This window comes from Oncorhynchus masou, chromosome 31 (genome assembly GCF_036934945.1).
Source record: "Oncorhynchus masou masou isolate Uvic2021 chromosome 31, UVic_Omas_1.1, whole genome shotgun sequence".
Classification (NCBI taxonomy): Eukaryota; Metazoa; Chordata; class Actinopteri; order Salmoniformes; family Salmonidae; genus Oncorhynchus; species Oncorhynchus masou.
In genome coordinates, this window is record NC_088242.1 from 4,221,629 (window position 1) to 4,364,893 (window position 143,265).

The following is a 143,265-nucleotide window of genomic DNA, read 5'->3' on the forward strand; positions in this document are numbered from 1 at the left end:
GAAATTGGAGCATGTCAGGCCATACTTCTTCGTCGGGTCGTATATTCTCTTGGGCTCTGTCACACCCTGACCATAGTTTGCTTTCTATGTTTCTATGTTTTGTTTGGTCAGGGTGTGATCTGAGTGGACATTCTATGTTGTGTGTCTAGTTTGTCTTTTTCTGTGTTTGGCCTGATATGGTTCTCAATCAGAGGCAGGTGTTTGTCATTGTCTCTGATTGGGAACCATATTTAGGTAGCCTGTTTGGTGTTGGGTTTTTGTGGGTGATTGTCTCCTGTGTCAGTATTTGTACCACACGGGACTGTTTCGGGTTGGCAAGTTTCTTGTTTTTGTAGTTTATTCATGTATAGTTTCTTTATTAAAGAACCATGAATTATAACCACGCTGCATTTTGGTCCGCCTCTCCTTCCCAGGAAGAACCCCGTTACAGGCTCTTGGCATCTGTTATCATCTTGGTTGCAGAACTCGGCACTAACACCGGCACACTGTGAGGTTCCTGCGGGTGACATATAGACACACGTGTTGAAAGGAGAATTAAAACATTTGATATAGACAAAGATTCTTACTTACAAACATGTTTTCAGTACAGCTTAAATGCTGTCCTGTTGTCCGCAATGGCCATATCCTTCCTGATGGTCCAATCGTACCCTTCCACTAATGCCACCATGTTAATCACATCGTCGTAGAAGCTGACTTCTGGTCTAATGCCTGTGTGCGTGACACTATATGTGTTGGTAATGACAGTCAATGCGTTTCTGTTTTCCAACAATGTATCAAACTCTACCCAGGTCATTAAATTACAAGTCGGTTCTACCCGTCGTTTTTTCCTAACACTTAACATCTGGTTTATATTCTGTATTTAGTAACACTTTTCAATGCTACTTGAACTGTCAAAGGTCGAGTGTCAAGGTTTGCATGACCCACCTGGTCATGTACCTGTTCATGACCTAATCCGGGATGAAGTTGATGTGTGGCTGTGGGGTACAGCCCCTGTCTGACAACTATTGTCATGTACTACATTATTCTAAAGTTCTGTGAGGAGACAGAATACGAGGCCTGTTGTCGAGGGTAGACAAGAACAGAATGCCATGTAATCTGGATCTGTGCTGCTTCTATACCCTAAACTGGAGCTCGAAATATCTAACCAGGGCTGAATCGTCCGACCAATGTTAAGTCTATGGGATTTCGGAACATCCAACCACGGTCGTTTATCCAGCAGAGTTTGTTTTGTCCAACCACGGTCGTTTGTCCAGCCGAGGTTGTTTTGTCCAGCCGAGGTTGTTATATCCAGCCGAGGTTGTTTTGTCCAGCCGAGGTTGTTTTGTCCAGCCGAGGTTGTTTTGTCCAGCCGAGGTTGTTATGTCCAGCCGAGGTTGTTGTTATGTCCAGCCGAGGTTGTTTTGTCCAGCCGGTTGTTATGTCCAGTTGTTATATCCAGCCGAATGTCCAGCCGAGGTTGTTATGTCCAGCCGAGGTTTTGTCCAGCCGAGGTTGTTTTATGTCCAGCCGAGGTTGTTTTGTCCAGCCGAGGTTGTTTTGTCCAGCCGAGGTTGTTTTGTCCAGCCGAGGTTGTTATGTCCAGCCGAGGTTGTTATGTCCAGCCGAGGTTGTTATGTCCAGCCGAGGTTGTTATGTCCAGCCGAGGTTGTTATGTCCAGCCGAGGTTGTTATGTCCAGCCGAGGTTGTTATGTCCAGCCGAGGTTGTTATGTCCAGCCGAGGTTGTTATGTCCAGCCGAGGTTGTTATATCCATTTATGATGTCAAGTTGATGTTAATCATTTCATCTGTTAATAAACATCCACAGGCTTTATGTAACTCGTAGTGCTATTTAATGTTTCAAACACATCAATGGATACAATGAATACAACGTGGGTTTATATAGTGGATTGTGTATAAAGCCGAAGTGTGTTTTGTGGAGACCAATTAAGTTCTCAGGTTGAAGAAGGGCTATGCGGAACTCTGTCATTCTACCGGGTGTCACACGACCTTCTCGATCTTTTCAGGTTCTATTGAGACGCAGAGTGAGAGTAAGACATTAAACACTAGACCACAGTTGTGGCTTTTATATGTACAAACGTAAGCTTTATATACAGTGGAGAGAACAAGTATTTGATACACTGCCGATTTTGCAGGTTTTCCTAGTTACAAAGCATGTAGAGGTCTGTAATTTTTTATCATAGGTACACTTCAACTGTGAGAGACGGAATCTAAAACAAAAATCCAGAAAATCACATTGTATGATTTTTAAGTAATTCATTTGCATTTGGCATTACAGAGAAAACAAATATCTTCAGTGCGTTCTAGCGTGTAGCGTGGTGTTGTAGAGCCCTCGAATCAGTAGTCACCTGGGATCACTTTGGGGTTGAGCTGTCTGCCTGTCACTGAGGTTAGTTCCACCACCAGGTCCATTTGCTCGATTTGGGTGAAGATCACACTCATCACCAAACACTGCATGATCAAAGTACCTGGTGGAACTCTGATCTGCTAGGTTGCAGATGTCTACCCTTTTGATAAGTCTGTAGTGAATACGATCGTACCCCTTGACAATTTGTGGTCTTTCTGCAACGAGCTTATCGAAGGTGTCTTTATTTCTCATTAGGTAGTTAGCAATTTTTCATTTCTGAGTCAGTTCCATGTTGCGTGTCTACTCTGGTCTCTCGGTTGGGTGGAGATGTGCAAGTGTACTTACCGTATGTGATTGTGTGTATGTATATGCTTATTCCAAGGATTATCAGATAGATGGTAGCATTGTGTCCAACCACGGGTGAATCATCCGACCCTTGCTAAGTCTATGGGACATCAAAACATCCAACTGTGGCTAAATCATCCGACCACGCCTAAAGCAACCCACCACAGCTGCAAGTATTTAGTCAGCCACAAGTTCTCCCACTTAAAAATATGAGAGAGGCCTGTAATGTTCATCATAGGTACTCTTCAACTATGACAGACAACATGAGAAAAAATATCCAGAAAATCACATTGTAGGATTTTTTAATTTATTTGCAAATTATGGTGGAAAATAAGTATTATGAGTATCTATGAGGAACCTCAGATCGAGGGGAAAGATCGCCTAGTGGTACACATAAAACGAGAGTAAAACCTAGCGGCCAGGAGTCGTAAGTGTGACTCTATCGTACTGTTCCGGGTGATCCACCCGGAACAGAGCCCCTAGGGTTACCTAGGGGCTCTGGGGTTACCTAGGTTACCTACCTACTCTCAGGAACTAGATGATCAGGGACACACAGAACATAGTAGAGAATCGCCAGACTCCCATATTCCCCACGTTCGCGAGGTGTCCAACTCAGCTCATCGAACCCATCGCTCAGTAGGCGCATCCAGTGATTGATCGATTCTTGCCCTCGAGCTACAAGAAGACCAACCCCAGGACGCTCATCGTGAACATGGACAACTTTTGAGCGGAAATTCGAACCTCAGAGGCCAATCCGTGGAGCGTCTACACCGGAGAAGGATGAAACATTCGAGCTACATGAAAGGGTTCAACACGCCCTCCACGCGAAAACACAAACACAGAAGAAATACCGTGCAGACGATATTGGACAACCTCAATCACATGGGCTGCAAGATAGCGGACATCTTGTCTCTATGGGAGTGCTGTACATTATGCTGTTCCCTGAAGAGAGGTGGTCTCCTTCCAAACTTCTGAACCTCACTAGATACCAGTGTTTGAACTGGGATGTCAACAACGCCCAGTTGCTTTCCGAAGAGATGCCATTGTCCGTACAGGTAGGGGAGTATAGTTCAACTGACATCATAGTCGGGCCCGAGGGACTTACTTAGCTGGTGAGAGATAGATCTGAGGCGGGATTCCCCGTAACAGTGATCAGGTCCGAACCCGATGTGTACTATGGCATAGACTTTATGAGGTTGGCTCCTGATCTTATCCAGCCTTACAGGTGGTGCTCAAAGAAGGTCAAAGAGCTTGATGATGTATACAAGAGCAAGTATAGCAAACGCAAGGCTGGAGACACCAACAACCCTGTCAAGGTCAGGCACTCAAAGACGGCTCCCGGTGTTTACGTAAACGATCCAAATGAGGGTACCTCGAGGGTCCACTGGCGACAACATCAGATTCCTCCTCAACCCGCTGTCACAGATGCAACACAGACACCCGACCTGCTGCCCGTTTGACCCAAAGAGGCTCATGGAAAGCGTGGTCAGAAACGCTGGGGGTCACGCATCAAGGGAGGTATCCCTCCTCGATTCGAATAGCCTCGAATGGAGCGACATGAAGCTGTTATCCACTCACATGACCGAATGGAGGGATATCCTGATCGTTAAAGGTGCCGTGAGCATCGACATTGTCCCTTATCTCAGCGGGATCTTCAACAAGCCCCAGTCCTCTATGTTCGTCAAATAATGTAAGAGCTTGGTCCGTCTCTGTACTAATATGGTGGCAAAGCATTTACCCGACTCGAATCTGTGCAAATGGCTTTGCAAGCTGAGCACCAGGATGTCTGCCTCGTATGTGCTGACCAAGTCTATCGAGTGGTTGTGAGGATTCCATGTCAGCAAACGAACGACTCCGTACCTGTTGACCATACTCTGTAACTTTCTCACGTTCAGGGATTATTCGTCCGACTGGCTGACACACGTGGGCGAGGAAGAAGAAGCTTGCAACAGAAGCAGCACCAAACTGCTGGTGTACAGAGACCCGAAGCATTTCAGAGGCAACCAGACAGCAGAGGGTGTGGGTGATACCAAGCTGAATACACTGGTTAGGAACATAGTGCTGAGGATGAGTGTCAAGATATGCTCGAAGTGAGAGTCAAGATAGGCTCGAAGTGACAACACTGACAACACTGGATTGCACGCAGGGTTTGACAAAGGTGACTGTCAACAACTCGGCACTCTCTGGAATTTCCAACTGGACTGGGAAGATACATAAGAGTCGCAGCAGGTGGATTTAAAGGTAATTATTAAAAGCAAATTATTATTATAATTATATAATTATAATTATTATTTTTTTAATATTAAAATTATTAATACTTACTTGACGACAACGCCAGCTGTTTCACACACGACACCGTTTCACAGACCGAGTCCAAGTGGGCCGCTGTCATAATGTTCACAAAGTTTAAGAGACAGGGACCTGTGCAGGGGTTCACTGTTGAATATTACAGAATGATGAACCTCACGGTTCTACTGAGCCCGCAGGGATCGGTGAGATCTCTCAGAGAGCTGTTCCAGAGAATGGTGATGTTCAGCGTGACAAACTACTACTACACCATATGATGTTCAGTTTGTCACCTCATCCCCTGCACTGCTCGAGATCTCTCTGTCCACCTTCAACCATGCGTGGCTTGATCAATCACGGGACCAGCATCAACAGCATTGTCCAAGTGCTGTAGGAGACACGCGTGCTACGGGATCTCTTTCGGAAAGTCAATAAGCAGGATGACAGGGCTCATAATACAGCCAGGAGGCTCAAGTGGCTCATCTACGATATGACCAAATACGACCGGTTACCGTGTGACCATGTGGCTTTCTCGTAGACTCTTTCAAGTGTCTTGTAGACTCTTTTCAGAGTTTCTTTCAACATTCAGGAGGACTCAGTGGAGCTCGGGTGCTTTACTCAACACACATCTCTTACAGTTGGCCACGTATTCCTTGACACCCTTCTCCATAGATTCAAAGTAAAACCGCTGACTCGTGAGCAACAATGTGCGCTGCTGACCCTGATGACCAGCATCCTCATGAACTCCCTTCAACACAAGGCCTCTCAAAGACACAGGTACGACATACTGGAATGTTTTCTTCTTACTCACTGGGTGGTTTGAGACACGATACAGAATCCCTAACCATGTGGTGAGTTTTCTCCACTGTCTTAGAGTATAAACTGTTTCTTCAGCTTCAAGGACTCGCTCTCTCCTAGATGGGCGCCGGCCTCTATCGATAAAGAACATGACTCTGCTGATGATAGGATCCAGTGACTGGATATCATACAGCTCCTTGTGTGTAAAAGGCTCTGACCCATGGACATCAACTTCTCAAGATGTTAAACGGACCTCACTGTGGCACCATCATTCCATTGGCGGTGGGCATGGAGGACAGCAGACACCTCTTCACAGGAAACCAACCCACTGACATCGTCTCCAGCTCCACTCAACTCACTCCCAGGAGCCATAGACATTCTACTGCCTCGGGCTGCTCACAGGAGAGGCGGAACATGTCTTGTACATCATCCACTCGACGACCTCTGGCTTCCTCCAGCAGGACATCATATGGAATTCTTGTCAGTCGGTGCAGAACTTTGGAGCGGACAAATGGCTCTTTGCTCAAAGCATCAGCAACAACATTCTTGGGCCCTGGTATGTACTGGATATCAGAGTCAAAGGGTGCCAGCTTTGCAACCCATCTCTGCTCACATGCATCAAGTCTCGACTTTGTAAGAATATATTTGAGTGGATTGTTTTCGGTCCACACAGTAAATTTATGCCCTCACGGCCAATGACTGAATTTATCATGAATGACCTATTTCATGGCTAGAAATTACAGCCGGTGAGCAGGATACTTGGATTATGCATGATTAAGAGATTTACTAGCAACATTTATTTGCCTGGCTATGGCCTTCCCATCTTGCACTTGGGATAGTACAGGTCCCAAACCAGAAAGTAAAAATGGCTGAGAGAAATCTGGATGAACCAGCAGTGACTGGTCAACTAGTGCTGCTTTCAAAGCTTCAGAAGAGAGTTGACATTTGACAGTCCAGTCTGCAGCAGTGAGCCTGCGAGAAGGACCAGGCCTCTTTCTGCCCTTGCCTCTCCTAGGCTTCTTATAACCTGTAGTCAGCTGAAACAATGGCCTAGCAACCATGGAACAATTCTCAATGTAGTGTTGATAGTATACTACCATACCAAGGAAAGAACGGATGTTGCTAGGAGACGGAGTGACACCATCTGCTTCCATCATCTCACTCTCAGTCACATTTGAAATGGTTTGAACCTTAGCAGGGTCAGTGGCTACACCCTCATGACAAATGATGTGGCCCAAAAAAACTAAACAGATCTCCTCAAAAAACCTGCACTTAGATGGAGACAGTTTAAGATTGTGCTCCTGCAATCGCTGAAAAAACATCTTCGGTCTCTGCAGACTCTCTTTGTTCGTCTTAGCAAAAACCATCAGATCATCCAAATAGCAAAGGAGACTTAGAAAGGTTTGGTCACCAAAGATGGTCAGCATCATTCTCATAAAAGTATCTGGGCTGTTGCAAAGGCCCTGAGGTACACTATTGTACTCGTGGAGACCTAAAGGGGAGGAAAAGGCAGTGTATTTCTTATCCTCTTCATGCAGTGGCACCCTGAGGTCAAGTCCATTGTGCTGAAGAAGGCATTACCTCCCAGCGCAGCCAGTATATCAGCCTGATGAGGCAGGGGATGAGCATCCTTTACTGTGCGGGCGTTTAACCACCTAAAGTCAGTACATAGACGCAAGTCCCCATTCTTTTTCCTTGCCAGCACCAATGGTGAGGCATACTCGCTGCTGGATTTTATCTGACGATTTTCTTTTCCTCCATATCATCCAGTGTTTCCCTGAGTTTTTGGTAATGAGCTGGAGAAAGCCTACGATAGGGAAATCGAAATGGGCGGTCATCAGTCAGCTAAATGCGATGGCAGAACTCTTTTGCCTCGCCACAATCCAGGCTATGTCTAGAGAACACTGTGTCATACTTCTCAATTAAACTGACAAGTTTGTCTTTCCAGAACTGTGAAACTGGACACTCCTCAACAGACAGGCCTTGAAGACCAAGATTGCTCAGTGTACTGTTGCCATTAACTACACTGCCACCAACTGAACTCTTAGCTGTCAGACTGCCATGTGAGCTGTCACATTGTACTTTTGCCATGTTCTGGTAAGCTGCTTTCTGCTTGACATCATCAAAATCCTCCAATACAATGCAAGGGTACACATCCGCCGCTTTAGCATTTTGTCTTAGGGTAACTGGTGAAATTGTTGGATTCACAATCTTCACAGTAAGCCATCCATCCCCCCACAGAGGTGTAACTACTCTCCCTACTAATATGTGTCGATTCACACAACGGGACGTGCTGGGCTCGACAACAACAGTACTGTCCACAGAGAGTTGTCTTTGGGTGTAGGCGGCCCCAAACCAGATGCTCACTCATGGGTTGGAGCATTACTGCTCTCTTCAACTTAATGGGGCCCACTTTATCTGGGATGGAGTTTCCTCTCCGTCTCTCCATATTTGATTGGAGACGCAGAGAGTGGCTGTCATCACACTGGCCAGAAGGACCTGGCGTACCCACCACCCGCCAGTAGCTGTCATTTGATTTGAACTTTCTAATCGGAGACTTCAACACATTAGTGCCTACAATGAGTTCATCAACCTGCCCATCTACAATAAGCACTGGGACCACATAACTGAAGCCATAAAGCTGTATTTTGAAGTCACACATGCCCACTGGGCTAGTTTGTGTCCCACCACAACCCACCAGGATGACGTCTAAAGGAGCTAGAAATTTCCCCTCTACCACTCCTGCCTCTCTCAACTGAGGTACAATATCTGCGTGCAGAGTAGTAGCCATGGGCCCACTATCTAACATCCCCTTCAGCTCAACTGTATCCTGTACCAGCACGGTGGTGTAAAACAAACTGTCATTCTGAGTAATTCTCATTGTGTTCTGAAAAATTACTGTGTTGTTCTTGAGTACCGACTCATAAAAATAAGAATTAAACAGATTGGATATCATCATCAGTGAAGGAACAATTACACTGCCTCACATTGCCCTCCTCAGAATGGAGGCTTTGTAGTTTTCCTGAGACCTACCAGTCTGTCCACATCCAGGGCTCTGTCACTGTCTCACTACAGTCAAAGCTCATCTGGCCCGGAGAGAAGCACTTGAAACACAGCTGGTGCATCTGACAGTGAGCTTTAGCCCAGTGATTAGTGCTTCCACAGACAGCGCACTCGCGCTGACGTTTGGGGAACTGTTTACGGGCCCTCTGTTGTTCACAGACTGAGTATTGCTGACAAGAGCCTTCTCTAACATACTCAAGACTTTCCCTAATGTCCCAACCTCAGATACAGATGGGGCCTGTTCTGGTTCACGGCCACATTGAGAAAAAGATGACTCATTAGATCTGCTCACAGGATCCACTTCCTCCTTGGTGGAGTCAAAGACAGCAGCCAGCTGCTGTGAAATGTTGTGTTCTACATGCTTTACGCTCCCTTAACAGTTCATCCAAACCATCCTGTACCTCACTGGCTGTCCAGTCACGAAGGGGTTTGCATTTGAACACTTGGGCCAACTCTTTATCAGGACAGTTGCGTACAAACATGCCTGCCAACTCTGAGCACTGATTGGGCAAGGTTCTACCCTCACTTACCTCTGCAGCTTTGTTAAGCCATGGCTCAATAGAGCACTAAAATACAATGTAATTTACTGCAAATACAAAAAAATTGCAATGAACAAATTCCTTCAAAAACATGCAAATAAACACAAATATCCTTATCTAGTGAATATGCCACATTCACCTTCACTATTTGCAGTATATATTCACTTATAGCAAACCATCAACACGATTGTTCACCTCAGCCACGTGCACAGCTCCGTGGTCGGCTTGAGCTGACCAGTCGGCAGATCGCGGCACCAGTTTGTAGCGTAGGTTCTGCGTTGTGTATTTTTAATTAGGACGCTGCCAGAACTGGAGGTCTGCTGGTTGAATTATTTTTATTTGCCTTGCACACGAAGAGACAACGCACAATATTTTAGCCCTTGGCGCAGTCATAGCTCTCAGGCACCTTGATAGCCGAAGGTCAGGCAAAAGAGAACAATAAGGGGCTACGGAAATACAGATAACCCGCGATGGACCAAACCAAAACATACACAACTTTTACAATCACGTGTATGTACAATACTGATATGCAGCTGTAAATAAATATAAAACACACTGAATTATTATTATCAAATGATTAACATCCCCTCTTGACCTGGCCTATTTCAATTGGTCCTTTTGTGCAATTTGGTGTATCATCTAGGGGAACAACATCACACTGCCACACCTGCGGTGTGACTAACTGTAAAGAAACTAGACTCTTTTGAAAACTTCAAGAAGAAAAATGATGGTGACAGAATCATGAGTAATTTGCACCGACTAAGTCTGAAGAACTACGGATCAGAAGAAATGGAAGTGTCCTACAAATGTCCTGGAGGAGATGTCCAGAAAGTACTCTGTGACATGAGTTTTACCATGTGATCCATGCTTGATCGCTCAATGTGATCCAAGCAAGAACTAAAAAAACGGTGAAGTCTGGAACCTGAAAGGTTCTGGTAGAGTGGCTACAGACACCGATCAAGTTGATACAAAGATTTCTAAAACTGCAAAAATTGAAACAGTCCCTGGAAAAGATCAAGAAAATGTTCCACCTCTGACAAAGCCAAAGAGGTCGCATCGGCGATCGGAGCTACAGTCAACAACAACAAGGTTATTGGAGTTCCTGAAGACTCCATGAAGAACATGGATCAAATCATTTAACTCCTTTTACACCAGAGATTTTGATTGGGGACTAAAGGCATTTGTCGAATTGACTGGTCGTCCACTGAGCGAAGAAGAGGAACAGGAGCTTGAGAAAGATTTGGAGGACGGTGAGATCAACTCCACCAATCTATTCACTTACCTTGAGTCTGAAGAATAGGCCATTATGAGAGGCCAAGATCTACACCAGGATGACCCGGACAAGAGTGTCTTCTTTCGGGACAAATATGGGTTGCACATACTTATTGGTGTTGCAGCCGTTGTTGGTTCAGCGTCTTGTGTGATATGCTGTTGTCTCTATTGTATGAGACAGAAATGCAATAATCAAATCAAATCAAATGTTATTTTTCACATGCACATGGTTAGCAGATGTTAATGCGAGTGTAGCAAAATGCTTGTGCTTCTAGTTCCGACAATGCAGTAATAACCAGCGAGTAATCTAACCTAACAATTCCAAAACTACTACATTATACACTCAAGTGTAAAGGGATAAAGAATATGTACATAAAGATATATGAATGAGTGATGGTACAGAACGGCATAGGCAGGATGCAGTAGATGGTATCGAGTACAGTATATGCATATGAGAGTAATGTAGGGTATGTAAACAAAGTGGCATAGTTTAAAGTTGCTAGTGATACATGTATTACATAAAGATGCAGTAGATGATATAGAGTACAATATATACATATACATATGAGATGAGTAATGTAGAGTGTGTAAACATTATATTAACTGGCATTGTTTTAAATGGCTAGTGATACATTTTTTACATCAATTTCCATCAATTTCCATTATTAAATTATATTCTAAAAGTGGCTGGAGTTGAGTCAGTATGTTGGCAGCAGCCACTCAATGTTAATGGTGGTTGTTTAACAGTCAGATGGCCTTGAGATAGAACTGGCCTCGCCTTCTGGATGATAGCGGGGTGAACAGGCAGTGGCTCGGGTGGTTGTTGTCCTTGATGATCTTTATTGCCTTCCTGTGACATCGAATAATGTAGGTGTCCAGGAAAGCAGGTAGTTTGCCCCCGGTGATGCGTTGTGCAGACCTCACTACCCCTGGTGATGCGTTGTGCAGACCTCACTACCCCTGGTGATGCGTTGTGCAGACCTCACTACCCTCTGGAGAGCCATACGGTTGTGGGCGGAGCAGTTGCCGTACCAGGCGGTGATACAGCATCTGCATCTGTAGAAGTTTGTGAGTGCTTTTGGTGAATTTCTTCAGTCTCCTGAGGTTGAAGAGGCTCTGCTGCACCTTCTTCACGTCTTCTTTACTACCCTCTCCACTACTGTCCCATTGATGTGGATAGGGGGTGCTCCCTCTGCTGTTTCCTGAAGTCCTCAATCATCTCCTTTGTTTTGTTGACGTTGAGTGTGAGGTTATTTTCCTGACACCACACTCCAAGGGCCCTCACCTCCTCCCTGTAGGCCGTCTCATAGTTGTTGGTAATTAAGCCTACCACTGTAGTGTCATCTGCAAACTTGATGATTTTATTGGAGGCATGCATGGCCAAGCAGTCATGGGTGAACAGGGAGTACAGGAGAGGGCTCAGAACACACCCTTGTGGGGCCCCAGTGTTGAGGATCAGCGGGGTGGAGATGTTGTTACCTACCCTCACCACCTGGGGACAGCCCGTCGTGAACTCCAGTAACCATCTGCACAGGGCGGGGTCGAGACCCAGGGTCTCGAGCTTGATGCCGAGTTTGGAGGGTACTATGGTGTTAAATGCTGAGCTGTAGTCAATGAACAGCATTCTCACATAGGTATTGCTCTTGTCCAGAGGGGTTAGGGCAGTGTGCAGTGTGGTTGCGATTGCGTCGTCTTTGGACCTATTGGGGCGGTAAGCCAATTGGAGTGGGTCTAGGGGGTCAGGTAGGTTGGAGGTAATATGGTCCTTGACTAGTCTCTCAAAGCACTTCATGATGACAGAAGTGAGTGCTATGGGGTGGTAGTCGTTTAGCTCAGTTACCTTAGTTTCTTTGGAACAGGAACAATGGTGGTCCTCTTGAAGCATGTGGGAACAGCAGACTGGGATAAGGATGGATTGAATATGTCCGTAAACACACCAGCCAGCTGGTCTCTCAAACAATTCATGATGATAGAAGTATCAACGGAAGTGGACCTGGAAACCGACACAATGCCGATCTAACATTTTGTGTCATTTCTTTTCTATTACGTAGTAAATGCAGGAACAATATTGCAAGTTGACAATCTCTCTATGTGTTTCAATTGGGGTGGAAATGCAACGAGTTCCTCCAATATTAAATATACTTGTACAGACTCCTTTTATTTGCATTCGTGACCATTTGTGTTTCACCCCAACAAGATTCCATATCTTGTCCTCAACACCTCAGAGCGTTTATTATCGGACCAGGGCCTATTTGCAAGGACCATCCGACCACGACTCATTCGTCCGATCACGGAATAAAACTAGGTCTATGGCACAACCTATGTTTTGCATTACAATGGTTGACTTGCAACATGATGATTTTGGCCTATCGACACCAAGCAGAAAGTCAAAAAAGAGCAGAGTGGGCGTGCATCTATGAGCCAATCGACAGTCCTTGAGTTACCTTTTCCATTAGCAAGGAAGGCTAGTCCGTCACATGGACTTGACATCGATCAGATAGACTCCCTATAACTTCCTTACAGTAACAACACCCCAGTCTTTCCACGTCTTCCAATGAAGGCAGATACAAGCAGTCTGTTACACCAGTTACTACTCACTGACATTGGGGTTGTACCTCTCAGCTCTCCGTGTCCACGACTCGTGATCAGAAGCACGACAACCATGTCTTCATCCAGCATCATTGAGCTCCACGACACGCGTACCTTCGGTGGTCTCGACACAGATGGAACTGGTGGTAAACTGGACCAAGGTGCACGATTTGAGGAAAAGCACGTTTCTATTTAACAACACAGACTCTGTGTGTTTGTCGTATCACAAATGCGACCGGTGGGGGTTGAAATGAACATGTCATAGAATTAGACATCAAGAAAACTGGTTCAGAAGACATGTTTGTTTCAGTGTCTTTTCATAAACCTGTTGTGTATCACTGTGAACGTTGTGACGCTGATGGTACCAGTGGTATACTAGGTTTTGGAAAACCCAAGTTTGTACTTAAAACTGACTCTGTGCATCTGTGGTATTGCAAATCCGCACAGGGGTTGAGATCAACAAACATTGCATCGAATAACACATCAAGAATCCGGTTGAGAAGACAAGTCTTAGAACTGCTCCCAATTACGAGCCTCTTAAGTACGAGCAGCCCAAGTACGAGCAGCCCAAGTACGAGCAGCCCAAGTACGAGCAGCGACAAGTGGCAACTATTCAAAGTCCCACGTTGGACCCTGGAGAGATCCCATTGATGGAGTTAGACCTCCTGTTTTATCTGCACCCTGTGACATTTTCTATGTATGTCTTTTGCAGATATTAAGAAACATATACAAAGATAGTCCCCAGATTTGTGCCTTGTCAGCTCAGGGGTTTGAACTCGCAACCTTCCGGTTACTAGTTCAACGCTCTAACCACTAGGCTACCCTGCCCCCCCAGGACAGTTACTGTGTGGAGGAATATAGGTCTTGGGTTATTTATGAAAAGCAATTTAGCTGAAGGTTTATACTCTCAGCCTCAACAGACAATTCCCAAGCCAAGATCAATATTAGTTATTATATTCACAACCTCTCTTGGACATTTCACCCATTCACTTAAAACCTCTTTCAGCTAGGGGGCACTATTTTTATCTTTGGAAAAATAACGTTCCCAAAGTAAACGGTCTATTTCTCAGGCCCAGATGCTAGAATATGCATATAATTGACAGATCAGGATAGAAAACACTCAAAAGTTTCCAAAACTGTCAAAATATTGTCTGTGAGTATAACAGAACTGGTATTGCAGGCAAAAACCTGAGTAAAATCAAACCAGGAAGTGGCTTCTATTTTGAAAGCTATATGTTCCATAGCCTGCCTTCTCCCATTTAAAGAGATATCAACCAGATTTATTTTCCTATCGCTTCCTCAGGGTGTCAACATTCTTTAGACATAGTTTCAGGCTTTTATTTTGAAAAATTAGCGAGAAAGATCATATCGCGGGATAGTCAGGAAAGATCCTCCCGCCGTGCAATTGACAGAAGAGGTGTGCACCGCACTCGGTCATAAGGTCCGCGATCTACGGTCCATGACTACGCTACCATCTTATAATCGGAGGATCATGTAGAGACGTACTGATGTTCCCGAAGAATATGCAGAGTAAACGGCAATGATGACAATGCTATGATTATGCAACTAGAAGACATGTGCAGTGACACTACCATCCCTGAACCGACCCAACATTTCATCTCTTTGTTTAACATTCATGTGTTTGACATTCTGAACATGATGTTTATGAAAGATGTCTTTGTGTTTGCGTAGTAAACCTGGATCCAAACCAAATGTGTATCTGTGTATTACAAACAAAATAACACGTTGAAGTGAAAATACCTGTTTCGATCGTTCCTTTATTAGGATGGGAGTCCTTGTTCATGTCAAAGTAAGGAGGTGTTTTCTTTGACGTTTACTTATATGTATATCATTAAAGGCCAATTGGCTATAAAAGATGGATCCCTTTTTTACAAAATGGAAAGTGCACCTTCCAAATATGTCTCTGTTTTATTGTCTTATTGTCGTATTGTCTAGTTGATTCAATGAGCTTGAAGGATATAGCAAAAGGCATCGCACATACACTTGAATGTATGTTAGGTTATTGCAATTAGAAAAAGTTGTTCAATACATAAATATTGTTCTGGTCCTCACGAAGGACCTAGTTGCGCACTGTAGATATGGGACAAGGACCCTCATGAGGTTCCAAGATTTGATGAAATCATGAACTTTATAAGTCATCTTATAACTAATTTTCGAGTTTAAAATTTGTGGAAACATTATGGCACAAAAAACACTCTCAGAGACAGTCGAGGTGATAGAGTTTATTGTACACAACACACACTGTATACAGATCACATTATCCATAGAACTGGAGCATTCATAGCCTTACCTTCTATGTAGACATCATTGACATCAAGATCCCATACGTCACTGCACATTACATTTCATAGGTGGCGTCTACTGTGAGTCGTCACAGTCAAAGCGGACTGCACCGTCACGCACAGAGATCCGGGTCTTGGCCTCTTTAGGTTCCACAGTTCGCGGCCCTATTTCATGGTCTTGGCCATTAATCCGTAATTCACCTCGGTCCTGTACTTAGACCGGATCTTCTCTGGGACCTTTGTGAAACCGGCCAGCCTCATACCCATGTTGTAATAGTTGCAGTCCTGAGAAGAAGGGCCGCCGACACAACAGGGTAGACTAGAGGAAGAGGAAATGGACTTGTAGTTGGTTACCACTCCTGTCATCAATCTCTTAATTCCCAGTCCCATCAGGACTATGTTATAATTGGTCCCGCACAGCGCCATGAAAAACAGCTTTTCCATTCGCTTCGTCTCAGAATATATTGCTTTTCATGCGCAGGAAAAAGTGTCGGCCCGCTCAGTACATCCTCAAGAAACGACCGTAACTGCCCCTCGGTACCATCCCGTTCAGGTACGCATTACTCAACCGCTTGAGGCCATTCATTTTTTCTGTTCTTTGCTCAGGACCACCTTGTATTCTGCGCCGTCGTTTAGGTAGAGCTCTCTTCTCACCAGTAGACGGGGGGGTGTCTGACTCGGAGCTCAGTAGCGGACTCTCGTCAGATGTGGCGCATAGCGTTTTGAAGATGTCACAGACCGTCTTTGTACTGACACAGCCTTTGTCTACAATGAGTCCCAACCCATCCAATCTGGTCCGGGCATTCGACTCAAAGAACCTAGACAGGAAGGTGAGGAAGAGAGATCCCATGATCCCGACTAGGTACAGGTACAGAGCTACTGTTTTCTTAAAGTTGACATTACCGTGATTATCCAGAGTGACCTTGAAAGAATTGTGTTGCTTTCGAGTCATTGGCAGCAGGTATTCGTCCTCAGCGGCAATGTGTTAGAGCACTCGGAACCTATCCTCACTTGAAGCCAGCTCCCTAAACTGAAGCTTGCGTGGGCGGTTGTCGGGAAAGGCAAACAGCAGCTTCCTGAAGGTCAACATGTGCATGTCTAGATCCTCGTGGTAGCTCTTGTTGTCTAGCCTCATAGTAATGCCCTCGCGTCCACAAGCCGTCAGCATGGCCACCAGTTTCGAGTCTCCGCTGTACACGGGCACGCTGCCTTTCGGAACGTTTACCAACTCCACGAGCAGCGTGTTGGCATCAGTGCTCGTACACTGTAGTCACGTGTCCCTCAATGTAGACACTTGTATAGTCTTGGGGATTCGCAAAAGTCGCCACAGAGACGCTCTTGAGTCCCTCAGGCCTGTCTATCTAGCTGTCGGCATAACTGGGATCTACGTCGGACAGCTCACACTCCGGGAGGTTTCAGATCTTCGTTCACGAATGCGCTTTCGTCCTGGCTCTCTTGGTACTCTACTCAGGTCTGGCTGAGTCCTGGCTCTCCAGGTACCTCTGGTGGAACGACATCAGGTTATCAACCGAGCTTCCCTCTAGGAGGTTATCGACCGATGTTCCCTCTAGGAGGTTATCGACCGAGGTTCCCTCTAGGAGGTTATCGACCGAGGTTCCCTCTAGGAGGTTATCGACCGAGGTTCCCTCTAGGAGGTTATCGACCGAGGTTCCCTCTAAGAGGTTATCGACCGAGGTTCCCTCTAGGAGGTCATCGACCGAGGTTCCCTGTAGGATGTTATCGACCGAGGTTCCCTCTAGGAAGGTTTCTAGGTCTCTAGGAGCTCGTCCTTGGATGAGTCTCCCTTCGCGTCGGTCACTAGAAACAACTTGTTTTATATACCCATGTTGGCCAACAGCTTCATCATGGTGTATTCTATGGCACACAGATTACGTTTACAGAACTCTATGTGAGGTACAGGGGGAGAGGTTTAGTCTGATCACCCTCATGGCTTTTGAGCTCCCGCGCCGTCCTTTACAAGCACTGCACACCGGCTGCCTGCATTTTCCGAGATGTAACCATGCTTACTATGGATGCCTGCAATCACCCTTGATGTAGTCACTGTCTGTGACTTTGTGGATTACCATGAGATGGTCTATCAGAGTCCAATCCTGTCGCTGGCACGGTCTGTCGATGAATTCAAATGGCGCCAGGTGAGGTTTTGCGAGCATCGAGTGGATAGCTTGTGTTTCAACCCCATTTTGGTCAACATAATAATCTACATTGTGTACGTGGTGACCGTGGTGCAGACTTCGACCGTCCTAAAGGGGAAGAATGAATGAATCCTGGTTGATGTTCAGAGAGACATCCCCGAGGCTGTGACCATACCCTCCTCAGCCCGAGACTACATGAGCAGAAGCACCAACCCTTACAATTCACAATCCAGCTTCATGAAAGGAACCCAAGCCTCTCTGATATCTCCGCCTCCACCTGAGCTGAGAAACAAAGGGAGCGTAGAGCTGGGAACGCACCCGAAACGCACGCCGTACAGGCTGACAGCCTGCGGGTCTCCTGAGAGCTTGGTCAATTGTTATGGCTTATTATATTATAATTATCAAGGAACCCTGAGTGTGTCGTGTGTTGTGGTTACAGGCCCGTTGTCAGGAGATGCATCAGCAATACACAAAAGCAGTTGACCTGACCCGGCGCTTCAGAAGAAATGAAAACAATGTCGACAACAGTCCCTCCAGGATAGACCCTTGGAATGAGTTGTTATGTAACACATGTTTTCTTTTTGGTTTTTGTTGTTAGTTCTCTGAACTGAATAATACACTGGACACAACAAGGGAAACAATGGTCCAAATAGCAGAATAGGCTCCTGTGTTATTGGAAGATCCCCTTCTGTGTTTTCTCACTTGTCACATATATAGATGTGTGTGTCGTGGATCAATATGTGGTACCTATGTGAATAAATAACAAAGGAACCAAAGAGTCTCTCTTTATTGACACACACGTTCAACTGAAAATAATATTAATAGGAACATAGAAAGCATTCACAGGTTTAGGTTCATATTAAACCGTACAGGACCATTCTTTTTACGACCAGCGAAGCGCTGCAGATACGGCACACTGTGTCCAGACACTCAATCTTGAAGAAAGGGCATCTAGCGAATGACAGAGATGCGCGTTATTACTTTCGTAATGACAAATGGGTTCCGCAGAAATGAGAAAAGAATCATATCAAGACTATCAGTTGAGTCGGCGGTGGAATATGAGGGGCAGAATGTATGCTTCCCGGAGTCTGAAACCAACATGGTTGTGATGCAATCAAAGAGACATTACAGTCAAAACAAGGGGATGTGAGAGTGTGAATGGACTATGTGTGCTTCAGAGATAGATAAGTGTTCTCTCGGTAACAACCCATTATAATCACCTTTCCTATCAAACTGACTACTCTTGTGCACTGTCACAGTGTAGTGCACATCACCATTCAGGCACTTTGTATCAGACTCTCCACGACACCACCAACGGTACGGAGCGAGGATCGAGTTGAGAAGAATGGGAATGAGAAAAAGAACAAAACCAAGAAGAGAACAACAAGAAACAACAAGGGAGGCATGCTTGTCATATTGGACGTGGGTTGCAACCGACACCGAAAGGTTGGGATGGAGGCTACACCAATTAAAGCCTGCAATATCTAGATGTCTATACGAGGGTCACCGGGACCACATGAGGAACAACATAAAGGTTAAGCTCGAGAGCGCATGTCACTAAGAGATCCTCTCCCGTCACATCCCAGTATTTACAAACAGCTTCCTCAGCAAACCGTCTCATGGTTTAGTACTGGAAGTCATTCTCACGGCGTTCACACCAAACCCCTCTGATAACCGAAGCAGACCTCCTATCCTCTCCTCTCTAGTAACCCGACATCTACCCCAGGATCCCACCTAATCGACTAACGCAATGGCCGCTTGGTACAACTGCCGCCTCCTGACGAATAGGACCCTGACAGATCACGAGAAGGAAAACCTGGACCGTGTCACCATGAGATCCGTCATGCATAACAGAGTTGATGTAATGATAGGACCCCAGGACAGACCCTTCACCAGACCCATGTACGTGGAGTTGATGTAATGATAGGACCCCAAGGACAGTCCCTTCACCAGACCCATGTACGTGGGGTTGATGTAATGATAGGACCCCAAGGACAGTCCCTTCACCAGACCCATGTACGTGGAGTTGATGTAATGATAGGACCCAAGGACAGTCCCTTCACCAGACACATGTACGTGGGGTTGATGTAATGATAGGACCCCAAGGACAGTCCCTTCACCAGACACATGTCCGTGGAGTTGATGTAATGATAGGACCCCAGGATAGTCCCTTCACCAGACCCATGTAGGTGGAGTTGACGCACTACCACCATCTTAACGCCCTATTAGCCATGATCGCGTGCTACGTCTACCCAACAGTGAAAACCTTGTACGACTATCCCGTGAGACACGTGCAATTTGCAGCAGCGCAGCGAGTCGTCCACGCATCAGGATCAGCTGTCAATTGCAGGAAGGAGAGGACAAGAGTAAGGGAAAGAAAAGCCAAGCCAAGAGACATCATGACAAGAGAAGCCTAAAAGTAAAGAAGATGATCGTCATCACAATACATCCACCAGTAGAAGGAAATGCTTGACCAGGGCCTTGGACCCCTAGGCACGTTCAGTGAGCCTTCATGCTGTTACACGGCAAACAGCCATCGCTGGAGACCGCGATCTAGCAACAGCTGAGCCTCATCACTTGAATCATGACACCGTGCCTGTACAGCTTGTGTAGTAAATAGTCAGTCTTGCCAAGCAACTTTCCCAAATCACTCTGAGGGGACCGGGGATATGTAATGAATTCACTCTGCGGGGACCGTGGATATGTAATGAATTCACTCTGCAGGGACCGGAGATATGTCATGAATTCACTCTTCGGGGACCACATGTAATGAATTCACTCTGAGGGGACCAGGGATATGTAATGAATTCACTCTGCGGGCACTGGGGACATGTAATGAATTCACTCTGAGGGGACCGGGGATATGTAATGAATTCACTCTGGGGGACCCACTCTGAGGGGACCGGGGGATATGTAATGAATTCACTCTGAGGGGACCGGGGATATGTAATGAATTCACTCTGCGGGGACCGGGATATGTAATGAATTCACTCTGAGGGGACCGGGTATATGTAATGAATTCACTCTGGGGGACCGGGATATGTAATGAATTCACTCTGAGGGGACCAGGGATATGTAATGAATTCACTCTGGGGCACCATGTAATGAATTCACTCTGAGGGGACCGGGGATATGTAATGAATTCACTCTTCACCGGGATATGTAATGAATTCACTCTGAGGGGACCGGGGATATGTAATGAATTCACTCTGAGGGGACCGGGTATATGTAATGAATTCACTCTGAGGGGACCACGGATATGTAATGAATTCACTCTGAGGGGACCGGGGATATGTAATGAATTCTCTCTGAGGGGACCGGGGATATGTAATGAATTCACTCTGCGGGGACCGGGGATATGTAATGAATTCACTCTGAGGGGACCGGGGATATGTAATGAATTCACTCTGCGGGGACCAGGGATATGTAATGAATTCACTCTGAGGGGACCGGGGACATGTAATGAATTCACTCTGAGGGGACCAGGGATATGTAATGAATTCACTCTGCATGGCACTGGGGACATGTAATGAATTCACTCTGAGGGGACCGGGGATATGTAATGAATTCACTCTGACCGGGATATGTAATGAATTCACTCTGAGGGGACCGGGGATATGTAATGAATTCACTCTGAGGGGACCGGGGATATGTAATGAATTCACTCTGCGGGGACCGGGGATATGTAATGAATTCACTCTGAGGGGACCGGGTATATGTAATGAATTCACTCTGCGGGGACCGGGGATATGTAATGAATTCACTCTGAGGGGATCAGGGATATGTAATGAATTCACTCTGCGGGCACCGGGGACATGTAATGAATTCACTCTGAGGGGACCGGGGATATGTAATGAATTCACTCTGAGGGGACCGGGGATATGTAATGAATTCACTCTGGGGGACCGGGTATATGTAATGAATTCACTCTGAGGGGACCACGGATATGTAATGAATTCACTCTGAGGGGACCGGGGATATGTAATGAATTCTCTCTGAGGGGACCGGGGATATGTAATGAATTCACTCTGCGGGGACCGGGGATATGTAATGAATTCACTCTGAGGGACCGGGGATATGTAATGAATTCACTCTGCGGGGACCGGGATATGTAATGAATTCACTCTGAGGGGACCGGGTATATGTAATGAATTCACTCTGCGGGGACCGGGATATGTAATGAATTCACTCTGAGGGGACCAGGGATATGTAATGAATTCACTCTGCACCACATGTAATGAATTCACTCTGAGGGGACCGGGGGATATGTAATGAATTCACTCTGCGGGGACCAGGGGATATGTAATGAATTCACTCTGAGGGGACCGGGGATATGTAATGAATTCACTCTGGGGGACCGGGTATATGTAATGAATTCACTCTGAGGGGACCACGGATATGTAATGAATTCACTCTGAGGGGACCGGGGATATGTAATGAATTCTCTCTGATGGACCGGGGATATGTAATGAATTCACTCTGCGGGGACCGGGATATGTAATGAATTCACTCTGAGGGGACCGGGGATATGTAATGAATTCACTCTGAAGGGACCGGGGATGTGTAATGAATTCACTCTGAGGGGACCGGAGATATGTAATGAATTCACTCTGCGGGGAGCGGGGATATGTAATGAATTCACTCTGAGGGGACCAGGGATATGTAATGAATTCACTCTGAGGGGACCGGGGATATGTAATGAATTCACTCTGAGGGGACCGGAGATATGTAATGAATTCACTCTGAGGGGACCGGGGATATGTAATGAATTCACTCTGTGGGGACCGGGGATATGTAATGAATTCACTCTGTGGGGACCGGGGATATGTAATGAATTCACTCTGAGGGGACCGGGGATATGTAAGGAATTCACTCTGAGGGGACCGGGGATATGTAATGAATTCACTCTGAGGGGACCGGGGATATGTAATGAATTCACTCTGAGGGGACCGGGGATATGTAATGAATTCACTCTGCTGGGACCGGGGATATGTAATGAATTCACTCTGCGGGGACCGGGGATATGTAATGAATTCACTCTGAGGGGACCACGGATATGTAATGAATTCACTCTGAGGGGACCGGGGATATGTAATGAATTCACTCTGAGGGGACCGGGGATATGTAGTGAATTCACTCTGAGGGGACCGGGGATATGTAATGAATTCACTCTGCGGGGACCGGGGATATGTAATGAATTCACTCTGAGGGGACCGGGGATATGTAATGAATTCACTCTGAGGGGACCGGGGATATGTAATGAATTCACTCTGCGGGGACCGGGGACATGTAATGAATTCACTCTGCGGGGACCGGGGAGATGTAATGAATTCACTCTGCGGGGACCACGGATATGTAATGAATTCACTCTGAGGGGACCGGGGATATGGGAATTCACTCTGAGGGGACCGGGGATAAATGAATTCACTCTGCGGGGACCGGGACATGTAATGAATTCACTCTGCGGGGACCGGGGATATGTAATGAATTCACTCTGGGGGACCGGGGATATGTAATGAAGTCACTCTGCTGGGACCGGGGATATGTAATGAATTCACTCTGAGGGGACCGGGGATAGGTAATGAATTCACTCTGAGGGGACCGGGGATATGTAGTGAATTCACTCTGAGGGGACCGGGGATATGTAATGAATTCACTCTGAGGGGACCGGGGATATGTAGTGAATTCACTCTGAGGGGACCGGGGATATGTAATGAATTCACTCTGCGGGGACCGGGGATATGTAATGAATTCACTCTGAGGGGACCGGGGATATGTAATGAATTCACTCTGAGGGGACCGGGGATATGTAATGAATTCACTCTGCGGGGACCGGGGTAATGAATTCATTCTGCGGGGACCGGGATATGTAATGAATTCACTCTGACCATATGTAATGAATTCACTCTGCGGGGGGGATATGTAATGAATTCACTCTGCGGGGACCGGGGATATTTAATGAATTCACTCTGCGGGGACCGGGGATATGTAATGAATTCACTCTGCGGGGACCGGGGATATGTAATGAATTCACTCTGTGGGGACCGGGATATGTTATGAATTCACTCTGAGGGGACCGGGGATATGTAATGAATTCACTCTGAGGGGACCGGGGATATGTAATGAATTCACTCTGAGGGGACCGGGGATATGTAATGAATTCACTCTGAGGGGACCGGAGATATGTAATGAATTCACTCTGCTGGGACCGGGATATGTAATGAATTCACTCTGGGGGATATGTAATGAATTCACTCTGAGGGGACCGGTTATATGTAGTGAATTCACTCTGAGGGGACCGGGGATATGTAATGAATTCACTCTGCGGGGACCGGGGATATGTAATGAATTCACTCTGAGGGGACCGGGGATATGTAATGAATTCACTCTGCGGGGACCGGGACATGTAATGAATTCATTCTGCGGGGACCGGGATATGTAATGAATTCACTCTGCGGGGACCACGGATATGTAATGAATTCACTCTGCGGGACCGGGATATGTAATGAATTCACTCTGCGGGGACCGGGATATTTAATGAATTCACTCTGGGGACCGGGGATATGTAATGAATTCACTCTGGGACCGGGGATATGTAATGAATTCACTCTGTGGGGACCGGGATATGTTATGAATTCACTCTGAGGGGACCGGGGATATGTAATGAATTCACTCTGAGGGGACCGGGGATATGTAATGAATTCACTCTGAGGGGACCGGGGATATGTAATGAATTCACTCTGAGGGGACCGGAGATATGTAATGAATTCACTCTGCTGGGACCGGGGATATGTAATGAATTCACTCTGCGGGGATCGGGGATATGTAATGAATTCACTCTGAGGGGACCGGTTATATGTAGTGAATTCACTCTGAGGGGACCGGGGATATGTAATGAATTCACTCTGCGGGGACCGGGATATGTAATGAATTCACTCTGGGGGACCGGGAATATGTAATGAATTCACTCTGCGGGGACCGGGATATGTAATGGTCACTCTGCTGGGACTGGGGATATGTAATGAATTCACTCTGCGGGGACCTGGGATATGTAATGAATTCACTCTGAGGGGACCGGGATATGTAAATTCACTCTGAGGGGACCGGGGATATGTAATGAATTCACTCTGAGGGGACCGGGGATATGTAGTGAATTCACTCTGAGGGGACCGGGGATATGTAATGAATTCACTCTGCGGGGACCGGGATATGTAATGAATTCACTCTGAGGGGACCGGGGATATGTAATGAATTCACTCTGAGGGGACCGGGGATATGTAATGAATTCACTCTGCGGGGACCGGGGATATGTAATGAATTCACTCTGCGGGGACCGGGGATATGCAATGAATTCACTCTGTGGGGACCGGGGATATGTAATGAATTCACTCTGAGGGGACCGGGGATATGTAATGAATTCACTCTGAGGGGACCGGGGATATGTAATGAATTCCCTCTGAGGGGACCGGGGATATGTAATGAATTCACTCTACCGGGATATGTAATGAATTCACTCTGGGACCGGGGACATGTAATGAATTCACTCTGCGGGGACCGGGATATGTAATGAATTCACTCTACCATATGTAATGAATTCACTCTGCGGGGACCGGGGACATGTAATGAATTCATCTACCCGGGGATATAATGAAGTCACTCTGAGGGGACCATATGTAATGAATTCACTCTGAGGGGACCATATGTAATGAATTCACTCTGAGGGGACCATATGTAATGAATTCACTCTGCCCGGGGATATGTAATGAATTCACTCTGCGGGGACCGGGACCATCTACCATATGTAATGAATTCCCTGACCGGAAATATGTAATGAATTCCATATGTAATGAATTCTACCATAACCCTGAACCATTTACCATTACCCTGAACCATCTACCATAACACTGAGCCATCTACCATAACCCTGAGCCATCTAACATAACCCTGAGCCATCTACCATAACCCTGAGCCATCTACCATAACCCTGAGCCATCTACCATAACCCTGAGCCATCTACCATAACCCTGAGCCATCTACCATAACCCTTAGCCATCTACCATAACCCTGAGCCATCTACCATAACCCTTAGCCATCTACCATAACCCTGAGCAATCTACCATAACCCTGAGCCATCTACCATAACCCTTAACCATCTCCTATAACACTGAGCCATCTACCATAACCCTGAGCCATCTACCATAACCCTGAGCCATCTACCATAACCCTGAGCCGTCTACCATAACTCTGAGCCGTTCTGTAGTTACACAGATAGATCGTGATTGACTATTTCGATCACGTTTCATGCACTGTAAGAAAGAGCTAATCTGCTCTTCAGAGATCGAGCCACACCAGCGCTCTCCCAACCATTCTAAAAATAAAAGCCATGATTTGTTCAATCAATGGGGTCAAAATGACCTGAGGACAGCGGGAGGATCAACACACCGAGGACAACAAAGTGTCGGGTTGGGTCAAAATTGACGCGGGGACAGTGGGAGGCATCGGGTCATTTTGACCCCACACCGTGTTGATTAAGCAGACTGTGTTTGTCTATTGTTGTGACTGAAGATCAGATCAAGTTCAAGTCCAGTTAATTCCCTTCCTTTTTCTTGGCGTTGTATATATTTATTTATTATATTAATTAATATTAATTAATTAATATTTTAATATTATTAATATTATATATTATTATATTTAGTCCAGTGGTTCTTAACTTTGTTGGAGGTACTGAACCCCACCAGTTTCATATGCGCATTCACCAAACCCTTCTTAATTTGAAAAATAAAATATGTATATATTTTACTGGTGCACAAAATGAACCGTGTATCAACATCACTGTGTTCAAAAAACAAAATCATCAAAACATGATTTTCACACAAAAAACAAAAACATAATAATACTATAATGATAATAATACTGCAAATCAGTGTGACGTCTGCTGTTGTCTTTCAGAGACCAGTCAGAAATGGGCGGCTTCACCTTGGCAAGGGCCACTCTCATGTCATTATCACAACAAAGTCTGTTCCTTCTCTTCGTTTTTATGTCCAGCATCCTCGAAAAGGATTGCTCGCAAAGATATGTTGTAACAAACGGTATGAAAATCTCCAGCAATAACAGGGTACGTTACCATTTGTTGACACCAAAACGTTGAAAGCGTTGTTGTTCTGAAGAGTTGTTGTTGAACCTGGCTCTGCTGAATTTCAATGATTTCATCGAGGTTTTAATCATTGACATCTGTTGTCTCAACACTAAACGTGAACGGCTGTCTCACCCATGCTGGATATGACTCTCTTGTAGGGAAGTATCCGTCGAGAGACTCTGGAAGCTCATCTAAGTGAGTTGATTCAGTTCCGTGGGTACAGAAATGTCTCCGATTCCAGATGCATCTTCGATCTTACTTACACAGTCGTCCAGCAGGGGAAAGTTTGTGAAGTTCATTCTCTGTTCGTCTTTTCCATAACGGTGTAACGGCGTTCTTCGTTTGTCGCAAGAAAGTCGGACCGAAATGCAGCGTGTTGGTTACTCATGTCTTTAATGAAACAAATGACGATACATGAAATAACTTATAAATACAAAAACAACAAACGGAACGTGAAAAACCTATACAGCCTGTCTGGTGAACACTAACACAGAGACAGGAACAATCACCCACGAAATACGAAGTGAAACCCAGGCTACCTAAATGCGGTTCCCAATCAGAGACAACGAGAATCATCTGACTCTGATTGAGAACCGCCTCAGGCAGCCAAACCTATGCAACACCCCTACTCAGCCGCAATCCCAATAACTAGAAAACCCCAATACGAAATACAACAACATAAACCCATGTCACACCCTGGCCTGACCAAATAATTAACGAAAACACAAAATACTAAGACCAAGGCGTGACAAACGGTAGCTTTTACAAAAAAAAAAAAACCTTCAGGTTTTCCTCCGCTTCGATGATGTTGACTCCACCGCCCTGCATCTTTTGATTGAGATGATTGAGAGCTGCGAAGATATCAGCCATGTACGCTAAAATGAGAATGAACTTTTTTAAACAATCTGAGTGACAATGTTGGTGCTCTTGCAAAAACAGGGCTAATTCCACACGCACGGCAAAAACACGATTCAGCACCTGTCCCCGGGATAAACACCGAACGTCAGAATGGTACAGAAGTACCTCGAATTCAGAGCCCATTTCTTTACACAGCTCACTGAAGATGCGGTGCCTCAGAGCACTAGTTCGCACATAGTTCACGCATTCCACTACAATTTGTAATACTTCTGCCAGTTTTGGAGGCAAGGTTTTTGTTGCCAACGCATGCCTGTGCAGAATACAATGCTTAACAATGATGTGTGGTGCATCGGCTTTCACCAAAACCAGACTTTCTTCCCAGCATGACTGGAGCTCCGTCAGAACAAACTGCAGGGCTTGAAATCAGATCTGCATTTGAGCCAAGATGTCTTTGCTCATGGCCTCTATTCTGTCGCTGATGGTGTCATTTGAAAGAGTAATTTGGGATAACTTAACTTCAGCCTCTTTTCCCAGCATGATATTCGCCATCTTCAACACAGCTGGTTTTATGAGTGTTTCACTAATGTTGTGTGGTTTGCCCTGCTTTGCGATCAGGTAAGCAACTTCGTACGATGCTGTGAGGATCGGTTTGTAGATGGGTACAAAGCCGAGAACAGGCAGAGTCATCGAATCTGTCTCTCTTCACCTTGAATTCAGCGAGTGTTGTGTTCTTGTATTTTCCATCTCCATGCAGCTTAAGGAAGTGTTCTCTTAGTTTTGTCGGTCCTAGACTAGAATTGCTCAACTTGGCATTGCAAATCATGCAGTTTGGACGCTGACTCCCATCACGTTCCGTTATACATGTGAATCCATATTGTACATATTCTTCCGACCACTTTTTTTTTTGCTCGAAATAGTAAGTATGAAGGGATTCAAATATTAAGAAAGAAATCACAAGACGTACCGTCACAAGTCGACTACTGAGCGCACCAAATTCCCTGCAGCACAGATAGGCCAGCGATGTAGCGTGATCACCTGCAGCCAATGATGGCCAAGCGGGGCGTGTCATCATGAATCATATGAGTCGGATGTGTGTCTTGACCTCCGCCGAACCCCTGAGACTCACCGAACACCTTCGATCAAACCACTGATTTAGTCTGTCTGTGGTTTGTTTCTCTAGCTTATCTTCATCCACTATTAAAGGCTTCATTCTCAAAGAAAAGCGTGGGAGAATGGTATAGTCGTATTGAATTGACAACTGTCAGTCTAAACCGTGTGTGTGCGTGAGTGTGTGCGTGTGTGCGTGTGTGCGTGTGTGCGTGTGTGCGTGTGTGCGTGTGTGTGTGTGTGTCGGGATGTCTACACACTCCACTTTGCCACGTAGATATTCTCATCTGAAGCCGCGGGCAGGGAGGGTTTTGAAGAGAGGACAGGTTTACACTGGATTAGATCTCCTCCTGAGTCCATGGATTAGATCTCCTTCTGAGTCTCTGGATTAGATCTCATTCTGAGTCCCTGGATTAGATCTCCTTTTGAGTCCCTGGATTAGATCTCATTCTGAGTCCCTGGATTAGATCTCCTTTTGAGTCCCTGGATTAGATCTCCTTCTGAGTCTCTGGATTGAAATTGCTTTCTGACTTGACTTTTATTTAAAAGACAGGATTTATTATTGAAATTGCTTACTTCCAGGATTTATTACTCTGTCCCTCCCTCTGTCCCTCCCTCTGTCCATCCCTCTGTCCATCCCTCCCTCTGTCCATCCCTCCCTCTGTCCATCCCTAACACCCTCCCTCCCTCCCTCTGTCCCTCCCTCCCTAACACCCCCCTCTGTCCCTCCCTCCTCTGTACCTCCCTCCCTCTGTCCCTCCCTAACACCCTCCCTCTGTCCCTCCTTCCCTCTGTCCCTTCCTCCCTCTGTCCCTCCCTAACACCCTCCTTCCCTCCATCCCTCTGTCCCTCCCTCCCTCTTCCCTCCGTCCCTCCCTCTTCCCTCCCTAACACCCTCTGTCCCTCCCTCTGTCCCTCCCTTCCTCTGTCCCTCCCAATCACCCTCCCTCCATCCCTCTGCCCCTCCCTCCCTCTGTCCCTCCCTTCCTCTGTCCCTCCCTAACACCATCCCTCTCTCCCTCTGTCCCTCCCTCCCTCTGTCCCTCTGTCCCTCCCTCCCTCTATCCCTCCCTCCCTCTATCCCTCCCTAACACCCTCTGTCCCTCCCTCTGTCCCTCTGTCCCTCCCTAACACCCTCTGTCCCTCCCTCCCTCCCTCCCTCCCTCTGTCCCTCCCTAAGACACTCTGTCCCTCCCTCTGTCCCTCTGTCCCTCTGTCCCTCTGTCCCTCCCCCTCCCTCCTTCCCTCCCTCCCTGACACCCTCCCTGTCCCTGTCCCTCGCCCCCTCTGTCCTTCCATAACCCCCTCCCTCCCTTTGTCCCTCCATAACCCCCTCCCTCCCTTTGTCCCTCCCTAACACCCTCCCTCCCTCCCTCTGTACATCTGTCCCTCCCTCCCTCTGTCCCTCCCTCCCTCTGTCCATTCCTAACCCCTCCCTCCCTCCCTCACTTTACCCCAGTGTCTAAAATTCTTTGAGATGAAAAATGTATCCCTTCTTTTTTCCCTCTGTATTCATGCAGCAGACGGTCCTGTTCTGTCGCTCCAGTCAATGTGCAGGAAATGACAAATGGGTGTTGAGAAGGGGGTGCTGACTCTCTTACATACAAGAGATCTCAGTGATCTGATCATCTGGCAGGCTGCGTGTTGTGGGGTGGCGTGTGTGTGTGTGTAAGTGTGTGTGTGTGTGGTGCTTTTGTGTCTGTGTGTGTGTGTGTGTGTGTCTGTGTGTGTGGTGAGTGTGCATGTGTGTGTTGCGTATGTGTCTGTGTGTGGTGCGATGTGTCTGTGTGTGTGTGTGTATGCATGTGTGTGTCTAGTGCATGTGTGTGTGTGTGGTGCTGTGTCTGTGTGTGTGTGTATGCATGTGTGTGTCTAGTGCATGTGTGTGTGTGTGTGTCGTGTCACCATCTCATCACAGTGACAGCAGTTTTGAATCAATCTTCTCCACCCACTCGCATACCACCATCCGCCCTGCCGTCACTACTGTACCAGGAGGAGCAGACGTCTGTCTCCCTCAAACTCTCTTTCTCTGACTCATTGTGTGTGTGTGTGTGTGTGTGTGTGTGTGTGTGTGTGTGTGTGTGTGTGTGTGTGCGTGCGTGCGTGCGTACACCACATTTCATCCTTCATAATCATTTCTGCCTGTGAGAGTTAGATAGAAGAGAGTGTAAACTCTACAAGTACTCTGTTTTGTACATTTTAAAGTTCCACTTTCTGGAAGTACACCTTGTCCTTGGGTAGGAATGCTGATCTTGGATCAGTTTTTACATCCATCGTACTACTATGAAATTAATTCAGTTCTTAAAACGACAAGTAAATATGCATTGGAGACAGTAGATATCTTTACAGAACAAAGAATATTTATTTAGAAGAATAAAAGAAAGAATCAGGATTAAGTAATGGAATGTACAGGATGATTGAATATAACGGAGATTGTAATGTCATGTTCCATTGTGATCAGAGTCACAAACACGGAATAAGGGGTTAGAGGTCAAACTGTCGTTGTTGATGTTTCAGAATGAAACAAGGCAGTGGTTGGAATAGTGATTATTAAAAGTAACAGCCAACAGGTTACGAGGTCATATTCAAATCAGGGAAAAGAAAGATGAGATGGAGCTGTATCCTCTGGTGTATATCCTGTCTGGAACCAGCAGGATTCAGATAACTTTCAGAGAGTCAGAAAACAAAGCATTTCAGAAGTCCAGTATCTCAAGGTGATGACAGCAACCATATGGCTGGTCGCCTTCCGAACACAAGTGGCGGTAATCAGTTTATGTTCCTGGAACCATGAAGAGGTTAGGCTTCTCGTCGGGAGAGCTTTGATTCCAGTGATCGAGTCCGCCCCCATTCTTCACATGCATTGTTCTGTTATCTGGGCAGCCAATGAATCAATAAATTGGAGGAAAGGTATTTTGTATACTGTCATAATGTGTCCCAATGTCCGTGTGAAGACTTTGTGGTCGCACAGATACCAAACAGCATACATTTTTGTTGTCCAAGTTAGGTTAATACCTGTTAATTAGTGCGGGTGACACCTGTTAATTAGTGAGGGTAATTGCTGTTAATTAGTGAGGGTAATTGCTGTTAATTAGTGAGTGGGTGACACCTGTTAATTAGTGAGGGTAATAGCTGTTAATTAGTGAGGGTGACACCTGTTAATTAGTGAGGGTAAAATCGGTTAATTAAGGAGGGTAATACCTGTTAAAAAGTTAGGGTAATATCTGTTAATTAGTGAGCGTAGTACCTGTTCATTAGTGAGGGTAATAGCTGTTAATTAGTGAGCGTAGTACCTGTTCATTAGTGAGGGTAATAGCTGTGAATTAGTGAGGGTAGTACCTGTTAATTAGTGAGGGTAGTAGCTGTTAATTAGTGAGGGTAGTACCTGTTAATTAGTGAGGGTGTTAGCTGTTAATTAGTGAAGGCGATAGCTGTTAATTAGTGAAGGCAATATCTGTTAATTAGTGAAGGTGTTAGCTGTTAATTAGTGAAGGTGTTAGCTGTTAATTAGTGAGGGTAATACCTGTTAATTAGTGAAGGTAATATCTGTTAATTAGTGAGGGTGATAGCTGTTAATTAGTGAAGGTGAAAATTTTTAATTTGTGAGGGTAATACCTGTTAATTTGTGAGGGTAATATCTGTCAATTGGTGAAGGTAATAGCTGTTAATTTGTGAGGTTAGTACCTGTTAATTAGTGAGGGTAGTACCTGTTAATTAGTGAGGGTAATACCTGTTAATTAGTGAGGGTAGTACCTGTTAATTAGTGAGGGTAATACCTGTTAATTAGTGAGGGTAGTACCTGTTAATTAGTGAGGGTAGTACCTGTTAATTAGTGAGGGTAGTACCTGTTAATTAGTGTGCGTAATAGCTGTTAATTTGTGAGGGCAATAGCTGTTAATTTGTGAGGTTAGTACCTGTTAATTAGTGAGGGTAGTAGCTGTTAATTAGTGAGGGTATTGGCTGTTAATTAGTGACGGTGATAGCTGTTAATTAGTGAAGGTTTTAGCTGTTAATTTGTGAGGGCAATAGCTGTTCATTAGTGAGGTTAGTACCTGTTAATTTGTGAGGGTAGTACCTGTTAATTAGTGAGGGTAGTACCTGTTAATTAGTGCGCGTAATAGCTGTTAATTAGTGAGGTTAATATATTTTAATTGGTGAGGGTAATATCTGTTAATTATTGAGGGTAGTACCTGTTAATTAGTGAGGGTAATATCTGTTAATTGGTGAGCGTAATAGCTGTTAATTTGTGAGGGCTATAGCTGTTAATTAGTGAGGGTAATACCTGTTAATTAGTGAGGTTAATATCTGTTAATTGGTGAGGGTAATAGCTGTTAATTTGTGAAGGTGTTAGCTGTTAATTAATGAAGGTGATAGCTGGTAATTAGTGAGGGTAATACCTGTTAATTAGTGAGGGTGATAGCTGTTAATTATTGAAGGTGTTAGCTGTTAATTTGTGAGGGTAATACCTGTTAATTCGTGAGGGTTATAGCTGTTAATTAATGAAGGTGATAGCTGTTAATTAGTGAAGGTAATTCCTGTTATTTAGTGAATGTAATATATGTTAATTAGTGAGGGTAATAGCTGCTAATAATGAGGGTGTTAGCTGTTAATTAGTGAGGGTAATAGCTGTTAATTAGTGAAGGTGTTAGCTGTTAATTAGTGAAGGTGTTAGCTGTTAATTAGTGAAGGTGTTAGCTGTTAATTAGTGAAGGTGTTAGCTGTTAATTAGTGAATGCGATAGCTGTTAATTAGTGAGTGTAATACCTGTTAATTAGTGAAGGTAATATCTGTTAATTAGTGAGGGTGAAAACTTTTAATTTGTGAGGGTAATACCTGTTAATTAGTGAGGTTAATATCTGTGAATTGGTGAGGGTAATAGCTGTTAATTTGTGAGGTCTATAGCTGTTAATTAGTGAGGGTAATAGCTGTTAATTAGTGTGGGTAATACCTGTTAATTAGTGAGGTTAATATCTGTTTATTAGTGAGGGTAATAGCTGTTAATTTGTGAGGGCAATAGCTGTTAATTAGTGAGGTTAGTACCTGTTAATTAGTGAGGGTAGTACCTGTTAATTAGTGAGCATAATAGCTGTTAATATGTGAGGGTAGTAGCTGTTAATTAGTGATGGAAAAAGCTGATAATTAGTGAGGATAGTAGCTGTTAATAAGTGAAGGTGTTAGCTGTTCATTCGTGAGGGTAATACCTGTCAATTAGTGAAGGTAATTCCTGTTATTTAGTGAAGGTAATATATGTTAATTAGTGAGGGTAATAGCTGCTAATAGTGAGGGTATTAGCTGTTAATTAGTGAGTGTAATAGCTGTTAATTTGTGAGGGTAATAGCTGTTAATTAGTGAGCGTAATACCTGTTAATTAGTGAGGGTAATACCTGTTAATTAGTGATGGTAATACCTGTTAATTAGTTAGGGTATTAGCTGTTAATTAGTGAGGGTAATAGCTGTTAATTTGTGAGGGTAATAGCTGTTAATTTGTGAGGGTAATAGCTGTTAATTAGTGAGGGTAATACCTGTTAATTAGTGAAGGTAATTCCTGTTATTTAGTGAAGGTAATATATGTTAATTAGTGAGGGTAATAGCTGCTAATAGTGAGGGTATTAGCTGTTAATTAGTGAGTGTAATAGCTGTTAATTTGTGAGGGTAATAGCTGTTAATTAGTGAGCGTAATACCTGTTAATTAGTGAGGGTAATACCTGTTAATTAGTGATGGTAATACCTGTTAATTAGTTAGGGTAATAGCTGTTAATTAGTTAGGGTATTAGCTGTTAATTAGTGAGGGTAATAGCTGTTAATTAGTTAGGGTAATAGCTGTTAATTAGTTAGGGTAATAGCTGTTAATCAGTGAAGGTAATAGATTATCCACATCCTAAAACGTGGTCTTATTACACAGCATCTTAATTAACCATCTCATTTAAATCTGTTTACAATGTTTCCTTGAAGAAATAATATTTTTTTGAAGCACTGTGTGCAGTTCGTCTCTTTCTAATTGAGAGACTCCTTGACTGAGCTGTAGTCATCCTCAGTCCTCAACGGAATCCAGCTGAGTGTCTGGCAGTCTGAGTGCCATTTGGTTTGTGATTCTGATTTATTAGGATACCCAATAGCCGATGCCAATGGCAACAGCGAGTCTTCCTGGGGCTCTGACAAATAACGACACAAAAAAAGCCTTTACAATTTATATTAACATGTAGACATTACTACAAATAAAGACAAACACGTATATATATAATTAACAAAACAAAACAATACAATTAAAGAATAACAATGTGTGGGTGATCTGTATGGAGTCGCTGTGTGTGTGTGTGTATTAGTTACACATGCCTGTCAGTACACACACACATCAAGCAGGTCACATGGGGAGAGAGGGGTTGCGTCGTGAGGAGTTACTTTATTCGTTTTTGTGAAACCAGGTTTGCTGTTCATTTGAGCAATTTGAGATGGAAGGGAGTTCCATGCGATCATGGCTCTGTAAAGTACTGAATGTTTCAGTGAATTTTCTGTGGACCAGGGAACTGTGAAAAGACCCAAAGTGTGTTTCTCAGTGCTGTGTGTAAGTTGACTATACAAACAAATTGTAAGAAAAATGTGATTTAAATTTAAAAAAGGAGATAGTGGGGTGGTAGGTAGCCTAGAGGTTAGAGACAGGTAGGCTAGTGGTTAGAGACAGGTAGTCTACTGGTTAGAGCAGTTAGCATAGTGGTTAGATCAGGTAGCCTAGTGGTTAGAGACAGGTAGACTAGTGGTTAGAGACAGGTATCCTAGTGGTTAGAGCAGGTAGCCTAGTGGTTAGAGCCTAGTGGTTAGAGACAGGTATCCTAGTGGTTAGAGACAGGTAGCCTAGTGGTTAGAGGCAGGTAGCCTAGTTGTTAGAGACAGGTAGCCTAGTGGTTAGAGACAGGTAGCCTAGTGGTTAGAGCAGGTAGCCTAGTGGTTAGAGCAGGTAGCATAGTGGTTAGAGGCAGTTAGCCTAGTGGTTAGAGGCAGGTAGCCTAGTGGTTAGAGACAGGTAGCCTAGTGGTTAGAGACAGGTAGCCTCGTGGTTAGAGACAGGTATCCTAGTGGTTTGTAGCAGGTACCCTAGTGGTTAGAGGCAGGTAGCCTAGTGGTTAGAGGCAGGTAGCCTAGTGGTTAAAGACAAGTAGCCTAGTGGTTAGAGACAGGTGGCCTAGTGGTTAGAGCAGGTAGCCTAGTGGTTAGAGACATGTAACCTAGTGGTTAGATTAGGTAGCCTAGTGGTTAGAGCAGGTAGCCTAGTGGTTATAGACAGGTAGCCTAGTGGTTATAACAGGTAGCCTGGTGGTTAGAAGCAGGTAGCCTAGTGGTTGGAGCAGGTAGCCTAGTGGTTAGAGCAGGTAGCCTAGTGGTTATAGCAGGTAGCCTAGTGGTTAGAGCAGGTAGCCTAGTGGTTAGAGACAGGTAGCCTCGTTGTTAGAAGCAGGTAGTCTAGTGGTTAGAGGCAGGTAGCCTAGTGGTTAGAGGCAGGTAGCCTAGTGGTTAGAGCAGGTAGCCTAGTGGTTAGAGCAGGTAGCCTAGTGGTTAGAGCAGGTAGCCTAGTGGTTAGAGCAGGTAGCCTAGTGGTTAGAGACAGGTATCCTAGTGGTCAGATCATTGGGCCAGAAACCTAAATGTCGCTGGATCGAATCCCCAGCTGACATGGTAAAAAGCTGTCATTCTTCAACTGAACAAGGCAGTTAACCCACTGTTCCTAGACCAGTTAACCCACTGTTCCTAGACCAGTTAACCCACTGTTCCTAGACCAGTTAACCCACTGTTCCTAGACCAGTTAACCCACTGTTCCTAGACCAGTTAACCCACTGTTCCTAGGTCGTCATTGTAAATAAGAAGTTGTTCTTATTAACTGACTTGCCTAGTTAAAAAACAACAATAATGAGACTCTACACAACGAGTACTGATACCGAGTCAATGTCCAGGGGTACCAGGTATTTTCTAATTGAACCTTTATTTAACTAGGCAAGTAAGTTCAAACCTGTAATGGCTGCTGTCCCTGTACAGGGACCAACATCAGGGGAAATGTCAGAGTGACAACTAAAAATACAATTTCGTAACATTAAACATTCTTGAAAATGCAAGTGTCTTACACCCTTCAAAAGATTGGAATCTTGGTAATCAACCTCTGTTTTTCAATTTAAAATAGCTATTACAGAGAACAAATCCCATGCTTTTGTTTGAGAAGAGCAATCAAGAACAGAAACATTTTCCGTCATGACAGTTTTTAGACTTTCACATCTGAAGGTAAAATTATGACTTACATTCTGATATCTTGCTCTTATTTCTCTTCCTGAGTATCCCATTGATCAAATGAAGTGCCGTTTTCTTTGATAAAATCCATTTTATAGCCTAAATCTAAACATTTTGTAAACTGGTTGTGCCCTGAATTCCATGTCTATCATTTTTTTACGGAGCATTCAGCGTGATTCGCCCATGTAAACAATCGTTTATATAGTCATGGTGGGTGTCAGTGCATTCCTCTGGATGTTTGCAACACAGTCAAACAACGTTGTTTTTTTTGCGGGGAGAATTGACCGAAGTGAGCTGATTTGAAGACAACGATAAATGACTACCTGACGCACCAATAATTTTAGCGAAGCTTCATTGATTGACTATATTTCTGCCCAATGACCACTGATCTTTTTGAAATCTAGCTGGGTAGATAGCCAATGAGCTGGGGTAAACGCCAGTATGTAATGGTTTGGGGTTGGACCACAATTCCTTGGTTGTAATCGCACGCGCAGGAACTCCATTTTCGCCTTGACGATCAGAGGGGTTGATGTAAGGCTTTTTACGCGCAGCTGTATTTCGGAAAGTTGTAGTTTCAAAGATTTCATTGAAGATATCCTGGCGAATACTTCATGTAAAGTGAAGTCAAACTCTTAAAGTAAAAGTGAAAGTGAGACAGATTTTTTGTTTGAGGAATCTTGTGTTGTGATGTTAACGAATTCAAATGAACTGAGGAGCTGTTTCTGCAAGGACAGGACGTACTTCTGGACGGGTAAGTGCTAATGCCGTCTTATGAAATATAAAAATATATATGTATATTACATATAAAAAATAAAAATATATATTTTTTTGCAATGAAATGTGTAGTTTGTTTGTGTGTGTGTGTGTTGGTTTGTTTGGGTGTGTGTGTGTATATATATATATATATATACATATATATACACAACAATGGCTGGAGTTGAATGGAAAACCTTAGTGACTGTTCCCTCTGCTCTATACAATCAATACATATCTGTTTATTTTATGTGATGATAAAAGGCTCATACAATACAAATATTTGTTTTATGTTTTCTTTCACAGTGATAGCGACTCCGACTGGGAGGCCCCGGTGCCAAGCTGCCCGCTCTACCTGTGCCCCCAGTGGTGTTCATATGCCACAGTTCATTACTGCAGGCATAACTGTGCCTCAGAGCCAAAAGGGGACAGCGTGGAGGTGTCGTTGTGTTCTGTGTCGCATGAAATGCACCACTTGTTCAGTTTGCCTCTGCTTTACATCAGAAAGAGACTGCTATGGGACATGGCACAGGCTGCAAAATATTATGACGAGGACTTCCAAGGGGTGTGTACTGTTTTTTTTATATATTTATTTTCTAATATAAAAAAAAAATGTGTGTGTGTGTGTTAGAATTGCTTTTTGATATGTTGTATATAGTTATTTGCACTGCTGTATATAGTTATAGGTCATTTCACCAATTCGGCCACTTGGATACATTTGGGCAACTTGTGTGGGACACCTGGGTGACTTCATCCTAAATGTCATGTAGCTCACCCATTCCTGAAGTTATCAGTCTCAAACTTTGCACACCTACAGATGCCCTCTTGTGTTATCCATCAAAATTATCTATCCTATCTGACCGTGTGGCCATTCTAGTACATCTGAAAGATGATACTACAACAATAAAAGACAGAAAAGGTATGCTCTTTCTTTCTCTTTTCTTCCAACAGATCTACTGTGTTATATTCTCCTACATTCAATTAACATTTCCACAAACTTCAGAATGTTTCCATTCAAATGATACCACGAATATGCATATCCTTGCCTCTGAGGCTGAGCTACAGGCAGTTAGATTTGGGTTTGTCTTCAGGAGGAAATTGAGAACAAAGGGTTGCAGCCATAACAGTTAAGAACAAATTCAGTATTCACCACTAGATCCATGTCCAGTGGATGTCTCAGTATTCACCACTAGCTCCATGTCCAGTTGTCTCAGTATTCACCACTAGATCCATGTCCAAGTTGTCTCAGTATTCACCACTAGATCCATGTCCAGTGGATGTCTCAGTATTCACCACTAGCTCCATGTCCAGGTGTCTCAGTATTCACCACTAGCTCCATGTCCAGGTGTCTCAGTATTCACCACTAGATCCATGTCCAGTTGGTGTCTCAGTATTCACCACTAGATCCAGGTCCAGTTGTCTCAGTATTCACCACTAGATCCATGTCCAGTTGTCTCAGTATTCACCACTAGCCCCATGTCCAGTTGTCTCAGTATTCACCACTAGATCCATGTCCAGTTGTCTCAGTATTCACCACTATATCCATGTCCAGTGGTTGTATCAGTATTCACCACTATATCCATGTCCAGTGGTTGTATCAGTATTCACCACTATATCCATGTCCAGGTCTCTCAGTATTCACCACTAGCTGCATGTCCAGGTGTCTCAGGATTCACCACTAGCTCCAGGTCCAGGTGTCTCAGTATTCACCACTAGCTCCAGGTCCAGGTGTCTCAGTATTCACCACTAGCTCCAGGTCCAGGTGTCTCAGTATTCACCACTAGCTCCAGGTCCAGGTGTCTCAGTATTCACCACTAGCTCCAGGTCCAGGTGTCTCAGTATTCACCACTAGTTCCAGGTCCAGGTGTCTCAGTATTCACCACTAGCTCCATGTCCAGGTGTCTCAGGATTCACCACTAGCTCCATGTCCAGGTGTCTCAGTATTCACCACTAGCTCCATGTCCAGGTGTCTCAGTATTCACCACTAGATCCATGTCCAGGTGTCTCAGTATTCACCACTAGCTGCAGGTCGAGTGGGTGTATCAGTATTCATCACTAGCTCCATGTCCAGGTGTCTCAGTATTCACCACTAGCTCCATGTCCAGGTGTCTCAGTATTCACCACTAGCTCCATGTCCAGGTGTCTCAGTATTCACCACTAGCTCCATGTCCAGGTGTCTCAGTATTCACCACTAGCTCCATGTCCAGGTGTCTCAGTATTCACCACTAGATCCAGGTCCCATGTAGCTCTCACAGTCTCAAGTCTGTGAGAGTCTGTGAGTTGTTGCACATTTCTAAGTGTTTACGGTTCAGTTTAGGCATTAACTTTAAATGGTTAAGACTTGTTTTAGGTGTAAAACAACCATGTCAACATCAACTTTCTCCCAGATCACTGTGGCCCCCTAGTGGCCAGTTTCCACGTCGTCTCCCGACGTCGAACACTGACTTGTATAACGCGTGACCTGGCTCCAGGCCCAGTGGGTTTTCCATGGTTGCGGATCTTTTAAGACCCAGCTGGAATTGCTTGGCCAGTACTTAGTGGGCCTTTAAAGGACCCCATGTTAAAACCACATCTGTGTCGTTTTGGTTGGTGGTTTATTTGTTAGTTCCTTTTTTTCTGTTGAGTAATGATTTTTGGTTTCTTATTGGGGGAAGGTAACAGCGTGTGTTAATGGACGTGTACTCTCTGGACCTTTAGGAATGACGTCATTATTCCTTGGCAACCATCAGACTTCCTGGATAAATGAGGTCTGAGGATCGATTAAGTTAGAGTGTGTGTGTGTGTGTGTGTGTGTGTGTGTGCGTGCGTGCAGTGTTGACCGCGTAAAGGGCACGGTGTGGGCGATGGAAAGCCTTCTTACCAGGTAATTTCCACCACTTAATGGTTTGACATGAATTAATGGTGGCCATATAGTGAATTAGATATAGATATTATTATGACATATTATTGTATCCTTCACCCAGAAATGCAACCTTTGAACCCACTGTTTCTATGTATGCAAAGTGCCTTTAACCTGAGCATGCAAATTGGAGCACAGAACTGTTGCAGTATGAGTCTTAATCAAAGTATATTTGTATATTTGTATTTTTTTATTTAACCTTTCTAGGCAAGTCATTTAAGAAAAAATATTATTTACAATGCTGAGGCCGGCATGCAGGGCCGTTCTGAGGCCACTTCTCAGATGCCTATTTCGTTTGTACAAATTTAGAGGCATACATCAATATAGCCTTCAACTGGAATACAATACCACAATTGTTGACGTAATATGCAACAAACCACGTAAAAATCAATGCAACATTTATTGAAAACTATGGCGGCTCGTTTTGAGCTGAAGCGAGAGAAAAGGTACTCTGACTTCGGAATTAACATTTGCCCAATCACATTTAATATGTTGCCAGACTATAATATTCTATTTTGATACGTTAATAAATACATACTGTGTTCAGTTTAACTGCCTAGAATCTCCAACTGACAAAGAATTGGTAGCTATCTTGTCTACCACAAAGATTTGGTAGCTAGCTAACCACAAAGAATTCGTAGTTAGCTAGCTAACCACAAAGAATTGGTAGCTAGCTAGCTAACCACAACGAATTGGAAGCCAGCGAGCTAACCACAAAGAATTTGTAGCTAGCTAGCTAACCACAAAGAAGTGTTAGCTAGCTAGCTAACCACAAAGAATTGGTAGATAGCTAGCTAAGCACAAAGAAGTGTTAGCTAGCTAGCTAACCACAAAGAATGTGTAGCTAGCTAGCTAACGACAAAGAGTTGGTAGCTAGCTAGCTAACCAAAAAGAATATGTAGCTAGCTAGCTAAGCACAATGAATGTGTACCTAGCTAGCTAACCACAAAGAATTGGAAGCCAGCTAGCTAACCACAAGGAATTTGTAGCTAGCTAGCTAACCACAAATAATTTGTAGCGAGCTATCTAACCACAAAGAATTGGTAGCTAGCTAGCTAAATAACTACAAAATAACTACAGCCGGTCATTGTCATGCAAATTACTGCCGGTCTCAACGGAAATTTCCCGGTAATTAACATAAACATGTTTAGAATCTCCAGACCTTCACGCATACAAGCCGCTGATGCCGACCAATGATATACACCATCACATTACACCGTCACATTACACCATCACATTACACCGTCACATTACACCGTCACAATACACCATCACAATACACCATCACAATATACCATCACAATACACAGTCACAATACACCGTCACAATACACCATCACATTACACCGTCACAATACACAGTCACAATACACCGTCACATTACAACATCACAATACACCACCACAATACACCGTCACAATACACAATCACATTACACTGTCACAATACACCATCACATTACACCGTCACAATACACCATCACATTGCACCATCACAATACACCGTCACAATACACCATCACATTACAACACCACAATACACCGTCACAATACACCACAATACACCATCACAATACACCGTCACAATACACCGTCACAATACACCATCACAATACACAATACACCATCACAATACACAATACACCATCACAATACACCATCACAATACACAATACACCATCACAATACACCATCACAATACGCCATCACAATACACCATCACAATATACCATCACAATACACCGTCACAATACACCGTCACAATGCACCGTCACAATGCACCGTCACAATGCACCGTCACAATGCACCGTCACAATACACCGTCACAATACACCGTCACAATAAATTATTTTTTTCCCATTTTTTTTCTTTCATTTTAACCTTTATTTAACCAGGAAGAGCTCATTGAGATTAAAATCTATTTTCAAAAGCGCCCTGGCCAAGATAGGCAGCACCAAGTCATTACAAAAAAAAAAATACAGACAGACAATATGAAAAACTACAAGTAATCAAGTAAAAACCATTGAAGCAAATTAAAAACATTGACAGGTCACTGAATCAGCCTCAAAATCCTTCATCAGTGATTTAAAAACACCAATCGGGACAAGTTCTTCCAGTTTAAAAGTATTTTGTAAGGTGTTCCAAGACGATGGTGCAGAGGACATAAAAGCCCTTTTACCAAATTCAGTTTGGACATTTGGAACAGTTAGCAGGATAAAGTTCTGCGAACGAAGAGAGTACCACCACATTTCTGAACAATAAAAATGCACAAATAAAAAGGTAGTAACCCCAAATGTCTTTTTAAATTAAAGTATACCAGTGACTGAGCCTACAAGTGACTAGAGAAGGCCAGCCAACCCTGGTATACAAAGTGCAGTGGTTGCGTAAGGGTTTTGCAGTTTAAAATAAATCTCAAAGTGCCATGGTAAAGGGTGTCAATTGATCTCAAACACTGAGCGGAAGCATTCATATATAAAATATCCCCATAGTCTCGTAAAGGCATAAATGTAGCTGATAGTAGCCTCCTTCTGGCTTCAAAAGAAAAACCTTATTCCTAAAATAAAATCCCAATTTCAGCTTCAATGTTTTTGTAAGTTGTTGAATATGCAATTTAAAAGAGAGGCCGTCTGCAATTAAAATTCCAATATATTTATATGAGGTTACAGCCTCAATCTTCTTGCCCTAACAGGTAGTCATAGGTGAAAGGTTCAGAGGTCTATTTCTTGCTTTAGAAAACAAAATTAGTTTAGTTTTGTCAGTATTGAGGATAAGCTTCAATTGACACAAGATATGTTGAACAGTGTAAAAAGCAGTTTGCATGTTCTGGAAAGCTTTTGTAAGATGAGGCACAACAGTAAATAACAGTATCATCAGCATAAAAATGAAGTTGTGCATTTTGGACATTTTTGTCTAAATCATTTATATAAATAGTGAATAAGTGAAGACCAAGTACAGAGCCTTGGGGCACACCATTACAGACAGACAATTTAACAGACATAAGCCCATCAAATTGAGTGCACTGAGTTCTATCATGCAGATAGTTAACAAACCATGCAACTGCATGCTCCAAAAGACCTATACTCGACAATCTCTGCCTTAGAATAGCATGATCAACTGTATCAAAAGCCTTAGAGAAATCAATCAAAAGTGAGACACAGTACTGTTTTTTGTCAATGGCTTCAGTAAAATCATGTAAAACCTTCATGGCTGCTGTAATTGTGCTATGCTTCTTCCTGAAGCACAATTGGTAAATTGATAAAATAGAGTTATTAAATAAAAACTATTTTAGCTGTTCACTTACAAGGGTTTCAAGTATTTTCACCAGGGGTGACAGCTTTGAGATTGGCCTATAATTATTTAAAATAGTTGGATCTCCCCCTTTTAAAAGTGGTAGGACAAATGCTAATTTCCAGATCTTTGGAATTTAATTACATTCCAGGGTTAGATTGAACAGATATGTAAGTGGTTCAGCTATGAAATCAGCTGCCAGATTTAAAAAGCAGGGATCCAAAAGATCAGGACCTGCAGGCTTTCTCTGATCTAAGGATTTCAGGGCTTTATGTACCACCTGCACTGAGAATGGCAAAAAGCTAAAAGTTTGACCAGCTCTCACTGGTTCATCCACACAGAGTTGTACAGAGACAGAGGACACTGAATCAAACAGCCTACCAGATGATAACAAAGTGCTCATTGAAACAATTCAGCATTTCAGTTTTGTCATATATAGCAACAGAGTCCTTCAAAACACATGACGGTAATTCATTAACATTACTGTTACCAGACATAGACTTAAGTTTTAATAGTGTCACGACTTCTGCCGAGGTCGTTGCCTCTCCTTGTTCGGACGGTGCTCGGCGGTCGACGTCACCGGTCTTCTAGCCATCGTTGATCCATTTTTAATTTTCCATTGGTTTTGTCTTGTCTTCCCACACACCTGTTTTCAATCCGATTCATTACCTGTTGTAAGCCTCTGTTTCCCCTCATGTCTTTGTCAGAGATTGTTTATTGTCAGTGTTGTGTTTGTTGTATAGGTGCGCGACGGGTCCTCGTACCATTGTTTGTTTATATTCTTATTAGTGTTATGGAGCATGTTACGTGGACATTAATTAAAAGACTCCATTTAACCCTCCGTTTGACTCTCCTGCGCCTGACTTCACAGCCACCTATACACACAACTATGACAAATAGCCATCCAAAACATTCTAGGGTCATTCAGGTTATCATTGGTAACAGACATGACATATTCAGACTTGGCCTTCCTGAGAAGAAAATAACACTTGTTTCGTAACTGCCTAAAAATAAGCCAATCAATACCAGGCCATTAGTACCTGATGGAGGGACAATAGAGCCCTGAGTACCAGGCCATTAGGACGGATGGAGGGACAATAGAGCCCTGAGTACCAGGCTATTAGAACCTGATGGAGGGACAATAGAGCCCTGAGTACCAGGCCATTAGGACTGATGGAGGGACAATAGAGCCCTGAGTACCAGGCCATTAGTACCTGATGGAGGGACAATAGAGCCCTGAGTACCAGGCCATTAGGACTGATGGAGGGACAATAGAGCCCTGAGTACCAGGCCATTAGTACCTGATGGAGGGACAATAGAGCCCTGAGTACCAGGCCATTAGTACCTGATGGAGGGACAATAGAGCCCTGAGTACCAGGCCATTAGGACCTGATGATCGAGTTGGGTACTTCCAAAGCGTGTCCAGAGTGCATTGGGCGATATTCCCTTAACTCACGTGGAATTTGACTGCAGTCGTGACTCATGACTGTCGGTGTGGCGGAAATACGGTTATTGCAACAGCCCTAAGGACAACACAACATCATATCATATCAATCATTCTGAATGATCTATCACTCTGGCTAATGGCATCATATTTCACACTCCTCTTTTGTACTCTGAATTGTACATTTTCAACAGAGGCTGTTTGGATCGGAGAACAGCAAAGTCACAGGAGTTAAATTGGGAGAAAGAGAGGCTGTGAAAAGAATAGTAAGTTAAAACGGATGCTATTTGAGGTCGTGGCTGTTCAACGAGGACACTGAGTGGGTTCTCTTGTTAAGATGGTGTCGGTCTCTAAACTCAAAAAATCCTGCCTTTTTATCTCCTTTTGAAGCTTCCTCACTATGGAGATTGGCCCATTTTAACCGTTCAGAATGAGTTGTACAATAGTTGCACATGGAGAGATGCCGTCAGCTTTAGGGGAAAGCTGATGTCTTGGAGGACACACACACACGCACACAAACACACACACACACACACACACACACACACACACACACTCACTCACTCACTCACCACCACCACCACCACCACCACCACCACTCACCACCACCACCACTCACTCACTCACTCACTCACTCACTCACTCACTCACTCACTCACTCACTCACTCACTCACACACACTCTGTCTGTCTGTCTGTCTGTCTGTCTGTCTGTCTGTCTGTCTGTCTGTCTGTCTGTCTGTCTGTCTGTCTGTCTGTCTGTCTGTCTGTCTGTCTGTCTGTAAGCCTGCCTGCCTGCCTGCCTGCCTGCCTGTGTTAGTGTCTTGCTCTCACGCTCTGTGTTGAAGCAAGTAACACAAGCATATGTATGTGACAAATCAACTTGTAATTGATTTGACACACACACACACACACTGCGGCAGCAGTACGTGCATCGTGGGAGGCCTAGAACAGGCCTAGCGCTTGGCTTTTGACCTCAACTCAACTCAGCATTTAGGTGAAGAGAAGTGAAACGAGAGGCTGGCATTTGATGTGCAAGATGACAGGATACAAGGGATAGCGGACACACACACACACACACAGGCACAGGCACAGGCACAGGCACACACACACACACACACACACACACACACACACACACACACACACACACACACACACACACACACACACACACACACACACACACACAAGCGAACGTGTCATCAAGAAAAGCTTTTTTATTTTGGTTCTTAGAAAGTAAAGAGTTGTGTGTTCGCGTGAACAAAGGCCTAAATAAATCCAGTGGAATATTTGGAGAGGAGTATTCATACACTCTGTTTGGAGAGGAGTATTCATACACTCTGTTTGGGGAGGAGTATTCATACACTCTGTTTGGAGAGGAGTATTCATACACTCTGTTTGGAGAGGAGTATTCATACACTCTGTTTGGAGAGGAGTATTCATACACTCTGTTTGGAGAGGAGTATTCATACACTCTGTTTGGGGAGGAGTATTCATACACTCTGTTTGGAGAGGAGTATTCATACACTCTGTTTGGAGAGGAGTATTCATACACTCTGTTTGGAGAGGAGTATTCATACACTCTGTTTGGAGAGGAGTATTCATACACTCTGTTTGGAGAGGAGTATTCATACACTCTGTTTGGAGAGGAGTATTCATACACTCTGTTTGGAGAGGAGAATTCATACACTCTGTTTGGAGAGGAGTATTCATATACACTGTTTGGAGAGGAGAATTCATACACTCTGTTTGGAGAGGAGTATTCATACACTCTGTTTGGAGAGGAGTATTCATACACTCTGTTTGGAGAGGAGTATTCATACACTCTGTTTGGAGAGGAGAATTCATACACTCTGTTTGGAGAGGAGTATTCATACACTCTGTTTGGAGAGGAGTATTCATACACTCTGTTTGGAGAGGAGAATTCATACACTCTGTTTGGAGAGGAGAATTCATACACTCTGTTTGGAGAGGAGTATTCATACACTCTGTTTGGAGAGGAGTATTCATACACTCTGTTTGGAGAGGAGTATTCATACACTCTGTTTGGAGAGGAGTATTCATACACTCTGTTTGGAGAGGAGTATTCATATACTCTGTTTGGAGAGGAAGAAGGACATTTAACCTGAGGATAAATGGGCCAAATAGACCTACTTTACTATATGAGCGACTGTACTACATGAACTACTGTACTATATGAGTACCACATGAACTAGTGTACTATATGAGTACTATATGAGCTACTGTACTACATGAACTACTGTACTATATGAGTACCACATGAACTAGTGTACTATATGAGTACCACATTAACTAGTGTACTATATGAGCTACTGTACTACATGACCTACTGTACTATATGAACTACTGTACTATATGAACTACTGTACTATATGAGCTACTGTACTACATGAACTACTGTACTATATGAGTACCACATGAACTAGTGTACTATATGAGTACTATATGAGCTACTGTACTATATGAGCTACTGTACTATATGAGCTACTGTACTATATGAGTACCACATTAACTACTGTACTATATGAACTACTGTACTATATGAGCTACTGTACTATATGAGCTACTGTACCATATGAACTACTGTACTGTATGAACTTGTGTAAAATATGAACTGCTGTACGATATGAACAGGTGTACTATATGAGTAATATATGATCTACCGTTCTATATGAACTAGTGTACTATATGAGTCCTATATGAACTACTGTTCTATATGAGTACTATATCACCTACTGTACTATATGAACTACTGTACTATATGAACTACTGTACTATGTGACATACTGTACTATATTTGTACTCTATGACATATGGTACTATATGAGTACTATATGAACTACTGTACTATGTGACCTAATGTACTATATGAGTACTGTATGAGCTACTGTACTTTATGAGTACTACATGATCTATTTTACTGTGTGACTATTATGACCTTCTGTACAATATGAACTTCTGTACTATATGAATGACTGTACTATATTAACTACTGTACTATATGAACTAGTGTACTTTATGAGTAATATATGAACTAACATTCTAAATGAACTAGTGTACTATATGCATACTATATGAGCAATATGAGCTAGTGTACTATATGAACACCTGTACTATAGGAGTACTATATGAGCTGCTTTACTATATGAGTTCTATATGACCTCCTGTACTATATGATTACTATATGACCTACTTTACTATACAAGTACTATATTAACCACTGTAATATATGACCTACTGTACTATATGAGCTAGTGTACTATATGAGTACTTTATGAGCAACTGTCCTACATGAACTACTGTACTATATGAGTACCACATGAACTAGTGTACTATAAGAACTAGTGTGTTATATTACCTACTGTACTATATGAGCTACTGTACTATATGAACTAGTGTACTATATGAACTAGCGTATTATATGAGTACTGTCTGAACTACTGTTCTATATGAACTAGTGTACTATTTGAACTACTGTACTATATGAACAGGTGTACTATATGAGTAATATATGATCTAACGTTCTATATGAACTAGTGTACTATATGAGTACTATATGAACTACTGTTCTATATGAGTACTATATCACCTACTGTACTATCTGATCTACTGTACTATATGAGTACAATATTAGAGACTGTACTATATGAGTACTATGTGACCTTCTGTACCATATGAGTACTTTATGACCTACTGTACTATATGAGCTACTGCACTATATGAACTACTGTACTATTTGAGTACTATATGAACTACTGTACTATATGAACTACTGTACTATATGAGTAGTATATGAACTACTGTACTATATGAGTACTATCTGATCTACTGTACTATATGAGTACTATGTGACCTTCTGTACCATATGAGTACTTTATGACCTACTGTACTATATGAGTACTATATGAGCTACTGCACTATATGAACTACTATACTATTTGAGTACCATATGGACTACTGTACTATATGAACTAGTGTACTATATGAGTAATATATGAAATACCGTTCTATATGAACTAGTGTACTATATGTCTGGTAACATGACCGAGTACAAACAGTGCAGCTATTCCCTCCGCAAGGCTATCAAACAAGCTAATCGTCAGTACAGAGACAAAGTAGAATCTCAATTCAACATCTGAGACACAAGAGGCATGTGGCAGGGTCTACAGTCAATCACGGACTACAGGAAGAAAACCAGCCCAGTCACGGACCAGGATGTCTTGCTCCCAGACAGACTAAATAACTTTTTTGCCCGCTTTGAGGACAATACAGTGCCACTGACACTGCCTGCAACGGAAACATGCGACTCTCCTTCACTGCAGCTGAGGTGAGTAAAACATTTAAACGTGTTAACCCTCGCAAGGCTGCAGGCCCAGACGGCATCCCCAGCCGCGCCCTCAGAGCATGCGCAGACCAGCTGGCTGGTGTGTTTACGGACATATTCAATCAATCCCTATACCAGTCTGCTGTTCCCACATGCTTCAAGAGGGCTACCATTGTTCCTGTTTCCAAGAAAGCTAAGGTAACTGAGCTAAACGACTACCGCCTCGTAGCACTCACTTCAGTCATCATGAAGTGCTTTGAGAGACTAGTCAAGGACCATATCACCTCCACCCTACCTGACACCCTAGACCCACTCCAATTTGCTTACCGCCCAAATAGGTCCACAGACGATGCAATCTCAACCACACTGCACACTGCCCTAACCCATCTGGACAAGAGGAATACCTATGTGAGAATGCTGTTCATCGACTACAGCTCGGCATTCAACACCATAGTACCCTCCAAGCTCGTCATCAAGCTCGAGACCCTGGGTCTCGACCCCGCCCTGTGCAACTGGGTACTGGACTTCCTGACAGGCCGTCCCCAGGTGGTGAGGGTAGGTAACAACATCTCCTCCCCGCTGATCCTCAACACTGGGGCCCCGCAAGGGTGCGTTCTGAGCCCTCTCCTGTACTCCCTGTTCACCCACGACTGCGTGCCACGCACGCCTCCAACTCAATCATCAAGATGACACAACAGTGGTAGGCTTGATTACCAACAACGACGAGACGGCCTACAGGGAGGAGGTGAGGGCCCTTGGAGTGTGGTGTCAGGAAAATAACCTCACACTCAACGTCAACAAAACTAAGGAGATGATTGTGGACTTCAGGAAACAGCAGAGGGAACACCCCCCTATCCACATCGATGGAACAGTAGTGGAGAGAGTAGCAAGTTTTAAGTTCCTTGGCATACACATCACAGACAAACTGAATTGGTCCACTCACACAGACAGCATCGTGAAGAAGGCGCAGCAGCGCCTCTTCAACCTCAGGAGGCTGAAGAAATTCGGCTTGTCACCAAAAGCACTCACAAACTTCTACAGATGCACAATCGAGAGCATGCTGGCGGGCTGTATCACCGCCTGGTACGGCAACTGCTCCGCCCTCAACCGCAAGGCTCTCCAGAGGGTAGTGAGGTCTGCACAACGCATCACCGGGGGCAAACTACCTGCCCTCCAGGACACCTACACCACCCGATGTTACAGGAAGGCCATAAAGATTATCAAGGACATCAACCACCCGAGCCACTGCCTGTTCACCCCGCTATCATCCAGAAGGCGAGGTCAGTACAGGTGCATCAAAGCTGGGACCGAGAGACTGAAAAACAGCTTCTGTCTCAAGGCCATCAGACTGTTAAACAGCCACCACTAACATTGAGTGGCTGCTGCCAACACACTGACACTGACTCAACTCCAGACACTTTAATAATGGGAATTGATGGGAAATTATGTAAATATATCACTAGTCACTTTAAACAATGCTACCTTATATAATGTTACTTACCCTACATTATTCATCTCATATGCATACGTATATACTGTACTCTATATCATCGACTCCATCCTTATTTAATACATGTATCACTAGCCACTTTAACTATGCCACTTTGTTTACATACTCATCTCATATGTATATACTGTACTCGATACCATCTACTGTATCTTGCCTATGCTGCTCTGTACCATCACTCATTCATATATCCTTATGTACATATTCTTTATCCCCTTACACTGTGTATAAGACAGTAGTTTAGGAATTGTTAGTTAGATTACTTGTTGGTTATTACTGCATTGTCGGAACTAGAAGCACAAGCATTTTGCTACACTCGCATTAACATCTGCTAACCATGTGTATGTGACAAATAAAATTTGATTTGATTTGATATGATATGAGTACAATATGAACTACTGTACTATATGAGTACTATATGAACTAGTGTATTAAATTAACTAGTGTATTATATGAGCTACTGTAATTTATGAGTACTATATGACATACTGTACTATATGACCTACTGTACTGTATAAGTACTGTATGAGCTACTGTACTGTATGAGTACTGTATGAGCTACTGTACTACATGAACTGTACTATATGAGTACTTTATGAGCTATTGTACTATATGAACAGTACTATATGCACTGTACTATATGAGTACTATATGAACTACTGTACTGTATGACCTTATGTACTATATGAGCTACTGTACAATATGACTACTATATGACCTACTTTACTACATGAGTACTACATGACGTATTGTACTCTATTAACTAGAATATGTACTATATGAGCTACTGTACTGTATGAACTCATGTACTATATGAACTACTGTACTCTAAGAACTTGTGTAAAATATGAACTGCTGTATGATATGAACAACAGTACTATATGAGCTACTGTCTTATATGTGAACTTTATGAACTACTGTACCATATGAGTACTATATGAATGACAGTACTATATAAAATGAACTGCTGTACTATAAGAACTACTGTACTATATAAGTACTATATGAACACCTGTACTATATAAGTACTATATGAACACCTGTACTATATAAGTACTATATGAACACCTGTACTATATAAGTACTATATGAACACCTGTACTATATGACCTACTGTTCTATATGAGTACTGAATGAACACTTGAACTATATGAGTACTATATAAACTAGTGTACTATATGAACTAATGTATTATGTGAGTATTATATGAACTACTGTACTATATGACTACTATACTCTATGAGTACTATATGAACTACTATACTATATGAGTACTATATGAACTAGTGTACTCTATGAATTAGTGTACTCTATGAATTAGTGTACTATATGAACTTGTGTATTACATGAATTAGTGTACTATTTGAACTAGTGTACTATATGAATTAGTATACTATATGAACTACATTACCATCTAAGCTACTGCACTAAATGAACTGCTGTACTATATGAACGACTGTACTATACATGTACTATATGAACACCCGTACTATATGAGTACTATATGAACTAGTGTTCTATATGAACTCGTCTACTATATGAACTAGTGTATTATATGAACTACTGTACTACATGAACTACAATACTATATGAGTACTAAATGAACTAGTGTACTATATGAACTAGTGTATTATATGAACTAATGTACTATATGAACTAGTGTATTATATGAACTACTGTACTACATGAACTACAATACTATATGAGTACTATATAAACTAGTGTACTATATGAACTTGTGTATTATATGAACTAATGTACTATATGAACTAGTGTATTATATGAACTACTGTACTACATGAACTAGTGTACTATATGAACTAGTGTACTATATGAACTACTATACTATATGAGTACTATATGAACTAGTGTACTATATGAACTAGTGTACTATATGAACTAGTGTACTAAATGAACTAGTGTACTATATGAGTACTATATGAACTAGTGTATTATATGAACTACTGTACTACATGAACTAGTGTACTATATGAACTAGTGTACTATATGAACTACTATACTATATGAGTACTATATGAACTAGTGTACTATATGAACTAGTGTACTATATGAACTAGTGTACTAAATGAACTAGTGTACTATATGAGTACTATATGAACTTTTGTACTATATGAACTACAATACTATATGAGTACTATATGAACGAGTGCACTATGTGAACTAGTGTATTATATGAACTAATGTACTATATGAACTAGTGTATTATAGGAACTACTGTACTACATGAACTAGTGTACTATATGAACTAGTGTACTATATGAACTACTATACTATATGAGTACTATATGAACTAGTGTACTATATGAACTAGTGTACTATATGAACTAGTGTATTATATGAACTACTGTACAACATGAACTAGTGTACTATATGAATTAGTGTACTACATGAACTACTATACTATATGAGTACTATATGAACTAGTGTACTATATGAACTAGTGTATTATACGAACTAGTGTACTATATGAACTAGTGTACTATATGAACTAGTGTGCTATATGAACTAGTGTATTATATGAACTACTGTACTACATGAACTAGTGTACTATATGAACTAGTGTACTACATGATCTACTATACTATATGAACTAGTGTACTATATGAAAAAGTGTATTATATGAACTAATGAACTGTATGAACTTGTGTACTATATGAACTAGTGTACTATATAAACTGGTGTACTACATGAACTAGTGTACTATATTAACTAGTGTATTATATGAACTAGGGTACAATGTGAGCTAGTTAGTGTACTATATGAACTAGTGTACTATATGAACTAGTATACTATATGAAATGTGTACTATATAAACTAGTGTACTATATGAACTAGTGAACTGGTGTACTATATGAACTAGTGCACTAGATGAACAACTATGCTATATGAGTACTATATCAACTAGTGTACTATGTGAACTAGTGTATTATATGAACTAATGAACTATATGAACTTGTGTATTATATGAACTAGTGTACTATATGAACTAGTGTACTATATAAACTGGTGTACTACATGAACTAGTGTACTATATTAACTAGTTTATTATATGAACTAGTGTACAATATGAGCTAGTGTACTATATGAACTAGTGTACTATATGAACTAGTATACTATATGAACTAGTGTACTCTATGAACTACTATACTATATGAGTACTATATCAACTAGTGTACTATATGAACTACTATACTATATGAGTACTGATGAACTAGTGTAACATATGAACTAGTGTATTATATGAACTATTGTACTATATGAACTACTATACTATATGAGTACTATATGAAATAGTGTTCCTATATGAACTAGTGTGTTATATGAACTAATGTACTATATTAACTTGTGTATTATATGAATTAGTGTACTATTTGAAGAAGTTTACTATATGAACTAGTGTACTATATTAACTAGTGTATTATATTCACTAGTGTGCTATATGAATTAGTGTACTATATGAACTAGTGTACTATATGAACTAGTGTATTATATGAACTAATGAACTATATGAACTCGTGTATAATATGAACTAGTGTACAATATGAGCTAGTGTACTATATGAACTAGTGTACTATATGAACTAGTGTACTATATGAACTAGTGTACTATATGAAGTTGTGTACTATATGACCTAGTGTACTATTTGAACTAGTGTACTATATGAACTAGTGTATTATACGAACTAGTGTACTATATGAACTAGTGTACTATATGAACTAGTGTATTATATGAACTAGTGTAATATATGAACTAGTGTACTATATGAACTAGTGTACTATATGAAGTTGTGTACTATTTGAACTAGTGTACTATATGAACTAGTGTATTATACGAACTAGTGTACTATATGAACTAGTGTACTATATGAACTAGTGTATTATATGAACTAGTGTACTATATGAACTAGTGTACTATATGAACTAGTGTACTATATGAACTAGTGTACTATATGAACTAGTGTACTATATGAACTAGTGTACTATATGAACTAGTGTACTATATGAGCTAGTGTACTATATAAACTAGTGTACTATATGAACTAGTGTACTATATGAACTAGTGTACTATATGAACTAGTGTGCTATATGAACTAGTGTATTATATGAACAACTGTACTACATGAACTAGTGTACTACATGAACTACTATACTATATGAACTAGTGTACTATATGAAATAGTGTAATATATGAACTAATGAACTGTATGAACTTGTGTATTATATGAACTAGTGTACTATATGAACTAGTGTACTATATAAACTGGTGTACTACATGAACTAGTGTACTATATTAACTAGTTTATTATATGAACTAGTGTACAATATGAGCTAGTGTACTATATGAACTAGTGTACCATATGAACTAGTATACTATATGAACTAGTGTACTCTATGAACTACTATACTATATGAGTACTATATCAACTAGTGTACTATATGAACTACTATACTATATGAGTACTGATGAACTAGTGTAACATATGAACTAGTGTATTATATGAACTATTGTACTATATGAACTACTATACTATATGAGTACTATATGAACTAGTGTACTATATGAACTAGTGTGTTATATGAACTAATGTACTATATTAACTTGTGTATTATATGAATTAGTGTACTATTTGAAGAAGTTTACTATATGAACTAGTGTACTATATGAACTAGTGTATTATATTCATTTGTGTGCTATATGAATTAGTGTACTATATGAACTAGTGTACTATATGATCTAGTGTATTATATGAACTAATGAACTATATGAACTCGTGTATAATATGAACTAGTGTACAATATGAGCTAGTGTACTATATGAGCTAGTGTACTATATGAACTAGTGTATTATACGAACTAGTGTACTATGTGAACTAGTGTACTATATGAACTAGTGTATTATATGAACTAGTGTACTATATGAACTAGTGTACTATATGAACTAGTGTACTATATGAAGTTGTGTACTATATGACCTAGTGTACTATTTGAACTAGTGTACTATATGAACTAGTGTACTATATGAACTAGTGTATTATATGAACTAGTGTACTATATGAACTAGTGTACTATATGAACTAGTGTACTATATGAACTAGTGTACTATATGAACTAGTGTACTATATGAACTAGTGTACTATATGAACTAGTGTACTATATGAACTAGTGTATTATATGAACTAGTGTACTATATGAGCTAGTGTACTATATGAACTAGTGTACTATATGAACTAGTATACTGTATGAACTAGTGTACTATATGATCTAGTGTACCATATGAACTAGTGTACTATATGAACTAGTGTATTATACGAACTAGTGTACTATATGAACTAGTGTACTATATGAACTAGTGTACTATATGAACTAGTGTACTATATGAACTAGTGTACTATATGAACTAACTAGTGTACTATATGAACTAGTTGTGTACTATATGAACATAGTGTACTATTTGAACTAGTGTACTATATGAACTAGTGTACTATATGAACTAGTGTACTATATGAACTAGTGTACTATATAAACTAGTGTACTATATGAACTAGTGTACTATATGAACTAGTGTACTATATGAACTAGTGTAGTATATGAGCTAGTGTACTATATGAACTACTGTACTACATGAACTAGTGTACTATATGAACTAGTGTACCATATAAACTGGTGTACTACATGAACTAGTGTACTATATTAACTAGTGTATTATATGAACTAGGGTACAATATGAGCTAGTGTACTATATGAAATAGTGTACTATATGAACTAGTATACTATATGAAATGTGTACTACATAAACTAGTGTACTATATGAACTAGTGAACTGGTGTACTATATGAACTAGTGCTACTAGATGAACAACTAGTGTACTATATGAACAATGTACTAAATTAGTGTACTATGTGAACTAGTGTATTATATGAACTAATGAACTATACTAGTGTATTATATGAACTAGTGTACTATATGAACTAGTGTACTATATAAACTAGTGTACTACATGAACTAGTGTACTATATTAACTAGTTTATTATATGAACTAGTGTTACAATATGAACTAGTAGTACTATATGAACTAGTGTACTATATGAACTAGTGTACTATATGAACTAGTGTACTACATATGAACTATGTACTACTAACTAGTGTACTATATGTACTGAACTAGTGTATGAACTAGTGTACTATATGAACTAGTGTACTATATGAACTAGTGTACTATATGTACTATGAACTGACTAGTGTACTATATGAGTGTACTATATGAACTAGTGTACTATATGAACTAGTGTACTATATGAACTAGTGTACTATATTAACTGAACTAGTGTACTATATGAACTAGTGTACTATTTGAACTAGTGTACTATATGAACTAGTGTACTATATGAACTAGTGTACTATATTCACTAGTGTACTATATGAATTAGTGTACTATATGAACTAGTGTACTATATGAACTAGTGTATTATATATGAACTAATGAACTATATGAACTAGTGTACTATATGAACTAGTGTACAATATGAACTAGTGTACTATATGAACTAGTGTACTATATGAACTAGTGTACTATATGAACTAGTGTACTATATGAACTAGTGTACTATATGAACTAGTGTACTATATGAACTAGTGTACTATATGAACTAGTGTACTATATGAACTAGTGTACTATATGAACTAGAACTAGTACTATGAACTAGTGTACTATGAACTAGTGTAGTGTACTATATATGAACTAGTGTACTATATGAACTAGTGTACTATATGAACTAGTGTACTATATGAACTAGTGTACTATATGAACTAGTGTACTATATTGAACTAGTGTACTATATGAACTAGTGTACTATGAACTAGTGAACTAGTGTACTATATGAACTAGTGTACTATATGAACTAGTGTACTATATGAACTAGTGTACTATATGAACTAGTGTACTAACTATGAACTAGTGTACTACATGAACTAGTGTACTATGAACTAGTGTACTATATGAACTAGTGTACTATATGAACTAGTGTACTATATGAACTAGTGTACTACATGAACTAGTGTACTATATGAACTAGTGTACTACATGAACTAGTGAACTAGTACTATATGAACTAGTGTACTATATGAACTACTACACTGAACTAGTGTACTATATGAACTAGTGTACTACATGAACTAGTGTACTGTACTATATGAACTGAACTAGTGTACTATATGAACTAGTGTACTATATGAACTAGTGTACTATATGAACTAGTGTACTATATGAACTAGTGTACTATATGAACTAGTGTACTATATGAACTAGTGTACTATACTGAACTAGTGTACTATATGAACTAGTGTATGAACTAGTGTACTACTATGAACTAGTGTACTATATGAACTAGTGTACTATATGAACTAGTGTACTAACTATGAACTAGTGTACTATATGAACTAGTGTACTATATGAACTAGTGTACTACTATGAACTAGTGTACTATATGAAGTAGTGTACTGTATGAACTTGTGTACTACATGAACTAGTGTACTATATGAACTAGCGTACTATATGAACTAGTGTACTATATGAACTAGTGTACTATATGAACTAGTGTACTATATGAACTAGTGTACTACATGAACTAGTGTATGAACTAGTGTACTATATGAACTAGTGTACTATATGAACTAGTGTACTATATGAACTAGTGTACTATATGAACTAGTGTACTATATGAACTAGTGTACTATATGAACTAGTGTACTACATGAACTAGTGTACTATATGAACTAGTGTACTATATGAACTATGTAACTAGTGTACTACATGAACTAGTGTACTATATGAACTAGTGTACTATATGAACTAGTGTACTATATGAACTAGTGTACTATATGAACTAGTGTACTATATGAACTAGTGTACTATATGAACTAGTGTACTATATGAACTAGTGTACTACATGAACTAGTGTACTATATGAACTAGTGTACTACATGAACTAGTGTACTACATGAACTAGTGTACTATATGAACTAGTGTACTACATGAACTAGTGTACTGTATGAACTAGTGTACTATATGAACTAGTGTACTACATGAACTAGAATGAACTAGTGTACTATATGAACTAGTGTACTACTGAACTAGTGTACTATATGAACTAGTGTACTACATGAACTAGTGTACTACATGAACTAGTGTAACTAGTGTACTACATGAACTACTATATGAACTAGTGTACTACATGAACTACTATATGAACTAGTGTACTACATGAACTAGTGTACTATATGTAACTAGTGTACTACATGAACTAGTGTACTATATGAACTAGTGTACTATATGAACTAGTGTACTATATGAACTAGTGTACTATATGAACTAGTGTACTATATGAACTAGTGTACTATATGAACTAGTGTACTATATGAACTAGTGTACTATATGAACTAGTGTACTATATGAACATGAACTGAACTAGTGTACTATATGAACTAGTGTACTACATGAACTAGTGTACTATATGAACTAGTGTACTATGAACTATGAACTAGTGTACTACATGAACTAGTGTACTATATGAACTAGTGTACTACATGAACTAGTGTACTATATGAACTAGTGTACTATATGAACTAGTGTACTATATGAACTAGTGTACTATATGAACTAGTGTACTACATGAACTAGTGTACTATATGAACTAGTGTACTATATGAACTAGTGTACTATATGAACTAGTGTACTATATGAACTAGTGTACTACATGAACTAGTGTACTATATGAACTAGTGTACTACATGAACTAGTGTACTATATGAACTAGTGTACTATATGAACTAGTGTACTATATGAACTAGTGTACTATATGAACTAGTGTACTACATGAACTAGTGTACTATATGAACTAGTGTACTATAGTGTACTATATGAACTAGAACTGTACTAGTGTACTATATGAACTAGTGTACTACATGAACTATGAATATAACTAGTGTACTATTGTGTACTATATGAACTAGTGTACTATATGAACTATGTACTATATGAACTAGTGTACTATATGAACTAGTGTACTATATGAACTAGTGTACTACATGAACTAGTGTACTATATGAACTAGTGTACTATATGAACTAGTGTACTACATGAACTAGTGTACTATATGAACTAGTGTACTATATGAACTAGTGTACTATATGAACTAGTGTACTATGATGAACTAGTGTACTATATGAACTAGTGTACTACATGAACTGAGTGTACTATATGAACTAGTGTACTACATGAACTAGTGTACTATATGAACTAGTGTACTATATGAACTAGTGTACTACATGAACCAGTGAATATGAACTAGTGTACTATATGTACTATTGAACTAGTGTACTATATGAACTAGTGTACTATATGAACTAGTGTACTATATGAACTAGTGTACTATATGAACTAGTGTACTAGTGTACTATATGAACTAGTGTACTACATGAACTAGTGTACTATATGAACTAGTGTACTAACTATGTAACTAGTGTACTATATGAACTAGTGTACTACATGAACTAGTGTACTATATGAACTAGTGTACTACATGAACTAGTGTACTATATGAACTAGTGTACTATATGAACTAGTGTACTATATGAACTAGTGTACTATATGAACTAGTGTACTATATGAACTAGTGTACTATATGAACTAGTGTACTACATGAACTAGTGTACTATATGAACTAGTGTACTACATGAACTAGTGTACTATATGAACTAGTGTACTACATGAACTAGTGTACTATATGAACTAGTGTACTATATGAACTAGTGTACTATATGAACTAGAACTAGTGTACTACATGAACTAGTGTACTATATGAACTAGTGTACTACATGAACTAGTGTACTATATGAACTAGTACTATATGAACTAGTGTACTATATGAACTAGTGTACTATATATATGAACTAGTGTAACTAGTGTACTATATGAACCCCACCTAGTGTACTATATGAACTAGTGTACTAAATATGACTATTGTAACTAGTGTACTATGTCAGAAGGATGAACTAGTGTACTATATGAACTAGTGTACTAAACTAGTGTACTATATGAACTAGTGTACTACATGAACTAGTGTACTATATGAACTAGTGTACTATGTGAACTAGTAACTATATGTAACTAGTGTACTATATGAACTAGTGTACTACATGAACTAGTGTACTATATGAACTAGTGTACTACATGAACTAGTGTACTATATGAACTAGTGTACTACATGAACTAGTGTACTATATGAACTAGTGTACTATATGAACTAGTGTACTATATGAACTAGTGTACTATATGAACTAGTGTACTATATGAACTAGTGTACTATATGAACTAGTGTACTATATGAACTAGTGTACTATATGAACTAGTGTACTACATGAACTAGTGTACTATATGAACTAGTGTACCTTTTGAACTAGTGTACTATATGAACTAGTGTACTATATGAACTAGTGTACTACATGAACTAGTGTACTATATGAACTAGTGTACTATATGAACTAGTGTACTATATGAACTAGTGTACTACATGAACTAGTGTACTATATGAACTAGTGTACTACATGAACTGGTGTACTAGAACTGTGTACTACTAGTGTACTATATGAACTAGTGTACTATATGAACTAGTGTACTATATGAACTAGTGTACTACTAGTGTATATGAACTATATGAACTAGTGTACTACATGAACTACTATGAACTAGTGTACTATGAACTAGTGTACTATATGAACTAGTGTACTACATGAACTAGTGTACTATATGAACTAGTGTACTAACTAGTGTATGAACTAGTGTACTATATGAACTAGTGTACTACATGAACTAGTGTACTATATGAACTAGTGTACTATATGAACTAGTGTACTATATGAACTAGTGTACTATATGAACTAGTGTACTACATGAACTAGTGTACTATGAACTATGTACTAGAACTAGTGTACTACATGAACTAGTGTACTATATGAACTAGTGAACTAGTGTACTATATGAACTAGTGTACTATATGAACTAGTGTACTACATGAACTAGTGTACTATATGAACTAGTGTACTACATGAACTAGTGTACTATATGAACTAGTGTACTACATGAACTAGTGTACTATATGAACTAGTGTACTATATGAGCTAGTGTACTATATAAACTAGTGTACTATATGAACTAGTGTACTACATGAACTAGTGTACTATATGAACTAGTGTACTACATGAACTAATGTAGTATTTGAACTAGTGTACTACATGAACCAGTGTACTATATGAACTAGTGTACTATATGAACTAGTGTACTATATGAACTAGTGTACTACATGAACCAGTGTACTATATGAACTAGTGTACTACATGAACTAGTGTACTATATGAACTAGTGTACTATATGAACTAGTGTACTATATGAACTAGTGTACTACTAGTGTACTATATGAACTAGTGTACTATATGAACTGGTGTACTATATGAACTAGTGTACTATATGAACTAGTGTACTACATGAACTAGTGTACTATATGAACTAGTGTACTACATGAACTAATGTACTATTTGAACTAGTGTACTACATGAACCAGTGTACTAGATGAACTAATATACTATATGAGTACTATATGAACTAGTGTACTACATGAACCAGTGTACAGAACTAGTGTACTATATGAACTAGTGTACTACATGAACCAGTGTACTATATGAACTAGTGTACTACATGAACTAGTGTACTATATGAACTGGTGTTCTATATGAACTGGTGTACTATATGAACTGGTGTACTATATTAACTAGTGTACTATATGAACTAGTGTACTACATGAACTGGTGTACTATATGAACTGGTGTACTATATGAACTAGTGTACTATATGAACTAGTGTACTATATGAACTGGTGTACTATATGAGTGTTTTGTGAAGCCTTGTGCTCTAAGGAGTTGAAATTGTTAAGTCTGACATCAACAACACATCTAACCTTTCTTTTCTTCATTCCTCATTTTCTTTCTCCTCATAAGAAAGAATGTCCAATGAAACAGAAGTGTCCTGACTGTTGACAGATCTCATGTGTGTGTGTGTGTGTGTTCTGTGTGTGTTCATTGTGTGTGTGTGTGTTCATTGTGTGTTCATTGTGTGTGTGTGTGTTCATTGCGTGTGTGTGTTCTGTGTGTGTGTGTGTTCTGTGTGTGTGTGTGTGTTGTGTGTGTGTGTTTTCTGTGTGTGTGTGTGTGTGTGTGTGTGTGTGTGTGTGTGTGTGTGTGTGTGTGTGTGTGTGTGTGTGTGTGTGTGTGTGTGTGTGTGTGTGTGTGTGTGTGTGTGTGTGTGCTTGTGTGTGTGTGTGTGTGTGTTCTGTGCGTGCATGAATCCTGACGTGTTCTTACTGTGGACAGGGTTCGTATCGGGTTGCCAGATGACCCAGACCTTATAACCCGTTTTGTGGCCAATTGCCATTTTTCACCTCCTCTTTTCCTGTTCGTGTGTGTTTGTGTTTGTGTGTGTGTTCCCTGACCAGAGTGTGACCTGACCTCTTTTACCACTAATGAGTCAGTGTTTTGTTGTGGCGTCCATCACTTTAACGATCCTGATGGTGAGGGGTGTCTCTGATTGGTCAGCTACTGGCCTGGTCACAGTGAGGTCATATTGTCTCTGACTGGTCAGCTACTGGCCTGGTCACAGTGAGGTCATATTGTCGCTGACTAGCCAGCTACTGGCCTGGTCACAGTGAGGTCATATTGTCTTTGACTGGCCAGCTACTGGCCTGGTCACAGTGAGGTCATATTGTCGCTGACTAGCCAGCTACTGGCCTGGTCACAGTGAGGTCATATTGTCTCTGACTGGTCAGCTACTGGCCTGGTCACAGTGAGATCATATCATCTTTGACTGGTCAGCTACTGGCCTGGTCACAGTGAGGTCATATTGTCGCTGACTGACCAGCTACTGGCCTGGTCACAGTGAGGTCATATTGTCGCTGACTAGCCAGCTACTGGCCTGGTCACAGTGAGGTCATATTGTCGCTGACTGGCCAGCTACTGGCCTGGTCACAGTGAGGTCATATTGTCGCTGACAAGCCAGCTACTGGCCTGGTCACTGTGAGGTCATATTGTTGCTGACTGACCAGCTACAGGCCTGTTCACAGTGAGGTCATATTGTCGCTGATTGGCCAGCTACTGGCCTGGTCACAGAGAGGTCATATTGTCGCTGACTGACCAGCTACTGGCCTGGTCACAGTGAGGTCATGTTGTCGCTGACTGGCCAGCTACTGGCCTGGTGACAGTGAGGTCATATTGTCGCTGACTGGCCAGCTACTGGCCTGGTCACAGTGAGGTCATATTGTCGCTGACTAGCCGGCTACTGGCCTGGTCACTGTGAGGTCATATTGTTGCTGACTGACCAGCTACAGGCCTGTTCACAGTGAGGTCATATTGTCGCTGATTGGCCAGCTACTGGCCTGGTCACAGAGAGGTCATATTGTCGCTGACTGACCAGCTACAGGCCTGGTCACAGAGAGGTCATATTGTCGCTGACTGACCAGCTACTGGCCTGGTCACAGTGAGGTCATATTGTCGCTGACTGGCCAGCTACTGGCCTGGTGACAGTGAGGTCATATTGTCTCTGACTGGCCAGCTACTGGCCTGGTCACAGTGAGAAAGGTATGCGTCAATTGTCATGTATTGTTAAATGGTTTCCTTGACCTCTGAGAGACCATCGGACCCTTTAGACCCTTTACGGAGGGATTAAATGATGTTCTGAGAGTGGAGCTGGGAGTAGGAAAAGTGAAGTTAGGGAGCAGGGTCACGAAGGGTCGCAGGAGCTCACCAGGGTCAGCGATCCTAGCAGGGTGATGAAGAAGCCGCCTTCAATTCTAGTTTATATTTCATTCCAACCTATCCATCTTTGTACCACAGAAAATTGTCAATCTACAATGAGATCACAAATGACAGCTCTCTCACAAGACAGGTTTACACAGTACTCTCACATGATAATGACTTTACGTTTTTTTTGTGTGTTTTTTTTATTACTAGTTTTGCCATTGGAGGCCTAGTCAATGTAAGAACATTAAATCCACTTCATCTTCCTTCCGTCTGGTTCTTCTACGTGGTTAGCAGAACATGAGGATGAGTTACTTAATTAAGGCAAACGCCTCATCAATAACTGACTGTTACTGCAGAGAGCGGCTAGGGTAAAACGGGAAGTTTGGGCTTCCTGTCTAATGAAATGGGGTTCATCTGTATAAATACCCTGGTGAAGAGGTCTATTGAGACTGAAAACATCAGTACAATAAGATCCATTAAATGTTAGGAAGCATCAAGATCATCGATGTGTTGGACTTTTCCTTATTAACCTGATCTCATCTGTAGCATGTTGTGGAGACTGGTGTTCTGGAACAGAACTGCGGAATGGTTAGGATAGGTTCTCATTCTGACGAGCAATAAAGACCCCTCCCCCTCGTTCTCGCTACTCAGGTAGGAAACACACTCCTGCTTGTTTCATAGGCATTCATATGCTTGTTTCATAGGCGTTCATATGCTTGTTTCACAGGCGTTCATATGCTTGTTTCATAGGCATTCATATGCTTGTTTCATAGGCATTCATTTGCTTGTTTCATAGGCGTTCATATTCTTGTTTCACAGGCGTTCATATGCTTGCTTCATAGGCATTGATATGCTTGGTTCATAGGCGTTCATATTCTTGTTTCATAGGCGTTCATATGCTTGTTTCACAGGCGTTCATATGCTTGTTTCATAGGCATTCATATGCCTATTTCATAGATGTTCATTTGCTTGCTTCATAGGCATTCATATGCTTGTTTCATAGGCATTCATATGCTTGTTTCATAGGCGTTAGTATCCTTGTTTCATAGGCAATACATAGATATTCAAATGCCTATCCTACGCAGTTAATAAGCATTCGTAGGCATTTCTTTCATCAGAGTGAATAAGGAGTTGAGGAAATAAAAGTAGAAAAGCTCTTTGATGTCAAACTTGAATTGTGGTGAGAGAACGCCTCTTGGGTCAAAACATACAGTGCGCTGACAACTGTACACCTTGTCTTAAAGACTAAATACTAAAACATACAGTACGCTGACAACTGTACACCTTGTCTTAAAGACTAAATACTAAAACATACAGTACACTGACAACTGTACACCTTGTCTTAACCTCTCTGGCCCACCCAACACACTAGCGTCCCACCTTGCCAACAATAAATGCAAATGCGCTACACCAAATGCTAATAGCACTCATTAAAACTCAAACGTTCATTAAAACACACATGCAGGGTACTCAATTCAAGCTACACTCGTTGTGAATCTAGCCAACGAGTCAGATTTGTAAAATGCTTTTCGGCGAAAGCATGATAAGCTATTATCTGATAGCATGCAACACCCCGAAATACCAGAAACAAAAGAATTAGCGTAGCCGGCGCTACACAAAACGCAGAAATAAAATATAAAACATTCATTACCTTTGACGAGATTCTTTGTTGGCACTCCTATATGTCCCATAAACATCACAATTGGGTCTTTTTTTCAATTAAATCGGACCTTGTATACCCAAAATGTCCATTTATGAAGACCGTCAGATCCAGGAAAAACACAGTTTTTAAACGCAACGTTATTTTTTTTAATTAAAAAAGTTGCCTATAAACTTTGACAAAACACTTCAAACTACTTCTGTAATCCAACTTTAGGTATTAGTAAACGTTAATAAACGATCAAATTGATCACGGAGCGATCTGTATTCAATAGGCACAAGTTTGGAAAACGAAGCCCACTTTTCAGGTTCCATTTTTCACAGCTGTGGACCTGAAGACCGGATGTGGCTATTACTCAGATGACCAAGGATTTAGTTGCATCGAAATCACAACACTGGCGACATTGTGTAGAAGCTGTAGGAACTGTAATCCCATCCTTAAGTATTTTTCCTTCCAATAGACAATACATAGACTGGCGGATTGATTTTTTCTCTGTCGATTTTGTGATCAGGTTTCCTTGCGATTTTGACCATGGAACTCGTTCTGTTATAGTCACAGACACCATTGAACCAGTTCTAGAAACTTCAGAGTGTTTTCTATGCACACATACTAATCATATGCATATACTATATTCCTGGCATGAGTAGCAGGACATTGAAATGTTGCGCGATTTTTAACAGAATGTTGAAAAAAGTAGCCCGATCTCTTACATACAGTACACTGACAACTGTACACCTTGTCTTAAAGACTAAATACTAAAACATACAGTATGCTGACAACTGTACACATTGTCTTAAAGACTAAATACTAAAACATACAGTACGCTGACAACTGTACCCTTATCTTAAAGAATAAATATGCAAAGGTGGTGGTGTTGCTAACATTTACGATAGCAAATGTCAATTTATGCAATTTTTGAGCTTCTCGTCATGAAATCTAAGCAGCCTACTCAAATACTTTTTAGAGCTACTGTTTACTGCACTTGTGAAGGTGGTAAATTACCTTTTAATGGCATCAGACCGAGGCTCTGCACCTGTCCTCGTGCTCCTAGACCATAGTGTTGCTTTTGATACCATCGATCACCATATTCTTTTGGAGAGATTGGAAACCCAAATTAGTCTACACGGACAAGTTCTGGCCTGGATTAGATCTTATCTGTCGGAAAAATATCAGTTTGTCTCTGTGAATGGTTTGTCCTCTGACAAATCACCTGTAAATTTCGGTGTTCCTCAAGGTTCGGTTTTAGGACCACTATTGTTTTCACTATATTTTTTAACTCTTGGGGATATCATTCGAAAACATAATGTTAACTTTCACTGCTATGCGGATGACACACAGCTGTACATTTCAATGAAACATGGTGAAGCCCCAAAATTGCCCTCGCTAGAAGCATGTGTTTCAGACATAAGGAACTGGATGGCTGCAAACGTTCTACTTTTCAACTCAGACAAAACAGAGATGCTTGTTCTAGGTCCCAAGAAACAAAGAGATCTTCTGTTGAATCTGACAATTCATCTTAATGGTTGTACAGTCGTCTCAAATAAAACTGTGAAGGACCTCGTCGTTACTCTGGACCCTGATCTCTCTTTTGACGAACATATCAAGACTGTTTCATGGACAGCTTTTTTCCATCTACGTAACATTGCAAAAATCAGAAACTTTCTGTCCAAAAATGATGCAGAAAAACGAATCTATGTTTTTGTTACTTCTAGGTTAGACTACTGCAATGCTCTACTTTCCGGCTACCTGGATAAAGCACTAACTAAACTTCAGTTAGTGCTAAATACGGCTGCTAGAATCCTGACTAGAACCAAAAAATGTGATCATATTACTCTAATGCTAGCCTCCTACACTGGCTTCCTGTCAAGGCAAGGGCTGATTTCAAGGTTTTACTGTTAGTTCTAATCTACAAAGCATTACATGGGCTTGCTCCTACCTATCTCTCTGATTTGGTCCTGCCGTACATACCTACACGTACGCTACGGTCACAAGACGCAAGCCTCCATATTGTCCCTAGAATTTCTAAGCAAACAGCTGGAGGCAGGACTTTCTCATATAGAGCTCCATTTTTATGGAACTGTCTGTCGACACATGTGAGAGACGCAAACTCGGTCTCAACCTTTAAGTCTTTACTGAAGACTCATCTCTTCAGTGGGTCATATGATTGAGTGTAGTCTGGCCCAGGAGTGTGAAGGTGAACGGAAAGGCTCTGGAGCGACGAACCGCCCTTGCTGTCGGTTCCCCTCTTTCCACTGGGATTCACTGACTCTAACCCTATTACAGGGGCTGAGTCACTGGCTTACTGGTGCTCTTTCATGCCGTTCCTGGGAGGGGTGCGTCACTTGAGTGGGTCGATTCACTGATGTGGTCATCCTGTCTGGGTTGGCACCCCCTCTTGGGTTGTGCCGTGGCGGAGATCTTTGTGGGCTATACTCAGCCTTGTCTCAGGATGGTAAGTTGGTGGTTGAAGATATCCCTCTAGTGGTGTGGGGGCTGTGCTTTGGTAAAGTGGGTGGGGTTATATCCTTACTGTTTGGCCCTGTCCGGGGGTATCATTGGATGGGGCCACAGTGTCTCCTGACCCCTCCTGTCTCAGGCTCCAGTATTTATGCTGCAGCAGTTTATGTGTCGGGGGGCTAGGGTCAGTTTGTTATATCTGGAGTACTTCTCCTGTCTTATCCAGTGTCCTGTGTGAATTTAAGTATGATCTCTCTAATTCTCTCTTTCTCTCTTTCTTTCTCTCTCTCGGAGGACCTGAGCCCTAGGACCATGCCTCAGGACTACCTAGCATGATGACTCCTTGCTGTCCCCAGTCCACCTGGCTGTGCTGCTGCTCCAGTTTCAACTGTTCTGCCTGCGGCTATGGAATCCTGACCTGTTCACCAGACGTGCTACCTGTCCCAGACCTGCTGTTTTCAACACTCTAGAGACAGCAGGAGCGGTAGAGAGACTCTCAATGATTGGCAATGAAAAGCCAACTGACATTTAGTCCTGAGGTGCTGACTCGTTGCACCCTCGACAACTACTGTGATTATTATTATTTGACCCTGCTGGTCATTTATGAACATTTGAATATCTTGGCCATGTTCTGTTATAATCTCCACCCTGCACAGCCAGAAGAGGACTGGCCACCTCTCATATCCTGGTTCCTCTCTAGGTTTCTTCCTAGTTTTTGGCCTTTCTAGTGAGTTTTTCCTAGCCAACGTGCTTCAAAACCTGCATTGCTTGCTGTTTGGGGTTTTAGGCTTGGTTTCTGTACAGCACTTTGAGATATCAGCTGATGTATGAAGGGCTATATAAATCAATTTGATTTGATTTGATTTCCAGTTGCTCTGATAAAAGTAGTATAGGGGCCACAGGGTGAGTGTACACTTAAGGTTTAGATCACTTCTGCAGCTTCTAGCGGCTGCACTAGCTCCAATTAGAGCCTAGAGTGTGTTAAGACTACATGGGTGTGTTAAGTCTAAATGGGTGTGTTAAGACTACATGGGTGTGTTAAGACTACATGGGTGTGTTAAGACTACATGGGTGTGTTAAGTCTAAATGGGTGTGTTAAGACTACATGGGTGTGTTAAGACCACATGGGTGTGTTAAGTCTAAATGGGTGTGTTAAGACTACATGGGTGTGTTAAGACCACATGGGTGTGTTAAGACTGCATGGTTGGGTTTATGAATGCACCTATGGACGACTATGTAGATGTGTCTGTACATATATTTTAGTTTATGAGTGTTTCATATCCACTCAGTGGCCAGTTTATTGGTTTTCCGGGTTGGACACTCCTCCAGAACAGCCTGAATTAGTCGGGGCATGTAAACGTTGCTCAGTTGGTATCCAATGAACTACCGTGTGCCAGACAAACATCCCCCACATTATTACACCACGGACACATGCCTGTACCGTTGAAACCAGGACCCATGCTGCATACGCCAAATCCTGACTGCCATCAGCACGACGCAACAGGAACCCAGGTTGTGTTTTGAACCAGGAAATGTTTTTCCACTCCTCAGTTGTCCGGTGTTGGTGATGGCGTTCCCATTGGAGCCGGTTCTTCTTCTTGGTTTTAGCTGATAGGAGTAGAACCCGGTGTGGTCGTCTGCTACAGAGAACAACGAGGTGTGTACTCCGAGATGCCGTTCTGCACACCACCGTTCGACCTCTCATCGTCGAGCTGTTTTCCCCCCACAGGACTGCCGCCGACTGTATGCCTGGCACCTACGATCACACCAAAGTGACTGAAGGTCACTTGTTTTGACCATTCTAACATTCAATGGAACAGTGACTGAAGGCCTCTATACCTGTCTGCCTGATTAACATAGCAAGTCACGTCCACCTCACTCACTGTCTCTAGGAGCAACCATTTTCGTGAAACCGGGAACTGAGTGTATATCCGTACTTGTGAGGAGGCCCCTGACTGAATGAGCAGCAGCCCTGTGGTGTGTAGTGACTGAAGCTACCCTACCTCTGTACGGTGGCTCAGCCCTGTGGTGTGTAGTGACTGAAGCTTCCCTACCTCTGTATGGTGGCTCAGCCTGAAGCTGTGGCTCAGCCCTGGTGTGTAGTGACTGAAGCTACCCTACCTCTGTACGGTGGCTCAGCCCTGTGGTGTGTAGTGACTGAAGCTACCCTACCTCTGTACGGTGGCTCAGCCCTGTGGTGTGTAGTGACTGAAGCTACCCTACCTCTGTACGGTGGCTCAGCCCTGTGGTGTGTAGTGACTGAAGCTACCCTACCTCTGTACGGTGGTCCCAAGCGTGATCACACAGTCGTCCGGAACAGCTGGTGCTCATCTGCTTGAGGCTGGGTTTGGTCGTATGTGTGGAGAAGCCACAGTGTGTGATTTATGTCCAATGATGTGGTGAGATCTGGGCTCTCTCTGGGGGTTGATCAGCCTCCCAGGCTCACTGTGTGTGTTTGTGTGTTTAATCTAATGAAGTGACACCGTACAGAGGGAGTGTAGCTTCAGTCACTACACACCACACTGTGGCTTCTCCACACATACGACCAAACCCAGCCTCAAGCAGATGAGCAGCAGCTGTTTCGGACAACTGTGTGGTCACGCTTTCCATAGCCGATGTGAGTAAGACCTTTAAAAACAGGTCAACATTCCCAAGGCTGCAGGGCCAGACGGATTGCCAGGATGTGTACTGTGAGCATGCGCTGACCAACCGGCAAGTGTGTTCACTGACATGTTCAAACTCTCCCTGTCCGAGTCTGTAATACCAACATGTTTCAAGAAGACTACCATAGTCCTTGGTCCCAAGAACACCAAGGTAACCTGCCTAAATGACTACCGACACGTAGCATTCACATCTCTAGCCATGACGTGCTTTGAAACACCATCATCCCAGAATCCCTAGACCCAGTACAATTTGCATACCACCCCAAAAGATCCACAAATGACTCAATCTCAATTGCACTACACACTGCCCATTCCCACCAGGACAAAAGAAACACCTATGTGAGAATCTATTCATTGACTACAGTTCAGCTTTCAACACCATAGTGCCCTCAAAGCTCATCAATAAGCTAAGGATCCTGGGACTAAACACCCCCCTCTGCAACTGGATCCTGGACTTCCTGATGGGCCGCCCACAGGTGGTGAGGGTAGGTAACAACACTTCTGCCATGCTGATCCTCAACACAGGGGCCACTCAGGGGTGCATGCTCAGTCCCCTCCTGTACTCCCTTTTCACACATGACTGCATGGCCAACACCATCAAGTTTGCTAATGACAACAGCGGTAGGCCTGATCACTGACAATGATGAGACAGTCTATAGGGAAGTCAGAGACACACACTGCCAGGACAACAACCTCTCCCACAACGTGAACAAGACAAAGGAGATGATTGTGGACTACAGGTAAAGGAGCACCAAGCCACGCCCCCATTCACATCGGCAGGGCTGTAGTGGAACAGGTTGGGAGTTTCAAGTTCCTTGGTGTCCACATCACCAAGGAACTATCATGGTCCAAACACACTAAGACAGTCGTGAAGAGGGAACGACAAAACCTCTTCCCCCTCAGGAGACTGAATAGGTTTGTCATGGATCCTCAGATCCTCAAAAGGTTCTACAGTTGCACCATCGAGAGCATCCTGACTGGTTGCATCACTGCCTAGTATGGCAACTGCTCAGCCTCTGACCGCAAAGCACTACAGAGGGTAGTGCGTACGGCCCAGTACATCACTGGGGACAAGCTTCCTGCCATCCAGGACCTCTATACCAGGCGGTGTCAGAGGAAGGCCCTAAAAATTGCCAAAGACTTCAGCCACTCCAGTCATAGACTGTTCTCTCTGCTACGGCACGGCACTACAGACTAAGACTCCAGTCACCCTAGTCATAGACTGTTCTCTCTGCTACGGCACTACAGACTAAGACTCCAGTCACCCTAGTCATAGACTGTTCTCTCTTCTACCGCACGGCAAGCGGTACCGGAGCGCCAAGTCTAGGTCCAAAAAGCTCCTTAACAGCTTCTACCCCAAAGCCATAAGACTCCTGAACAATTAATCAAATGGCCACCTGGACTATTTGCATTGACACCTCCCCTCCCACGTTTGTTTTCACACTGCTGCTACTCTCTGTTTATTATCTATGCATAGTCACTTCACCACTACCTACATGTACATATTACTTCAATTACCTCAACTAAGCTGTGCCCCCACACATTTTTTTTAAATTCAAATTGAGAATGGGGCCGAAATTGTGATTTTGAAATGTCTTGTTAGTGTTTCAGGTAAGAGACAGTCTTTGATATTTTTTATCCATTTTTATTCTGCAATATTTTCTCATATTCAAGTGTGAATGACAAAAAAGTCAGTGATTTCTTAGAAAGCTAAATACAATAAGCATTGGATCAAGGCACATACACGACTGGCCAAAGGGCATTCAATAGCACTTTGGTTTTCAGTTCAGGGATTCTCGAAAGACAGGACAATTGTTTCAAGAATCCCTGAGCAACTTTGTAAAGAACAATTAACTTTGTAAAGAACAAATTCAACTTCATAAAGAACAATTCAACTTTGAAATTGTGGCAACATAGAAGTAGTCAATCTGGGGGGGGGGAAACTAATCATAAACAAGGAAATAGGTGATGCTCAGTTTGTATTCAAAAGAAAAGCCAATGTGTTGTTTCTTTATAGAACCTTTTTTTTCACAGACCGGTTTCAATCTAAGCTTTGTTTGAGGGTAACGTTTGGATGACATATGGTACAAGGGACTGGAGAATGTCATCCATTGTAGTTTAGCCTTTGTGTTGGCGAGAACAAATAGATATAGTTGGTGTTCTTTATGTCATCTCTGTTGTCAGCCTGGCCACCCTGCATGGGTTAATCCCATCCTGGGTAATGGCCCTAAAGGTCTGTGTGCTTCATCTGCCCTGTGCTGTGGCCTGACGCACACACACACACACACACACACACGCAAACACACACACGCGCACGCACGCACGCACACACACACACACACACACACACACACACACACACACACACACACACACACACACACACACACACACACACACACACACACACACACACACACACACACACACACACACACACACACACACACAGGAGCCGTGCCCGCCTGGGCGTCTGTTCGATTGGCTCTCTCGTGTTTCTGTGTTTTTTCCAAACAACGAACTAAATGAACAGCAGTAAAGCAGGACATATCTAGTCATGGTTCCAGAGATAGTCACATACATGTAGGAGACTGCTCTCTGCTTATCTCTCCTCAGAGAACGAGTGCCCGCTGTCTCCCTGGTTCTTCTCAGTTAATCAGCTGGGTCCTAGTTTTGATCATTTCATATATTTTTTTTGTTGCTTTTTTTTGGTTTTTACCGAACAGCCACAAAACGAGTGTAAAGACCTGTGCTTTATTCTACAAGGTTCTCTAAAGTCTGATTGTTCAACACAGCAATGAAAACCCACTTTCACAGTTGACAAGTCTTTATATCTCAGTAGAACAGAGTTTGTTTTTTATAGTTGGTTGTTAGGGTAACCGTAAGCCAAAAAAAAAGAAAAATACAATACAAATTACTACCAACCCCTAAAATATAGAATTGCAGTTTTAGTTACAACATACACTGACCTGCGGCTCAGTGATGGCCCTACTATCTGTGAACAACATTTCTTCTCCTCTTTGTCATAAAATGTCCTTAAATATAAATTATATGAGCAAATGTACAGAAGAACATTGCTTCCCCACTCAGTCTTGTAGATCCAGTGTTTTATAACAAAGTTTTTTAGCCACTTTAGTTTCATGTCATCAACGAACGCACTCATTTATAGCGAAATGTTCCCGCGTTATCAATATCATGAGTGGGAGTGGTCTGAATCAGGTATTCCACTGTCTCTGTAGCTTCTGTTGCTAATACTGGTCTCGCTGTGCGGGCTCTTGTACAGACTCAATCCGTTCGGAGGGAAAATCGTATGTATCACAAACTCCTCTTTGGACACGGGCACAGGGTGTATGGGGATCATCTGAAAAGATGCCTCTCGTATTTCCAAGATTGAGTTGTCCTTTTTCGTCCCCGCCTCGGCGTAATCGTCCTTCCTCCGACGGCCCTTGTTGTAGGTGCAATTCCTGGAAAACAATGAACTGTTCCTGTGCACGTACCAGCACACAAACGCCAACATTAATATTGCCAACAGAGCCACGGCCCCTCCGATGATCGCGGCTAAAGGCAGACTGGAATTGTTGTAAGGCTCCTTTTCCTGCTCGCGGTTCAGTGTGGTGGTGGGTTTGTAAGCCTTCAGAGAACTGGTCTCTGTCTCTATGCAAACTGGTGTCTCGTCCGTCAAGTAAATGTTGCTGGTCTCCATGGGAACCATGCATATCCTGTACGAGGATTCCGGTTCTAGAGCTGTTAGGAGGTACTCCTTCTTCTCGCCCTGTACGATGGTCTCCGTGATGGAACCAAACGAAGGGTTGTGGCCCAGTTTTAACCAGCTGAGCCTCATGGCAGTCAAGGGTACAGAAACCCTCCAGGAGATGTGCACTGTCTCTGCACTGCTCGACTTCACGCTGATCCTGATGATCTTTCTTCCTGGTGGTGTCGCAGTACTTCGGTAGTTCTTATTCCTGTCTGGCATTCTCACCACCGGTCTTTTGGTCACAAAGGAGGGCCATTGGGGTTGTGAGGGCAGTAAGGTGTTAGAGACAGTGCTGGTCTCGGTAGGGTCCCCCTGGCCCCTGCCCAAGTCAGATCCTCCACAGTCAAACAAGTCCATGGACAAATCCTTGATAGCCATGCCCTTGACCTTGTCTGGTCCCTGGCACATAAACCCTCGGACGTTGACTTTTGTCGGCAGCGACCTTAACCAGTCTCTCACCCACTTCATCCGGCAAGTGCACTGCCACGGGTTGTTACGGAGCAGGAGCTGCGTGAGGTTATCCAGGTCTTCGAACACTCCGTGAGGCAGACTGCTCAGGTTGTTGCCTGACAGATCCAACCGATACAGCTGCCTGAGGAAAGCAAAAGCTCCGGCCGGTACCCGGTTGATGTGGTTGTCTTGTAGCTGCAGTTTCTCCAAACTGGTTCCCGGTAAGTTAGCCGGCGGCGACGTAAGGGTGTTTCTCACCAGGGAGAGCTCGGTGAGATTAATCAGGTTGATGAAGGCCATTTCGCCGATGCCGCGGTTGTTGAGCAGGTTCCCGTCTAGGACGAGTCTCTTCAGGTTGATCAGGTCCTGCAGGGATGCCTCTGAAATTGACGAGATGCGGTTGTCGTCGAAGCGCAGCTCCTCGATGGTCTGTGGAAGGCCGGACGGGATGGTGCTCAGATGGTTCCTGGAGAGAAAGAGTAGTCTCAGGTGATTGCTGTCCCTGAACGCTCCTTCCTCGATGCTAACCGCCGAGACGGAGTTATCATCCAGGTGTAGCTCCTCGATCAGAGGGATCTGACCCAGCGACGCATGCGTAATCATGCGGATATTATTTTCCTGTAGATGCAGCTCTTTGACCCCGATCGGCAGGTTTTGGGGGAACTCGTCCAGATTATTGCAGTACAGATAGATCTTCTCAACGTTGCTTAGCCTCTTCAGATCGGTGGGGATGCCGGCGCTCTTGATCCTGTTGTTTTGGAGGAAGAGAATAGTAGCATCCAGCGGAATGCCGGTAGGGATAGAGGTGAGGCCTCGATCATTACAGTAGATGAAGGTCCCATCACACCGGCAGGCCGAGGGGCAGGAGGCGGAGGTCACCAGAGGGTTAGCCAGACCCAGAAGTAGTCCTACCCTAGTCAAGAAGAGCAGGAAGTTCTTGCATTGGGCGGCCATCTTGTTTTGAGGTTGTGGTGTCTTCTCCCTTGGAAGGAAACGGAAAGGGTAAAGTTAATGCACAAGGCTTTTACAGGGAAGCCAAACCCCTGGTTTCTAATAAATGCTGTTTGTTTGAATTGCCCTGCATCAAGACTGTTCTTCACTAATCTGCAATATTAGATATGACATGTAGGCTTTATGCTGAGTTAAATTGATATAAATCTTACTTTTACAATTCACAGAAAATAAATTTGAGCTTCTTGTAAGGCTAAAATTGCATTGAGTGCTAATGGCTGTTTTCAGGGAACATATAAAGTACATTTCCCTCAGACTTTAGAGATGTCATACATTTACAATGTCTTTCCCTTTCCCTCATTTCCTGTTTGGAGAAAATCCTTCAACATGTGGGTTCCTGCTACTGAATTGAATCCCTGTGCTTTGGCTTTTTGGCTTTAGCTTGTGAAACGTAATAGCTTGCTCTTAGTTGTTTTACATGTTTCTGGATTTTTCTGAAGGCTGTCTTTCATCACTGCTAGACTGTGTGTGTATGTGAACAAAGCCAGGCCTTGTGATGAACTGTTGTGAAATCCTCTCTCTCTATTTTTCTCTCTTGCTCTCTCTCTCTCTCTCTCTGTTTCTCTCTTTCTCTCTCTAATTTGCTGACTCATTACCATATGTGGAACAGGGTGAACCAAACTGAGCTTCACTCAGTCAGTCATCCATTCACCAACCAACATGGCTGATCTGTTCAGTGCTTGGCTGTGACTGGTAGCCAGAGCTGTGACTAGTAGCCAGAGCTGTGACTAGTAGCCAGAGCTGTGACTGGTAGTCAGAGCTGTGACTGGTAGTCAGAGTTGTGACTGGTAGTCAGAGTTGTGACTGGTAGTCAGAGTGGTGACTGTTAGTCAGAGCTGTGACTGGTAGTCAGAGTTGTGACTGGTAGTCAGAGTTGTGATTGTTAGTCAGAGCTGTGACTGGTAGTCAGAGTTGTGACTGGTAGTCAGAGTGGTGATTGTTAGTCAGAGTTGTGACTGGTAGTCAGAGCTGTGACTGGTAGTCAGAGCTGTGATCGTTAGTCAGAGTTGTGACTGGTAGTCAGAGGTGTGACTGGTAGTCAGAGTTGTGACTGGTAGACAGAGCTGTGACTGGCAGTCAGACTTAACATCAATTAAAATTCATGTCCTGAACGCTCCTCACATTTCATTAGAAAACGCACACACACACACACACACACACACACACACACACACACACACACACACACACACACACACACACACACACACACACACACACACACACACACACACACACACACACACACACACACACACACACACACACACACACACACATAATTATACCTATTATTAGAAACCTGGGTTTGGTCAGCGAGGCGTAAAGCCACCATCCAATCATACTGTGATTGCCATACCTGATTGAAAATAATCGATATCCAGCCACCGAAGAATCCTTTCCCAATCCAGCAGATCCAATCGAGATTTAAGTTGAAATCTTTCCTATGAAGTCCTTTTCAGAAAGCTTACGTTTATTTTTGCAGTTAGAGAGAGAGAGAGAGAAGGTGTTTGGTTATACCCTTGGTTATATTGTGACCCGGATCAGTGTGTTTGAACTTAAACTGATCCTTGTTGTTTTGAGCTGACCCTCCTCTTGTTTTCTCAGCTGCTCAAGCCATCAAAGGCTTTGCCAGGACTGTCAGAGGTGGAAAAAAGCATCTCCACTCAAACTCAGACAAAGCTGCAGGCTTTTCCTCTCAAAAGCAAGCCTGAGTTTTCGTGTTTTTTTGTTTGTTGTTCTGTTGTAGTAGTTGTAGAGTCTTTGTATCGTCTAACTTAGATCTCTCTGTGTTACATAGAGGCCCCGTCCTCTTAGGAAAGATCCTAAGAGAAAAAGGGGCTCACTAACCTCCGGCAGTTACAGGCTCTCCTCAGGGTCTGTGGTCAAGCTGATCAGTCATGATGAAAAGAAGGTCCAAAAGGTGGACTGAGCCATGCCAACACCAATCCTGATAGTACAGGCTCACTCCAGGCCTGTATCACTCATGTACTCCAGCCCTGCAGGAAACCCAGAATCACGTTCTCCCTCCGTGAGCCTGTGCCATACATTAATCCAAAGTACTCGGCTATTCCTCAGGAGACCAACGGACGACGGGACAACGGACGGATCCTCGGTTGGCGCAGTTCCCGTACGGTCAGACCCCTGCTCGCTGGATCACGTTGTGGCCTCCTTTAATTCCTGTGCCCACAAAGAGACAGAAATCGGCATTATTTAAAATCCAATTAGCAGTCACTGTAACATCTGACTCATTCAGACAGTGTCTGTAAGTATGAGGAATGAAGGGAAATCACTTTGAGGCACCCTATTTCCTACATAGTGCACTACTTGTCACCAGGTCCCATAGGGATCTAGGTAGGGAATAAGTTGCCATTTGGGACATCTCCTTGGAGGTTAATAGATGTCATATTGCTTGCTGGCTGATGTTATGCAAAGAGACACACAGCATGGTGCCATTCAGTCTACCTCTGTTGATTTCCCCTCCCTTCTTCCTCTCTCATCAAACAATGCATCTTTAAAATGTATATTTATAGAGTCAATGAAAGGCGGAATCAGAAATCTCTAACAAGGGAAATGTTGTGAAGATGCTATTTATTCTATTTGTAATCTCTGTTTGGGATACATTTTAAGAAATCTGATAGCTGTGAGCACAAATTAGCAACAGCACACACGCTCTGGATCTACAGCTCCGGGTCTACCGCTGTCTACCGCTCCGGGTCTACCGCTGTCTAACGCTCTGGGTCTACCGCTGTCTAACGCTCTGCTGTCTAACGGGTCTACCGCTGTCTTCCGCTCCTGGTCTACCGCTGTCTTCCGCTCCTGGTCTACCGCTGTCTAACGCTCCTGGTCTACCGCTGTCTAACGCTCCTGGTCTACCGCTGTCTACCGCTCCTGGTCTACCGCTGTCTAACGCTCTGGGTCTACAGCCTCCGGTCTACCGCTCTCCGGGTCTACCGCTGTCTAATGCTCTGGTCTACCGCTCTACCGTCTACCGCTGTCTCTCCTGGGTCTACCGCTGTCTAACGCTCCTGGTCTACCGCTCCGGGTCTACCGCTGTCTAACGGGTCTACCGCTGTCCGGGTCTACCCTGGTCTCCGGGTCTACCGTTCCGGGTCTACAGCGCTCCCGGGTCTACCGTTCCAGGTCTACAGCTGTCTAACGCTCCGGGTCTACCGTCTACCGCTCCGGGTCTACCGCTCCGGGTCTACCGCTTCTACCGGTCTACCGCTCCGGGTCTACCGCTGTCTACCGCTCCGGGTCTACCGCTCCGGGTCTACCGTTCCGGGTCTACCGCTCCGGGTCTACCGTTCCGGGTCTACCGCTCCGGGTCTACCGCTTCTAACGGGTCTACCGCTCCGCTCTGGGTCTACCGCTGTCCGGGTCTACCGCTGTCTAATGCTCTGTGTCTACTGCTGTCTAACGCTCCTGGTCTACCGCTTCTGGGTGTCTACCGCTGTCCGGGTCTACCGCTGTCTAACGCTCTGGATCTACCTCTGTCTACCGCTCCTGGTCTACCGCTGTCTACCGCTCCGGGTCTACCGCTGTCTAACGCTCTGGGTCTACCGCTCCGGGTCTACCGCTGTCTAACGCTCTGGGTCTACCGCTGTCTAACGCTCCGGGTCTACCGCTGTCTAACGCTCCGGGTCTACCGCTGTCTACCGCTCCTGGTCTACCGCTGTCTACCGCTCCTGGTCTACCACTGTCTACCGCTCCTGGTCTACCGCTGTCTAACGCTCCTGGTCTACCGTCTAACGCTCCGGGTCTCCGCTGGTCTCTACCGCTCCTGGTCTACCGCTCTAACGCTCTGGGTCTACCGCTCCTGGTCTACCGCTGTCTAATGCTCCTGGTCTACCGCTGTCTAATGCTCCTGGTCTAATGCTGTCTGGTCTACCGCTGCTCTGTGTCTACCGCTCCTGGTCTACCGCTGTCTAACGCTCTTGGTCTACCGCTGTGTAACGCTGTGTCTACCGCTCCTGGTCTACCGCTGTCTGGGTCTACCGCTGTCTAACGCTCTGGGTCTACCGCTGTCTACCGCTCCTGGTCTACCGCTGTCTACCGCTCCTGGTCTACCGCTGTCTACCGCTCCTGGTCTACCGCTGTCTAACGCTCCTGGTCTACCGCTGTCTACCGCTCCTGGTCTACCGCTGTCTAACAATCCTGGTCTACCGCTGTCTAACGCTCCTGGTCTACCGCTGTCTACCGCTCCTGGTCTACCGCTGTCTAACGCTCCTGGTCTACCGCTGTCTAACGCTCCTGGTCTACCGCTGTGTAACGCTCTGTGTCTACCGCTCCGGGTCTACCGCTCCTGGTCTACCGCTGTCTAACGCTCCTGGTCTACCGCTGTCTAACGCTCCTGGTCTACCGCTGTCTAACGCTCCTGGTCTACCGCTCTCTACCGCTGGTCTACCTCTGTCTAACGCTCCTGGTCTACCTGTCTAACGCTGGTCTACCGCTCTGTGTCTGGGTCTACCGCTGTCTAACGCTCCTGGGTCTACCCGCTGTCTACCGCTAATGCTCTGGGTCTACCGCTGTCTAATGCTCTGTGTCTCCTGGTCTACCGCTGTCTAACGCTCCTAATGCTCCTGGTCTACCGCTGGTCTACCGCTGTCCTGGTCTACCGCTGTCTAACGCTCTGGTCTACCGCTGGGTCTTACTGCTCCTGGTATACCGCTCTTGGTCTACCGCTGTCTAACGCTCTGTGTCTACCGCTCCGGGTCTACCGCTCCTGGTCTACCGCTGTCTAACGCTCTTGGTCTACCGCTGTGTAACGCTCTGTGTCTACCGCTCCTGGTCTACCGCTGTCTAACGCTCTTGGTCTACCGCTGTGTAACGCTCTGTGTCTACCGCTCCGCTACCGCTCCTGGTCTAACGCTCCTGGTCTACCGCTGTCTACCGCTCCTGGTCTACCGCTGTCTAACAATCCTGGTCTACCGCTGTCTAACGCTCCTGGTCTACCGCTGTCTACCGCTCTGGGTCTACCGCTCCTGGTCTACCGCTGTCTAACGCTCTTGGTCTACCGCTGTGTAACGCTCTGTGTCTACCGCTCCGGGTCTACCGCTCCTGGTCTACCGCTGTCTAACGCTCCTGGTCTACCGCTGTCTACCGCTCCTGGTCTACCGCTAATATAACGCTTGTGTCTGAATCGGGTCTACCGCTTCCTGGTCTACCTCTGTCTAACGCTCCTGGTCTACCGCTGTCTAACGTTGGTCTACCGCTGTCTAACGCTCTGTGTCTACCGAGGTCTACCGCTGTCTAACGCTAATGCTCCTGGTCTACCCGTTGGTCTACCGCTGTCTAATGCTCTGGGTCTACCGCTGTCTAATGCTCTGTGTCACCGCTCCTGGTCTACCGCTGTCTAACGCCCTAATGCTCCTGGTCTACCCGCCTCCTGGTCTACCGAATGAAATGCTCTGGGTCTACCGCTGTCTAACGCCTTATGGGTCTTACTGCTCCTGATACCGCTGTCTAATGCTCTGGGTCTATCGCTGTCTAACGCTCTGTGTCTACCGCTGGGTCAGAGGTCTACCGCTAATGCTCTGGGTCTACCGGAACGTTGGGACCGCTGTCTTCCGCTCATGGTCTACCGCTGTCTAACGCTCCTGGTCTAGACCTAATGCCTTATGGGAGTTGGTCTAGAACGCTGTGTCTACAGCTCCTGGTCTACCGCTGGGTCTACCGCCCTGGTCTACCGCTGGTAACGCTTGTGTACTGAGACAGAGACCGCTGTCTAATGCCCGGGTTATGGGGTCTACCGCTCCTGGTCTACCGCTGTGTAACAGAGACCGCTGTCTGCCTTATGGGAACGCTACTGGGACAGAGACCCTACCGCCTGGTCTACCGCTTACCGCTCCTGGGAACGCTTGATGTACCGCTGAACGACAGAGACCGCTGGGTCTACCGCTCCGGGTCTACCGCTCCTGGTCTACCGCTGTCTAACGCTCTGGGTCTACCGCTGTCTAAAGCTCCTGGTCTACCGCTGTCTAATGCTCCTGGTCTACCGCTGTCTAATGCTCCTGGTCTAACGCTGTCTAACGCTCTTGGTCTACCGCTGTGTAACGCTCTGTGTCTACCGCTCCTGGTCTACCGCTGTCTAACGCTCTTGGTCTACCGCTGTGTAACGCTCTGTGTCTACCGCTCCTGGTCTACCGCTGTCTAATGCTCCTGGTCTACCGCTGTCTAACGCTTATCTACCGCTGTGTAACGCTCTGTGTCTACCGCTCCTGAGACACCGAGTCTAACGCTCTTGGTCTACCGCTGTGTAACGCCTGTGTCTACCGCTGGGAGTTGGTCTACCGCTGTCTAACGCTCCTGGTCTACCGCTGTCTACCGCTCCTGGTCTACCGCTGTCTAACAATCCTGGTCTACCGCTGTCTAACGCCTTCTATGGCTGTCTACCGCTGGTACTGAACGATAGGTCTACCGCTGTCTAACGCTTGGTCTACCGCTGGTAACGCCTGTGTACCGCTGGGTCTACCGCCCTGGTCTAGCTGTCTAACGCTCCTGGTCTACCGCTGTCTAACGCTCCTGGTCTACCCTAATGCCTTCTACCGGGTCTACCGCTCCTGGTCTACCTCTGTCTAACGCTCCTGGTCTACCGCTGTCTAACGCTCTTGGTCTACCGCTGTCTAACGCTCTGTGTCTACCGCTCCTGGTCTACCGCTGTCTAACGCTCCTAATGCTCCTGGTCTACCCGCTCCTGGTCTACCGCTGTCTAATGCTCTGGGTCTACCGCTGTCTAATGCTCTGTGTCTACCGCTCCTGGTCTACCGCTGTCTAACGCTCCTAATGCTCCTGGTCTACCCGCTCCTGGTCTACCGCTGTCTAATGCTCTGGGTCTACCGCTGTCTAACGCTCTGTGTCTACCGCTCCGGGTCTTACTGCTCCTGGTATACCGCTGTCTAATGCTCTGGGTCTACCGCTGTCTAACGCTCTGTGTCTACCGCTCCGGGTCTACCGCTCCTGGTCTACCGCTGTCTAATGCTCTGGGTCTACCGCTGTCTAACGTTCTGGGTCTACCGCTGTCTTCCGCTCATGGTCTACCGCTGTCTAACGCTCCTGGTCTACCGCTGTGTAACGCTCTGTGTCTAACGCTCCTGGTCTACCGCTCCGGGTCTACCGCTCCTGGTCTACCGCTGTGTAACGCTCTGTGTCTACAGCTCCTGGTCTACCGCTCCGGGTCTACCGCTCCTGGTCTACCGCTGTGTAACGCTCTGTGTCTACCGCTCTGGGTCTACCGCTGTCTTCCGCTCCTGGTCTACCGCTGTCTAATGCTCCGGGTCTACCACTGTCTACCGCTCCTGTACTACCGCTCCTGGTCTACCGCTGTGTAACGCTCTGGGTCTACCGCTGTCTTCCGCTCTTGGTCTACCGCTGTCTAACGCTCTGGGTCTACCGCTGTCTTCCGCTCCTGGTCTACCGCTGTCTAACGCTCTGGGTCTACCGCTGTCTTCCGCTCTTGGTCTACCACTGTCTAACGCTCCTGGTCTACCGCTGTCTAACGCTCTGGGTCTACCGCTGTCTTCCGCTCTTGGTCTACCACTGTCTAACGCTCTGGGTCTACCGCTGTCTAACGCTCTGGGTCTACCGCTGTCTTCCGCTCTTGGTCTACCACTGTCTAACGCTCCTGGTCTACCGCTGTCTAACGCTCTGGGTCTACCGCTGTCTTCCGCTCTGGGTCTACCGCTGTCTAATGCTCCTGGTCTACCGCTGTCTAATGCTCTGGGTCTACCGCTGTCTAACGCTCTGGGTCTACCGCTGTCTAACGCACCTGGTCTACCGCTGTCTAACGCTCTGGGTCTACCGCTGTCTAACGCACCTGGTCTACCGCTGTCTAACGCTCTGGGTCTACCGCTGTCTTCCGCTCTTGGTCTACCGCTGTCTAACGCTCTGGGTCTACCGCTGTCTTCCGCTCCTGGTCTACCGCTGTCTAACGCTCTGGGTCTACCGCTGTCTTCCGCTCTTGGTCTACCACTGTCTAACGCTCCTGGTCTACCGCTGTCTAACGCTCTGATCTACCTTCTTCCGCTCTTGGTCTAGCTGATCTAACGCTCCTGGTCTACCGCTGTCTAACGCCTCTGGGTCTACCGCTGTCTTCTGCTCCTGGTCTACCGCTGTCTTCTGCTCCTGGTCTACCGCTGTCTAACGCTCCAGGTCTACCGCTGTCTTCCGCTCTTGGTCTACCGCTGTCTAACGCTCCGGGTCTACCGCTGTCTACCGCTCCTGGTCTACCGCTGTGTAACACTCTGTGTCTACCGCTCCGGGTCTACCGCTCCTGGTCTACCGCTGTCTTCCGCTCCTGGTCTACTGCTGTCTAACGCTCTGGGTCTACCGCTGTCTAACGCTCCGGGTCTACCGCTGTCTAACGCTCCTGGTCTACCGCTGTCTAACGCTCTGGGTCTACCGCTGTCTAACGCTCTGGGTCTACCGCTGTCTAACGCTCCTGGTCTACCGCTGTGTAACGCTCTGGGTCTACCGCAGTCTAACGCTCTGGGTCTACCGCTGTCTAACGCTCTGGGTCTATCGCTGTCTAACGCTCTGGGTCTACCGCTGTCTAACGCTCTGGGTCTAAATCTGTCTAATGCTCTGGGTCTACCGCTGTCTACCGCTCCTGGTCTACCGCTGTCTACCGCTCCTGGTCTACCGCTGTCTAATGCTCCTGGTCTACCGCTGTCTAATGCTCTGGGTCTACCGCTGTCTAACGCTCCTGGTCTACCGCTGCCTAACGCTCCTGGTCTACCGCTGTCTAACGCTCGTCTACCGCTGTTGATTGGTCTACCGCTGTCTAACGCTCTGGGTCTACCGCTGTCTAACGCTCCTGGTCTACCGCTGTCTAACGCTCTGGGTCTACCGCTGTCTAATGCTCTTGGTGTACCGCTGTCTAACGCTCCTGGTCTACCGCTGTCTAACGCTCTGGGTCTACTGCTGTCTAACGCTCTGGGTCTACCGCTGTCTAACGCTCTGGGTCTACCGCTGTCTAACGCTCTGGGTCTACCGCTGTCTAACGCTCTGGGTCTACTGCTGTCTAACGCTCCTGGTCTACCGCTGTCTAACGCTCCTGGTCTACCGCTGTCTAACGCTCCTGGTCTACCGCTGCCTAACGCTCTGGGTCTACCGCTGCTAACGCTCTGGGTCTACCGCTGTCTAACGCTCTGGGTCTACTGCTGTCTAATGCTCCTGGTCTACCGCTGTCTACCGCTTGGGAACCGCTGTCTAACGCTCTGGGTCTACCGCTGTCTAACGCTCTGGGTCTACCGCTGTCTAACGCTCCTGGTCTACTGCTGTGTAACGCTCTGGGTCTACCGCTGTGTAACGCTCCTGGTCTACCGCTGCCTAACGCTCTGGGTCTACCGCTGCCTAACGCTCTGGGTCTACCGCTGTCTAACGCTCCTGGTCTACCGCTGCCTAACGCTCTGGGTCTACCGCTGTCTAACGCTCTGGGTCTACCGCTGTCTAACGCTCCTGGTCTACCGCTGTCTACCGCTCTAGGTCTACCGCTGTCTAACGCTCTGGGTCTACCGCTGTCTAACGCTCTGGGTCTACCGCTGTCTAACGCTCCTGGTCTACCGCTGTGTAACGCTCTGGGTCTACCGCTGTGTAACGCTCCTGGTCTACCGCTGTCTAACGCTCCTGGTCTACCGCTGTCTAACGCTCTGGGTCTACCGCTGCCTAACGCTCCGGGTCTACCGCTGTCTAACGCTCTGGGTCTACCGCTGCCTAATGCTCCGGGTCTACCGCTGTCTTCCGCTCCTGGTCTACCGCTGTCTAACGCTCTGGGTCTACCGCTGTCTAACGCTCTGGGTCTACCGCTGTCTAACGCTCTGGGTCTACCGCTCTGCATGTGTTTTAATATAATGGGATTTGACACTGAATCAGAGAGCCTGATTCCTTATGGGAGTTGAAACTGAGATAGAGACGCTAATGCCTTATGGGAGTTGATACTGAGATAGAGACCCTAGTAGATACTGAGATAGAGACCATGATGCCTTATGGGAGTTGATACTGAGATAGAGACCCTAGTAGATACTGAGATAGAGACCATGATGCCTTATGGGAGTTTATACTGAGATAGAGACCCTAGTTGATAGTGAGATAGAGACCATGATGCCTTATGGGAGTTGATACTGAGATAGAGACCCTAGTAGATACTGAGATAGAGACCATGATGCCTTATGGGAGTTTATACTGAGATAGAGACCCTAGTTGATAGTGAGATAGAGAACATGATGCCTTATGGGAGTTGAGACTGAGATAGAGACCCTAATGCCTTATGGGAGTTGATACTGAGACAGAGACACTAATGCCTTATGGGAGTTGATACTGAGATAGAGACCCTAATGCCTTATGGGAGTTGATACTGAGACAGAGACACTAATGCCTTATGGGAGTTGATACTGAGATAGAGACCCTAATGCCTTATGGGAGTTGATACTGAGATAGAGACCCTAATGCCTTATGGGAGTTGATACTGAGACAGAGACACTAATGCCTTATGGGAGTTGATACTGAGATAGAGACCCTAATGCCTTATGGGAGTTGATACTGAGATAGAGACCCTAATGCCTTATGGGAGTTGATAGTGAGATAGAGACCCTAATGCCTTATGGGAGTTGATACTGAGATAGAGACCCTAATGCCTTATGGGAGTTGATACTGAGACAGAGACACTAATGCCTTATGGGAGTTGATACTGAGATAGAGACCCTAATGCATTATGGGAGTTGATACTGAGACAGAGACACTAATGCCTTATGGGAGTTGATACTGAGATAGAGACCCTAATGCCTTATGGGAGTTGAGAATGAAACAGAGACCATGATGCCTTATGGGAGTTGATACTGAGACAGAGAACATGATGCCTTATGGGAGTTGATACTGAGATAGAGACCCTAATGCCTTATGGGAGTTGAGAATGAAACAGAGACCATGATGCCCTATGGGAGTTGAGAATGAAACAGAGACCATGATGCCTTATGGGAGTTGATACTGAGACAGAGAACATGATGCCCTATGGGAGTTGAGAATGAAACAGAGACCCTAATGCCTTATGGGAGTTGATACTGAGACAGAGACCATAATGCCTTATGGGAGTTGATACTGAGACAGAGACCCTAATGCCTTATGGGAGTTGATACTGAGACAGAGACCCTAATGCCTTATGGGAGTTGATACTGAGACAGAGACCCTAATGCCTTATGGGAGTTGAGAATGAAACAGAGACACTAATGCCTTATGGGAGTTGATACTGAGACAGAGACCCTAATGCCTTATGGGAGTTGATACTGAGACAGAGACCCTAATGCCTTATGGGAGTTGAGAATGAAACAGAGACCCTAATGCCTTATGGGAGTTGATACTGAGACAGAGACCCTAATGCCTTATGGGAGTTGATACTGAGACAGAGACCCTAATGCCTTATGGGAGTTGAGAATGAAACAGAGACACTAATGCCTTATGGGAGTTGAGAATGAAACAGAGACACTAATGCCTTATGGGAGTTGATACTGAGACAGAGACCCTAATGCCTTATGGGAGTTGAGAATGAAACAGAGACACTAATGCCTTATTATTATTAAGTGTCTCTCTATATCAGTGGGATTTATTTCGCTTCCCAGATTAGCCTGCTTCTCTCTGATAGTGGACATCGTTGGTAAAACCCAGATTAGCCTGCTTCTCTCTGATAGTGGGCATCGTTGGTAACACCCAGATTAACCTGCTTCTCTCTGATAGTGGACATCGTTGGTAAAACCCAGATTAGCCTGCTTCTCTCTGATAGTGGGCATCGTTGGTAAGACCCAGATTAGCCTGCTTCTCTCTGATAGTGGGCATCGTTGGTAAGACCCAGATTAACCTGCTTCTCTCTGATAGTGGGCATCGTTGGTAAGACCCAGATTAACCTGCTTCTCTCTGATAGTGGGCATCGTTGGTAAGACCCAGATTAACCTGCTTCTCTCTGATAGTGGGCATTGTTGGTAACACCCAGATTAACCTGCTTCTCTCTGATAGTGGGCATCGTTGGTAAGACCCAGATTAGCCTGCTTCTCTCTGATAGTGGGCATTGTTGGTAACACCCAGATTAACCTGCTTCTCTCTGATAGTGGGCATCGTTGGTAAAACCCAGATTAACCTGCTTCTCTCTGATAGTGGGCATCGTTGGTAAGACCCAGATTAACCTGCTTCTCTCTGATAGTGGGCATCGTTGGTAAGACCCAGATTAACCTGCTTCTCTCTGATAGTGGGCATCGTTGGTAAGACCCAGATTAACCTGCTTCTCTCTGATAGTGGGCATCGTTGGTAAGACCCAGATTAACCTGCTTCTCTCTGATTGTGGGCATCGTTGGTAAGACCCAGATTAGCCTGCTTCTCTCTGATAGCGGGCATCGTTGGTAAGACCCAGATTAACCTGCTTCTCTCTGATAGTGGGCATCGTTGGTAAGACCCAGATTAGCCTGCTTCTCTCTGATAGTGGGCATCGTTGGTAAGACCCAGATTAACCTGCTTCTCTCTGATAGTGGGCATCGTTGGTAAGACCCAGATTAGTCTGCTTCTCTCTGATAGTGGGCATCGTTGGTAAGACCCAGATTAGCCTGCTTCTCTCTGATAGTGGGCATCGTTGGTAAGACCCAGATTAACCTGCTTCTCTCTGATAGTGGGCATCGTTGGTAAGACCCAGATTAGTCTGCTTCTCTCTGATAGTGGGCATCGTTGGTAAGACCCAGATTAGCCTGCTTCTCTCTGATAGCGGGCATCGTTGGTAAGACCCAGATTAACCTGCTTCTCTCTGATAGTGGGCATCGTTGGTAAGACCCAGATTAACCTGCTTCTCTCTGATAGTGGGCATCATTGGTAAGACCCAGATTAACCTGCTTCTCTCTGATAGTGGGCATTGTTGGTAAGACACAGATTAGCCTGCTTCTCTCTTATAGTGGACATTGTTGGTAAAACCCAGATTAGCCTGCTTCTCTCTGATAGTGGACATAGTAAAATAGTGGACATAGTGGACATAGTAAGACCCAGATTAGCCTGCTTCTCTCTTATAGTGGGCATCGTTGGTAAAACCCAGATTAGCCTGCTTCTCTCTGATAGTGGGCATCGTTGGTAAGACCCAGATTAGCCTGCTTCTCTCTGATAGTGGGCATCGTTGGTAAAACCCAGATTAGCCTGCTTCTCTCTTATAGTGGACATTGTTGGTAAAAGCCAGATTAGCCTGCTTCTCTCTGATAGTGGACATTGTTGGTAAGACCCAGATTAGCCTGCTTCTCTCTGATAGTGGACATAGTAAAATAGTGGACATAGTGGACATAGTAAGACATAGTAAGACCCAGATTCGCCTGCTTCTCTCTGATAGTGGACATCGTTGGTAAAAACCCAAATTAGCCTGCTTCTCTCTGATAGTGGACATCGTTGGTAAGACCCAAATTAGCCTGCTTCTCTCTGATAGTGGACATCGTTGGTAAGACCCAGATTAACCTGCTTCTCTCTGATAGTGGGCATCGTTGGTAAGACCCAGATTAACCTGCTTCTCTCTGATAGTGGGCATCGTTGGTAAAACCCAGATTAGCCTGCTTCTCTCTGATAGTGGGCATCGTTGGTAAGACCCAGATTAACCTGCTTCTCTCTGATAGTGGGCATCGTTGGTAAAACCCAGATTAGCCTGCTTCTCTCTGATAGTGGGCATCGTTGGTAAGACCCAGATTAACCTGCTTCTCTCTGATAGTGGGCATCGTTGGTAAGACCCAGATTAACCTGCTTCTCTCTGATAGTGGGCATCGTTGGTAAGACCCAGATTAGCCTGCTTCTCTCTGATAGTGGGCATCGTTGGTAAGACCCAGATTAACCTGCTTCTCTCTGATAGTGGGCATCGTTGGTAAGACCCAGATTAACCTGCTTCTCTCTGATAGTGGGCATCGTTGGTAAAACCCAGATTAACCTGCTTCTCTCTGATAGTGGGCATCGTTGGTAAGACCCAGATTAACCTGCTTCTCTCTGATAGTGGGCATCATTGGTAAAACCTAGATTAACCTGCTTCTCTCTGATAGTGGGCATCGTTGGTAAAACCCAGATTAACCTGCTTCTCTCTGATAGTGGGCATCGTTGGTAAGACACAGATTAACCTGCTTCTCTCTGATAGTGGGCATCGTTGGTAAAACCCAGATTAACCTGCTTCTCTCTGATAGTGGGCATCGTTGGTAAGACCCAGATTAACCTGCTTCTCTCTGATAGTGGGCATCGTTGGTAAAACCCAGATTAACCTGCTTCTCTCTGATAGTGGGCATCGTTGGTAAGACACAGATTAGCCTGCTTCTCTCTGATAGTGGGCATCATTGGTAAAACCCAGATTAACCTGCTTCTCTCTGATAGTGGGCATCATTGGTAAGACCCAGATTAACCTGCTTCTCTCTGATAGTGGGCATTGTTGGTAAGACACAGATTAGCCTGCTTCTCTCTTATAGTGGACATTGTTGGTAAAACCCAGATTAGCCTGCTTCTCTCTGATAGTGGACATAGTAAAATAGTGGACATAGTGGACATAGTAAGACATAGTAAGACCCAGATTAGCCTGCTTCTCTCTTATAGTGGGCATCGTTGGTAAAACCCAGATTAGCCTGCTTCTCTCTGATAGTGGGCATCGTTGGTAAGACCCAGATTAGCCTGCTTCTCTCTGATAGTGGGCATCGTTGGTAAGACCCAGATTAGCCTGCTTCTCTCTTATAGTGGACATTGTTGGTAAAACCCAGATTAGCCTGCTTCTCTCTGATAGTGGGCATCGTTGGTAACACCCAGATTAGCCTGCTTCTCTCTTATAGTGGACATTGTTGGTAAAACCCAGATTAACCTGCTTCTCTCTGATAGTGGACATAGTAAAATAGTGGACATAGTGGACATAGTAAGATATAGTAAGACCCAGATTCGCCTGCTTCTCTCTGATAGTGGACATTGTTGGTAAAACCCAGATTAGCCTGCTTCTCTCTGATAGTGGGCATCGTTGGTAAAACCCAGATTAGCCTGCTTCTCTCTGATAGTGGACATCATTGGTAAAACCCAAAATAACCACCCAGATGAACCTCTGTATTCACTGTTGATTTTTATGAAAACCTTTTTTTTCTTACCTCCAACAGTTTTGTGCATCCAGGACTGTGTGTTGTCCCCCCCAACCCAACCACCTCTGTCTACCTCAGCAATCCATCCACCCCCTTCCTCCCCTCTTTTCTATGGTGATTGTAGAAAAGAATGTCTTTGCATTTGAAAAGCGACAGTGATCTAGACCCCTGATACAAAGCAAGTGGGTGGGACCCCTCCTTTCTGTTCTCTCCTGTCCTCTCCTGCCTTGCTCAGTTCACTAGTTCCCCTCCTCTCTCATGTTCTCTCCTGCTCTCTCCTATTCTCTCCTGCTCTCTCCTGTTCTCTCCTGTTCTCTCCTGCTCTCTACAGGTTCTTTCCTGCTCTCTCCTGTTCTCTCCTGCCCTCTCCTGTTCTCTCCTGTTCTCTCCTGCTCTCTCCTGCTCTCTCCTGTTCTCGCTTCTCTCTCCACTCTCTCTCTACTCTCTCTGCTCTCCCTGTTCTCTCTCTCTCTGTTCTCTCTGCTCTCTCTACTCTCTCTACTCTCTCTGCTCTCTCTACTCTCTCTGCTCTCCCTGATCTCTCTCTCTCTCTGTTCTCTCTGCTCTCTCTACTCTCTCTGCTCTCTCTGCTCTCTACTCTCTCTGCTCTCTCTACTCTCTCTGCTCTCTCTGCTCTCTGCTCTCTCTACTCTCTCTGTTCTCTCTACTCTCTCTACTCTCTCTGTTCTCTCTGCTCTCTCTGCTCTCTCTACTCTCTCTACTCTCTCTGCACTCTGCTCTCCCTGTTCTCTCTACTATCTCTGCTCTCTCTGCTCTGTTCTCATAAAAGATAAGGGGTCCTTTCTAGACAGAATATTTGACCACGCAACTGAGCTAGCAACATGCCACTTAGCTGTGACCACGGAAACAGGCTACCGAGCGAGACCCCTAAGGCAGCTCTTGAACTAAAAGGCCCCACTCTCTTCACGGTGATCAGAAAGCTAATTTGAAATAGTCATGAATACAACAGGGCAACTGGAGTAGCACGCCCACACACACACACACACACACACACACACACACACACACACACACACACACACACACACACACACACACACACACACACACACACACACACACACACACACACACACACACGTTCCCACACACACACATTCCCACACACACACAAACACATTCCCCTCCACACACACACAAACAAATTTCCAACACACACATACACACACACATACATACACACACACACACACACACACACACACAAACACATTCCCACACACACATACACACATACACTACTACACACACACATACTACTATGAATGCATCTTCTATTAAACCACTGGAGTTAAAAATAGATATTCCTCTGCCAAGCTTAATGTTATGTTTCCCCTGACAACACAATGGCATTGTGTCTTTACGTGTAACTCTGTCTCTGCTATGCTATAGTGCGTGTGTGCGTGTGTGTGTTAGTCTAGTTTCCATGCTAGTGTGCTTCAGTAGAACACAGAAGAGGTAAGTGGGGAACAAGAGAGTTGGCCATTTAACAGTCGTAGCTCCCGACAAGGTAGAAGATTAGGGAATTGAGATGCTTGTAACTCGATTACAGCTCCAGTCCTGAGACGCTGCTGTCTGATGACCTCACATGCACACTCACCACTCTCTCTATTTCATTCTGTCCCGCTGCATCTAAAAACAGTAAGAGATTAGTCCCTAAGCTCTGACAGATAATACACTAGATTAGTCTGGAGGGAGACACTAAACAGCAGATGTGATCTCTGATAAGTTTAGGAACAGAAAAGCATTTGGCAAAAAAAAACTGAAAAGAAAAGAGATCAAAAATAGGTATCCTAGCGGATAGAAGCCTAGAGGGTAAGAATCTAACGGATAGAACCCTAGAGGTTAAGAACCTAATGGATAGAAGACTAGAGGATAAGAACCTAATGGATAGAAGCCTAGAGGTTAAGAACCTAATGGATAGAAGCCTAGAGGGTAAGAATCTAACGGATAGAACCCTAGAGGTTAAGAACCTAATGGATAGAAGCCTAGAGTATAAGAATCTAACGGATAGAACCCTAGAGGTTAAGAATCTAACGGATAGAACCCTAGAGGTTAAGAATCTAATGGATAGAAGACTAGAGGATAAGAACCTAGCGGAAAGAAGCCTAGAGGTTAAGAATCTAACGGAGAGAACCCTAGAGGTTAAGAACCTAATGGATAGAAGCCTAGAGGATAAGAACCTAATGGATAGAAGCCTAGAGGATAAGAACCTAATGGATAGAAGCCTAGAGGATAAGAACCTAATGGATAGAAGCCTAGAGGTTAAGAACCTAATGGATAGAAGACTAGAGGATAAGAACCTAATGGATAGAAGCCTAGAGTTTAAGAACCTAATGGATAGAAGCCTAGAGGTTTAAGAACCTAATGGATAGAAGACTAGAGGATAAGAACCTAATGGATAGAACCCTAGAGGTTAAGAACCTAATGGATAGAAGCCTAGAGGATAAGAACCTAATGGATAGAAGACTAGAGGATAAGAACCTAATGGATAGAAGACTAGAGGATAAGAACCTAATGGATAGAAGACTAGAGGATAAGAACCTAATGGATAGAAGCCTAGAGTTTAAGAACCTAATGGATAGAAGCCTAGAGGTTAAGAACCTAATGGATAGAAGACTAGAGGATAAGAACCTAATGGATAGAACCCTAGAGGTTAAGAACCTAATGGATAGAAGCCTAGAGGATAAGAACCTAATGGATAGAAGACTAGAGGATAAGAACCTAATGGATAGAAGCCTAGAGGTTAAGAATCTAACGGATAGAACCCTAGAGGATAAGAACCTAATGGATAGAAGCCTAGAGGATAAGGAACCTAATGGATAGAAGCCTAGAGGATAAGAACCTAATGGATAGAAGCCTAGAGGATAAGAACCTAGCGGAAAGAAGCCTAGAGGTTAAGAATCTAACGGATAGAACCCTAGAGGTTAAGAACCTAATGGATAGAAGCCTAGAGGATAAGAACCTAATGGATAGAAGCCTAGAGGTTAAGAACCTAATGGATAAAAGACTAGAGGATAAGAACCTAATGGATAGAAGCCTAGAGTTTAAGAACCTAATGGATAGAAGCCTAGAGGATAAGAACCTAATGGATAGAAGCCTAGAGGTTAAGAACCTAATAGATAGAAGCCTAGAGGTTAAGAACCTAATGGATAGAAGCCTAGAGGTTAAGAACCTAATGGATAGAAGCCTAGAGGTTAAGAACCTAATGGATAGAAGCCTAGAGGATAAGAACCTAATGGATAGAAGCCTAGAGGTTTAAGAACCTAATGGATAGAAGCCTAGAGGTTAAGAACCTAATGGATAGAAGCCTAGAGGTTTAAGAACCTAATGGATAGAAGCCTAGAGGTTAAGAACCTAATGGATAGAAGCCTAGAGGTTTAAGAACTTACTGGATAGAAGCCTAGAGGTTTAAGAACCTAATGGATAGAAGCCTAGAGGTATAAGAACCTAATGGATAGAAGCCTAGAGGTTTAAGAACCTAATGGATAGAAGCCTAGAGGTTAAGAACCTAATGGATAGAAGCCTAGAGGTTTAAGAACCTAATGGATAGAAGCCTAGAGATTAAGAACCTAATGGATAGAAGCCTAGAGGTTAAGAGCCTAGCGGTTAAGAACCTAGCGGATAGAAGCCTAGCGTTAAGAGCCTAGCAGTTAAGAGTCTAGCGGTTAAGAACCTAACGGATAGAAGCCTAGCGTTAAGAGCCTAGCAATTAAGAACCTAGCGGGTTAAGAGCATAGCGGTTAAGAACCAAACGGATAGAAGCCTAGTGGTTAAGAGCATAGTGGTTAAGAGCCTAGCGGTTAAGAGTCTAGCGGTTAAGAACCTAGCGGATAGAAGCCTAGCGTTAAGAGCCTAGCGGTTAAGAACCTAGCGGGTTAAGAGCATGGCGGTTAAGAACCAAACGGATAGAAGCCTAGTGGTTAAGAGCCTAGTGGTTAAGAGTCTAGCGGTTAAGAACCTAATGGATAGAAGCCTAGCGGTTAAGAGCCTAGCGGTTCAGAGCCTAGCGATTAGGAACCTAATGGATAGAAGCCTAGCGGTTAAGAACCTAGCGGTTAAGAACCTAGCGGGTTAAGAGCATAGCGGTTAAGAACCAAACGGATAGAAGCCTAGTGGTTAAGAGCCTAGTGGTTAAGAGCCTAGCGGTTAAGAACCTAATGGATAGAAGCCTAGCGGTTAAGAGCCTAGCGGTTCAGAGCCTAGCGTTTAGAAACCTAATGGATAGAAGCCTAGCGGTTAAGAACCTAGCGGTTAAGAACCTAGTGGGTTAAGAGCATAGCGGTTAAGAACCTAGCGGTTAAGAACCTAATGGATAGAAGCCTAGCGGTTAAGAACCTAGCGGTTAAGAACCTAGTGGGTTAAGAGCATAGCGGTTAAGAACCTAGCGGTTAAGAACCTAATGGATAGAAGCCTAGCGGTTAAGAACCTAGTGTGTTAAGAACCTAGCGGTTAAGAACCTAGCGATGAACTTTTTATGGCTGCAGGGGCAGTGTTGAGTAGCTTGGATGGAAAGGTGCCCAGAGTAAACAGCTTGCTCCTCAGTCTCAGTTGCTAATATATTCATATTATTACTAGTATTGGATAGAAAACACTCTAAAGTTTCCAAAACTGTCAAAATATTGTCTGTGAGTATTTTATTTATTTCTCCATTGTTTAACCAGGTAGGCAAGTTGAGAACAAGTTCTCATTTACAATTGCGACCTGGCCAAGATAAAGCAAAGCAGTTCGACACATACAAACACACAGAGTTACACATGGAGTAAAACAAACATACAGTCAATAATACAGTAGAAATATAAGTCTATATACAATGTGAGCAAATGAGGTGAGATAAGGGAGGTAAAGGCAAAAAAAGGCCATGGTGGCAAAGTAAATACAATATAGCAAGTAAAACACTAGAATGGTATATTTGAAATTTTAGCTTCATTTAACTAGGCAAGTCAGTTAAGAACAAATTCTTATTTTCAATGAGGGCCTACGAACAGTGGGTTAACTGCCTGTTCAGGGGCAGAATGACAGATTTGTACCATGTCAGCTAAGGGGTTTGAACTTGCAACCTTCCAGCTACTAGTCCAATGCTCTAACTACTAGACTACCCTTCCGCCCCATTTGCAGTGGAAGAATGTGCAAAGTAGAAATAAAAATAATGGGGTGCAAAGGAGCAAAATAAATAAATAAAATAAAATAAATACAGTAGGGAAAGGGGTAGTTGTTTGGGCTAAATTATAGGTGGGCTATGTACAGGTGCAGTAATCTGTGAGCTGCTCTGACAGCTGGTGCTTAAAGCTAGTGAGGGAGATAAGTGTTTCCAGTTTCAGAGATTGTTGTAGTTCGTTCCAGTCATTGGCAGCAGTGAACTGGAAGGAGAGGCGGCCAAAGAAAGAATTGGTTTTGGGGGTGAACAGAGAGATATACCTGCTGGAGCGTGTGCTACAGGTGGGTGATGCTATGGTGACCAGCGAGCTGAGATAAGGGGGGACTTTACCTAGCAGGGTCTTGTCGATGACATGTAGCCAGTGGGTTTGGCGACGAGTATGAAGTGAGGGCCAGCCAACGAGAGCGTACAGGTCGCAATGGTGGGTAGTGTATGGGGCTTTGGTGTCAAAACGGATGGCACTGTGATAGACTGCATCCAATTTGTTGAGTAGGGTATTGGAGGCTATTTTGTAAATGACATCGCCGAAGTCGAGGATTGGTAGGATGGTCAGTTTTACAAGGGTATGTTTGGCAGCATGAGTGAAGGATGCTATGTTGCGATTTGTTGTATAACAGAACTGATATTGCAGGCGAAACCCTGAGGAAAATCAAAAAAGGAAGTGGCTTCTATTTTGAAAACTCCATGTTCCATAGCCTCCCTTTGCTGGATATAAAGGGATATGAACCAGATAAATTTGATTGCTTTTCTGATTTTTGTGGCCGAGCTATCTGATGCTAAGTGTACTTAATGTTTTATCGTACGATCGCTAAACTTACACAAACGCTTGGATTGCTTTAGCTGTAAAGCATAATTTCAAAATCTAAGACGACAGGTGGATTAAGAAAAAGCGTTTTCCTGTGTTTTCCTAAATTGCACTTGTGATTTCATGAATATAAATATTTCTAGTAATATTTATTGTATGTAGCGCTATGCTATTCAGCGGTTGTTGACATTTATCCCGATATCATGTCCAGACTCTAACATGATGACTGACTCAGTGTTCAGACTCTAACATGATGACTGACACAGTGTCCAGACTCTAACATGATGACTGACACAGTGTCCAGACTCTAACATGATGACTGACACAGTGTCCAGACTCTAACATGATGACTGACTCAGTGTTCAGACTCTAACATGATGACTGACACAGTGTCCAGACTCTAACATGATGACTGACACAGTGTCCAGACCCTAACATGATGACTGACACAGTGTTCAGACTAACATGATGACTGACTCTGTGTCCAGACTCTAACATGATGACTGACACAGTGTCCAGACTCTAACATGATGACTGACACAGTGTTCAGACTCTAACATGATGACTGACACAGTGTCCAGACTCTAACATGATGACTGACACAGTGTCCAGACTCTAACATGATGACTGACTCAGTGTTCAGACTCTAACATGATGACTGACTCTGTGTCCAGACTCTAACATGATGACTGACACAGTGTCCAGACTCTAACATGATGACTGACTCAGTGTTCAGACTGTAACATGATGACTGACTCAGTGTCCAGACTCTAACATGATGACTGACTCAGTGTTCAGACTAACATGATGACTGACTCTGTGTCCAGACTCTAACATGATGACTGACTCAGTGTTCAGACTCTAACATGATGACTGACACAGTGTCCAGACTCTAACATGATGACTGACTCAGTGTTCAGACTCTAACATAATGACTGACTCAGTGTTCAGACTCTAACATGATGACTGACTCAGTGTTCAGACTCTAACATGATGACTGACTCTGTGTCCAGACTCTAACATGATGACTGACACAGTGTCCAGACTCTAACATGATGACTGACTCAGTGTTCAGACTCTAACATGATGACTGACTCAGTGTCCAGACTCTAACATGATGACTGACTCAGTGTTCAGACTCTAACATGATGACTGACTCAGTGTCCAGACTCAAACATGATGACTGACTCTGTGTCCAGACTCTAACATGATGACTGACTCAGTGTTCAGACTCTAACATGATGACTGACTCAGTGTCCAGACTCTAACATGATGACTGACACAGTGTCCAGACTAACATGATGACTGACTCAGTGTCCAGACTCTAACATGATGACTGACACAGTGTCCAGACTAACATGATGACTGACTCAGTGTCCAGACTCTAACATGATGACTGACACAGTGTCCAGACTAGCATGATGACTGACACAGTGTCCAGACTCTAAGATGATGACTGACACAGTGTCCAGACTAGCATGATGACTGACACAGTGTCCAGACTCTAACATGATGACTGACACAGTGTCCAGACGCTAACATGATGACTGACACAGTGTCCAGACTCTAACACGATGACTGACTCTGTGTCCAATGGACACACAAATTAACTGGTTGCTATAGTTGCTGGTTACTCTAGTTACTGGTTACTCGAGTTACTGGTTAGTCTAGTTACTGATTACTGGTTACTCTAGTTACTGGTTAGTCTAGTTACTGGTTAGTCTAGTTACTGATTACTGGTTACTCTAGTTACTGGTTAGTTTAGTTACTGGTTAGTCTAGTTACTGATTACTGGTTACTCTAGTTACTGGTTACTCTAGTTACTGATTACTGGTTACTCTAGTTACTGGTTAGTCTAGTTACTGATTACTGGTTAGTCTAGTTAATGGTTACTCTAGTTACTGGTTACTCTAGTTACTGATTACTGGTTACTCTAGTTACTGGTTACTCTAGTTACTGGTTACTCTAGTTACTGATTACTGGTTACTCTAGTTACGTGTTAGTCTAGTTACTGGTTACTCTAGTTACTGGTTACTGGTTACTCTAGTTACTGGTTTCTATAGTTACTGATTACTGGTTACTCTAGTTACTGGTTAGTTTAGTTACTGGTTACTCTAGTTACTGGTTAGTTTAGTTACTGGTTAGTCTAGTTACTGATTACTGGTTACTCTAGTTACTGGTTACTCTAGTTACTGATTACTGGTTACTCTAGTTACTGGTTACTCTAGTTACTGATTACTGGTTACTCTAGTTAATGGTTACTCTAGTTACTGCTTACTCTAGTTACTGATTACTGGTTACTCTAGTTACTGATTACTGGTTACTCTAGTTACTTGTTAGTCTAGTTACTGGTTACTCTAGTTACTGGTTACTGGTTACTCTAGTTACTGGTTTCTATAGTTACTGATTACTGGTTACTCTAGTTACTGGTTAGTTTAGTTACTGGTTACTCTAGTTACTGATTACTGGTTACTCTAGTTACTGGTTAGTCTAGTTACTTGTTACTCTAGTTACTCTAGTTACTGGTTACTCTAGTTACTGGTTACTCTAGTTACTGGTTACTGGTTACTCTAGTTACAGGTTATTCAAGTTACTGGTTACTGGTTACTTTAGTTACTGGTTACTATAGTTACTGGTTACTCTTGTTACTGGTTACGGGTTACTCTAGTCAGTGGTTACTCTAGTTACTGGTAACTCTAGTTACTGGTTACTGGTTACTCTAGTCACTGATAACTCTAGTTACTGATTACTGGTTACTCTAGTTAATAGTTACTCTAGTTACTGGTTACTCTAGTTACTGGTTACTCTAGTTACTGGTTACTCTAGTCACTGGTTACTCTAGTTAGTCATGTAAGACTGATGTAAGTCCATGTACACAGGACCAGGACCATGTACACAGGACCAGGGAAACATTTTTTTGGTGGTGATGTGGACTGTTTAATATTATTGTGGCTGGGAGGGTCTTGAGTTGGAAGTCATTTCTGTGGTGTGGTGTTGAGTAGTGTTATTCTCCTAACCGAGTAGGGGCTATCCTTCACGCTCATTGTTCCCGAGTAGGGAATATCTTTCACGCTCATTGTTCCCGAGTAGGGAATATCTTTCACGCTTAGTGTTCCCAAGTAGGGGCTATCCTTCACGCTTAGTGTTCCCGAGTAGGTGCTATCCTTCACGCTTAGTGTTCCCGAGTAGGGGCTATCCTTCACGCTTAGTGTTCCCGAGTAGGGGCTATCCTTCACGCTTAGTGTTCCCGAGTAGGGGCTATCCTTCACGCTTAGTGTTTCCAGGTAGGGGTTATCCTTCACACTTAGTGTTCCCGAGTAGGGGCTATCCTTCACGCTTAGTGTTCCCGAGTAGGGAGTATCCTTCACGCTAAGTGTTCCCGAGTAGGGAGTATCCTTCACGCTAAGTGTTCCCAAGTAGGGGATATCCTTCACGCTAAGTGTTCCCAAGTAGGGGCTATCCTTCACGCTTAGTGTTCCCGAGTAGGGGCTATCCTTCACGCTTAGTGTTCCCGAGTAGGGGCTATCCTTCACGCTTAGTGTTCCCGAGTAGGGAGTATCCTTCACGCTAAGTGTTCCCGAGTAGGGGCTATCCTTCACGCTTAGTGTTCCCAAGTAGGGGATATCCTTCACGCTTAGAGTTCCCGAGAAGGGGATATCTTTCACGCTTAGTGTTCCCAAGTAGGGGCTATCCTTCACGCTTAGTGTTCCCGAGTAGGGGCTATCCTTCACGCTTAGAGTTCCGAGAAGGGGATATCCTTCATGGTTAGCAGAGTTGTAAACTGGAGTTACATTTCACTTGGCTAGTGAAACGCACACTCGACACTCTGATTGGACCAGCAAACTGTCAATCCAAAACAGGTCAGGTGGTGAGCTAGGGAACAGATTTCTGATTCGCTGTTCAGCTATAGCAGTTCAAACTTCCAAATATAGGATGAGAGGATTGACATAATTGGGGCGGCAGGGTAGCCTAGTAAATAATAATAATAATAATATATCCCATTTAGCAGACGCTTTTGTCCAAAGCGACTTACAAGTCGGCTGGGGCCACTACTTTTACATATGGGTGGTCCCAGCGGGAATCGAACCCACGACGCTTGGCGTTGCAAGCGCCATGCTCTACCGACTGAGCCACACAGGACCCGTAGTTAGAGCGTTAGACTCGTAACCGTGAAGGTTGCATAGATCAAATCCCTGAGCTGACCAAGGTAAAATTCTGTCATTCTGCCCCTGAACAAGGCAGTTAAAACCTCTAGTGACACCCATCCCACATGCGGGAGCGTAATCATCGACTGACACTAATTAGCATAACGCAACGGACATAAATATTCCTAGAAAATATTCCTATTCATGAAAATCACAAGTGAAATATGTTGAGACACAGCTTAGTCTTTTGTTAATCACCCTGTCATCTCAGATTTTCAAAATATGCTTTACAGCCAAAGCTAGACAAGCATTTGTGTAAGTTTATCGATAGCCTAGCATAGCAATTTGTCCAGCTAGCAGCAGGTAACTTGGTCACGGAAATCAGAAAAGCAATCAAATTAAATCGTTTACCTTTGATGAGCTTCGGATGTTTTCACTCACGAGACTCCCAGTTAGATAGCCAATGTTCCTTTTTTTCCAAAAATATTATTTTTGTAGGCAAAATAGCTCTGTTTGTTCTTCAAGTTTTGCTGAGAAATCTACGGGAAATTACGGTCACAAAAAAAACTAAGAATATTCCAAATTAGCTTCATAATATCGACAGAAACATGCTGTTTATAAATAATCTTCAAGGTGTTTTTCAAATATCTATTCGATAATATATCCACCGGGACAATTGGTTTTTCAGTAGGACCGATTGGAATAATGGCTACCTCTGTAATTTACGCGAGAGTCACTCTGAGAGTCATCAGGTGACCACTTACACAATGTAGCCGCTTACGGGTATTCTTCAACATAAATGCGTAACACTAAGTCACAATGCTGTAGACACCTTGGGGAATACGTAGAAAAAGTAATCTGGTTGATAGGGCATTCACAGCTCAATAGGGACGCAGAGCTTTCAAAACACGAGGCACTTCCGGATTGGATTTTTCTCAGGCTTTCACCTTCAATATCAGTTCTGGTATACTCACAGACAATATTTTTTAAGTTTTGGAAACTTTAGAGTGTTTTCCATCCTAAGCTGTCAATTATATGCATATTCTAGCATCTTGTCCTGACAAAATATCCTGTTTACTTTGGGTACGTTATTTTTCCAAAAATAAAAATACTGCCCCCTAGTCACAATTAACCCACTGTTCCTAGGTCGTGATTGAAAATAATAATTTGTTCTTAACTGACTTGCCTGGTTAAATAAAGGTTAAATAAAAACAATTATAATACCAAATAGGGAAATAAATAATAAGGATGATGCTCCAAAAACAGTTTGTCGATCAATAATATCAACTGTTTACCTTGTAAACTCATCAGCAATGGGGCAACAATCACTAGCACATTGCCTACTGGTATTTTGGTATGTAACAATTGCTTGAAATGTATATTTTACTTATGAAGCTTGCATATATAACATAATCTTTCATTTCTTTTTTGATAGGCCTACAATACATTTTAATTTAGCCAACCGTTTCTTACCCTCTGAGTGAACGCAATGTTTATTGTGCACATGAAATTTTCACAAGACTCATGACGTAGAAGTTCTGTTTATTTCGTTCAATCTAAAGGGGTTTCATTTTTTGTTCCTATTTCCAAGGGTTATGTCGGAGTTCCGTATCTCTGGCGTCCTGGTTGTGCGTAATAGGAGTCCGGCCACGCCTCAGTGGGTATAGAAATAGGCTACGTGGCAAAGAGCTATACACTTTGGAGTTAGAAAATTGGGGCGGCAGCGTAGACTAGTGGTTAGAGTGTAGGGACGGCAGCGTAGCCTAGTGGTTAGAGTGTAGGGGCGGCAGCGTAGCCTAGTGGTTAGAGTGTAGGGGCGGCAGCGTAGCCTAGTGGTTAGAGTGTAGGGACGGCAGGGTAGCCTAGTGGTTAGAGTGTAGGGGCGGCAGCGTAGCCTGGTGGATAGAGTGTAGGGGCGGCAGCGTAGCCTAGTGGTTAGAGTGTAGGGGCGGCAGCGCAGCCTAGTGGTTAGAGTGTAGGGGCGGCAGCGTAGCCTAGTGGTTAGAGTGTAGGGGCGGCAGCGTAGCCTAGTGGTTAGAGTGTAGGGGCGGCAGCGTAGCCTAGTGGTTAAAGTGTAGGGGCGGCAGCGTAGCCTAGTGGTTAGAGCTGTTGGACTAGTAACTGTAAAGAGTTTCAAGTTTAAATCCCCAAGCTGACAAGATATAAATTTGTCATTCTGCCCCTGAACAAATTTTTTTTAACTGACTTGTCTGGTTAAATAATGATGAAATGAATGTTCCATGGTGTTGAATAATCATCACGTCTGATTGATACGAAGGTACCAATGGATGTGGACGTCGCCTTTTACATTGTACAACCAGTTTATTGGTTGTAATTGCTAATTGGTTGTAATTGCTAATTGGGTAATTGTATGGTCCAGGGTGGTCAAGTTAATATTTACATTTACATTTAAGTCATTTAGCAGACGCTCTTATCCAGAGCGACTTACAAATATTATATAGGCCTACCTGTTTGAGCTCCTGATAAGACAGGTTAAGACAGGTTAAGACAGGTTACATTTGGTTTCTCAAGGGGAGGCTGTACAGTCTTGCCTTCGACCTATGTTACGACATACAACAGGTTAAGACAGGATAAGACAGGTTAAGACAGGTTAAGTCTGATACAGAGGCTATTTCTTTTGGGTTTATTGCCCTTGTATATTTGGTCAATCTAATACGTATATGTTGTATGATGTGGCTCTTTCACCATCGGATCACCAAGGCCTGTAAAAAATGTACACTCTGAGCACGTCAACTTGCCTTCTGCTGGTTTCATGTCCTTGCCAATGTTACATGGTCCCTATTTTACAGTTACATAGGTTAATCAAAATGTGTTGTAGACCAAATAATTAAAAGGATTGTCTGGTAGCAATAATAAATAGACAAAGATTTGAAGTTGAACAAGTCGTTGCATGTATAGATTTAGTTTTTTTACTTGACTTGACTTGAAAACTTGTGACTCGACTTGACTTGAAAACTTGTGACTCAAGTTGACTTGAAAACTTGTGACTCAAGTTGACTTGAAAACTTGAGACTCGACTTGACTTGAAAAGTTGTGACTCGACTTGACTTGCTGTTAGAATCCCCGACTTAGACTTGACTGGAGTCTTGACCAATTCTACTTGGGACTCGATTTCAGACTTGAACCTTGTGACTTGAGTAATAGTGAATTGTTCCCACCTCTTACCGTTAGTGTTCCCCAGTAGGGGACCTATCCTTCACGGTACAGAGAGATACAAGCTCTCTGGTCTATATATATATCTCTGGTCTGGCTGGCTGTTTTTAAACACGTTCACCTGGTTTCTCAACGAGTGGCCGAACTCTATTGTTCATTACAAGGCAAAAATGTTGGATATGTCCACAGGTTTGGATTAGGAGTTTAAATGTTTTAGTCAATTGATTTAATGTTTTTTTGGGGGGATGATGGATTTCTCTCCCTGTCACACTAAGAAGCTCCTCCTGCAGATGGCAGGAGATTTTCCGAAACACGACGAAACAGACTTGTGCTCCATTTAGTCTGGACTAGCAGTGTTAAATTGAGAATCCTGGTACACAAACACAGACACACACAGACACACACACACGCACACACACACACAGACACACACACACGCACACACACACACACACACACACACACACACACACACACACACACACACACACACACACACACACACACACACACACACACACACACACACACACACACACACACACACACACACACACACTGTTAACTCCAGCTAATTACCTTTAGGAAGAGGGAATGAGAGCGTGAGGGACAAACACAAAGCCACAGGACAGGGATAGTGTATAGCTTATAGCCACAGGACAGTGATAGCTTATAGCGTATAGCCACAGGACAGGGATAGCTTATAGCCACAGGACAGTGATAGCTTAGAGCGTATAGCCACAGGACAGTGATAGCTTATAGCCACAGGACAGGGATAGCTTATAGCGTATAGCCACAGGACAGTGATAGCTTATAGCCACAGGACAGGGATAGCTTATAGCGTATAGCCACAGGACAGTGATAGCTTATAGCCACAGGACAGGGATAGCTTATAGCGTATAGCCACAGGACAGTGATAGCTTATAGCGTATAGCCACAGGACAGTGATAGCTTATAGCCACAGGACAGTGATAGCTTATAGCTTATAGCCACAGGACAGGGATAGCTTATAGCCACAGGACAGTGATAGCGTATAGCTTATAGCCACAGGACAGGGATAGCTTATAGCTTATAGCCACAGGACAGTGATAGCTTATAGCTAATAGCCACAGGACAGGGATAGCTTATAGCTTATAGCCACAGGACAGGGATAGCTATAGCTTATAGCCACAGGACAGTGATAGCTTATAGCCACAGGACAGGGATAGCTATAGCTTATAGCCACAGGACAGTGATAGCTTATAGCCACAGGACAGGGATAGCTTATAGCTTATAGCCACAGGACAGGGATAGTGTATAGCGAATAGTGACAGGACAGGGATAGCTTATAGCGACAGGACAGTGATAGCTTATAGCGACAGGACAGTGATAGCTTATAGCTTATAGCCACAGGACAGGGATAGCTTAAAGCGACAGGACAGTGATAGCGTATAGCTTATAGCCACAGGACAGTGATAGCTTATAGCGTATAGCCACAGGACAGTGATAGCATATAGCGAATAGCGACAGGACAGTGATAGCTTATAGCTTATAGCCACAGGACAGGGATAGCTTATAGCCACAGGACAGTGATAGCTTATAGCTTATAGCCACAGGACAGGGATAGCTTATAGCTTATAGCCACAGGACAGGGATAGTGTATAGCCACAGGACAGTGATAGCTTATAGCTAATAGCCACAGGACAGTGATAGCGTATAGCTTATAGCCACAGGACAGTGATAGCTTATAGCTAATAGCCACAGGACAGTGATAGCATATAGCTTATAGCCACAGGACAGTGATAGCTTATAGCTTATAGCCACAGGACAGGGATAGCTTATAGCTTATAGCCACAGGACAGTGATAGCTATAGCTTATAGCCACAGGACAGTGATGACTTATAGCAAAAGAGATCAACACGCCTAAGTACACTTTAACTCTGGAATAACAAGGCCTGCATCCCAAATAGTATCATATTCCATATTTAGTGCACTAGAGCCCTATGGGCACTGTTCAGAAGTGGGGTATATAGGGAATCTAGTGCCGTTTGAGATGCACAAAAATTTCACAGCAAATACATGCATAGCATATTGTGGTAATACCTCATGGTGGTCTTCAACTAGTCAGCTTACAACTGATGCTGAGTCTTCCATTTTACATCTAGGAACATATCTATGCTTTTTACATCTAGGAAGATATCTATCTATTTTACATCTAGGACGATATCTATCCAGTTTAGGCAAAAGGAACCACAACTATAATATAATTTAGTCTTAGAATTCCCAGTATAATTTATTTTAGAATGTAGACTGTTTTTGATTTTGTTTCCTTTCTTCTTCTGGCTTTTATTTCAGAAGAACAGATTTTTTATTCTTTAGGATAAATAATAGATTGTTACTTTAGCCCCAGGCACCTTCACCAACTGTCTACATTTGTCACTATTCTAAGTTGTTGAGAGAGAAAGAGAAAAAGAGAGAATGAGAGAGAGTGAGTAAGAAGGGTTGCATAGGTCCTACTGTGGGTCTACTGGGACCCCCTGGGTCTTACCCAGGTTTACTGAGACATACTGGGTCTTACCCAGGCCTACTGAGACATACTGGGTCTTACCCAGGTCTACTGGAACCCCCTGGGTCTAACCCAGGTCTAATGGGACCCCCTGGGTCTTACCCAGGTCTACTGAGATATACTGGGTCTTACCCAGGTCTACTGGAACCCCCTGGGTCTTACCCAGGTCTTATGGGACCCCCTGGGTCTTACCCAGGCTTACTGAGACATACTGGGTCTTACCCAGGTCTACTGGAATCCCCTGGGTCTTACCCAGGTCTACTGGGACCCCCTGGGTCTTACCCAGGCCTACTGAGACATACTGGGTCTTACCCAGGCCTACTGAGACATACTGGGTCTTACCCAGGTCTACTGGAACCCCCTGGGTCTTACCCAGGCCTACTGAGACATACTGGGTCTTACCCAGGTCTACTGGAATCCCCTGGGTCTTACCCAGGTCTACTGAGACATACTGGGTCTTACCCAGGTCTACTGAACCCCTGGGTCTTACCCAGGTCTACTGAGACATACTGGGTCTTACCAAGACAAGAAAGAACATTCATGAAGGCATCTGAATTCACAGGGAGGGACAGGGACACTGGCAGGTTGCATTTCAGAGAGAGAATATATCATAGTTTGGTTTTGGTGTGTAGCCTCTCTACTGTTGGCTGGGATGAACAGATTACTGTTGCTGGCACAAGCGAGAGAGAGAGAGAGAGAGAGAGAGAGAGAGAGAGAGAGAGAGAGAGAGAGAGACAGAGAGAGAGACAGAGAGAGAGAGAGAGAGAGACAGAGAGAGAGAGAGAGAGAGAGAGAGAGGGAGAGAGGTCTGTGGAAGACGGGGGCCTCGCCATTGCAATTCTATGAAAGGAAGGAGAGATGGCTCTGTTGCTTGTAGCAGCTGCATGCTTTTTACCACATGGGGGTGGTAGGCACTGCAAGATGAGACGAACTAGCCGTGTGTGTGTGTGTGTGTGTGTGTGTGTGTGTGTGTGTGTGTGTGTGTGTGTGTGTGTGTGTGTGTGTGTGTGTGTGTGTGTGTGTGTGTGTGTGTGTGTGTGTGTGTGTGTGTGTGTGTGTGTGTGTGTGTGTGTCAATGGACTGGTGCTTGGCTGTCTGGGCTGTATCACCTGCCAAGGTATTGGAGAGACCACTGTTCTGAAGGAGAGCAGGCTTGGCATGAACGGCCAGGGTGGTGAGTTTAGCTTATTACACTGGAGGCCTTTTAGGCCTAGTTTCCATGTTGGACTCAAGCAAACAAGAGGAAAAGCTCATTTCCTTTCTTTTATCCTTATCCTCCTCTTCCCTTCACTCACTATAGTTCCCTCCAGTCTCCTTCTCTCTATGTTGCTCACTATAATTCCCTCCAGTCTCCTTCTCTCTATGTTGCTCACTATAATTCCCTCCAGTCTCCTTCTCTCTATGTTGCTCACTATAGTTCCCTCCAGTCTCCTTCTCTCTATGTTGCTCACTATAGTTCCCTTCAGTCTCCTTCTCTCTATGTTGCTCACTATAATTCCCTTCAGTCTTCTCTCTATGTCACTCACTATAGTTCCCTTCAGTCTCCTTCTCTCTATGTTGCTCACTATAGTTCCCTTCAGTCTCCTTCTCTCTATGTTGCTCACTATAGTTCCCTTCAGTCTCCTTCTCTCTATGTTGCTCACTATAGTTCCCTTCAGTCTCCTTCTCTCTATGTTGCTCACTATAGTTCCCTTCAGTCTCCTTCTCTCTATGTTGCTCACTATAATTCCCTCCAGTCTCCTTCTCTCTATGTTGCTCACTATATGTCTGCTCACTATAATTCCCTCCAGTCTCCTTCTCTCTATGTTGCTCACTATAGTTCCCTTCTCTCCTTCTCTCTATGTTGCTCATATAGTTCCCTTCAGTCTCCTTCTCTCTATGTTGCTCACTATAGTTAGGCTCCTTGTCTCTATGTTGCTCACTATAGTTCCCTTCAGTCCCCTTCTCTCTATTTGTTTAATTCCCTCCAGTCTCCTTCTCTCTTTGTCACTCACTATAGGATGTTGCTCACTATAGTTCCCTTCAAATCTCCTTCTCTCTATGAATTATGTTGCTCACCCCTCCAATGTTGTAAAGAGTCTCCTTCTCTCTATGTTGCTCACTATAGTTCCCTTCAGTCTCTTCTCTCTATGTTGCTCACTATACCCTTCAGTCTACTGCCTCACTATAGATCTCCTTGTCTCTATGTTGCAAAGGTCTCCTTCTCTCTATGTTGCTCACTATAGTTCCCTTCAGTCTCCTTCTCTCTATGTTGCTCACTATAGTTATGTTATGGATATTATTCTCAGTCCTTTGTCTAGATGACACGTCTGTATACCTGGTAACCTAGTAGACTCCAGCAATGGAGGTTCTTCTCTGTGAAAACCAATTGACCAGTGACTTTGCCCTGCGGAGGTCCACACAGCAGAACAAAAAAAATGGAATTGTTGGCTGTCCCCAGTTTTTTTTATTTAACTAGGTAATTCAGTTCGGAACAAATTAATATTTACAATGATGGCCTACCCTGGATGACTCTGTTCCAATTGTGCCCTGACCTATGGGACTCCAAATCACATCTGGTTGTGAAACAGCCTGGATTTGACCCAGGGTGTCTGTATTGATACCTCTAACACTGAGGTGCAGTGCCTTATACCCCTGCGCCACTTGGGGGCCCCAAGAGGAGACTCCTTTTTGGTGGTTCCAGGTTAAAACCTTTTGGAACACGGAACCAAAAGAGCTCTATCTGGAACCACAAGGGTTCTACCTGGAACCAAAACGGTTCTACCTGGAACCAAAAGGGTTCTACCTGGAACCAAAAGCGCTCTATCTGGAACCAAACGGGTTCTACCTGGAACCAAAATGTTTTTTTTATCTGGAACCAAAAGGGTTCTAACTGGAACCAAAAGGGTTCTACCTGGAACCAAAGGGGTTTTATCCAGAAGCAAAAAGGGTTTTATCTGGACGCAAAAAGGGGTTCTTCAAAGGGGAGAACCGAAGAAATATGTAAGGTTCTTGATAGCACCTGTTTTGTGTAGCTCTGTCCCCCTACCCTGTCTGACCAACTGATGTAAATAGACCAGCCTATGTATTCCACTGTCTATCTCCCAACTGTACAATAGCTCAATGTCAATAGCTCGTTTGCTACACTTATTTTTAATCAGTCATTAAAGGTACCTTTCAAGATATGCTTTCATGAGTCGAGCCCAGAACCATGTGTTGTTAAATAGAATGCTCTGGTGTAGACTGTTGAAATCAAGCCATTGGATATTGCAGTGAGGTTACCTATCAAAAACATCCTTGTATATGTGTAATCAGGGTGTATAGTGAAACCATAAGCCTCGACGTTGTTGAATTGATGCCCTATTTTTTTCTCATGTTTATCTGCCCCAAATAGTGGATTGGGGCCTTTTAACACCAATCACCAAGATCAATGGCTGAGTTTATTTCATCACTCCCATAGGTCTATACTCCTACTACACAAGCATGTGGATTGCTGCCCTAGATGGCTGTTAGCAAATATCCCCAATGACCTTCAATACACACATTTGAACAACTTTGATCGAAGGAGAGGAAACGTAACATTCCTTTCAAGTAGCCTTGTGATATTACCATCACGTGAAGTATTTGATCATATGAGATAAAGAGCCAATACAAATTCTTATTATCTGATCAGGGAACCTACATATTTAGTAGGTTAGGCAGAACGCTCGGGTTCAGTCACCTTGTGGTAATATTTGATTATTTGACCATGTTAGATATACAGCCTATATCCTTATTATGATAATCTGGAGGAAAAAGAGAAAATGCCAATTAACGGGGTATTTTGCATTCACACGGACTGCGCATCATCTAGCTAATGGTCACGCTACATACATTATGTTAATGGTTTACCGTTAGTGGGGGAATCTGCTTTAATGTAAAACTGTAAACATACGGAGGGGCAGGGTCGCCTAGTGGTTGGAGACAGGTAGCCTAGTGGTTAGAGACAGGTAGCCTAGTGGTTAGAGACAGGTAGCCTAGTGGTTAGAGACAGGTAGCCTAGTGGTTAGAGACAGGTAGCCTAGTGGTTAGAGACAGGTAGCCTAGTGGTTAGAGACAGGTAGCCTAGTGGTCAGAGACAGGTAGCCTAGTGGTTAGAGACAGGTAGCCTAGTGGTTAGAGACAGGTAGCCTAGTGGTCAGAGACAGGTAGCCTAGTGGTTAGAGACAGGTAGCCTAGTGGTCAGAGACAGGTAACCTAGTGGTTAGAGACAGGTAGCCTAGTGGTTAGAGACAGGTAACCTAGTGGTTAGAGACAGGTAGCCTAGTGGTTAGAGACAGGTAGCCTAGTGGTTAGAGACAGGTAGCCTAGTGGTCAGAGACAGGTAACCTAGTGGTTAGAGACAGGTAGCCTAGTGGTTAGAGACAGGTAGCCTAGTGGTTAGAGACAGGTGGCTTAGTGGTTAGAGACAGGTATCCTAGTGGTTAGAGACAGGTAGCCTAGTGGTTAGAGACAGGTAGCCTAGTGGTTAGAGATAGGTAGCCTAGTGGTTAGAGACAGGTAGCCTAGTGGTTAGAGACAGGTATCCTAGTGGTTAGAGACAGGTAGCCTAGTGGTTAGAAACAGGTAGCCTAGTGGTTAGAGACAGGTAGCCTAGTGGTTAGAGACAGGTATCCTAGTGGTTAGAGACAGGTAGCCTAGTGGTTAGAGACAGGTAGCCTAGTGGTTAGAGACAGGTAGCCTAGTGGTTAGAGACAGGTAGCCTAGTGGTTAGATACAGGTAGCCTAGTGGTTAGAGACAGGTAGCCTAGTGGTCAGAGACAGGTAGCCTAGTGGTCAGAGACAGGTAGCCTAGTGGTTAGAGACAGGTAGCCTAGTGGTTAGAGACAGGTAGCCTAGTGGTTAGAGACAGGTAGCCTAGTGGTTAGAGACAGGTAGCCTAGTGGTTAGAGACAGGTAGCCTAGTGGTCAGAGCAGGTAGCCTAGTGGTTAGAGACAGGTAGCCTAGTGGTTAGAGCAGGTAGCCTAGTGGTCAGAGACAGGTAGCCTAGTGGTTAGAGACAAGTAGCCTAGTGGTTAGAGACAGGTAGCCTAGTGGTTAGAGACAGGTAGCCTAGTGGTTAGAGACAGGTAGCCTAGTGGTTAGAGACAGGTAGCCTAGTGGTTAGAGACAGGTAGCCTAGTGGTTAGAGACAGGTCGCCTAGTGGTTAGAGCAAGTAGTCTAGTGGTTAGAGACAGGTAGCCTAATGGTTAGAGACAGGTAGCCTAGTGGTTAGAGACAGGTAGCCTAGTGGTTAGAGCAGGTAGCCTAGTGGTTAGAGACAGGTAGCCTAGTGGTTAGAGCAGGTAGCCTAGTGGTTAGAGACAGGTGGCCTAGTGGCCAGAGCAGGTAGCCTGGTGGTTAGAGACAGGTAGCCTAGTGGTTAGAGACAGGTAGCCTAGTGCTTAGAGCAGGTAGTCTAGTGGTTAGAGACAGGTAGCCTAGTGGTTAGAGCATGTTGCCTAGTGGTTAGAGACATGTAGCCTAGTGGTTAGAGACAGGTAGCCTAGTGGTTAGAGCAGGTAGCCTAGTGGTTAGAGACAGGTAGCCTAGTGGTTAGAGCAGGTAGCCTAGTGGTTAGAGACAGGTAGCCTAGTGGTTAGAGCAGGTAGCCTAGTGGTTAGAGCAGGTAGCCTAGTGGTTAGAGACAGGTAGCCGAGTGGTTAGAGCAGGTAGCCTAGTGGTTAGAGCTGGTAGCCTAGTGGTTATAGCAGGTAGCCTAGTGGTTAGAGACAGGTAGCCTAGTGCTTAGAGCAGGTAGCCTAGTGGTTAGAGACAGGTAGCCTAGTGGTTAGAGACAGGTAGCCTAGTGGTTAGAGCAGGTAGCCTAGTGGTTAGAGACAGGTAGCCTAGTGGTCAGAGCAGGTAGCCTAGTGGTTAGAGACAGGTAGCCTAGTGGTCAGAGCAGGTAGCCTACTGGTTAGAGACAGGTAGCCTAGTGGTCAGAGCAGGTAGCCTAGTGGTTAGAGCAGGTAGCCTAGTGGTTAGAGACAGGTAGCCTAGTGGTCAGAGCAGGTAGCCTAGTGGTTAGAGACACTTAGCCGAGTCATTAGAGACAGGTAGCCTAGTGGTCAGAGCAGGTAGCCTAGTGGTTAGAGTCAGGTAGCCGAGTGGTTAGAGACAGGTAGCCTAGTGGTTAGAGTCAGGTAGCCGAGTGGTTAGAGCAGGTAGCCTAGTGGTAAGAGACATGTTGCCTAGTGGTCAGAGCAGGTAGCCTAGTGGTAAGAGACAGGTAGCCTAGTGGTTAGAGACAGGTGGCCAAATGGTTAGAGACAGGTGGGTTAGTGGTTAGAGACAGGTAGTCTTGTGGTTAGAGACAGGTGGCCTAGTGGTTAGAGACAGGTAGCCTAGTGGTTAGAGACAGGTGGCCAAATGGTTAGAGACAGGTGGGTTAGTGGTTAGAGACAGGTAGCCTAGTGGTTAGAGACAGGTAGCCTAGTGGTTAGAGACAGGTGGCCAAATGGTTAGAGACAGGTGGCCAAATGGTTAGAGACAGGTGGCTTAGTGGTTAGAGACAGGTGGCCTAGTGGTTAGAGACAGGTAGCCTAGTGGTTAGAGTCAGGTAGCCGAGTGGTTAGAGCAGGTAGCCTAGTGGTAAGAGACATGTTGCCTAGTGGTCAGAGCAGGTAGCCTAGTGGTAAGAGACAGGTAGCCTAGTGGTTAGAGACAGGTGGCCAAATGGTTAGAGACAGGTGGGTTAGTGGTTAGAGACAGGTAGTCTTGTGGTTAGAGACAGGTGGCCTAGTGGTTAGAGACAGGTAGCCTAGTGGTTAGAGACAGGTGGCCAAATGGTTAGAGACAGGTGGGTTAGTGGTTAGAGACAGGTAGCCTAGTGGTTAGAGACAGGTAGCCTAGTGGTTAGAGACAGGTGGCCAAATGGTTAGAGACAGGTGGCCAAATGGTTAGAGACAGATGGCCAAGTGGTTAGAGACAGGTGGCCCAGTGGTTAGAGCAGGTAGCCTTGTGGTTAGGGACAGGTGGCCTAGTGGTTGGAGTGTTGATCTAGTAACAGGAAGCTGACAAGTTCAAATCCCTGAGCTGACAAGGTAAAAAAAATAATTCTGCCCCTGAACAATGCAGTTAACCCACTGTTCCCTGGTAGGCTGTCATTGAAAATAAGACTTTGTTCTTACCTGACTTGCCGAGGTAAATAAAAAAAAATGTCATCGCATCTATCAGGTAATACAAGTGTTATCATCTCAACGGCTTTTTCCCGCTGGACACTTATGGATACCGGAGGCTGTAGATCATTATCTTAATGAGTGATTGATCGGGTCATGAACGAGTTATTATATTGCCACTAGTTTATCACTATTTTATAGAGTATTATACGAAATGGAGGTCGGCGTGAAAATCGTTGTGCGTTGTTTGAGTGGGCTGGTAGGCTGGAGAGAGATCCACTGCGAGATGCGATATGAGAGCGCTCCGGGTATGTGGCAATGAATGGCATGCGGAGAGGAACACACCACACATCAAAACGTGGCTTGCTTCGGGGCTTCCCCACTGGTCAAAACCGGGTTGAATCAATGCTGTTCACACGTCATTTGAACCATCAACAACAAACAAACAAAATGTGATGACGTTGAATCGACGTCGAAAACGGATAGGATTTGCAAAAAGTAATTCACTTTTAATTCAAAAAGGGAATTTCCTATTTTTTTCACCCAACTTTTAACCTAAATCCAATGAGAGGGTGACATTTTTGGTTGATATCACGTTAGATTCCCATTTATAGACAACTCAACCAAATGTAAATCAAAACTAGGCGTTGGACCCCCTAACCTCCTTTGTGGTGAAAACACACACAGGCAACCCCCCCCCCTAAAGTGAACAGGGGAGCTGAACCTTGGCGCTGAGCTTGTTGTGGCTGTAGGAGGAGAGCAGAGGGGAAACAAACACCCACCGGCAGGGAGAGATGCATTTCGCGGAGTTTTCCCACCGGTTCATCTGCCCTCAGTGTCAAACCTCCGCTCTCCCTCTCTCCCGGATCAACGTAGGAATGTCAGACACTCACCGGGGTGTCTTCCAGCTCCTCCAAAGCTTCCTGCCGACAAGAGGCTTAGTTGCTTAGACCGCGATTAGTGTTTTATGTATTTCCATCTCCACGATGAATGATATTCTCTCTGCGCCCTCGGTATCTATCCCTCAGTAGGCTATCCATGAGGAATGTTAAATATATCGCAGTGAATAAGGGAGGGTAAGATCCCTGTTGTTCCCCCTCCGCTGGGGAGTTGGAGCGTTTCCAGTCGGCGAGCCGTTATCGGAGCGGCATTGGGGAGTGGGTCTCTGTGTTTGGTACTTGCAATGCGGACAGAGGGACAGACGGAGAACAATGCTGCATTGCCACCAGAGCTGCTACTTTCTCTCCGAACGTTTCGTCGGCGAAGCTGCACGTAAATACACGTCTAGTAAAAGTAGTCTTTGTGTAGGCTATTGGAAAGTCAGGTAGTGTATTATTAAAATGAAGAATAGTGAGGAATAGTATTTTTTTATTTATTTTATCTATAGATCTAAAATGAAATATTACGAACATTTTTTTAACTCTTTTCAGAACCAACTTCATGTTGCTGTTATGAGCTCTTTGTGATTGAATTATATTATTTATAAATATATTATTATTTCATTTTTTTTCTGTGATTTGGTGTAAAACGCTTTACTCTCTCACCTTCAACTAAAAAAAAAGATAATTAAAAAAACATTTGATTGTGATTGAAAACCTATAACCTATTGACGAAGGAATTAAAACGGAGCTGCAGAATAACTTGATGATGGAAATGTAGAAACATGTCCTCATTTGAAATCACCAGAAATAGATTCCTTCAAATCTGCTCACTTTTCTATTTCCTTCCTTAGAAAAAAGGGGGGAGGGATACAGGAAAATAAAGAGCGATAGGGAAAATAACCTCTGCATTAAATAAAATACACTTACCTCTTGAATCAACACACACACAAAAAGGAAAGAAAAAACAAAACACAAAATAAATATCCTCGCTAGAAAAGCAAACAGAAAAGTCCGAATATATTCCAATAGAGAATATCTTCAGATCCAAAAAGCCCAGTCTTGAACCCCAACCGAATGGTATCCGTTCTGTAGACTGAAGCAGCAGCACTGGTCTGGTTTACTGGTCGTGAAAAGACACTCCAGTCTTCTGGCTGTGGTAAGGAACCCAGGAACGTATTACAGGCAGGACAGATCGCTTGGGCAGAGCGCACTACAAGTGTGAATTTACATCATCCTCTAGCCCTGCATCCATAGAGCTGGATAGATTTCAACTTGGGGAGGGGCCTCGCTCGCTCTCTTTCACTCACTCTTTCTCTCTCTCCTGCTTGCTCCCTGTTCCCCTTTGCCCCTCTCTCTCTCGCTCCCTGTCTCTCCCTCTCTCAATTCAATTCAAGGGGCTTTATTGGCATGGGAAACACATGTTAACATTTTCCAAAGCAAGTGAAGTAGATTATAAACAAAAGTGTAATGAGCAAAACAACTTGACAGTACTTTTTACACTCACAAAGGTTCCAAAAGAATATAGACATTTCAAATGTCATATTATGTGCAAATAGTTCAAGTACAAAAGGGAAAATAAATAATCTGTGTAATCTGAAGGAAATAATAGTAGAACCTAATATGGTCATACATTGAGGTTAGGAAGTGGAGCTGTGTAATCTGAGGAACCTAATATGGTCATAATTGAGGTTAGGAAGTGGAGTAGAACCTAATATGGTCATACATTGAGGTTAGGAAGTGGAGATGTGTAATATGAGGAGGTTAAATAATAGTAGAAACCTAATATGGTCATACATTGAGGTTGGAGATGTGTAATCTGTAATAGTAGAACCTAATATGGTCATACATTGAGGTTAGTGGAGATGTGTAGTCTGGGGAAATAATAGTAGAACCTAATATGGTCATACATTGAGGTTAGGAAGTGGAGCTGTGTAATATGAGGGAAATAATAGTAGAACCTAATATGGTCATACATTGAGGTTAGGAAGTGGAGCTATGTACAGTGTACAAATGGTTAAAGGACACAAGATAAAATAAATAAGCATAAATATGGGTTGTATTTACAATGGTGTTTGTTCTTCACTGGTTGCCCTTTTCTCATGGCAACAGGTCACAAATATTGCTGCTGTGATGGCAATGATGATGAAAATTGGGTTTGTTTTCAAATTCTTTGTTGATCTGTGTAATCTGAGGGAAATATGTGTCTCTAATATGGTCATACATTGGGCAGGAGGTTAGGAAGTGCAGCTCAGTTTCCACCTCATTTTGTGGGCAGTGTGCACATAGCCTGTCTTCTCTTGAGAGCCATGTCTGCCTATGGCGGCCTTTCTCAATAGCAAGGCTATGCTCACTGAGTCTGTACATAGTCAAAGCTTTCCTTAAATTTGGGTCAGTCAGGTATTCTGCCACTGTGTACTCTCTGTTTAGGGCCAAATAACATTCTTGTTTGCTCTGTTTTTCTGTTAATTCTTTCCAATGTGTCAAGTAATTATCTTTTTGTTTTCTCATGATTTGGTTGGGTCTAATTGTGTTGTTGTCCTGGGGCTCTGAGGGCTCTGTTTGTGTTCATGTTGTAGAATGTAACAACTCTCTTCTGGATTTTGATAATTAGCAGGTATCGTCCTAATTCTGCTCTGCATGCATTATTTGGTGATTTACACGGAGGATATTTTTGTAGAATTCTGAGTCTCAATTTGGTGTTTGTTCCATTTTGTGAGTTCTTGGCTGGAACCAAGATGATGATATTATCTCTCTCTCTCTCTCTCTCACTCTCACTCTCACTCTATCTCTCTCTCTCTCTCTCTCTCCCTCTCTCTCTCTCTCTCTCTCTCTCTCTCTCTCTCTCTCTCTCTCTCTCTAAGTTTGGCCACTAGGGGGAGTGGAAGAAAAGGAGATGACATCAGGGATAAATTACAAAATACCCTGAAGACCAACGTATCAAAATAAAATGTAAAATACTTTTGCAAATTATTGTAGGTTATTAAAATATATGTTTAAAAAAAATACATTTGCAAGTAGCCGGTCAATCAATAACATTCCCAGTAAAAGTTACAGAAACGTGAAGTGAAATGTGTTGTTTATTTAGTTGAATTCAATAAGAAAATGAAGCTACCCTTGACCCGCCTGCCTCGTGTGTGTGTGTGTGTGTGTGTGTGTGTGTGTGTGTGTGTGTGTGTGTGTGTGTGTGTGTGTGCTGGTGTGTGTGTGTGTGTGTGTGTGTGTGTGTGTGTGTGTGTGTGTGTGTGTGTGTGCTGGTGTGTGTGTGCTGGTGTTGTTTATCTACCTTAGTTGAATTCACTAAGATCATCCCCCTAAATGAACAAAATGTAAATGTATATGTGAAAATGAACAATTGCAAAGCACACTGGGTATTATTATTGGCCTTGTTTAGGGGCAGAGCTCATTAGAATAATACTCAGCATGCTTTGCAAGTGTTCATTTATACATATACACTTATATTTTGTTCCTTTAGCAGACGGTCTTATCATTACCACACTTCAGACTTCTGATACAAATGTAGGATGAAAGGGTGTTGTGAACCGCAATAAAGAAATGGCACAGAACATTATTTTGTATTTTGAAAATATAAATTACAGCTTTCGAAAGTATCTTGTTCCAAAATACATTGGCGTGTCGTTCAGCCCAGTGTAAAACAACATACAAAATACTCAGATGTAATTAAAATACATTTGAAAAATCATTTGTAAAATCATGTGAGAGAAATTACTGTCCATCTCTGGAGGATATTCTGACCCTTACAGGTGTGTTGTGTGTGTAAACCACAGTCAGAAAATGACGCTGTGTTCATTGCCTTGGCAGAGGGAGGGAAAGGAAGAGAGAACTATGTTCATTGCCTTGGCAGAGGGAGGGAAAGGAAGAGAGAACTATGTTCATTGCCTTGGCAGAGGGAGGGAAAGGAAGAGAGAACTATGTTCATTGTCTTGGCAGAGGGAGGGAAAGGAAGAGAGAACTATGTTCATTGTCTTGGCAGAGGGAGGGAAAGGAAGAGAGAACTATGTTCATTGCCTTGGCAGAGGGAGGGAAAGGAAGAGAGAACTATGTTCATTGCCTTGGCAGAGGGAGGGAAAGGAAGAGAGGAAGGGAGAACTATGTTCATTGCCTTGGCAGAGGGAGGGAAAGGAAGAGAGAACTATGTTCATTGTCTTGGCAGAGGGAGGGAAAGGAAGAGAGAACTATGTTCATTGTCTTGGCAGAGGGAGGGAAAGGAAGAGAGAACTATGTTCATTGCCTTGGCAGAGGGAGGGAAAGGAAGAGAGAACTATGTTCATTGCCTTGGCAGAGGGAGGGAAAGGAAGAGAGAACTATGTTCATTGTCTTGGCAGAGGGAGGGAAAGGAAGAGAGGAAGGAGAACTATGTTCATTGCCTTGGCAGAGGGAGGGAAAGGAAAAGATAACTATGTTCATTGTCTTGGCAGAGGGAGGGAAAGGAAGAGAGAACTATGTTCATTGCCTTGGCAGAGGGAGGGAAAGGAAGAGAGAACTATGTTCATTGTCTTGGCAGAGGGAGGGAAAGGAAGAGAGGAAGGGAGAACTATGTTCATTGCCTTGGCAGAGGGAGGGAAAGGAAGAGAGAACTATGTTCATTGCCTTGGCAGAGGGAGGGAAAGGAAGAGAGAACTATGTTCATTGCCTTGGCAGAGGGAGGGAAAGGAAGAGAGAACTATGTTCATTGCCTTGGCAGAGGGAGGGAAAGGAAGAGAGAACTATGTTCATTGCCTTGGCAGAGGGAGGGAAAGGAAGAGAAGAAACTATGTTCATTGCCTTGGCAGAGGGAGGGAAAGGAAGAGAGAACTATGTTCATTGCCTTGGCAGAGGGAGGGAAAGGAAGAGAGAACTATGTTCATTGCCTTGGCAGAGGGAGGGAAAGGAAGAGAGGAGGGGATTGGAGGTTTTACCCTTATAAAGATAAAGAGAGAAACAAGAGGAGATATGAGGAGGGAGTGAAGGAGAGAGAGATATGGAGGTAGGGACGGAGAGAGAGATGTGGAGGGAGGGAAGGAGAGAGAGATGTGGAGGTAGGGACGGAGGAGGAGAGATGAGGAGGGACAGAAGGAGAGAGAGATGTGGAGGGAGGGAAGAAGAGAGAGATGTGGAGGGACAGAGAGAGATGTGGAGGAAGGGAAGGAGAGAGAGATGTGGAGGGAGGGACGGAGAGACAGATGTGGAGGGAGGAGGAGAGAGAGATGTGGAGGTAGGGACGGAGGAGGAGAGATGAGGAGGGAGAGAAGGAGAGAGAGATGTGGAGGGAGGGAAGGAGAGAGAGATGTGGAGGTAGGGATGGAGGAGGAGAGATGAGGAGGGAGAGAAGGAGAGTGAGATGTGGAGGGAGGGAAGGAGAGAGAGATGTGGAGGTAGGGACGGAGGAGGAGAGATGAGGAGGGAGAGAAGGAGAGAGAGATGTGGAGGGAGGGAAGGAGAGAGAGATGTGGAGGGAGGGAAGGAGAGAGAGATGGGGAGGGAGGGAAGGAGAGAGATGAGGAGGGAGGGAAGGAGAGAGATGAGGAGGGAGGGAATGAGAGAGAAAGATGTGGAGGGAGTACAACAGAGTTTGAGGAGGGACTTATCTTAGAATTTCTTCTTAGGGAAGGAGAGAGCCGAGATGTTGATCAACGGAGGAGGAGAGATGATCGAGGGAGAGAAGGAACGTAGATGCCCAGCAGCTAGCTAAGGAGCTAGAGAGATCCATGTGGAGGTAGGGACTGAGAGAGACTGAGGAGGGAGGGAAGGAGAGACGATGAGGAGGGAGGGAAGTGTCAGCTGAGGAGGGAGGGAGGAGTCTTCGCTGTGGAGGGTATCCAAGGATAAGAGTGTGAGGAGGGAGGGAGAGTGTGAGATGTGGAGGGAGGGAAGAAGATCTTGAGGAGTTAGGGAAGGAGAGAGATTTGGAGGGGAGGGAAGGGGAGAGAGATGAGGAGGGAGGGAAGGAGAGAGAGATGTGGAGGGAGGGAAGGAGGAGGAGAGATGAGGAGGGAGAGAAGGAGAGAGAGATGTGGAGGGAGGGAAGGAGAACTCCAACTAGGGTCAAGGAGAGATGAGGAGGGAGGGAAGGAGAGGTAGATCAGGAGGGAGGGATTTCACTTCATTACAGGGACAAGGAGAGAGAGATGTTGATCGTAGGGACGGAGGAGGAGAGATGAGGAGGGAGAGAAGACAGATTGTGGAGGGAGGGAAGGAGCGATTTGTGGAGGTTAGGGACGGAGGAGGAGTCTTTCAGGAGGGAGAGAAGTCCCGAGATGTGGAGGGAGGGAAGAGGTAGAGAGACTGATTACAGGGAAGGAGATAGAGATGAGGAGGGAGGGAAGGAGAGCCGAGATCTTTGGAGGGAAAGACAGACTGATGAGGAGGTTAGCTGGCCAGGGAAGGAGAGAGAGATGAGAGGGAGGGGTTTGAAGCTGGAGAGAGAGTTTAGGAGGGAGGGAAGAAGAGAGAGATGTTGAGGTAGGGACGGAGGAGGAGAGATGAGGAGGGAGAGAAGGAGTACTGAGATGTGGATCAGGGAAGTCTAGAAGATGTGGAGGTAGGGACGGAGGAAGAGAGACTGAGGAGGGAGAGAAGGAGAGAGATGTGGAGTCCAAGGTCATTCCAGATGTGGAGGGCAAGGAGAGAGAGATGAGGAAGGAGGGAAGGAGAGAGAGATGTCTAGGGAGGGAAGGAGAGAGAGATGTGGAGGGAGGGAAGGAGAAAGAGATGAGGAGGGAGGGAAGGAGAGAGAGATGAGGAGGGAGGGAAGGAGAGAGGTCCCAGGAGGGAGGGACCCACGAGGAGTGTCCTGTGGTAGGGACTGGGAGGAGAGATGAGGAGGGAGAGAAGGAGAGAGAGATGTCTGGGAGGGAAGGAGAGAGATGTGGAGGCAGGGAAGGAGAGAGATGTGGAGGGAGGGAAGGAGAGAGAGATGTGACGGAGGTAGGGACGGAGGTGGAGAGATGAGGATGGAGAGAAGGAGACTGCCGAGATGTGGAGGGGGGAAGGAGGCAGATGTCATCTCTCCCAAGGAGGTCTCTGAGGAAGGAGGGAAGGAGAGAGAGATGAGGAGGGAGGGAATTCCATGAGATGAGGAGGACCAAGGAGAGAAGATGTGGAGGGAGGGAAGGAGACAGTGAGATGAGGAGGGACCGAAGGAGAGTTCATCAGGAGGGAGGGAAGGAGATAGAGCTCCTTTCCTGGGAAGGAGAGAGAGATGTGGAGGTGGGACGGAGGAGGAGAGATGAGGAGGGAGACCTTTGAGAGATTCCTGTGGAGGGGGACTCCTCTCCTCTGAGGAAGGAGGGAAGGAGATAGAGATGAGGAGGGAGGAGGAGAGATGTGGAGGGAGGGAAGGAGAGAGATGATGAGGAGGGAGGGAAGGAGAGAGATGAGGAGGGAGGGAAGGCCAGAGTTGAGGGGAGGGAGGGAAGAAGAGAGAGATGTTGAGGTAGGGACGGAGGAGGAGAGATGAGGAGGGAGAGAAGGAGAGAGAGATGTGGAGGGAGGAAGGAGAGAGATGTGGAGGTAGGGACTCCCCCCCCTGATGAGGAGGGAGAGAAGGAGAGAGAGATGTGGAGGGAGGGAAGGAGAGAGAGATGTGGAGGGAGGGAAGGAGAGTCCCCTGAGGAAGGACCTTGAGAGAGAGATGAGGAGGGAGGGAAGGAGAGAGAGATGTGGAGGGAGGGAAGGAGAAAGAGATGAGGAGGGAGGGAAGGAGAGAGATGAGGAGGGAGGGAAGGAGAGAGAGTTGAGGAGGGAGGGAAGGAGATCTCTTCCCCCCTGTGGTAGGGACTGAGGAGGAGAGATTTCTCCTGAGAGATGTGGAGGGAGGGAAGGAGAGAAGATGTGGAGGGAGGGAAGGAGAGAGAGATGTCCTCGGAGGGAAGGAGAGAGAGATGTGGAGGTAGGGACGGAGGTGGAGAGATGAGGATGGAGAGAAGGAGAGATGTGGAGGGAGGGAAGGAGAGAGAGATGTGGAGGGAGGGAGGGAAGGAGAGAGAGATGAGGAAGGAGGGAAGGAGGAGAGATGAGGAGGGAGGGAAGGAGAGAGAGATGAGGAGGGAGGGAAGGAGAGAGAGACTTTTGAGGAGGGAGGGAGGGAAGGAGAGAGAGAGAGAGGGAGGAGGGAAGGAGAGAGAGATGTGGAGGGAGGGAAGGAGAGAGAGATGTGGAGGGGGAGGGAAGGAGAGAGAGATGAGAAGGGAGGGAAGGAAGAGAGATGAGGAGGGAGGGAAGGAGAGAGAGATGAGGAGGGAGGGAAGGAGAGAGAGATGAGGAGGGAGGGAAGGAGAGAGAGATGTGGAGGAGGGAAGGAGAGAGATGAGGAGGGAGGGAAGGAGAGAGAGATGAGGAGGGAGGGAAGGAGAGAGAGATGAGGAGGGAGGAAGGAGTGAGAGATGAGGTGGGAGGGAAGGAACTGTTTGGAGGGACCAGTAGGAGAGAGAGAGATCTGGAGGGAGGGAAGGAGACAGAGAGATGATGAGGAAAGAAGGAGAGAGAGATCCTAGGAGGAGGGAAGGATCCAAAGAGATCCGGAAGGAGGGAAGGAGATAGAGATGAGGAGGGAGGAAGGAGAGAGAGATGTGGAGGGAACTCTCTAGAGAGAGTGGATCCCTTCTAGGGACTGGAGAGATGAGGATGGAAGGGCTCTGAGATCTGGAGGGAGGGAAGGAGAGAGAGATGTGGAGGGAGGGAAGGAGAGAGAGATGAGGAAGGAGGGAAGGAGAGAGATGACTGGGAAGGAGAGAGAGATGAGGAGGGAGGGAAGGAGAAGAGATGTGGAGGGACGGAAGGAGACAGTGAGATGAGGAGGGACTCAAGGAGAGAGATGAGGAGGGAGGGAAGGAGAGAGAGATGAGGAGGGAGGGAAGGCTGAGAGATGTGGAGGTAGGGACGGAGGAGAGAGAGATGAGGAGGGAGAGAAGGAGAGAGAGATGTGGAGGGAGGGAAGGAGAGAGAGATGAGGAAGGAGGGAAGGAGATAGAGATGAGGAGGGAGGGAAGGAGAGAGAGAGATGTGGAGGGGCGGGAAGGAGAGAGAGATGAGGAGGGAGGGAAGGAGAGAGAGATGAGGAGGGAGGGAAGGAGAGAGAGTTGAGGAGGGAGGGAAGAAGAGAGAGATGTTGGGTAGGGACGGAGGAGGAGAGATGAGGAGGGAGAGAAGGAGAGAGAGATGTGGAGGGAGGGAAGGAGAGAGAGATGTGGTAGGGACGGAGGAAGATCCGATGAGGAGGGAGAGAAGGAGAGAGAGATGTGGAGGGAGGGAAGGAGAGAGAGATGTGGAGGGGAGGGAAGGAGAGAGAGATGAGGAGGGAGGGAAGGAGAGAGAGATGAGGAGGGAGGGAAGGAGAGAGAGATGTGGAGGGAGGGAAGGAGAGAGAGATGAGGAGGGAGGGAAGGAGAGAGAGATGAGGAGGGAGGGAAGGAGAGAGAGTTGAGGAGGGAGGGAAGGAGAGAGACCATGTGGTAGGGACTGGAGGAGGAGAGATGAGGAGGGAGAGAAGGAGAGAGAGATGTGGAGGGAGGGAAGGAGAGAGAGATGTGGAGGGAGGGAAGGAGAGAGAGATGTGGAGGGAGGGAAGGAGAGAGAGATGTGGAGGTAGGGACGGAGGTGGAGAGATGAGGATGGAGAGAAGGAGAGAGAGATGTGGAGGGAGGGAAGGAGAGAGAGATGTGGAGGGAGGGAAGGAGAGAGAGATGAGGAAGGAGGGAAGGAGAGAGAGATGAGGAGGGAGGGAAGGAGAGAGAGATGAGGAGGGAGGGAAGGAGAGAGAGATGTGGAGGGAGGGAAGGAGACAGTGAGATGAGGAGGGACGGAAGGAGAGAGAGATGAGGAGGGAGGGAAGGAGAGAGAGATGAGGAGGGAGGGAAGGAGAGAGAGATGTGGAGGTAGGGACGGAGGAGGAGAGATGAGGAGGGAGAGAAGGAGAGAGAGATGTGGAGGGAGGGAAGGAGAGAGATGAGGGAGGGAGGGAAGGAGATAGAGAGAGAGGAGGGAAGGAGAGAGAATGGGAGAGGGAGAGATGAGATGAGGAGGGAGGGAAGGAGAGAGAGATGAGGAGGGAGGGAAGGAGAGAGAGATGAGGAGGGAGGGAAGGAGAGAGAGATGTTGAGGTAGGGACGGAGGAGGAGGATGAGGAGGGAGAGAAGGAGAGAGTCTGATGGGAGGGAGGGAAGGAGAGAGAGATGTGGAGGTAGGGACGGAGGAAGAGAGATGAGGAGGGAGAGAAGGAGAGAGAGATGTGGAGGGAGGGAAGGAGAGAGAGATGGGAGGGAGGGAAGGAGAGAGAGATGAGGAAGGAGGGAAGGAGAGAGAGATGAGGAGGGGAGGGAAGGAGAGAGAGATGTGGAGGGAGGGAAGGAGAAAGAGATGAGGAGGGAGGGAAGGAGAGAGAGATGAGGAGGGAGGGAAGGAGAGAGAGATGAGGAGGGAGGGGAAGGAGAGAGAGAGAGATGTTGTGGTAGGGACGGAGGAGGAGAGATGAGGAGGGAGAGAGAGGAGAGAGAGATGTGGAGGGAGGGAAGGAGAGAGAGATGTGGAGGGAGGGAAGGAGAGAGAGATGTGGAGGGAGGGAAGGAGAGAGAGATGTGGAGGTAGGGACGGAGGTGGAGAGATGAGGATGGAGAGAAGGAGAGAGAGATGTGGAGGGAGGGAAGGAGAGAGAGATGTGGAGGGAGGGAGGGAAGGAGAGAGAGATGAGGAAGGAGGGAAGGAGAGAGAGATGAGGAGGGAGGGAAGGAGAGAGAGATGAGGAGGGAGGGAAGGAGAGAGAGATGAGGAGGGAGGGAGGGAAGGAGAGAGAGATGAGGAGGGAGGGAAGGAGAGAGAGATGTGGAGGGAGGGAAGGAGAGAGAGATGTGGAGGGAGGGAAGGAGAGAGAGATGAGGAGGGAGGGAAGGAGAGAGAGATGAGGAGGGAGGGAAGGAGAGAGAGATGAGGAGGGAGGGAAGGAGAGAGAGATGAGGAGGGAGGGAAGGAGAGAGAGATGTGGAGGGAGGGAAGGAGAGAGAGATGAGGAGGGAGGGAAGGAGAGAGAGATGAGGAGGGAGGGAAGGAGAGAGAGATGAGGAGGGAGGGAAGGAGAGAGAGATGAGGTGGGAGGGAAGGAGAGAGAGATGTGGAGGGAGGGAAGGAGAGAGAGAGATGATGGAGGGAGGGAAGGAGACAGAGAGATGATGAGGGAAAGAAGGAGAGAGAGATGAGGAGGGAGGGAAGGAGAGAGAGATGGGGAGTGAGGGAAGGAGAGAGATGAGGAGGGAGGGAAGGAGAGAGAGATGAGGATGGAGGGAAGGAGAGAGAGATGAGGAGGGAGGTAAGGAGAGAGAGATGTGGAGGGAGGGAAGGAGACATTGAGATGAGGAGGGACGGAAGGAGAGAGAGAGATGTGGAGAGAGGGAAGGAGAGAGAGATCTGGAGGGAGGGAAGGAGAGAGAGATGTTTGGAGGGAAGAAGAGAGAGAGATGTGGAGGGAGGGAAGGAGAGAGATATGTTTGGAGAGAGGGAAGGAGAGAGAGATGTTTGGAGGGAGGGAAGGAGCGAGAGATGTTTGGAGGGAAGGAAGGAGAGAGATGTGGAGGGAGGGAAGGAGAGAGATGTTTGGAGTGAGGGAAGGAGAGAGAGATGTTTGGAGGGAGAGAAGGAGAGAGAGATGTGGAGGGAGAGAAGGAGAGAGAGAGATGTGGAGTGAGGGAAGGAGAGAGAGATGTGGAGGGAGGGAAGGAGAGAGAGATGTGGAGGGAGGGAAGGAGAGAGAGATGTGGAGGGAGGGAAGGAGAGAGAGATGTTTGGAGGGAAGGAAGGAGAGAGATGTGGAGGGAGGGAAGGAGAGAGAGATGAGGAGGGAGGGAAGGAGAGAGAGATGAGGAGGGAGGGAAGGAGAGAGAGATGTTTGGAGAGAGAGAGATCTGGAGGGAGGGAAGGAGAGAGAGATGTTTGGATGGAAGGAGAGAGAGATGTTTGGAGGGAGTGAAGGAGACAGAGAGATGAGGAGGGACAGAAGGAGAGAGATGAGGGAGGGAGGGAAGGAGAGAGAGGGAGGGAGGGAAGGAGAGAGATGAGGAGGGAGGGAAGGAGAGAGATGGGGAGTGAGGGAAGGAGAGAGATGAGGAGGGAGGGAAGGAGAGAGAGATGAGGAGGGAGGGAAGGAGAGAGAGATGAGGAGGGAGGGAAGGAGAGAGAGATGTGGAGGGAGGGAAGGAGACAGGAGATGAGGAGGGAGGAAGGAGAGAGAGAGATGTGGAGAGAGGAAGGAGAGAGATCTGGAGGGAGGGAAGGAGAGAGAGATGTTTTTAGGGAAGAAGAGAGAGAGATGTGGAGGGAGGGAAGGAGAGAGATATGTTTGGAGAGAGGGAAGGAGAGAGAGATGTTTGGAGGGAGGGAAGGTGCGAGAGATGTTTGGAGGGAAGGAAGGAGAGAGATGTGGAGGGAGGGAAGGAGAGAGATGTTTGGAGTGAGGGAAGGAGAGAGAGATGTTTGGAGGGAGGGAAGGTGCGAGAGATGTTTGGAGGGAAGGAAGGAGAGAGATGTGGAGGGAGGGAAGGAGAGAGATGATGTTGGAGGAGGGAAGGAGAGAGAGATGTTTGGAGGGAGAGAAGGAGAGAGAGATGTGGAGGGAGAGAAGGAGAGAGATGTGGAGGGAGGGAAGGAGACAGAGAAGGAGAGAGATGAGGAGGGAGGGAAGGAGAGAGATGAGGAGGGAGGGAAGGAGAGAGAGAGATGTGGAGGGAGGGAAGGAGACAGTGAGATGAGGAGGGACGGAAGGAGAGAGATGAGGAGGGAGGGAAGGAGAGAGATGAGGAGGGAGGGAAGGAGAGAGAGATGTGGAGGAGGAGAGAGAGAGGGAGAAGGAGACAGTGAGATGAGGAGGGACGGAAGGAGAGAGAGAGAGAGGGAGGAAGGAGAGAGAGATGTTTGGAGGGAAGGAAGGAGAGATGTTTGGAGGAGGGAAGGAGAGAGAGATGTTTGGAGGGAGAGAAGGAGAGAGAGATGTGGAGGGAGAGAAGGAGAGAGAGATGTGGAGGGAGGGAAGGAGAGAGAGATGTGGAGGGAGGGAAGGAGAGAGAGATGAGGAGGGAGGAAGGAGAGAGATGAGGAGGGAGGGAAGGAGAGAGAGATGAGGAGGGAGGGAAGGAGAGAGAGATGTGGAGGGAGGGAAGGAGAGAGATGTGTAGGGAGGGAAGGAGAGGAAGGAGGGAGGGAGAGAGATGTGGAGGGAGGGAAGGAGACAGAGAGATGAGGAGGGACGGAAGGAGAGAGAGATGTGGAGAGAGGGAAGGAGAGAGAGAGATGTTTGGAGGGAAGAAGAGAGAGAGATGTGGAGGGAGGGAAGGAGTGAGATATGTTTGGAGAGAGGGAAGGAGAGAGATGTTTGGAGGGATTGAAGGAGGAGAGATGTTTGGAGGGAATGACGGAGAGAGATGTGGAGGGAGGGAAGGAGAGAGATGTTTGGAGGGAGAGAAGGAGAGAGAGATGTTTGGAGTGAGAGAAGGAGAGAGAGATATGGAGGGATTTAAGGAGACAGAGATGAGGAGGGAGGGAAAGAGAGAGAGATCTGGAGGGAGGGAAGGAGAGAGAGATGTTTGGATGGAAGGAGAGAGAGATGTTTGGAGGGAGGAAGGAGAGAGAGATCTGGAGGGAGGGAAGGAGAGAGAAATGTTTGGAGGGAGGGAAGGAGAGAGAGATGTGGAGGGAGGGAAGGAGAGAGATGAGGAGGGAGGGAAAGAGAGAGATGTGGAGGGAGGGAAGGAGAGAGAGATGTTTGGAGGGACAGAAGGAGAGAGAGAAGTTTGAAGTGAAGGAGAGATTTGGAAGGAGGGAGGGAAAGAGAGAGAGATGAGGAGGGAGGGTCTCTTCTCTGTGTCAGAAATGGTAAATGATGAGTAAAATGTGTGATTTTTTTTTTGTGGGTTAGGGACACTGGGTGTGTTCTCAGCCTTACACACACACACACACACACACACACACACACACACACACACACACACACAGATCTGGAGGGAGGGAAGGAGAGAGAAATGTTTGGAGGGAGGGAAGGAGACAGAGAGATGAGGAGGGACGGAAGGAGAGAGAGATGAGGAGGGAGGGAAGGAGAGAGAGATGTGGAGGGAGGGAAGGAGAGAGAGATGTTTGGGAGGGAAGGAGAGAGATGAGGAGGGAGGGAGGGAGAGAGATGTTGAGGTAGGGACAGAGAGATGAGGAGGGAGAGAAGGAGAGAGAGATGTGGAGGGAGGGAAGGAGAGAGAGATGTGGAGGGAGGGAGGGAAGGAGAGAGAGATGAGGAGGGAGGGAAGGAGAGAGAGAGATGTGGAGGGAGGGAAGGAGACAGAGAGATGAGGAGGGAGGAAGGAGAGAGAGATGTGGAGGGAGGGAAGGAGAGAGAGATGAGGAGGGAGGGAAGGAGAGAGATGAGGAGGGAGGGAAGGAGAGAGAGATGAGGAGGGAGGGAAGGAGAGAGAGATGAGGAGGGAGGGAATGAGAGAGAGAGATGAGGAGGGAGGGAAGGAGAGAGAGATGTGGAGGGAAGGAGGAGAGATGGGAGGGAGGGAGAGAGATCTGGAGGGAGGGAAGGAGACAGAGAGATGTTTTTAGGGAAGGAGAGAGAGATGTGGAGGGAAGAGGTGGAGGGAGGGAAGGAGAGATATGTTTGGAGAGAGGGAAGGAGAGAGAGATGTTTGGAGGGAGGGAAGGAGCGAGAGATGTTTGGAGGGAAGGAAGGAGAGAGATGTGGAGGGAGGGAAGGAGAGAGATGTTTGGAGGGAGAGAAGGAGAGAGAGATGTTTGGATTGGAGAAGGAGAGAGAGATATGGAGGGATGGAAGGAGACAGAGATGAGGAGGGAGGAAAGAGAGAGAGATGTGGAGGGAGGGAAGGAGAGAGATGTTTGGAGGGAGGGAGAGAGAGATGTTTGGAGGGAGAAGGAGACAGAGAGATGAGGAGGGACAGAAGGAGAGAGAGATGAGGAGGGAGGGAAGGAGAGAGAGATGTGGAGGGAGGGAAGGAGAGAGATGAGGAGGGAGGGAAGGAGAGAGAGATGGGGAGGAGGGAGGAGAGATGAGGAGGGAGGAAGGAGAGAGAGAGATGGAGGAGGGAAGGAGAGAGAGATGAGGAGGGAGAAGGAGAGAGATGTGGAGGGAGGGAAGGAGACAGTGAGATGAGGAGGGACGGAAGGAGAGAGAGATGTGGAGAGAGGGAAGGAGAGAGAGATCTGGAGGGAGGGAAGGAGAGAGAGATGTTTTTAGGGAAGAAGAGAGAGAGATGTGGAGGGAGGGAAGAGAGATGTGGAGGGGAAGGAGAGAGAGATGTTTGGAGGGAGGGAAGGAGAGAGTTTGGATGAGGAAGGGAGATGGAAGGGAAGAGAGAGATGTTTGGAGTGAGGGAAGGAGAGAGAGATGTTTGGAGGGAAGGTGAGAGATGTTTGGAGGGAAGGAAGGAGAGTTGTGGAGGGAGGAAGGAGAGAGATGTTTGGAGTGAGGGAAGGAGAGAGAGATGTTTGGAGGGAGAGAAGGAGAGAGAGATGTGGAGGGAGAGAAGGAGAGAGATGTGGAGGGAGGGAAGGAGGAGAAGGAGAGATGTGGAGGGAGGGAAGGAGACAGATGAGGATGAGGAGGAGAGAGAGATGTGGAGGGAGGGAAGGAGACAGTGAGATGAGGAGGGAGGGAAGGAGAGAGAGATGAGGAGGGAGGGAAGGAGAGAGAGATGAGGAGGGAGGGAAGGAGAGAGAGATGTGGAGGAAGGAGAGAGAGAGATGTGGAGGGAGGGAAGGAGACAGTGAGATGAGGAGGGACGGAAGGAGAGAGAGAGATGTGGAGAGAGGGAAGGAGAGAGAGAGATGTTTGGAGGGAGTGAAGGAGCGAGAGATGTTTGGAGGGAAGGAAGGAGAGAGATGTTTGGAGTGAGGGAAGGAGAGAGAGATGTTTGGAGGGAGAGAAGGAGAGAGAGATGTGGAGGGAGAGAAGGAGAGAGAGATGTGGAGGGAGGGAAGGAGAGAGAGATGTGGAGGGAGGGAAGGAGAGAGAGATGAGGAGGGAGGAAGGAGAGAGAGATGAGGAGGGAGGGAAGGAGAGAGAGATGAGGAGGGAGGGAAGGTGAGAGAGATGAGGAGGGAGGGAAGGAGAGAGAGATGTGTAGGGAGGGAAGGAGAGAGCTGAGGAGGGAGGGAGAGAGAGATGTGGAGGGAGGGAAGGAGACAGAGAGATGAGGAGGGACGGAAGGAGAGAGAGATGTGGAGAGAGGGAAGGAGAGAGAGATGTTTGGAGGGAAGAAGAGAGAGAGATGTGGAGGGAGGGAAGGAGTGAGATATGTTTGGAGAGAGGGAAGGAGAGAGAGATGTTTGGAGGGATTGAAGGAGCGAGAGATGTTTGGAGGGAATGAAGGAGAGAGATGTGGAGGGAGGGAAGGAGAGAGATGTTTGGAGGGAGAGAAGGAGAGAGAGATGTTTGGAGTGAGAGAAGGAGAGAGAGATATGGAGGGATTTAAGGAGACAGAGATGAGGAGGGAGGGAAAGAGAGAGAGATCTGGAGGGAGGGAAGGAGAGAGAGATGTTTGGATGGAAGGAGAGAGAGATGTTTGGAGGGAGTGAAGGAGAGAGAGAGATCTGGAGGGAGGGAAGGAGAGAGAAATGTTTGGAGGGAGGGAAGGAGAGAGAGATGTGGAGGGAGGGAAGGAGAGAGAGATGAGGAGGGAGGGAAAGAGAGAGAGATGTGGAGGGAGGGAAGGAGAGAGAGATGTTTGGAGGGACAGAAGGAGAGAGAGAAGTTTGAAGCGAAGGAGAGATTTGGAAGGAGGGAGGGAAAGAGATGAGGAGGGAGGGTCTCTTCTCTGTGTCAGAAATGGTAAATGATGAGTAAAATGTGTGATTTTTTTTTTTTGTGGGTTAGGGACACTGGGTGTGTTCTCAGCCTTACACACACACACACACACACACACACACACACACACACACACACACACACACACACACACACACACACACACACACACACACACACACACACACACACACACACACACACACACACACACACACATCCAAAGGACATTGTCTATCTCTCTCCCTCTCTCCCTCCCTCCCTCCCTCCCCTCCCTCCCTCCCCTCCCTCCCTCCCTCCCTCCCTCCCTCCCTCCCTCCCTCCCTCCCTCCCTCCCTCCCTCCTCCCTCCCTCCCTCCTCCCTCCCTCACTCCCTCACTCACTCATTTCATTTCAATTTAAGAGGCTTTATTGACATGGGAAAGATATGTTAACATTGCCAAAGCAAGTGAAGTAGATTATAAACAAAGGTGAAATAAACAATAAAATAACATTAAACATTACACTCACAAAAGTAAAATAGAAAAAAAAGTACAATATTTTGTTCTTCACTGGTTGCCCTTTTCTTGTGGCAAGAAGTACTCTCTCTCTCTCTCTCTCTCTCTCTCTCTCTCTCTCTCTCTCTCTCTCTGTCTCTCTCTCTGTCTCTCTCTCTGTCTCTCTCTCTCTCTCTCTCTCTCTTACTCTCTCTGTCTCTCTCTCTCTCTCTCTCTCTCCCTCTCTCTCTCTCTCTGTTCATGGTACGCAGGACAGTATGGTACCTTAAGCTACTATATCTATTGGAAATGACAGCTGGACTTATCTAATACATTTTCTGATAGCTGGTTTATTTATACTTCAGACAGAAACACAACACTATAGTCTGATGGCTTGTTGGTAAGAGACTGAGACAGACAGACAGACAGACAGACAGACAGACAGACAGACAGACAGACAGACAGACAGACAGACAGACAGACAGACAGACAGACAGACAGACAGACAGACAGACAGACAGACAGACAGACAGACAGACAGACAGACAGACAGACATTGACAGAAAGACAGTGAGACAGACAGACAGACAGACAGACATTGAGCGAGAAAGACAGTGAGACAGAGAGATGGACAGACAGAGAGACAGACAGACAGAAAGACAGAGAGACAGACAGATGGACAGACAGAGAGACAGACAGACAGATACAGAGAGAGAAAGACATAAAGAGAGAGAGATAAAGAGAGAGACAGACAGACACAGAGACAGAAAGACAGTGAGACAGAATTGACAGAGAGAGACACAGAGAGAGAGAGACAGACAGACAGACTTAGAGAGAGAGAAAGAGAGGAGATGGTACCAATGGAGAGATAAATATATAATGAGAGGGAGAGGGTCAGGAGAGGAGAGAGCTGCCTCATTCCAGACCACACCACAGAATCAAGTGGTTTAATAAACTTAGCTATGCTGTCCCCATCTCCTCAAATTGGGGTGGAAGAGGGTCATGATGGTCCTTCAAAGATGTGTTTGTTGTTAAAACACACTGAGACGAACAGATAGTAGAAGTACATTGCATCCTTGAGAAAGACAGGGGACCCTCCACCTTAACAAGAGAACAGAACAGGACAGGGCAGCTGTGTGTATTGAGGAAAGCACACTTCCCCCTGGTGTAGAGATAACTGGTCCTCTGGGGCCTTCTGAGAGTGGCTCAATCACCACACGCTGACATACGGATGGGATAGGCCCATGGGAACACACACACAAACACACACACACACACACACACACACACACACACACACACACACACACACACACACACACACACACACACACACACACACACACACACACACACACACACACACACACACACACACACACACACACACACACACACACACACACACACACGCACACACACACACACACACACACACACACACACACACACACACACACACACACACACACAGGGGGGGGGGGGCAGGCGGGTCAAGGGTGTGGTAGATTTAGGAGTGGGAGCCCGTTTTTGGGGTCAGGTCAGACACAGGGGCTAGGAGTTATTCCACCAGGAAGACCTCTCACCTTCCTTGAGAAACCCTACCCATAAACCCCCCCTACACCCCCTGGGAGCTGCAAGCAGCAACACCTGGCCCAAACATTCCACAATAAAAACAAAACTACCAAGCAGCACCAGAAGTAAATTCCCCCCCTGTAAACTGGTCAGGTCAAATGTAAAGAGTGTAGAAGTGAGAAAAGACAGTCTGTCTGTCTACCTCTGTCTGTCTGTCTGTCTGTCTGTCTGTCTGTCTGTCTGTCTGTCTGTCTGTCTGTCTGAGTGGGTTCTGTTCTGGCAGCAGATGCTTGGGGCTTAAGAGGCTTCAGTCAATGAAAACAACCTCTTCAGACGAGACACGATGACAATTACAGTTTTCCCTCGATAACGTAGGTGTACAACAATGCCCAGGCAAAAACAATTACAGAACCAAACGGACGTACACACACACACACACACACACACACACACACACACACACACACACACACACACACACACACACACACACACACACACACACACACACACACACACACACACACACACAGTTTTGTATTAACCCCTAACCCATAATCCCCTAACCCTACTACATCTAAACCCACCTAATAACCCCTAACCCTACACCTATCCATAACCCCTAACCCTTCATCTACCCATAACTCATAACCCCCCTAATCTACCCATAACCCCTATCCCTATCTACCCATAACCCAACATCTACCCATAACCCATATCCCTATATCCATAACCCAACTAACCCCATATGCCTAAATCTACCCATAAACCATAACCCTAACATCTACCCATAACTCATAACCCCTAACCCTACATCTACCCTATATCTAACCCTACATCTACCCACCATAACCCTATAACCCCTAACCCTACATCTACCCATAACCCATAACCCTTCATCTACCCATAACCCATAACCATTAACCCTAACCCTAACCCTACCTCTACCCGTAAATCCTAACCATACATCTACCCCTAAACCTAACCCTACATCTACCCATAACCCTTAACCCTACATCTACCAATAACTCCTAACCCTACATCTACCCATAACCTCTAACCCTACATCTACCCATAACCCCTAACCCTACATCTACCCATAACCTCTAACCCTACATCAACATCGACCCTTAACCACTAACCCTACATCTACCCATAACCTCTAACCCTACATCTACCCATAACCTCTAACACTATATCTACCCATAACCCCTATCGCTACATATAACCATAACCCCTAACCCTACATCTACCCATAACCATTAACCCTTCATTAAACCCTCATAACCCCTAACCCTATATCTACCCATAACCCAACATCTAACCCTAACCCATATCCCTATATCTACCCATAACCCAACCCTATCTACCCATAACCATAACCCTACATCTACCCATAACCCCCCTAACCCTATCTACCCCTACATAACCCATAACCCCTCCCTATATCTACCCATAACCCATAACCCTATATCTACCCATAAACCATAACCCTAACATCTACCCATAACCTCATAACCCCTAACCCTACATCTACCCCTAACCCTACATCTACCCATAACCTCTAACCCTACATCTACCCATAACCCTAACCCTACATCTACAACCTCTAACCCTACATCTAACCTATAACCCCTAACCCTACATCTACCCATAACCCAACCCTAACCCTTCATCTACCCATAACCCATAACCATTAACCCTAACCCTAACCTTTAACTACATCTACCCATAACCCATATCCTAACCCCTATCCCTACATCTACCCATAACCCTAATCTACCCACAACCCATAACCCATACATCTACCCATAACCTCTAACCCTACATCTACCCATATCCCCACTCTACCCATAACCCTACATCTACCCATAACCTCTAACCCTACATCTACCCATAACCCCTACCCTACATCTACCCATAACCTCTAACCCTACATCTACCCATAACCCCTAACCCTACGTCTACCCATAACCCTAACCCTACATCTACCCATAACCTCTAACCCTACATCTACCCATAACCACTAACCCTACATCTACCCATAACCCCTAACCCACACGTCTACCCATAACCCCTAACCCTACATCTACCCATAACCTTTAACCCTACATCTACCCATAACCCATATCCCCACATCTACCCATAACTTACCCTACATCTATAACCCATCTACCCATAACCCCTAACCCTACATCTACCCATAACCCATCTATCCCCCCTAACATCTACCCATAACCCTAACATCTACCCATAACCCATATCCCTACAACCCTATATCCATAACCCCTAACCCTACATCTACCCATAACCTCTAACCCTACATCTACCCATAACCCCTATATCCCCAACATCTACCTACATAAACATATATCATAACCCTAACATCTACCCATAACCCATTATAACCCAAAACCCAACATAACCCTACATCCCTACCCATAACCCCCCTAACCCTAAACATCTACATCAACCCATAACCCATAACCCTTCATCTACCCATAACTCATAACCCCTAACCCTATATCTACCCATAACCCAACAACATCTACCCATAACCCATATCCCTACATCTAACCATAACCCATATCCCTATATCTACCCATAAACCATAACCCTACATCATCTACCCATAACTCATAACCCCTAACCCTACATCTACCCCTAACTCTACATCTACCCGTAACCCCTAACCCTACATCTACCCATAACCCATAACCCCTAACCCTAACCCTACCTCTACCCGTAAATAACCTAATCTACATAACATCCCTACATCTACCCATAACCCTAACCCTACATCTACCCATAACTTACCCTATAACCCCCTACATCTACCCATAACCCCATAACCCTCTACATCTACCCATCTAACCCCTAACCCTACGTCTACCCATAACCCCTAACCCTACATCTACCCATAACCTCTAACCCTACATCTACCCATAACCCCCCTATCCCTACATCTACCCATAACCCTACATCTACCCATAACCCTACATATATCCATAAACCCTAACCCTACATCTACCCATAATCCCATATCCCTATATCTACCCAAAACCCAACATATACCCATAACCCATATCCCTATATCTACCCATAACCCATATCCCTATATCTACCCATAAACCATAACCCTACATCAACCCATAACTCATAACCCCTAACCCTACATCTACCCCTAACTCTACATCTACCCATATCCCCTAACCCCTAACCCTACATCTACCCATAACCCCTAACCCAACATCTATCCATAACCCATAACCCCTAACCCTAACCCTACCTCTACCCATAAATCCTAACCGTACATCTACTCCTAACCCTAACCTTACATCTACCTATAACCCCTAACCCTACATCTACCCATAACCCATAACCCTACATCTACCCATAACCTCTAACCCTACTTCTACCCATAACCCCTAACCCTACATCTACCCATAACCTCTAACCCTACATCTATATCTACCCATAACCCCTAACCCTACATCTACCCATAACCCCTAACCCTAACCCTACATCTACCCATAACCCCTAACCCTACATCTACCCATAACCACTAACCCTACATCTACCCATAACCCCTAACCCTACATCTACCCATAACTCCTAACCCTACATCTACCCATAACCCATAACCCCTAACCCTAACCCTACCTCTACCCGTAAATCCTAACCATACATCTACCCCTAACCCTAACCCTACATCTACCCATAACCCCTAACCCTACATCTACCAATAACCCCTAACCCTACATGTACCCATAACCTCTAACCCTACATCTACCCATAACCCCTAACCCTACATCTACCCATAACCTCTAACCCTACATCTACCAATAATCCCTAACCCTACATCTTCCCATAACCCCTAACTCTACATCTACCCATAACCTCTAACCCTACATCTACCCATAACCCCTAACCCTACATCTACCAATAACCCCTAACCCTACATCTACCCATAACCTCTAACACTACATCTACCCATAACCCCTAACCCTACATCTACCCATAACCCCTAACCCTACATCTACCCATAACCTCTAACCCCACATCTACCCATAATCTCTAAACCTACATCAACATCTACCCATAACCCCTAACCCTACATCTACCCATAACCCCTAACCCTACATCTACTCATAACCCCTAACCCTACATCTACCCATAACCTCTAACCCTACATCTACCCATAACCCCTAACCCTACATCTTCCCATAACCCCTAACTCTACATCTACCCATAACCTCTAACCCCTAACCCTACATCTACCCATAACCCCTAACCCTACATCTACCCATAACCCCTAACTCTACATCTACCCATAACCTCTAACCCTACATCTACACATAACCCCTAACCCCACATCTACCCATAACCTCTAACCCTACTTCTACCCATAACCTATATCCTCACATCTACCCATAAAACATAACCCTACATCTACCCATAAGTTATAACCCCTAACCCTACATCTACCCATAACCCTACATCTACCCATAACCCCTATCCCTACATCTACCCATAACCCTACATCTACCCATAACCCATATCCCTACATATATCCATAACCCCTAACCCTACATCTACTCATAACCTCTAACCCTACATCGACCCATAACCCATATCCCCACATCTACCCATAAAACATAACCCTACATCTACCCATAACTTATAACCCCTAACCCTACATCTACCCATAACCCTACATCTACCCATAACCCCTATCCCTATCCCTACATCTACCCATAACCCTACATCTACCCATAACCCCTATCCCTACATATATCCATAACCCCTAACCCTACATCTACCCATATCTACCCATAACTCATAACCCCTAACCCTATATCTACCCATAACCCAACATATACCCATAACCCATCTGCCTACATCTACCCATAACCCATATCCCTACATCTACCCATAAACCATAACACTACATCTACCCATAACTCATAACCCCTAACCCTACATCTACCCCTAAACCTACATCACCCATAACCTATAACCCCCAACCCTACATCTACCCATAACCCATAACCCTGCATCTACCCATAACCCCTAACACTAACTCTACCTCTACCCGTAAATCCTAACCCTACATCTACCCCTAACCCTAACCCTACATCTACCCATAACCCCTAACCCTACATCTACCCATAACCTCTAACCATACCCATAACCTCTAACCCTTCATCTACCCATAACCCCTAACCCTACATCTACCCCTAACCCCTAACCCTGCATCTACCCATAACCCCTAACCCATAACCCTGCATCTACCCATAACCCCTAAGTCTACATCTATCCATGGGTTACACTGAGATTTATACACTGAGGCTGACCAGGTGAATCCAGATGAAATATATGATCCCTTTTTGATGTCACTTGTTAAATCCACTTCAATCAGTGTAGATGAAGGGAGGCTGAAGAATGATTTTTAAGCCTTGAGACAATTGAGAAATGTATTGTGTATGTGTGTCGTTCAGAGTGTGAATGAGCAAGACAAAAGATTTAAGTTATTTTGAACGGGGTATGGTAGTAGGTACCAGGTGCACCGGTTTGTGTAAAGAAGTGAAATGCTGATGGGTTTTTCACCCTCAATAGTTTCCTGTGTGTATCAAGAATGGTTCACCACTCAAAGGACATCCAGACAACTTGACACACCTGATGGGAAGCATTGGAGTCAACATGAACCAGCATCCCTGTGGAACGCTTTCAACACCTTGTGTAATCCATGCCCTGACAAATTGAAGCTGCTCTGATGGCAACAAAATCAATATTAGGAATGTTTTCCTAATGTTTCGTACGCTTAGTTTATTTTGTACACAATTAAAACAATAAATTACGGGTCAGCATCTAAATATTTCTCACAGCATTGAAAAAAGCTCAGAATGATTACATTTTTGATCTGACTGATTTCTAATTGCTCTATTTGTGAATGAGTGGAAATCCTGACCAGATCTTACAGAATCTGTGCAGCAGATCTAGGTGCTGCTGTTGGCCCTCCTTGGTTGGGGACAGAAGGACCAGATCATCAGCAAACAGTAAAACATTTGAATTCATATTCTAGTAGGGTGAGGATGCTGCAGACTATTCTAGAGCCTTCGACAATTTGTTTCTGTATATGTTGAAGAGGGTGGAGTAATGTTTCTCCTCTTCTGAGGAGGAGTAGGAAATATCGGTGTGGTTGTAACGGTTTTCATGCGGTGAAAGAGAGTCGGACCAAAATGCAGCGTGTAGATTGCGATCCATGTTTAATGAACAAAATGTAACACAAATCTAAATACAAATACTACAAAACAAAGAACGTAATGAACGTAACGAAAACTGAAACAGCCTATACTAGTGTAAACTAACACAGAGACAGGAACAAGGACACTAAGGACAATCACCCATGAAACACACAAAGAATATGGCTGCCTAAATATGGTTCCCAATCAGAGACAACGATAATCACCTGACTCTGATTGAGAACCGCCCCAGGCATCCATAGACTAACGCTAGACATCCCACAAAACCCCAAGACAAAAACACACCACAATAACCCATGTCACACCCTGGCCTGACCGAATAAATGAAGAATAAACATAATATATTTCGACCAGGGCGTGACAGTGGTAAATGTTGTTTATTATAACCAGATCACTGAAACAAAAACAAAAGTAGAACAAAACGCAACAGTTCTGTCAGGTACTCACACAAAACAGATAACATAGAAAAAAAGAACATAGACTACCCACCCCAACTCACGCCCTGACCAATAACACATAACCCTACATCTGACCAAACTAAAACAGAGACATAAAAAAGGAACTACGGTCAGGACGTGACAGGTGGGGCTTAAGCTCCATCCCTGTCTCACCCCACAGCCATGTGGAAAGAAATGTGTGTGTTTTTTGCCAAATTTAACCGCACACTTGTTGTTTCTGTACATGGATTTTATAATGTCATATGTTTTCCCCCCAACACCACTTTACATCAGTTTGTAGAGCAGACCTTCATGCCAAATTGAGTCAAAAGCTTTTATGAAATCAACAAGGCATGAGAATACCTTTTCTTTGTTTTGTTTGTTTGTCAATAAGGGTGTGCAGGGTGAATACGTGGTCGGGTGTACAGTAAAAATCTGTTAAAAAAATGCATGAGTCTGAAATTAATGTTAATGCAGAGGATTTTCCCAAGGTTGTGGTTGACGCATATCCCACAGTAGCTATTGGGGTCAAATTTGTCTATTTTGTGGATTGGGGGGGATTGGGGGGGGGGTCAGTCCTTGATTCCAAATATTGGGGAATATGTCAGAGCTGAGGATGGCGTGAAAGAGTTTAACCCTACATAGCTATATAGCCAATTGGAATTTGTGGTTTGTATATTTTATCATTTCATTAAGGATACCATCAACACCTTATGTCTTTTTGGGTTGGAGTGTTTGTATTGTGTCCTGTAGTTCATTCAATGTAATTGGAGAATCCAGTGGGTTCTGGTAGTATTTAATAGCTGATTATAAGATTTGTATTTGATCATGTATATGTTTTTGCTCTTTATTCTTTGATATAGAGCCAAAAAGATTGGAGAAGTGGTTTATCCGTACATTTCCATTTTGGATAGGTAATTCTTCATGTTGTTGTTTGTGTAATGTGTTCCAATTCTCCCAGAAGTGATTAGATTCTATGGATTCTTCAATTACATTGAGCTGATTTCTGACTTGCTGTTCCTTCTTTTTCCGTAGTGTATTTCTGTATAGTTTTAGTGATTCACCATAGTGAAGGCGTAGCTTCAGGTTTTCTGGGTCTCTATGGTTTTGGTTGAACAGGTTTCTCAATTTCTTTCTTAGATTTTTGCTTTCTTCATCAAACCATTTGTTATTGTTGATCATTTTCTTATGTTGTCTGCTAGAAATGTTTTGAGTTATAGGGAAGATGAGATATCAAATACTGCATGTTAGGATTTCCAAAGCAAGTGATAGATAATATACAAAGGTGAAATTAACAATAAAAATAAACAGTAAACATTCTCATAGAAGTTTCAAAAGAACGAAGACATTTACAAAAGTACAAAAGGGAAAATAAATCATCTGTGTAATCTGAGGGAAATAATAATAGAACCTAATATGGTCATACATTGAGGTTAGGAAGTGGAGATGTGTAATCTGAAGGAAATAATAGTAGAACCTAATATGGTCATACATTGAGGTTAGGAAGTGGAGATGTGTAATCTGAAGGAAATAATAATAGAACCTAATATGGTCATACATTGAGGTTAGGAAGTGGAGCTGTGTAATATGAGGGAAATAATAGTAGAACCTAATATGGT

At 44.6% G+C, this 143,265-nt stretch overlaps 1 protein-coding gene and 1 long non-coding RNA gene across 4 annotated transcripts; one reads left to right on the forward strand and one right to left on the reverse strand.

The window, feature by feature from the left end:
- Nucleotides 1-37,583: 37,583 nt before the first annotated feature.
- On the forward strand, nt 37,584-119,257 carry LOC135523364 (uncharacterized). 2 transcript variants are annotated; one of them, XR_010452822.1, is made up of 3 exons: nt 37,584-37,813; nt 38,122-38,380; nt 118,965-119,257. It is a non-coding gene; the product is annotated as an uncharacterized LOC135523364 (long non-coding RNA). The 2 variants fall into 2 exon arrangements; XR_010452823.1 differs by lacking the exon at nt 118,965-119,257 and adding an exon at nt 69,573-71,346.
- On the reverse strand, nt 73,584-117,308 carry LOC135523362 (leucine-rich repeat transmembrane protein FLRT3-like). Of its 2 annotated transcripts, none has more exons than XM_064949986.1 (3): nt 117,031-117,308; nt 78,517-79,337; nt 73,584-77,127 (listed from the first exon to the last, which is right to left on the reverse strand). In XM_064949986.1, the coding sequence occupies exon 3, from the start codon at nt 77,097-77,099 to the stop codon at nt 75,135-75,137; it is 1,965 nt and encodes a 654-aa protein (XP_064806058.1). In that variant the 5' UTR covers nt 77,100-77,127; nt 78,517-79,337; nt 117,031-117,308; the 3' UTR covers nt 73,584-75,134. The 2 variants fall into 2 exon arrangements, with proteins under 2 accessions (XP_064806058.1, XP_064806059.1); XM_064949987.1 differs by lacking the exon at nt 117,031-117,308 and adding an exon at nt 79,623-79,682.
- Nucleotides 119,258-143,265: the final 24,008 nt, after the last annotated feature.

Bases quoted from the DNA above. Each gene is read 5' to 3' on its own strand.
- LOC135523362 (XM_064949986.1), bottom strand. From the start codon at position 77,099: ATGGCCGCCCAATGCAAGAACTTCCTGCTCTTCTTGACTAGGGTAGGA.